Here is a 131,319-nt window from a genome sequence, read left to right on the forward strand (position 1 = left end):
GCTAAGGAAATCTGGGATGCTGTTATAGAGGATTTAAAAATATATTGGACCCACCTGAAAACTATGAGAGACTTCATGAAGCTTTGGCCCCTATCTCCTTATTGTAATCTTGTGGCGAGAAACCTCTGGCTTCAAAATACCCCAATAATGGCTTGGAATATTTGGAAGGAGCAGAACATCAAATTTTTTAGGGAGGAAGAGAGAAACAACAAAGTTCTCTTCAAGATCATCAAACAACAAATGAAAGAAAATGTTAATGCACGCTCTCCAGAAACTTCAATAGTCCTCCCTACTCTGTTGGACTTTCGTCTAAGGAAAAAATGGGGCATCAACCAAAATGTTTTGAGGCTAAATTGGAAAACTATGTTACTAAGAAATAACTACTATTGGCTCCCTCCTAAGGAAGATTTCTAAATTGATCTTAAGAAATTATTTTAGATAATGTTGTTACTAATATTCTATAAATCTGAAATTATATATTTATAAAGGTTTGTACTAACCATTATGTGACACATGTTTAATTATTTATTTTTAGTTGGAAATTTCTCATCCCCTTAAATCCGTTTTTGTAATATTAATTCTTATTATTATAATATTTTTAAAATTAAATTTAATAATAATGATAATTATTATTAATTTTCTATACTTGAAAAATAATATATATATATTATTATAAAGATAATTTATAAATCATTATTGCTTAAAATTTCATATGCATCTCTTTTGAACTATAGGCTCTGTAATCAAAGGAAAAAAATTTAAATATCTAACTATATTAAAATCCTTAAATCAATATAAGATTATATGGAAAACATTATAAAGGGGGGATTTTTATGTCTGTGAGAATTGCAATGGCATGATGCCATTTTTTATAGCATAGATGGTGGTTAAAAATTAGAAAATAATAATAGAACGCTAGTGAGTAGATCAACATAGTGGAAAGAGTAAATTTTGTGTAATAGTATGACTAAAATTTACTAAAAAATATATTTTAATTAATAAACTTAAAAAATACACATCTAGACTTTAAAATAAGAAAATAAATTTTAAAATCATGCATCTTAACTTTTTAAAAATTGAAAAAACATATCAAAAGAAAAAAATCATAATTCTAATTGGTAAAAAAATGAATAATAATGAGTTAGCCAAAATTGGGTGCAACTGATTGCAATAGTACTAACCTAATGACAATTACTAATAACTTATAAATTGATACATTATAAAAAATTGAATAATCGTGAATGAACACACATTAAAACATCAATTCATAAATTCCTCCAATATTTATTCCTCGTAAAAATGATATTTCATAATGGTTATCGATCAAATTTGGCGATTACGTAAAAATTTATCGTGTGGATTCAATCAAATTTTGAGATGTTTTTGAATGATCCTAGAGAAAGTGGAAAAGCGGTAAAATCACAATGTGTTACACTAGTTAATTAAGGAAATCTCTAGAATAGTTGACGAGTTCGACTTGTCATTGTCATATCTGTAATTCTTACTACTAAGGATTCTCTCCTGGTGTCCCCTAAAAAGATAATTTAGGAGACCATAATAATCATCATTAGCCGTAAAACAAATAATCCTCGTCAACCCTAAAACAATCATTAAATACCCCAGACTAAGGATTCTCTCCTGGTGTCCCCTAAAAAGATAATTTAGGAGACCATAATAATCATCGTTAGCCATAAAACAAATAATCCTTGTCAACCCTAAAACAATCATTAAATACCCCAGACTAAGGATTCTCTCCTGGTGTCCCCTATAAAGATAATTTAGGAGACCATAATAATGATCGCTAGCCATAAAACAAATAATCCTCGTCAGCCCTAAAACAATCATTAAATACCCCAGACTAAGGATTCTCTCTTGGTGTCCCCTAAAAAGATAATTTAGGAGACCATAATAATCATCATTAGCCATAAAACAAATAATCCTCGTCAGCCCTAAAACAATCATTAAATACCCCAGACTTTCTTTCTTGTATATACTTTCTAGGGGAAAACCAATCTTTTTCTAGATTCATGTAGTATCTAAATCAATAAGCTAAGCATCATTACCAATTGAGTTAACATAAATAAACAAAGCATTTAAATCATCACCTTAGGAATTTTCTATGAAGTAATCGACATTATTTTTCTTAAGACTACATTCTTTCTTCACATGTTTTCTTTTCCCACTTTTACAATAATTTACTAGATGTTCTTTCTAAGGTTATCCAAACATCCTTTAGACTTCTTCCTCTTTTTATACTCTTTAAGCCCTTTCTCATTGCATGTTTCTTGCACATACAAGGAATCTTAGAAGCCAACATTTAAAGACTTTTTTTCAAATCTTTTAAAATAAGTCAATAAAGTTATCCATCTTTTGACTTGTATTACTATTGCTAATTGTAGTAATTATATTTTCCAAAATTGGACAAAGACAAAGAAACAATATACGTTTATCTTCATCCTCTAATTTAACATCTATTAACACAAGATGACATAAATTAGATTAAATGCAATCAGATGAACAAATAAAGGATTCAACATCTTTCACTTTTTAGTAATACAAACTCCTCTTGAGACACAACTTAGTGGACAAATAATTATATTGATAAATATCACTTATCCTACTCCACAACTTGTATGCAAAGTCTTCTTCTAGGCATTCAAGAGGATGAAAATGATAAGACACAACCAAATGGTTCCTCTTACATTATTTTTTAATTTAAATTACAAGTGTCATTTGAAAAAGTAGAGTCCATGGATTTCTTTTCATAAGAAATTGACAATCATTGATCTTTGTCTTCCCAAAGATCTTCCATCTTCAATTTCCACATCTTGTAGCTAGTTCCATTAAATTTATTGATATCTAAGTGAAAGGTAGAAGCCACGTCTCTCAATATTTTTCAAAAATAAAAAAAACCAGACAAAAAAATCTCCCACTATAGAAAAAACCCTTTAACACTTAATGAGAAATGTCTCCCCCTCTTAACAAAACCATTAGCTCTGATACCAAATATTGAGAAACATGATGAAAAAATATTTAAATATTAATATTCTTATGTGATTAAAAATTTATTCAAAAGATTACCAAATCTAAAAACAAATCTGAAACAAACATGTGACTGAACCATCAAACACAAATACAAAATCATCATATCAAAAGAGACACCAAATTTACATGGAAAAACCCTTTAAAAAAAAACAACAAAAACTTCACTAGATAATGAAGGCAAGTATATTATTAATAATCAAAAGAGAGACTAAACCAATAATACACTTTTATTTACTTGTCTAACTAAACCCATAACTACTTCCAAACTTCAAAGAATCTTGTGATGGACCAACTATGTCATGACTCCAATTTATAGAAAACTAGGTGAGGGGAAACAATTGTTGTCTCCCAAAATAAGGGGAAATGTACCACTTGCAAAAGTCCCTATATTAGAGAATGAATAGCCAATAGAAATAAATAAATAATACAACTCTTCAAGTGACTCCTTGGGCACCAAACCTATATCCACTTAAACTATTGACATTTCGAGTGCTCCATAACTCCCAATGACTATTTAGATGGCTAAATGGACACCTTTTATCTTCCCAACTTGGGAAAATTTATGCATGATCCTACATGTCTTGAATTATAGATGAGAAAGAGTGATTTTTGTGTATTCTTCTTTATTTTTATTAACTGTTCATGTTCAACTCTTGAAAATGCAATTTTACAATTATCTATAAAGTAAAAATATTTGATATTTTTATCACATGTCCTAGGGAATGCTTTTCACAAAATATGGACATATATGAATGGCTTAGGATTGCAAGGTTAATGCCACCTTATCCTAACACTAATGGAATCAATTAACTATTTTACATGTGCGAAGGATATGATGACACATTTTTCCTAAAGAATAAATGGATGACTTGGTATATAACTTATTTTATATATGCATGAACTCAGGGAATGATCCTAGGTCTCCAATCTTGTAATATTTTATTTTAAGATGTGAAATTTTTAGCCATGCATGTAGGCTTTGTTAATGATTGTAAAAACATGGAATGACCCAAAAATTTAAAATGTTGTTTTGGCCAACTTGTAAAGTATGATACAATCAATGAGGGTAACTCCCTCTATTTAAAGGATGAAAAATATTAAGCAGAGGATTCATTAGACAATAAGATGGAGTAGAATTAGAGAACTTAGTGAAGTAAAGAGAGAAATTTTATTCTTTTGTGTGTGTATATTGTAAGGCATAAATTGTACCATTAACTATAATCTCCATGATTTTTATGGATTAATGTTATATTTGGACAACTATTCTTGTAACCATACTCAATTTTGTACTTAATGAATATTGTTTATGAATGCAATAGGTATTTATACATTTAGTATGGTGCTAATTTATTTTATTATGTTGATTTTAAACTTGATCATGATATTTATGTTTTGTTACACTCTTGCATAATTATTGCCAATTTTTGAGGTAAAATTCACAATGGTATATATTATTATACATATGTTGTTAAAAATGCTTCGTGGTCATAGTCTTTATTCTTGTATATGATGGACTCCCTCTCTTTCTCTTTCCACCTTTCTTCTTATCCTTTTCTCCCATTTATCGCCCCCTTTCTCTTTTGTATTTTCTTTCTAAGCTAGTTAGAGTAGGAGAAGAATAGGCTTTTGATTAAAATGAGTTTCCCATGCTTTAAATCTTCTTGTAATTAAAACACCACCAAGCCCCGTGATATAATAGCTCATCTATACTGATAAGTAATATTTGTAAACTCCAAGACCTAACAATCCTATGACATAAGGGATATTGCACTTTTTTTTAAAAATTCATAGAAAGATGGATTTGCATGATACTTAGATGATTGCATTAGATTGAAATTCTAATTGAGCTGCTATTAATTGTGCTGAGATTAATTTCTAGTTGATTGGTTTTGTTCACCAATCCATTTTGGAGGATAATGTAGGCTCATTTCTTCCTTGTGAACCCTGTGAGGCTTGTGCAATTAATTTACATCTAATTAGTTTATGAACAATTTAAATATATACATTAAATTTAGCCTATAATTTTTTAAAATGTATTTTGGAACAATATTTCTTCATAATAACTTAAAAATTATTTAAATTAAAAATTAAAATTGAGCATTAATCTATAAATTCAAAACATTTCACTTGTGAATTAGTTTTATTTTTTAAAATCCCTTTACACTTAGCTTTGTTCTCATTCAATTTTGCTATAAACCATTTACCATTAAATTATGTTGCAATGTGAAAAATTGTTTTCAAAACCATAGGGAAATTCTCACATCCTTTTGAGACAAGGGTTGCTATCTACAAATTTCCTTACCTATTAATTAATGCCAAAGGAAAACAAGCTACATTCTTGCTCAAATGCATACAATCCACATTTTTAGTTCTCGCATAATGCCATTTTTATTTTATGCATAAGCCTTCGATATATTATATTTTGACTATTGGTACAAACATACCGAACTAGCCATTGTGATTGTTATGAATAGAGCTAATCCTCCTCCTCCTTATCTACACAACTTTCATACATTTTAAAGTTTTTTTAATTTTTTAATCTTGTCTTAAAAACTAAACAATTCTTGTATATAATTGGTTTGAATAGGGTTGATGTGTGAACTCAAATATGAGAACCAATAGATTTGGTACCATGAGATTGTAGGTCTATTAACATAACTAATTTTGCTCACTTAAATACTTTTCGAAATCTAGTTATCTTTTTTTTAAAAATACTATGAAGATATTCATTAAACTTGGTCTGGTTGGGAGATGCATTTATTAAGAGGACAAAATTGTCAAAAGAAAAGATGATGGTTGAATGATTGTATCTTATAGATTTACGCCTACCTAAATGAATAACATCTATCCAACACTTAGAATGCACCAATATATAAATTATGATGTATAAGAATAACTGATACATTATAAAAGCTGGATAATCATTAAAGACACACATTAAAACATCACTTTCATAAATCCCTCGAATATTTACTCCTCGTAAAAAAGAATATTTCAAAATTGTTATCGGTCAAATTGGGCGATTACCGTACAACTTTCTTATGTGGATTCAATCAAATTTTGAGATGTTTTTGAATGATCCTTGAGAAAGTGGAAAGTCGGTAAAATCGCAATGCGTTCCACGAGTCAATTAAGGAGATCTCTAGAATAGTTGACGAGTCTAACTTGTCATTGTCACACTGACTGGTTTCTGTACTTCTTACGACTCACGACGGCGTTCACATTAGATTCTCTCCTGGTGTCCCTTAAAAAGATAATTTAGGAGTCCATAAATAATCATCGTCAGCCGTAAAACAAATAATCCTCGTCGGCCCTAAAACAAATAGTTAAATACCCTAGAATTTCAAGCTTCGAACACTCAAACTGTGGGCATTGAACCAGACAAAGGGCGTGGTGTGTTTGATACGCAGGAGTGATGACACTGACATTGCCCCACTTTTATCTAACTTGGGGGAAAGGACAGTGTCATCCTCCTCCGTATCAAACCTTCTCTTCCTCAGTTGCTAAAAGATAGTCATTAATCTCTCTGTCTTGCCAGCTAGAAACCACAGAGTTCATCAATATTTGTTATCAAAGAGTTGAATTCTGTAGAATCAATTGGTGAAATGTGGGATTTTATATGTTGATACATTCAATTAGACTAACATGTCCATGATGTTTTTCCTGTAAAATCTTGTTGTTTATTCAACACAAGAAATTTTCAAGTGACTAGATGATATTAATGTTGGTGTTATTAGAATAGTTTAGATTTAATTAATCAAACTATTCGCGGATGTGTTTTCAGTTGTGCAGTTACACAACCAGTTGCTGTTTTGTATTGTCTATTTAAAGGCACACATTTAGAATGAATATGAGTATCTGATAATATATTTTATCCTACAAAATCAAATCAATAATATTTTTCATTTGTGCCATTCTCTACAATCATGGTTTAGTTTTTTCTGTTCTATGTTGGTTCTACCATTTCAACATGGTATCAGGGCGAAAACTTGTTTCTATGATCTGTGGCTAATGGAGGAATAAGATTGCGGTTGGCTTCTGCATTTGCTGTGTTGCAAAGGAGACAAAGCGACTATTGGACGTGACTTAGAAGAACTGTAGATGGCAGTGATCTGATTTCAGTGTTTGTAATGGTGAGGGAGGAACAATAAAAGGAAGGTGGAAGTGAAAATAGAGATATGATTCAAGTCCAAACGCCAAACTAGAATCTTGCAATCATGTTTCAAGAAAAGAGGTATGAAATGGACTATCTCTTTATAGGGTGACATCACAAATCTTTTGTTATCATTTTATTTGTCTTTGAGTGATAAAGATTATGGATAAAGTAGTTACAATTCCTAAATTCGAAGGGCATGAATTCCACACATGGCAAATTAAAGTGCAACTGTCATTAATTGAGAAAGATTTGTGGGAGATTGTGGATGGGATTGTAACAAAGCCACAAGATGCAGATGCAGCAACGAAGTGGATCAGAAAAGATCGTAGGGCCATGACGTTTGATTGGTCTTGGTTTATCAGATGCATACTTGCATCATATTGATTTATCAAAGACATCAAAAACAATATGGGATAGGCTCAATGTCTTGTTTGGTTCTCAGGCTTCCAGTGCCAAGATGTCTATTAAGCAGAAATTGTTTGGGTTAAAGATGAATGGAGGTGATAATATTATTCAGCATATAAGCATTTTTCGTTCTCTCCTAAATCAACTTGCAGGTATAAATGCTAATGTCGCTGATGATGATGCCGAGGCAATATTACTTAATAGTTTGCCTTCTAGTTTTGACCATATTGTCTTTACTCTAAACAAAATAAATCCTAGCTTGGAAACAATAATCTCTTCTCTAATTGATGAAGGAAATAGAACTAATACGAACTATCAACTTCCCGAAGAATGTGCTTTGGTTGCTAGGAATAAATCTAATGTTTCCAGTAGAAGAGAATTCAAATGCTTTTATTGTCAGAAAAATGGGCATGTGCAGATGAACTGTTTTCAACGGGCCAAAGATCTAATCGATGGAAAGTTAAAGAAAGATACAGTGCTCAAGGGATGATGCCGGTAGGGTATGACCTCGAGTGTTCGACCGAGTTCGGGGGGGGGGGTGGGCAAATAGGAGAATGCATAGGGTAATAGAGAATTGTATTGTATTTTTAATTAAATGAATTCTATTGTATTGTTCATTAAAGGAATTGTATTGTTCATTAAATGAATTGTATTGTATTGTTCATTAAATGAATTGTATTGTTCATTATACAAACAACACTTATGATGAAATCAAATGAATTGTATTGTTCATTAAATAGCCATTATTAACCATTGTTAATTATTGTAATGAAGATTAAATATTTCCATGATAACACCATGCACAAATGAGCAACAATTTATATGATCAAATATCAACTTCTATATATATGAAAATGTCAAATGATTACAAGTGTATGTCCATACACAAATATGCCATAAACGCCAACTCAAACAAAATGTATGTCTATATTAGTGAATGTATGTCCATATACAAAATATACATGCCAACTAGACATGTAAGCATCCCAAAACTATCTATAACATCCTAAGCTATCGATGGATCATCAAAATCAACCCTCTTCGCCGCACTACTCGGCTCTGAAGGATCCTGCACAAGAAAAACAAACCATGATTAAGATTAGTTATATTATATAACTCATATTCAAAAATTTAACATAAAATGAACTATAATTGAACTATTCTTGTTTACCTCATCTCCACATTTTCTCTATGGCTTTGCAGGACTCTTGATGTATGTCTTCGGTAGAGGAGGTATGTTTTCAATATTTTCATACACAACCTACATATGCTCACAAACATGACATTGATACAAGTTAGCATATAATTGTCATTGATAATAAAAAATTATATCCACTAAACACAAAATAAAATAAACACACATGTACTTGAGGCATCTCTTCTTCTTCTTCTTCTTCTTCATCTTCAGGTATACTGGGTGTAGTCAACAAGGATGTGAAGCCAAGAATTCTCTGTACATATACACAACAAGTATATGAAACTATCAATCTATGTCTAGACGTGTATAATCACTATAAGTTATTTAAACTATTTGTTCAATCATATTTGCATTCAATTACCTTTCTCTTGTCTCCAAATGCACTACCAGATCCTAAACCACACAGCCTCGCACTTGTGCTGCTTGCGCCCTACAAGAGTAAAATAAGATATACATGCAAGTTACTACATAATCTAATTAAAACCAACATAAATGATGAACATGTATGTACAATAAAATACAAACGACTAGGTGCAATAATATATGTACCATCAAGCTATCAAGGCCAAATGAAATGGCCATCAAGGTGCCCTCCTGGATCTGTGTCAACTCCTCCTCGGTCATTAGCTATTAAATAGACCATGTAAATAAAAATTAGTACTTGATATTGTAGACACCTAAAATTGTCCAGTCTAATTAAATAAATACTTTATTTATTTAATTATCTTTAGCCTAACTCTTCTATTAATTAAATAAATCTTTATTTATTTAATTAATTCATTTATCCTCTTCTAGCCTTATTTCTCATTTAAATAAATACATTTATTTATTTAAATTATCCTTTTTCTAAATTAAATAAATACTCTTATTTATTTAATTGATCCCACTTCCTCTATTAATTAAATGAATCTATTTATTTAATTAATTCATTAACCTTTTCTACCCATGACACATGTCATTCATCTCTTAATTCATACACTACCTACCCTCTTATTATTTTCTTATTTCTTTTGCCTACCCTCTAATCATAGCCGACCTCTTTTACACCTCTCAATCTTATCCCTCCATTTCATATAGTGTCTTCTATATAAGGAGATGCTTCTTTCATTATCAAACCCTGACAAAAACTCACTATGCATTCAACCCCTGACTACGCTTTCGAACTTGCATATGCAATCAAGCGTACTTGCAACCACATTTCTGTTCTTTGTTGACCTCTTGTGCACATATAAAATCTGAGAGCAAATATATCAAACAAGATCAATGGAGATAGGAAGAATGGAGATTCAAACCCTATTGGACATGTGATGGTATAATCTTTGTGATTTCATTTGATTTGCATTGTCTTAGGTAATCTTCATATGTTATGGTGGATCTTTATTGTTGTTAGGCTAGGGTTTTGTGGTTGAATTCATTTAGTCTTTCATCATTGTTGTTATCCATTTTCACCATATACAAATATTATCTAGATTATAAATATTCATCTAAAATATAGAATGAACTATGCAAATACAAATATTATCACTACATCATCAATGTATGATGAAGGTTCCTCCTCGCCTCTAGCATGTGAGGACTCCCCAAGGTATCCTTGAGTCTGTTTCATAACATCTGGTGCATCGTGCATCTCATGCACCTCATAATCTACACTATGCCCAAGAGGATCAATAGGCTGTCCAACTGGACCCAAGCATACATGCCCACACATGACACAACTATGGGGCACACAAATGTGTGGAGCCGAGAAGGACGTGTTAGTGCCACCAGATGCACCACTACCATCAAAGGTAGGTTGAGCTACTGACCCAGCCTGAGAAACAAAAAGGCTGCTCAAAGAGTGAATAGCCGATATGGTCCGTGATGCGGCCTCACAAATGAGATCTGGATGCTACACTGGAGGTGGGGGATCAATAGGAGGAGGGGGGACATATGGGCCCTGGACTACTCTGACTGCCCCAGGTCTATTTTGGGGCATACCTAAACCCACACCCTGGAAAGGTTGGATGTCAAAGTAGTTCACATGTTTTCCTAAAACAAACTTAGCATACAATTTTTTTATGAAGTAGAAGGGGACATCAAGATTGTTGTTGGGTGGTTTGTTGAAAACCATCTACCAACGATCCCAAAAGTTTTTCACAATAGCATCATTTGTGCCCCATTTAATAGAAAGTTTTATTTTTTGGGGGTCTACAGGTTGACCAGTGCAGGGATTCACAAACAATGCGACGATAGCGGCTTTGGATATCTCGAGATCCTTGATCTCCTTATAGGACAAGCCATCCATATATTGTTCCCTCATAGAATCTTGCCACAAAAGATTGGCATTGTGCTCCTCAGTGATGGTTTCCATACTCTTTATGATTGACGTGAGGGAATCAAACATTGGTTTTAGGTGAGGGATTAAATGATAGACATCTGCAATCCCACTCAATTGGTTCAAATTTTGTGCAATTAAATCTTGAATTGAGGGGGGGTTTGGCAAAGGAGGGTTTGGTTGTTGCGGTTGTGGTTGATCAATGTTTTCACTATTATCGCCCATTTTTAACCTAACTGAATGTAAACAATTGAATTTAGTTAACAAATTTGAACAATTTTGTATTTGATTTAAAAAAACCTAGTTTTCATGAAAAAACCATATTTTCAATGAAAAACAAATAAACATTAAAAAAAATACAAAAATCGAATGAAAATGATTGAAAAAAATAAAAATCCTACTTTTGAATATTTTTTTTAGCAAATTTGGGTCCAATAACCGATATCTGGTCCAACCAGATATCGGATTCTAAAATATCACACAACCCCTAAGTTAAAAATAACTCAAGGAAATTGGATATCCGATTTTTATACTTCAATTATTTAAAAATAACATTATATTATATAATATAAAAATATATTATATAATATTATATTATAATATAATAATATATTATATAATACGTATTATATAATATAATATATTATATTATATTATATTATATTATATATTATATAATATATATAATTTTTTTTTTAAGCAAGTGCTATCAAGGTGGGGATAGCGCCCTATATTAATCAAAACAAATATTACAAAATATATTCGACTGACTCAACCTACCTACCAACTCGACAAAAACGAACAAGACAAAACACAACCAAATTACAATAGCCTTATAATGGTGGCCACCCACTCTCTCATAGTTGTCACCTTATCAATGCTGGCTTCCAAAAGCCAACCATCTTCATTCAGCATCATCCTCCTAAATGGGCCCATGTCTGAATTCGTGACCCCAACCCGAAAGACTTCCCAAGCTTCTACCTTAAACTCCTCCTTCCTATTCCTAAGGGCTACTGCGACTAACTAGGCTTCATCCTCTGAATCCAAGCACTCTACATCTAACAAGATAGCAGTGGGATTGAAATAGGGGCCTATAATGCTGGCCCACTCCTCTTCCACCTCTAGAACCACACCACCCATAGCCCTCGCAACTTCTTCCCTTACAAAACCTACCATTTTTTGCACACAAGCTTCCTTCGATGGCAAAACATCAACCAGTAGGCACAAGATGATTTCATAAATATACCCGTCACACCAATGCCTCTCCTCACTAAACATGTCCTCTAGCAAACCTTGAATGGCATTTTGACCTTCTGTATCTATATCAAAGAGACGCTCGCACTGGGCTTCCAAAGTCTCCTTATGGAAAAGACAACTTAGGCCAAACCAGTGCACTATTTTATCTTCTGGGAAATGCTTTCTCCGCCCAGTCTAAGCTTTGCTTAAATAGGCCTAACACTTCTAGAATCATCCATCTAACACTCCAAACCCACCATCTCTATTCCCACCGGGTTCTTAAAACTGGGCGCAATCCAATCTAGAAAGGCCGTAGTAGCATCTGTCCAGCCCGAGTGAATAAAGTTGATAAGAGAGTACCTCTCTTATCTCCAAAGACAAATTTTATAATAATACTTCACTCTATCCACGTCCTTAAGAAATGAGCTTTGCCATTGTTTAGGATATTCTGAAAATCTCTATTCCCCACATTTGCCGATGACATGACTGTTGGTAGAGTCTCTGCTATGCCTTGGTTGGCAAGAAAATCTGCCACTTGATTACCCTCATGGAAAATATGGTGAAGATGATAATCCGTCAACTTTCAAAGTAGACAATTTATCCTTAGGATCCAATCATTTGACCGCCAATTCATAAATCCTTTTTTGATAATCCCGCTTAGGATGACTTGAGAATCACCCTCTATCATCACCTTGGAAACTCCATTAGATGAGGCCCATTTCAATCCTTCCTCTAATGCAGTGATTTTCGCTATGTTATTAGTAACAATTCCCACAGGTCCACATATTGTCCCTACTAGGCTACCTTTCTCATCTCTAACTACTGCACCAAACCCAGACACTCCAGGATTTCCTCGACTAGCTCCATCAAAGTTCAATTTTTTCCAACTGGGTGGGGGAGGTGTCCACTTAACTTTCTTCCGTTCGACTGATTTAACACCTTGAAAATGACAATAGCTTTGTTTCAAATTCTATACTTGCTCCATCTCCATGTCCCATTTAATATAATATTTAAATCTACTCCTGTGGATCTTGCCATTAATAATTTCTTCTATTGCTGCTTGGATTTTATTAATAAGAAGAGTAACCTCCAACTCTTCCTCCCTGAATATCCTTCTGTTTCTCTCTTTCCACATGTGCCAAGCCACCATAGATAGACCAACAATCCACAAACTCCCCCATTTTGAGGTCTTGCCACCCATCGGCCACACAAAGATAAAGTCTTTGAAAGTACTATTGCATACCATATGGTTCCAAAGTTTCAACAATATCCAATCCCAACATTGCTTTGAATAAACATAACCATACAATAAATGTTCTACGGTTTCTTCCTCTTGTTTGCAAAGGCAACATCTACTGGGCCCCACTATACCTATTGTTTTAAGTATGTTGCTTGTAGGAATCCTACCATGCAATGCAATCCATAGGAAGGCACCAGCTTTAGGCAACACCCTTTTGTCCCAACATAGAATAGCAGGCCATTTGCAATCCTTCTGCCTCTTTCTTTGCAGTTCATATCCCAACCTCACCTTGTATTTACCTGATTTGGCAGCATTCCAGATAAGAGAATCATTTTCATTCAAAATGAAAGTTTTCATACTTTTAAGAATATCAGCCAACTTCAGACTGTTATCGCTTTGCCAATCTCCAACCCTTTTCCATGAAATAGGACAATTTAAAAGGAAATTCTCATCAACATAATCTACCACATAAACTCCCATAGCTACCTCAATTTGATTGATCCAATATTGATCCTCAATCTCATCTGCCAACACTTTCTCTCCATTCCAAGAGTCCCTCCAGAACTTTGCTTTGCACCCATCACCAATCCTCCATGTGAGATGATCTGTTATGATCTTCCTACTTTCCCAAATGAATTTCCATATCGGTGAACCTCCACTCGAATTGGCCACTGTAAAAATTCTCTCTGGCTCATTCGAGTCCAGATATTTGGAAGCCATCAACTTGCACCAGCCTTTATGGGGAAAATTGTACATTTTCCAAGCAAGTTTCGCACCAAGTGCCAAGTTTTGGAAATTCATTTTCCTGAGGCCTGCCCCACCTTCCTCCTTGAGCATGTAGGCAGTTTCCCAGTTGATTAAGGGGATTATTTTTTCCTCTTTCGAATCTTCCCAAATAAATGTTTTGACCATTCCATCTAAAGATGACGAAGCCTTACTAGACACTCTATAGCAAGACATGTAATAGATAGGAACTACAGAAAAAACATATTTTATCATCTGAATCCGCCCTGCCTGCGAAAGCCATTTATTCTTCCATAACGCAGATTTGGCTTTGCACTTATTGACAACTTCTTCCCACATTCTGTTGTCCAGTTTTCCTGCGATCAAAGGAACCCCAAGGTATTTTATAGGAAAACTGACTTGACCAAATTACAACAATCCCTCTATCTTCGACCGAGTCCTCTTGTTTGTGTTGAGGAAGTATATCCTTGATTTTTGCTTATTCATGCACTGTCTCGAATCCTTTTCATAATCTTCTAACAAATTCTTAATAACATGAGCTTCTCTCTCTGTAGCTGTGCCAAAAAGGATAGCATCATCCATGAATTGCGAATGGGAGATCGGATCCAAACTTTCATGAATTGAAAAACCTTTCCAAAGGCCTCACCCAACCTTTCTTTTTATCTGTCAACTGAGCACTTCTACCATAAGAACAAACAAAAAGGGCGACAAAGGGTCTCCTTGCCAAAGCCCATTAGTAGCTTGGAAGAAACCGCTCGCTGAACCATTAACTAAGATTGAAAAGTTAACAGATGAAATAGAATGCTCAATACATTTCAACCATATTTTATCAAAACCAAATTTCCTAAGAACCTTGGATAGGAAGCTCCACATAACTCGATCATAAGCCTTGGACACATCTAATTTAATGATCATACCTTTGAATTTGGAAGTATGCATTGAATGAATAGTTTCTGCTGCCATGATTTTGCGGCCTGGGTGAATCCATGCTATTCTAGTGAAATAATCTTCATCAGGATGGGTTTTAGCCTATTCACCATAGCCATGGATAGAATTTTGTAAATAGAGTTACATAAAGAAATGGGCCTAAAGTCCAAAATGGATGAACAATCCTTCTTCTTAGGGATCAGAGCAATGTTGGTATGATTAATTTCCTTCACAAACCTCCCCTATTTTCTAAATTCTTCCATAATTCTGAGAATGTCATTTCCCAAAAACCCCTAGCATTTTTGAAAAAAATCCACAGTGAACCCATCTAGGCCAGGAGCTTTGTTTGGATGCAAGTTAAAAAAAACCTTTTTGACCTCCTCTATAGTGAATGGACAACATAATAATTTGTTGTCCTCATCCGAGATCTCCTTGAAGATAATATCCGTCAACATGTGAGTTTGTGGTGGTTTGTGCCCGTTGACATCGCCAAGCAAATCCTTGAAAAATTTCACCGCTACCTCGTCAATAGCTTCAGGAGAAGAATGCCGCTTGCTTTCCTGATCTATGATCAAGACTATTTTGTTCCTGTTCCTATTAGTCTTTACCGAGGCATGGAAAAATTTAGTGTTCGCATCACCTTCTTTAATCCATAACTCTCTGGATTTGTCATGCTAATAAATTTCTTCTCTAAGAAGAATATCTGCCAATTCCTTCGTGAGAGATATTTCTTTGTGATATGCATCATTGGACATCCCGGAGGTTATAGTAACAGAATTTAGTCGTGATAGTTCCTCCTCAACTCGATTTCTTTCTACAAATATATTTTTGAAAGTATCTTTATTCCATGCTTTAATCTTTTCCTTTAAGTATTTCAGTCTTTTCACAAAGCTATAACTCGGGGTTCCCCTGAATATGTTACTCTCTTTCCACCATTGCTCGAGATGTGAGATGAACTCACCATCTCTCCACCACATACTCAAAAATTTGAAACTGCTGCTTCCTTTAGTTGGAGCCTCACTCAACTTAATCTCCACAGGAAAATGATCTGAAAAAGAGAATGGAAAAATGGATGCCTCCACCTGAAAAGATGACTCCATCCAAGATTCTCCAATGAGATGTCTATCCAATCTTTCCAAAATGTGTGCGAAATTGGCCCTACGATTAGTCCATGCGAATAGCCCGTTCTTTGGAGCAACATCCATCAAATGATTATGTACTACAAATTCCCAGAAATATATTTTTGAAAGTATCTTTATTCCATGCTTTAATATATATAATTATATAATATATTATTACATTATATATATTATATAATATATAATATATAATATAATAATATATTATATAATATAATAATATATTATATAATATAATAATATATTATATAATATAATAATATATTATATAATATAATAATATATTATATATTATAATAATATATATATATATAATGTAATAATATATTATTATATAATCTAATATTTTATAATCTAATATTATATTATATATTATGTATTACATAATATATAATATAATATAATAATATATTACATATTATATTACATTATATATTATATAATTTATTTTTTAATTTAACATTACCTATAAAAATCAGATATCTGATTTAATCGGATATCCAATTTTATCCAATATCTATTTTGCTTAGGTGTTTACCATGCCAAGGTGTATTGACACCCAGGCCAAGCAAAAAGTCAACAACGATTTTTGCATTTTTAGGCGAGTGGAGAAGGCTATTTTTTTCACAATGCCACTTTTTGGCCCCCCATGATCCTGCACTAACCCATTACTTATGTCAATAATAATTTATAGTTGTCAAATTAACATCAAAATAACTCTATTATACTATTATTTCTCTACAATTGATTTTTTTATTACCTCATGTTATGTATTTTTTGTTGAAATGCATTCTGAAAATAATGGTCCCCTTTGACAATCAACAGTCTTACCAAATCAATAAGGTAGAGGATCCATGTTATGCTCATATCACAAAGGGGGATACACTAGTTAAAATACAATTAAGAAATATAAACTATAAATATATCTACTTCTATCTAAACAAATATTTGCAATATAGAATAAATGCACCATGTACTAGAGGCTCTGATGGTTCTTCTATTATCGTAGGAGGGGTCATCGCTGATGAAACATGTATTGATGTTCCCTGTATGCAAAATTAAAAGTTTGTAATACAATGAATGTACATGTGCATATAATCATAATATTGATAAAAAGAAAAAAAAATATACATCTTGAATCTCTTCTTGCAATGCATTATCAGGTCCATTGATCATTGTTGTAAATGATCCTAGCCATTGTTGTACATGTATAAGACAAAAAAACATTAAACTCAATCAATCTAGATGAACATGTATAACCATAATATATTTGAAAAACAAAATCTAAACCATGCTACACTAACTTGTGTAAGCTCTTAAAACTATTATATCTTAATTAAAATTATGCTCAATTACCTTTTCCGATTAGGAATCCTCAAGAATGACCTTTGCAAAGGAGGAATCTCAACCACATGTGTTGTACCCTAAAAGAGTAACATAATTAATACACACCAACATATAATGTTAGCATAAAATTAACTAATCATAATTAAAATGAGATGTATATTCAATACAAACTATAAACAAGATGTATACAAAGAAGAATGCTACATAACTTTGTAGGCCAAATTAAATGATCATAATGGTGGTATCATGAACCTATGAAATCTAGTCCATAGTCAACAACTATCAAACCCCACTCAAATGTACATTATAAAGTTAATATACATTATAAAATATTAATTTGAATTCAAGGTGCTATTCTATTTTGACAAGAATTGTAGATTTTTTACCTCTGGTGAAGATACATGTGCATGAGTTGTGGCAAGAGTGGTTGATGATATAGATCAAAATCTGCTACTACATCGTAAAATGCATAACATTTGCGTTAGTTTAATTTGGAAAATAATGATAAATCTATTTACATTTGGAAATTTAAAGTATTCAATAAAGAAAACATTATAAATTTAAATCAACATACTTGACTAGCAAAGAGGTTTACTCCATTTGGTCATCTATGAGCCCCACATCATCTAGTCCGCTAGCTTGACAACTATCCCCACAACGTGTGCACTCATGGTAGCTCAAAACATCTACACATGCAATGGTGTCCACCCCATAGCATACATTGTATCAGGTGATGAAATGGTGACTTCTAGGCATGCTGGAAGTAGATGGTCTAGCTACAACATTATCATATATTGGTTCACCATCATGTGCTTCTGTACCATCGTCTAGGCCAAGAGGTTAGGATAGTTATGCCCCACGCTGGATAATGGTGTTAGCCAATGTCGTAGTTGCTTGAAGAGTCTCCATCTCTATAGATTCCTTCAAGGCTATAGGGATTATCACATGCTCAAAGGGCTTCACATCTATTGATATATGATTTTAAAGGATTTGCACCCATTGAACCCCTAGTATGTCTTGGGTAGAGCCTCTACCTCTACACTGGAACTCCCTCATATCAAAATAATTAGGTATATCATTAAGGATAAACTTGTAGTATACTTTTATTGAATAATATAAAGACACCTCAAGGTTATTGCAAGGAGGTTGGTCAAGGGCCATCCACCACATATCCCAAAATTATGTTTTTATGACCATGTGATTGCACCAATGTATAGGAAACCTCTTTGAATTAAGAGGTATGATATCCTGGGTTTGGGGATTAGTGAAAAGAGCACATATTTGTGCTTTGCTTATTTCCATATTTTCTTTGCACCATATGAGAGACCATGTGTATAATAGTTGTGACATGAATTCTATAAGCATCCCATTTAGTCACTTGTTTTGAAACTTTGACAATACTTTCCATCATTATTTCTAGGGCTTTGGCAAGATTTGCATAGTGTTGGTGTTCTGATGCCTTTAGTGTAGACACTATATTGCAAATGGTTACTGTATTTTGTGCTAGACAACCTAGTAAATCCTCCTATGTGGTTTGGGAATGGTTTATTTGTTAGGATAACCGGTGAACAACTGAGGGGGGGGGGGAGGTAAATCAGTTGTTAACAAATTATAACATTTAATCCACAATACAACCTAAAACCAGAGCACATAAATATTTAAATACCGGTAAACGATGCAACTCAACAATTAAATAGATAATCAATGTAAAGAAACCATACCACATAACACCATGATTTGTATGTAGAAAAAACGGAAAGGAAAAAACCACGGTGGGAAGCCTACCACAGTCAGATGATACTTTTGCAGAAAGTATGTGATACAATGAGGGGCATGCACATGTAGGAAGGCACACTGCCTAGAGCATACTGCTCATTACAGAAGAGTCATCTCAAGATAAATGGACAACAATCTAGAATAATGAACTACGAGAGATAACATCTACCATGCCTGATTACAATCCTGGTTAAGCTCAATACCGGAGGCCTTTGACCTCTTCCTTAATCCCAATTTGATCACCTATGATCGGCCAAAATCGTTGCATATGATATTACAATTCATGACCACGATATCTGATCTACAATAAGATCTTACATTCATTTATACCAACCCTAAGGCCTAATCCAATTAGGTTGGCCACCTAAGAGATATTACAATAAGATCATTACATAAATCCATATTACAATGATATGCCATGTCAGATTAAGACCAAAACAACAATAACAAATCCATAAATCATCCCGAAATATCCCAATAACATGTAGAGTACACGTTAACATGATACCGGTCCATAACCTAAATAGGCACCGGACCTATTCTAGGTTCACCACTCCAAAGCAATGTCTTCAAGTAGTTGAAGCATGATCAAAGAACATCTACAACATCTAAAATCCATTTAGAAGCCGCACCAACACCACTTATGCATCCTATCAAGATTCCTAAGTGAAAGCTCTATCGGTTAAACCTTAAACCAATGTCGGTAAGGGTTTACAAGAATGTATGATAGCATCTAATTACCAAGTCAATACCAACTGATAAAAACATGTCCCAAGAGCATGTAACACATAAAATCAAACATACTCCATTGATCCAAGCGTGTTGAAAGTGTCCAACATATAGTCTCTTCTACCGGTAACACTAGATCTTCTACCGGTAACCAAAACTTGTCTATTGGTAGCCATCCATAATAGCTAGTGTTGAAATCAATGACAAAACATCAATGCAACACATAATAAATTCATCCATAATGCCAAAAATATCCCCCTTTGGCATTGATGGCAACACTAGATGTGAAAAACATCTAAGTACCAAGAAACACCAAACAAGTCACCCCTTGTGGAAGACAACCAACAATCTCTTGAATATTAGTAACTCTCCCTATGTGAATGATATCTCTGTAAAGTTCTGAATAAATCTCTCCCCCTAGTGTATACAACTCCTTTTTTAATTTTTCACATCAATATCTCTCCCCCTTTGACATCAATGCTAGAAATCTGACAAAAATATCAAGGCAATAATGTAATCCCCTGAATCACAAAGCTGACTACTCCCCCTAAGTAGTAGCACCACTCATCAGTGTCATAATGAATAACATCTCTGATAATGTATGCTGGACTAATGACAAACTGCATCAATCAAGTCTCTGCCGAAGGGGCAGAAACCCCTAACTTGTCTCTTAAATACTCAAATGATTCCTTAGACAACAATTTAGTGAATATATCTACAATATGTTTTTTAGTATTCACATAAACCAATTTGAATTCCTTTCCTTCTACCTTGTCCTTCAGAAAGTTATACTTTATTGATATATGCTTAGTCTTAGAGTGAAATATCAGATTTTTAGACATGTAAATAGTTGCAGAGTTATCACAGTAGATAACTATCGGTTCACTACAATTTTCCTTGATATCCTTCAACATTTGCATCATCCATAAGACTTGAGTTTAATTAGTTGTTGCTGCAACATACTCAGCTTCTGTAGTAGATAAAGAAATGCATGACTATTTTTTGCTGATCCATGAAACCAATTTCTTTTCAAGAAAGAAAGCTCCACCAGAAGTGCTCTTCTTGTTATCAGTATCTCCTGCCCAATCTGAGTTAGTATATACACATAAAGTAAAATCATCATTTTTAGAATACCATAAGCCATATTCTGTTGTTCCTTGAAAATACCAGAATATCCTCTTTATTGCACATTCATGATTTTCTTTAGGATTACTTTGATATCTTGAAACAATACTTACTGCATTCATAATATCTAGTCTAGTCTGAGTTAAATATAAAAGACCACCAATCATAGACTTATACCTTATCGGATTTACCGGTGTAGAAGTATCCTTGATAGATAATTTCTCACTTGTCACCATAGGAGTACTTACCAGTTTGGAATTATCCATACCAAACTTCTTCAACAATTCCTTCGGATACTTAGTTTGATAGATAAAAATGCCTTTATCAATTTGAGTAATCTGCAAACCTAAGAAAAATTTCATCTCACCAATCATGGACATTTGAAATTCATTCTTCATGTTGTTAGCAAATTCCATGCACAACTTATCTTCTCCTCCAGAAATGATATCATCAACAAATACTTCAATAATCAAAATATCACCATTAGTGATCTTATAATATAAATTACTATCAGCACTGCCTTTTGTAAAACCAAGCTTCAAAAGATATTTATCCAACCTTGCATACCAAGCTCTAGGAGCTTGTTTCAAACCATAAAAAGATTTATTCAATCTGCAAACCACATCTTTATCATTTGTTAGTGAAAATCCTTAAGGCTGCTCAATGCATACTTCTTCAAGTTCACTATTCAAAAATGCACATTTAACATCCATTTGATAAACCTTATAGTTCTTATAAGCTGCATAGGCAAGAAATAGTCTAACAACTTCAATTCTAGATACAGGTGCAAATGTCTCACCATAATCAATTCCTTCCATTTGAGAATATCCTTTACAAACCAATCTAGCCTTGTTTCTTACAACTTGACCATCCGCATTCAGTTTATTCCTAAAAACCCATTTAGTTCCAATAACATTCTTATTTTTAGGCCGGGGAACTAAAGTCCAAGTTTCATTCTTCTCTATCTGATCTAATTCATCTTCCATAGTCTTTAACCAATTTTTATCTTTACAAGCTTCAATAATAGTTGCCGGTTCAATTTGAGAAATAAGACATACCTCTTCATTGGCCAATCTTCTTCTTGTCATAACTCCCTTGTTCCTATCTCCAATGGTTTGATCTTCATAATAATTTAATCTTACATACCTTGGTGTCTTCTGAACTTTAGGTTCACTGCTCTGATCATCACTCACAATTGAATTTTCTGATTGTGCTGGTGTAACTGTCTCAACTTCCTGTACTAGTTGAGGCATTGTCGGTTTAGTTATGATCATTTCCACTACTGATTCCCTGTCATATGATATAGAATGATTTCTATATTGCTCATCTACTTTCACATTAGCACTCTCCACAATTTTCTACAATCTTTTGTTATAACATCTATATGCTTTTCTTTGAATTGAGTAACCAAGAAATATCCCTTCATCACATCTAGGATCAAACTTTCCAATTGAATTATCTCTTTTGATATAGCATTTACTTCCAAAAATTCTGAAATACTTAACAATAGGTGTATGTCCAAACCATAGTTCATAAGGGGTCTTACCGGTTTCACCTTTGATGTGAACTCTATTGAATGTGTAGACTATTGTACTCATTTCCTCTCTCCAGTAGATATGAGGAAATTTGGCTTCCATCATCATCTAGATCTTGTTGCATCCAAAATGGTTCTATTCTTTCTTTCCACTACTCCATTCTGCTGAGGAGTCCTAGGTGCAGAGTTGTCTCCTGATTCCATTTGACTCACAATAACTATTAAATTCATGAGAAGTGAACTCACCTCCTTGATTTGATCTTAGACATTTGATTTTTAGTCTAGTTCCAGTTTCAACCTTTTCTTTAAAGATCTTGAATTTGTCAAAAGCTTCAAACTTCTCCCTTAGAAAAGTTACCCATATCATTCTAGAATAGTCATCAATAATCAACATGAAATACCTATCACCTTGAAAGCTTCTAGTCCTTGCTGGACCACATAAGTCAGTGTGAATCAAATCAAGTAAATCATTATATTTATCACGTATTCTCTTAAAATATCTTCTAACTTGCTTTCCCAATTGACATTCCTTACATACCGGATTATGAGGCTTCATAATCTTAGGTATATCTCTAACTGCCTTAATTGAACTGATCTTAACAATACAATCAAAATTAACATGACACAACCTCTTATGCCATAACCAACTCTCATCAATATGAGAAATCAAACATGTCTTATTACCAGTGTTCAAGTGAAAGATATTACCTCTAGTCTGAATACCGGTTGCAATCTCCAAACTAGTCTTGTTAATGATTTTGCATTTTCTATCTTTAAACTAAAGTTGGAAACCCTTGTCCACCAATTGACCCACACTCAAAAGATTATGCTTTAAACCTTCTACATAATAGACATTATCAGTGTTATGCTTGTCGTGCAAAGAAATAATACCTCTACCTCTGATCATACATGCTTTGTCATCTCCAAATCTGACTTGACCACCATTGTATTCTTGCAGGGATAGAAATTTCCCTTTATCTCTAGTCATATGATGTGAGCATCCATTATCAATTACCCATTCATCCTTATCTTCAACTTTTGTTGCCAGGGCCTTTTCTTCATTCTTGATAGCTAGTTCCAGTTCATCTTCCTTTAAAGCGTGGAACACCCATTCCTTTCCATTGTCAACTCCACTAGAAGAGTCTTCTAATGGTTCATGCCCAGAGTCATCAGTTACTCCTTCCTCATCTGCTATGTAGCATTTTTTACTTTTCTCAAATCTATATTTGTTTTGGTTAGGATTAAAATATTTCTTCATTCTTTCCTCAAACCTTGCATTCCTTTTAGGACATCTAGATGCAAAATGACCAATCTTATTACATGCAAAACATTTAAAAGGTGCTTTTCCTTCATACTTACTTCCTATCGGTCCTTTAGGTACCCTTCTAGAAAATAAGGCTTCAAGTTGCTCAAGTTCTTCATCTTCTTTCCTCATGTCTTCCAATTATTTTGCATATAGGACTTTCCAATCACTTTTGTTGGTAGATGATGATGATGATGATGCATGAAAAACAAGTTCAGACTTTACAGCTCCAGAAGATCCAAATTCTTCAAGCTCAAAAGAAGATAATTTCCCAATCAGAATGTCTCTGTTAAGTGAAGTGTTTGCCATTGTTCTCAAATCATTAATTGCAGTTGCCTTCATCTTATAATCCGGTGGAAGGGCTCTCAAGACTTTGGAAACTATTTCATCTTCACTCAGAAATCCTCCACAACATTGAATTCCCATAACAATCTCATTTACTCTTTCCATGAACACAACAATTCTTTCATTATCTTCCATCTTCAAGTTTTTATATCTTACCCGGTAACCATCAAGTTTAGAAATTTTGACAGTAGGGTCACCTTCATTCAGAGTTTGCAATTTTTCCCACATAACCTTTGCCGATGATTTATCAGTCAATCCCATGATCTGCTGATCAGTGGACACAAGAGGGCTTCTCTAGCTCTACAATCATTTTCAATATTGTTATCCAAGTCTACAGGAGCAGGATTGCCAGATGCCAGATCATAAGGTGTGTATCCTTTCTCAGTGATCCCCCAAATATCCTTGCCAAGACATCTAAGATGAGTATCCATTCAAATTTTCCATATCCCATAATTTGTTCCATCAAGCTTAGGGATTTCTCTTCTGAAAATATTTGTTGGTGGATTAGAAGTGTTAGCTACCATAGGATCTACCTCAAGTAGTTAGGCTTCTGCAAAAGAGGACCAAAGCTCTTATACCAATTGTTAGGATAATCGATGAACAACTGAGAGGGGGGGGGGGGTGAATCAGTTGTTAATAGATTATAACATTTAATCCACAATACAAACTTAAACCAGAGCACGTAAATTTTTAAATACCGGTAAAGTAGAAATAGATGTTGATAGACACAAATACCGATAAACAATGCAAATCAACAATTAAAGAAATATTTAATGCAAAGCAATCATACCACATAACACCATGATTTGTACATGGAAAACCCAGAAAGGGAAAAACCATGGTGGGAAGCCTACACACAGTCAGATGATACTTCTACAGAAAGTATGTGATACAATGAGGGGCCTGCACATGCAGGAAGGCACACTACCTAGAGCATACTACTCATTACAAAGAGTCTCTCTAGCTACAGAGAGGCAACAACCATCTCAAGATAAATGGACAATAATCCAGAATAATGAACAACCAGAGATAACATCTACCATGCCTGATTACGGTCCCGGTTAAGCTCAATACCGGAGGCCTTTGATCTCTTCCTTAATCCCAATTATATCACCTATGATCGACCAAAACCTTCACATATGATATTACAATTCATGACCACGATATCCGATCTACAATGAGATCTTACATTCATTTATACCAACCATAAGGCCTATTCCAATTAGGCCGGCTAGCTAAAAGATATTACAATAAGATCATTACATAAATCCATATTACAATGATATGCCATGTCAGCTTAAGACCAAAACAACAATAACAAATCCATAAATCATCCTAAAACATCCCGGTAATGTGTAGAGTACACGTTAACATGATACTAGTCCATAACCTAGATATGCACAAGACCTATTCTGGGTCCACCACTCCAAAGAAATGTCTTCAAGTAGTTGAAGCATGATCAAAGAACATCTTCAACATCCTGAAATCCATTTAGAAGCCGCACTAACACCACTTATGCATCCTATCAAAATTCCTCAGTGAAAGCTTTATCGGTTAAACCTTAAACCAATGTCGGTAAGGGTTTACAAGAATGTATGATAGCATCCAATTACCAAGTCAATACCAACTGATCAAAACATGTCCCAAGAGAATGTAACACATAAAATCAAACATACTCCATTGATCCAACCATGTCGGAAGTATCCAACAGATAGTCTCTTCTGCCGGTAACACTAGATCTTCTACCAGTAACCAAAACCTATTTGTTGGTAACCATCCATAACAACTAGTGTTGACATCAATGAAAAAACATCAATACACACATAATCAATTCATCCATAATGCCAACATTATTGAATGATTAGGAGGAGGGAATATATTGCTAAGGGGGATTGTTTTGTTGAGCATCTAATATTAAATTTTAAAAAAATCAAATTAATCAGAAAATAAAAAACTAAAGCGGATTTTTAAATTAATAATAATAAAAAATGTACAAACGAATCATAAAATTACTTCTGTGATGATGTGACAACTTTATTTTCTTAATAGAACCAAAATCATGATCCAATTTTGCATTGTATAGCTTAGGTTATTTGCATTTTTGGTGGAGGTTGTCGGTTGAATTGTCCTAGTCTTCTTTCTAAAAAAAATATAATCATTCGATTGGTTTTTACAAATTTAAATAAATCGATTAGGTTTTTAAAAATAAAAGAACCCAATCAGGTTTCTAAGAAAATAAATAACTTGATCGGGTTATGATTTGGATTTTCCTTATCATAACCTGATCGAGTTATGCTTGTTTTTGGTATTTTTTTGAGTATGTGGCCACTTTTTTTATCTCCATCTTGGTGCACTTACCCTCAAAGGTGGTAGAGTGAAGAAACTTAAGGTAGAGACTTTGATGAATGTTGTAGATTCTTTGAGTAGGGTTATGAGCATAGAGAACTTTAGATGGTGTTGGAAAATAAAGTAAAACTTTACTTTTGTTGGTGAAACTATAAGAGCTTGGAATCATCGTGAAAGAATCCATACAAATTTATGTAGTCCTATAGAAAAACTATATATGAATAAACAAAAATATTTTCTAATAATTATTGATGATTGATAAAGAATAAATTAGGTATATTACTTGGATACAAAATTAAAAGCATTTTGAATTTTTTATAGCTCAATTTGTTAGTTGTAAAATAAAGTGGCAAGTAAATCATAATGATAAGTTTAGTTATTGGAGGTTAATAAAAATTATATTACTTTATTAATTTTTATAAAAATGTCATAGAATTAAGAGGGATTTTTCAATACATCCTATTAGAAAACATTAGTTATTACATTGTTATTATTAGCATTTACACCTAGGTGTGATTTGTACTTAGTTTTTACTTGGGCATTTATGCTTTACAACAATTTGTTATACCTTTATAATTGTGTCTTCTCCTTCACTGAATAATAATCAAGTTTTCATTTTATGCCCTTCATATGGTATTATAGCCGCATGGATTGGGACTAGATTATCTTAGGTGATGAGATGTCTATTGGCAAGAGACACTGCACATGACGTTAGATGTTTTCATTGATGGAAAATCTAATCAAAGTGCATATTTTCAATGTGTGATATGATCCTACAGAAAGTCAAATGAAGACTTGGTTAGGTCTAGTGAGTTAGAATAGAGAACCCGACAGAGTTTGGTATATTGATCAGTATCTCATCCCTGACAAATATTTTATGTTGCGAAGATATGGGAAGATTGGTAGATGTTTAGAGTACCTTATTTTATGATATTAGCATATGGTCATCAGTGTCGTGTGAGTTAAAAGATCCGGTGTACAGTTTTTTCTTTTGAGGTAGAACAATGTAGTATGGATGACTTGTATGTTTGATTGTTGTGCAGTTTTGGTGAAACCAATTTGGTGATTGTTTTTGTGTTCGTGGATGATAATATGACTTGTGGGAAGTGTTTGGATAATTTTTTTTGGTCTGCATATGCATTGCAAAGTGGATTCAACTGACAACATTTACACGTTTCATTATTTGTTAAGTATTCTTGAAGCCGACATGTAGAAGACCTAATTTTCTATTGTGGATATATAAGAGTGACTGATATGATCATTTTGGATATCAATAGTTATGCGAGAGTTGTTTATGATTGATTATGTGGAGTTGCACGTGCGCAATTTAGATTTTTGTGCTCCGGACAAAGTGCGAAATCAGTGGAAATTGTGCTTAATGGGAACTATACCTAGACATTTATACATGTTATTCAATAGTTCAAATTATCTTATAATCATTTGTAACTCATTTGTAAGGCCATGAGCCTTCATAGGGTTGTAACCCTTGTTGTTTTTGTTTTTGAGTAGTGAGCTCTAGGTAGTGTGCTTGAATGCATGTATGTTCCCCATTGGGTATGATCATATACTTCTAATAGGGCATCATCATACTGTGGATAGCTTCCCACCGTGTTTTTTCCCTTGACTAAGTTTTTTTGTGTATAAAATCTTGGTGTTATGGTGTTGTGGATATTTACTTTATGTGTTTACATTTATTGTTTGTTGAATTGGATTAAGTGCTTGAAGGATTAGCTTAATAAGGTTAAAAATTGCAAAGCACTGATTCACCCCCCCTCTTAGTGTTCCTTGATTTCAACAATTGGTATCAGAGCCAAGTCTCTCGGAAGAAGTTTGACAACTTGAGGAGGATCAAGGAAGGTGATTCAATCAATTTCGGTTGTCTTCAATAGTAGCTTATTGTGGCACTTGAGGATCTTGATCAATCCCAAGCCGAGGTCTGACAAATGAAAGTGAATCTTAAAGATGCTGAGAATGTGATTCAATCATTGAAAGTAACTTTTTGGTAAGCTAAAGGAGAAAGAAAGCCAAACAGTAGATGACCAAGCCTTTAAAGAGAAAATAGAAGAATGTGAGAAAATTGCTAGAGATAATGTAGTCTAGAAGAATGAGATGGAATCTATAGTGATGAGGCTGACTAAAGAGATTGAAGAAAGAAAGAAAAATGAAGATGGTCTTATTCAGTCCCTGAAAGATAGATTTAATGAATTTTGTAGATTTATCTGTGACAATGATCAACTAGAGCTTGAATTTCTTCAATCTAAGGATAATGAGAAAGAGCTTGAAAGGTATATTATCATTCTTAGGGATGAACTTGCTACTGCAAATGAGTACAAGGATAAGTTCAAGATTATCTTTGCCAAACTTGATGAATTGCTACAAAACCAAAAAATTGAAGAATAATGGATTGTTGGGGAGATTGTTGGATTTGGTTGATCATTGCTACTGCTAGGATATGTTGTTCTCATTGATGTCAACATATTCCTGTGATTTATTCTGGTGAGTTTGGAAAGAGTTTTTGATTTGGTTTTTTAGTTTAGTTTTATTGATTACTATTTTGCAGAATCTGGTATTTCCTCTGATATATTCCGGTGTGATCAAATTTTGTGCTAAGACTTAGGGATATTGTTTGCGATGATATTTTGTATCTTCATTTCTAATATTTCATGATTTGGTGGTCCGCAAGTTATCTTTCTTCATGTTGATTTCTGATTGGTTGTGTTCTTGAGCTTTGAGATGTTGACCGATGAAGATTTGAAAATAGGTGTTGGTGAAACCATTTCAGATGATTCTAACATGATTGTTGGTGTTTCCTAGTCGTGTCCTATTTGTTTTGATCTACATTGATCATTGTGGGAGTTTTTGGTGACTTCTATGAACTAGTGATTATTTTTAATGTTATGTGGTATTTCTAGTAGTGTAACATGTTGCAATTGATCTTGGCGTGATTTTCGGTGGATGTAATCATTTGAGAATTTGAATTAGGTCCATGTTATGTAATGTAAATCATAATATTGGTCCGATGGTCAAGCTTTGTATCATGTGATGTAATTTTTATAATTTTAAGTTGAGGGTTGAGGGTTTAGCTAACCTTGTTATCAAGGTTGATGATTTGTATATATAGGTGAGATGCTTGTGTAATTTAGATGTCGGTTTTATGTCTACATTATTAGAGAGAGGTGATTGTGAGAACAAGAGACTTATCATTCAGTGTAGTGTTGAGGTGAGATTGGTGTTGCAGAGCAGACAATTGTGCTTAATCGGAATTGTCATTAGGCATTTGTAGATGCTATCATTGCAGTTATTTTATTTCGGATTGTAGTCTGAATTATATTGTATGTCAATGAGACTTCCCTGAGGGTTGTAGTCTTTCAAGCATATATCTTTTGAGTAGTGAGCTCTAGGTAATATGCCTAAATGCATGTGCAATCCCCGTGTTGTAATGTTTTCACATACTACTACAGAGTATCATCTTACTATGGGTAGGTTCCCACAGTGGTTTTTCCCTTAACTAGGTTTGCCATGTCAAAAATCTTGGTGTTGTGTATTGTGCTGTTAATTTGCTTATCTGTTATTGTTGTAGTCTATCAATTTATGTTTTGAAGTTTAATTTGTTGTGATCCAGTGAATACTAATTCAACCACCCCCCTCTCTTAGTCTTCCTTCTTGATTTCTATTAACAATTGGTATCAAAGCTAGATCCTTTGGTAGACGCTTAATCGCTTGAGGATATCCGAGATAGCAGCTGAAGGTATTCTTTTCAAGAAGGACAATCCAAGGTTTGATGGAAGCAACTATACTATGTGGAAGAGATGGATGGAGGTGCACTTGAAATGTCTTGGAGAGGATTACAGTAAGATTACTAAGAATGCCTATGTTGTTCCTCAAAATGGATCATCCACTCCTGATGAGGTTAAGGAAGCTGAATATAACATTAGAGCAAAGAAAGCATTGCTTAGTGCCCTGACTGGTTCTGAAATAATAATTGTTATGGAACTTCAGACCACACATGAGATCTGGGAGAAGCTTGAGCTCTTGTATGAAGGTGATAGTCAAGTTAATGTTGCTAAGCTGTAGAGTTTAAAAGGAAAGTATGAGACATTGAACATGGGAGATGATGAGAAGATACATTCATACATGGCTAAGGTGGATGAACTTGTCCTTGGTATCAGATATGTCAGTGGAAAGATTGAAGAAGAGATTGTTGCTAAGGTGCCAAGATATTTTGCCTCCTACTTATAAATAAAAGGTTGCCAATATTGATGAGATCTAGAGTGTGACTACAGTGACAAGAGATGTGTTGGTTGGAAAACTTGCCGCATTTGAGCTGAGAGAATTTGGAGAATCACATGGAAAGTCTGAGACAACATTCAAAGCATGAGCGTCGGTATCGGGTAAGAAGAAATATGATCTTGATGAGTGCAAGATATCCAGATATGAAAGAGAAAGAAAAGAGATAGCAAAGCAAGAAAGAGAGATTGATGAGCTTGAAGCACCGATTTCCCAGAGATTGCCTAAAGGTGTCGGTAAGTATGATGGAAAGTTTCCCTTGAAATGTTTTTATTTTAATAAGATGGGACATTTTTCTTCTAGATGTTCAAAGAGAATGACTAAGTATGACAGACATGATAAGTTTGATAAGCATGATATGAATGATAGATATGAGAAGCATGAAAAGTATGATAAGCCTTATAATTTTTACCAAAAGTTTAGGAACCAGAAGAACTATGATTATGCTGTAGATGAAGGTGTTACTAATGATGAATTAGAAGGAGATGAAGTTGTGTTTATTGCCATTAAAGAAGATGAACCCGTACCTATTGATTCCAATAGTTGTTTTTGTTGAGGAGAAAGCTTTGCCAACAAAGGTAGAAGAGAAGTGTGTATGGGTGATTGACAAACGATTATTCACATCATATGATCGGTGATAAAAGCAAACTTGTAAGCATGAAAGGTATGATGGTGGAATAGCTATATTTAGAGATGACAAAGCCCGTGTAATCCATGGGAGAGGTTCTATTTCTTTTGATGGTAAGCATAGCACTGATGATGTCTTGTATGTTGAAGGTTTGAAGCATAATCTTTTGAGTGTTGGACAGATGGTTGATAAGGGTTATGATCCACAATTCAAGGATAAAAAATGAAAGATCTTGAATGCCTCTAGTATAGAGATTGTATCTGGAACTAAGACTGGAGGTAACATTTTTCATTTGAATGCTGGTGAGAAAAATAGTTTGATTCCTAAGATAGATGAGAGTTGGTTGTGGCATAGAAGAATGTGTCATGTAAAATTTGATTCATTGATCAAGATCAATTCTACACAAGTTGTTAGGGATCTGCCTAAGATTGTTAAACCTGTTAATTTGGTATGTAAGGAATGTCAGTTGGGTAAGCAAACAAGGATTTTTTTCAAGAGAAAACCTTTACATCTATTGGATTATTAGATCTTGTGCATACTGACCTGTGTGGACCTACGAATGTTAGAAGTGTGCAGGGTGATAGATACTTTATGCTACTAATTGATGATTATTCCAGAATGATGCGGGTTGTCTTTTTGAAGGAAAAATTAGTAGCATTTGAAAAATTCAAGATTTTTCAAAGATAAAGTTGAAACTGAGTCTGGATTGAAGCTAAAGTGTCTGAGTTCTGATAGAGGAGGAAAATTTTGTTCCAGTGAGTTCAATTCATTATGTGAGGTGCATGGAATCAGAAGACAACTATATGCTCCTAGGACTCCACAACATAACAGAGTTGTTGAGAGAAAGAACCGTACTATTTTGGATGTTGCAAGAACCATATTGATTGAAGGAAATGTTCTAAAAGTATACTGGAGAGAAGCTATTAGCATTGCAAGATAATATATTTAACAGACTTCATATCGAAGGTGATACCAGTAAGACCCCTTATGAGCTTTGGTTTGATCATGTTCCTACTGTGAAATATTTCAAAGTTTTTGGTAGAAAATTATATATCAAGAGAGATGAGGATATTGGAAAGTTTGATGCTAGAAGTGATGAAGGTATTTTTTTAGGATATTCTACAAATAGAAAAACCTACTGGTGCTATAATAAGAGACTGACAAAGATAGTTGAGAGTGCAAATGTGAAGGTGGATGAAAACCTTGGGAAGGAGATCAGAGCTTATGATGATGGTCAGCATGTTGTTTTAGCTCCTATTCAACCTCAAGAGCCTAAGAATAATGATCTGGTAGAGATTGTTAATCCAAATCTTGCTACTGCTGGTAATGATGTGCAGGAACATGAGGATAAAAACAATAAGAAAACTTTGAGGTATGCCAAACTAAATCATTCTGAGAATCAGATTAATGGTGATAAGATTAAGGTGTGAAGACTAGAAGAAGGTTAGATGCAAAAGAAGTATGTTTGATTTCTAAAGTTGAACCTAAAGATGTTGGTGAATCCTATAAAGATGATAACTAGATAAGAGCCATGGAAGAAGAGTTAGACCAGATTGAAAAGAACAATACTTGGGAACTTGTGCCTAGACCTAAGGATAAAAATATTATTAGTAATAAATGGGTCTTTAGGAAAAAAATGAATGAAGCCAGTGAAGTAGTCAGAAATAAAGCCAGACTGGTCTGCAAAGGATATTCACAACAAGAAGAGATTGATTATGAAGAAACTTTTCCTTTGGTTGCCAGAATTGAAGCTATTAGATTGTTGCTTGCTTATGCTATTTATAAAGATTTCAAGGTATATCAGATGGATATCAAATCTGCATTTTTAAATGGTGATCTAGAAGAAGAAGTTTACATTGAACAACCTGATGAATTTTAATTGTCGGATGATGGAGACATGATATGTAAGTTGAAGAAATAAGTTTATGGATTGAAAGAAGCTCCTAGAGCCTGGTATGCTAGGTTAGACAAATACTTGCTAAAATTGGGATTTATCTTTGGTGGTGATGATGATATGAGTATGAAGTTTTTTGGTGATATGCAAAAAGAATTTGAGATATTGTATGATTGGTGAGATGAATTTTTTCTTAGGTTTGCAGATTGTACAGATAGGAAAAGGTATCTTTATATCTCAAACTAAGTATGTGAAAGAACTTCTAAAGAAGTTTGGATTAGATGATTCCAAACCGGTTGGAACTCCTATGGTAACTGGTTTTAAATTATCTAAAAATGATGAATCTCCTAAGGATAATCAGAGTTTGTACAAATCTATAGTTGGTGGACTGCTATGTCTACTTAGATTAGGCTTGACATTATGCATGCCATGTGCATGGCTGCTAGATATCAAGCTGATTCGAAGGAGAGCCATGCCACTGTTGTTAAAAGAATATTCAAATATCTAAAGAGAACTGTGGATTATGGTTTATGGTATCCGAAGAATGATGACTTCATGTTATATGCTTACATTGATGCAGATTGGGCAGGTGATGTTGATGACCGGAAGAGTACTATCGGTGGAGCATTCTTTTTAGGTAAGAAGCTGGTTTCATGGGCTATCAAGAAACAAGATTCAGTATCTCTATCTACTGTTGAAGTTGAGTACATTGCTACTACTAGTAATTACACTTAGATAGTTTGGATGAAGCAAATGTTGAAAGATATCAGAGTTATTCATGATAAGCCTACTGTTATATACTGTGACAATTCTAGTGCTATAAACATGTCAAAGAATCTGGTGCAATATTCAATGACTAAGCATATATTAATCAAATATAATTACTTGAGAGATCAAGTTAGTGAACAGAAGGTGAAGCTGGAATATGTATCTAAAAATGAATAAATTGATATTTTTACTAAGACTTTGCCTGCAGATACATTTGTCTATTTGAGAGACAAGTTAAGGGTATCCAATCCTCTTAATGAGAATTAGATGCATTAAGCTGCATCGATCTGGTGGAATTTAGAGCCTTATTCTTTTATCCAGATTGATGAGTTGGTGCTGCTCCTCTCCTGGAGTAGTCTGTTGATTTGGTTGTATCCTATGGAGAGATTCATGATTTTGTATTGAGAGTTTGATTTTCTATTTTGGGGATTTTTGGCATTACTATCAAAGGGGGAGAGAGATCATGTCAAAAAATGCTTTATCTATCTTGATCTTAGGGGGAGTTTGTTGATGATATCTTCTTTCTTTGCATTGCATGTTTTTCACATTCATATGTTGCCATCAATGCCAAAGGGTGAGATTGTTGGATTTTTGGGGAGATTGTTGGATTTGGTTGATCATTACTACTGCTAGAATATGTTGTTTTTATTGATGTCAACATATTTTTTATGATTTATTCTGGTGAGTTTGGAAAGAGTTTCTGAGATTCGGTTTTGTAGTTTGGTTTTGCTGATCACTATTTTGCAGAATCCGGTATTTCCTCCGATATATTCTGGTGTGATTAGCTCTTGTGCTAAGACTTTGGGATATTGTTTGGGATGATCTTGTGTATCTTTATTTATTATGGTTTGTGATTTGGTGCTCCACAAAGTTATCTTTCTTCATTACAGTTGCTGATTGGTTGTGTTCTTGAGCTTTGAGATCTTGACCGATGAAGATTTGAAAAGAGGTGTTGGTGCAACTATTCTGGATGATTCTAACGTGCTTGCTATTTTTTCCTAGTCATGTCTTTTTTGTTTCGATCTGCATTTATCATTGTGCGAGTTTTTGGTGATTTTTATGAATCAGTGATGATTTTCGTGTTATGTGGTATTTCTGGTGGTGTAGCATGTTGCAGTTGATCTTGGCGTGATTTCTGATGGATGCAATCATTTGGGACTTCAAATTAGGTCCATGCTATGTAATTCAAATCATAATATTGGGCCGATGGTCGATCTTTGTATTGGGTGATATAATTTTTGTAATTGTAAGTTGAGGGTTGAGGGTTTAGCCAAACTTGTTATCAAGGTTGATGACTTGTATATATAGGTGATATGCTTATGTAATTTAGGTGTTGGTATTATGTCTACATTATCAGAGAGAGGTGATTGTGAGAACAAGAGACTTATCATTCAGTGTAGTGTTGAGGTGAGATAGGTGTTGCAGAGCAGACAATTGTGCTTAATCAGAATTGTCATCAGGCATTTGTAGATGCTATAATTGTAGTCCGAATTATATTGTAAGTTAATTGGAATTCCCTAAGGGTTGTAGCCTTTCGAGCATATATATTTTGAGCAGTGAGCTCTAGGAAGTGTCCCTGAATGCATGTGCATTCCCCATTGTAATATTTTCACATACTATTGCAAAGTATCATCGTACTGTGGGTAGGATCCCACCGTGGTTTTTCCCTTAACTGGGTTTTCCATGTCAGAAATTTTGGTGTTGTGTATTACGCTGTTAATTTTCTTATCTATTATTACTGCACTCTATCAGTTTATGTTTTGAAGTTTAATTTGTTGTGATCCGGTGAAGACTAATTCACCCCCCCCTCTTAGTCTTCCTTCTTGATTGCTGCTAACAATCAATGACAACAACATATCCTAGCACCAACAATGATCAACAACATATATTCCTATGATCTTGGTATGATATGTTGTTGTCATTGACACAAACATAATCTAGTAAGGCAATCTAATTCTCATAAGTTCAATGGTAACTATTTTGTTTTGAATAAACTTGGTCATATTGCTAGTTAATGCAAAAATATAATGAATCGAAATGGTCCATATTTCTCCGGTCAATGTTTTACATGCAACAAGTATGGGCATAAGGAAAATGAATGCAAAGTATGATAAATAACTTTCAAAAAAGAAGGAATGTCAGATGTTATGCATGTGGTAGGTTTGGACATATTGCTAATGAGTGCAGATGAAGAGGAAATCAAGGAAACTTCAGGCCTAGACAAGGAAATGTTGTTTGCTATAATTGCAGTAAATCCAATCACATTGCAAGATACTGCAAAAGAAAGAACGTGAATAGAAAGGGTCTGGCAGACAAGAATAAGAATGTGCAGGCAGATGTAAAAGGGAAAGTGAAAGTGGAGGAGATCAAAGATCAGATGAGGAAGACATGGGTCCGCACCTGATTTCAATGTTACAAATTCAGGTAAAAAGACAATGTTGTGTAATACTTTTATAAAGGAAGTGGCCAACACAACTAAAACTATTTAACTTCGACTGCATAAAAGTGACATTTCTAAGTTGAAGTTTAAAATGATGTAAATTGTTCAAATATAGAAATGTTAATGAAATTTATGTTTGTTATTTTAAAAAAAAAAAATTGACATTTTTTTTATATATTCAAAGATAGATTTTTTATTGCTGAAAAATGTTGAAAATCAGGGGTTCTAGTCAGTGTCACCAAACAAAATGAAGAAAAACTTATTTTTTATTGATTTTAATCTTCCAAATAGAGGACATATATATGCATTGTTAAAAAAATTAAATTAAATTTTGATGTATATTTTTCTCGTAATAATATTTTAAAGTCCAACATAGTTGAATTTGGTACTTTTCATTCGACATCACCTTTTGTCTACTAAATTTATGATTATTAAAAAAAAAATTATACCCTTTTGGAGAAGATTCTCTCATCCAATGAAAAATATATTTTTAATTTTTTTTTAATATCATTTAATATATATATTTTTAATTTCTAATCAACTTCTTTTTTAACTTTAAAAGCCTACTCACAATGTTTAATTAATAAAAAATATTAAAATTAATCAAAATACTAAAATAATTATGTCTAGATTCGTGACTTGGATCTCTAAAACATGGTATTTTTTTATTTTTATAAAAAAATATTTTTCCTGAAGAAAAATGAGCAGAAGTGATAAGTTTTAGAAATATAGACAAAATAGGAAATTTGGCTACCACATCATGTGCCACATAGGGGACTCTGGTTGAACTTAGTCCAACCAAACTTTGTTTCTTGCAATCAAAAAAAGTGCCTAAATGGCGCCAAGAGTGTGATCGAACTCAGTTTGACCAAACTATTGATGCCATTTAGGCATCATGCTAGCAACACGGGGCACCATGTGGCAGGTTTGTAGTCTAGCCGGACTAAGTCCAACCAAACTTAGTCCAGCCGAACTATCCCTAGTTAGCCCCAAGTTTGACACAACTTCATGCTTTTGTCCATTCCTCTAGGAATTAGACTGAGGCCTCTGGCCTAAGGGTAGTCTTCATGCAAATCTTTTCTCCCCTACCGGATGTTGGTGCTGAAAGATCGACAAATTGTGAATAGCTTAATTATGGTGGTGCAAATTTTTTTGAAGGATTTTTGGAAGAGTTTGATGAAATTGAAGAGCCGTAGAAGATTTCTTGAAGAACTGTCTGTGTATGCAGGGTATCTGGTGTTGGCATGTGCATGAAGATTTTATTAATGATATGTTATGTTTTCATTGATGTCAATTAACCGGTAATGATAATGTTTATATTGTTGTAATATTGTTTTGTAATCGGTAGGATGAACTAGTGAAGGAAACTACAACTGGTCAGAAAAATTTGTGGAGTGAACCAGTATTGCTCTATATTGGAGACTTGAACCAGTAAACCTTACCTATTGATTTGATAAATCCTACCGATTAAATTTGGTAAATTGGTTATATTGGTTTATGATCTGATGATGAGTAGTAATGATTATGACATGTATGATTATTGTATGAAGACAATTTCAAGTCATTCTGGCACGTTGATGTATTGGTTTTTGTCTAGGGAATGAGCAAGTATACTACATGTAATGCAAAGTAGGTGATGAGTTACTAAGTCCGATGAAGCGATGATAAAGGAATGCTCGAGGTTTTCTTGATTGATGTGCAGAGATTGCTATGTAATCCAATGGTCATACTTGAACCGACTTGTTTGTAATCTCTATGAGAATTAGGTTTTTGTTGTGTTATAGACCTAATTGATTTGTTTATAAGATTGATGAGTTGTTTAGTTTAAGAGTTGGAAAAGACCAGTTGAGTGTGTGGTTGCCGAACCGAATGATGTATCTACAGTTTGAGTAAAGGCCGATAGGAGCATGAAAAGGATTTGATCAAGCAAGTGTAGTTCTATTAAAACATATCAACAAACTCCTTATTTTTTCTAACAATTACAACAGAATTGAAATCCCGTAACTGGGTAAGATCTAACAAGTTTGGTGCTATTTAAATCCTCTAACCAGCTGATCCATTAGCTTGAATTTTCAAATCCTCTACTAAGGTTACTCCTTCTATGATATTGCTTCTAACAAGGCATAGTAGTCAATCCCTTAACCGGGTGGTCCCTAATAGGATCTGTTCTTAACAGGACTTTTGTAAAGCTTTAACAGGCTAGGCTCCTAATAGGGCAAACTTCAGAAGAGTTTAGATAGTTATCTTGTGAGTCTCATCTCACCGTGGTTTTCCCCATTTGGGTTTCCACGTCAAAAATATTTGTGTCAAGTCGTGAATCTTTTTGTGGTTATGTTCTTATGGTTGATTTACTTAACTACTTAACTACTTTGATAAGTTATGATAACCGAAAGCATTGAGAAATGAAGTCCGTTGACATATGAAAAAGCATTTAGATGTTTATGAGTTTGAAGTTGTTTACTATTAATTTGTTGTGACAGTCAATTGGTTTATCTTATGAGTTTTTATCTTGATAGTGGTATTGCATTGATAGTTCTACATTTACTTTGAGAGATTGATTTTGAGATTCGTGAAGTTAGTATCAGTTTTTCTATCTACTGATTCACCCCCCTTCGCAATAGTTGACTAGATTTTATTCTTTCATCATACCATCAATTGGTTTCAGAGCATATCAGGTCCTCTAAGGTGTAAGCCTAACAAGCTTGAGGTAAAGATCTTGTAGATCATGATGAAGAAGGAAGGTCCGAAGTTTAATAAAGAGAACTATAGGATATGGAGTGATAGAATGAAAATTTATATCAAGAGTCTTGGAAGCTAGTATTGGGAACATGTCAATACTCAATATGTTGCACCTACTGGGATTTTGACTGATGATAAAAAAAAGAGCAACAAGAAAATCATCAAGCATTAGAGGCTATTATTAGTTCTTTGCCTGATGTAGAGCATGTAGACGTTCATGTTCTAGAGACTACATATGAGGTATGGAAAAAACTTGAAGAGATTTATAGCGGTGATGAACATGTTAAGATTGCTAAAGAAGAGAGTCTAAGAGGAAAGCTTGATGACATGCGGATGGTTAAAGGTGATAATATCCAAAATTATGGTCAAAGGATAAAAGAGATAGTTGGTGAAATTAAGAGTGTAGGAGGTAAAGTGGAAGATGCCACAATGATTAGTAAAGTATTGAGAACCCTGCTACCGGTCTACGCTATCTGAGTTGCAACCATTCAGGAGCTAAAGTCCATTGAAAAAACTAAGGTAACTCTTGAATCCATCATTGGCAAGCTTACTACATTTGAATTAAATGGTTATGATGGTAGTGTACAGAAATCTAAGTCTATGTTTAGAGCTTCTATTTCTAACCCATCTGTGAGAAAAATTAGAGATGCCAGTCACAATTATGAATCCAGATCCAGTAGAGAAGCTGATGATGAAGATAGTTTAGTTGAGCTTGAAGCATTGTTGGCCAAGCAGTTGCCCAGAGGCACTGGTAAATATAGAGGTAAATTATCTTTGAAATGTTTTGCATGCAACAAGATTGGACACATAGTTGCTAACTATCTTAGTGGTGATAATGAGCACAAACGAGAGAAATTTAAGAAGTATAAGGGTAAAGGCAAAAGAGATTGTCTTATTGTTGTTGATGATGGTATCACTGATGAGGAATTTGATGGTGATTCTAATGAAGACATTGTGTTTGTAGCCATTAATGAGGAGATATCTGATCAGAAGGCATTAGTATCTAGGATGGATAACTTTGATGATTGGATCATTGATAGTGTTTGTTCACATCACATGACCGATGACCGGAGCAAATTTATTTCTTTGAAGGAATTTGATGGCGGAGTTGTAAGATTTGGTAATGACTCACCTTGCATGGTTAAAGGTAAGGGAATTATTTATCTTAGAGGAAAGAGCAGTGCAAATGATGTCTACTAGGTTGAAGGTTTAAAGCATAATCTTTTGAGTGTGGTACAACTCAATGACAGAGGATACCCATTGGAGTTTAAAAATGGTATGTGCAAAATCTATGGCAGAAAAGGTGAACTGATTGCAACTAGGAAGCAAACTAAAGGTAACCTGTTTCACCTTAATCCTAAAGTCAGCAAGTGTTTAATTGCAAAGATAGATGATAGTTGGCTTTGGCATAGGAGATTTTATCATATAAACTTTGATAACATTATTAAAGTGAGTAAGTCCAAGACAATGAGAGGTTTGCCTCAGTTGGACAAACCGGTTAATGCTCTATGTAAGGAATGCTAGTTGGGAAAGATGACATCCTCAACTTTAAAGAGCAAATATTTTTCAGTGGAACATTTGTTAGATTTGGTTCATACAGATCTTTGTGGACCAATAAGAACAAAAAGTATTCAATGTGACAAATATTTAATGATCTTCACTGATGATTGCTCAAGGATGATGTGGGTCGCATTATTAAAGGATAAGATTGAAGCTTCTGGTAAGTTCAAAGCATTCAAGGCCTTAGCTGAGAAGGAGAGTAGTAAGAAGATAAAGTGGATATATCAAGGCGGTGAATTTACTTATGAGGAATTCACTAGGTATTGTGAAGAAAATGGTATCAAATGACAACTTTCTGCATCGAGGACACCACAACAGAATGGTATCGTAGAGAGAAACAACCGGTCAATTGTTGAAGCTGCTAGGACGATGTTGATACAAGGAGGTGTAGCGGAAACGTTTTGGAGAGAAGCTGTCAGCACAACTGTCTACAATATGAACCAGATTCTAGTAAAGAGAGGTAAGGACAAGAATCCTTATGAATACTGGTATGGAAGATCACCGAATGTTAGTTATTTCAAGATATTTGGTAGCAAATATTTTATTAAGAGAGGCGATTATGTTAGCAAATTTGAGGCTAAAAGTGATGAAGGTATATTTCTTGGCTATTCCACTAAAAGTAAGGCGTACAAGTGTTTTAACAATCGGACACAAAGAATTATTGAGAATACTGATGTTTGAGTGGATAAATATCCTAAAGTCTTAGAGGAAACTAGTTTCGAGAAAAATGATGAATATCCTTGCATTTTGTTTTTGGAACCAGAAACTATGAAATCTGAAATCGATAGAGAAAATACTGATGTACCAGTTCAACCAGAACTGATAAATTCAGAAGAAGATTATGATAATGAAGAAGTTGAACCTGAAGGTAATGATCAGATTATTCCAAGATATGTGAGACTGAATCACAGTCCTGAACATATTATTGGAGATAAGGATGCTGGAGTACTAACCAAAAGAAGAATGAGAGAAATTTTTGGCATGATCTCCACTATTGAACCAAGAACTGCTAAGGAAGCATTTGGTGATGATCATTGGGTTAAAGCTATGGAGGAGGAACTAGATCAAATTGAGAAAAACAACACTTGGACCCTAGTACCCTGACTAGTAAATAAAAATGTGACAGGTACTAAGTGGGTATTTAGGAATAAGTTGAATGAAGATGGTGTTGTAGTTTGAAACAAAGCTAGGTTCGTTTGCAAAGGTTATGCACAAGAGGAAGGAGAAGATTATGGTGAGACTTTTACACCAAAGGCAAGACTAGGTGTCAAAACTTTACTTGTATTTGCAGCACATAAGAAATTCAAGGTATACCAGATGGATTTTAAATCAACATTTTTGAATGGGATACTGGAAGAAGAAGTATACATTGAGCAACCAGATGGTTATACTTTGACTGATGAGAAAGACATGGTATGCAGATTGCATAAGGCTTTATATGGATTAAAGCAGGCACCAAGAGCATGGTATGAAAGGCTTCATACACATTTGATGAAGATAGGCTTTTTGAGAACCAGTGATGATAGTAACATATATCTCAAATCTGAAGGAGATAAAATATTGGTCAGCGAAGTATTTGTAGATGATATCATATTTGGAGGTAATGATGACATGAGAAATGATTTTGTAAATGAAATGAAAAATGAGTTTGAAATGTCTCTAGTGGGAGAAATAAATTTTTTCATAGGCTTGCAAATACAACAAATGAAGAATGTTATTTTCATCACACAGTCTAAGTATGTGAAAGAGGTTTTGGAGACATTTGGCATGAGTGACTATAAACCAGTTGGGACACCAATGGTTACAGGTTGTAAGTTGTCTAAGGAAGATGTATCCACATCTGTTGATGAGAAGGAATACAAGTCAACGACTGGAAAATTGCACTATGTTCTTCACAACAAACCAGATATAGTTCACACAGTTGGTATAGTAGCTAGATTCCAAAAGAATCCTAAGGAAACACATCTGATAGAAACCAAGAGGATTTTTAGATACTTGAAAGGTACTGTTGACTATGGATTATGGTATCCACATGGAAGAAATTTTGACTTGAAGGTGTACACAGATGCAAATTGGGCAAGAAATGTTGATGACCAGAAAAGAACAACCGGTGGAGCATTTTTCTTGGAGGAAGGCTTGTTTCATGGAGTAGTAAGAAGTAGAGTTTTACATCACAATCTACTGCTGAAGCTGAGTATGTTGCAACTTACATGAATTGTACTTAGGCTATCTGGATGAGGCACATTTTTGAAGGTTTTAAGATGAAGATTTCAGAACCTGTAAATATCTTATGCGATAATACAAGTGCCATAAATATTTCCAAGAACCCTATTTTACATGCATGAACCAAGCATATTGAATTGAAGTATCATTTATTAAGGGAAAAAGTGCAGAGTAAAGGTGTGATCTTGGAGCATGTTTCTACCAAGGAGCAGCTTGCAGATATCTTTACTAAACCTCTACCTTAGACTACTTTTGAGTATCTTAGAAGTTAGTTAGGGGTTGTACCCCTTCATGAGGTCAGTTAAGCATGATGTTGATTACATCAGTCCCAGAGCTACTTGCAGAACTTTACATAAGGATTGGTGTAGAAGTGGAGTTATTACACAGGGGAGCACCAAGTTGTAGGTTGTTGATCTTGCATAGTGAAATTTAACATTACATGTTTTATTTTCAATTTGGCATAGCTGTCAAAGGGGGAGAAGACTTATGTGATTATGGGGAGAAGAACCAGTGACAAGATGAAGACATGGAGAGCATGGTGAATAATTCGTAATGTAAACCAAGATTCCTATTGACAATCACAGCAACAATCAATGGTATTGATATTTGTATTGCCATCAATGTCAAAGCGGGAGATTGTTGACATTTGCATGAAGATTGTATTAATGATATGTTATGTTGTCATTGATGTCAATTAACCAGTAATGATATTGCTGATATTGTTGTAATATTGTTTTGTAACCGGTAGGATGAACTAGTGAAGGAAACTATAACCAGTCGGAAGAATTTGTGGAGTGAACCGGTATTGCTATATATTGGAGAGTTGAATCAGTAAACCCTACCCGTTGATTTGATAAACCCTAACTGATTAAGTTTGGTGAATTGGTTATATTGGTTTATGATATGATGATGAGCGGTAATGATTATGACATGTATGATTATTGTATGAAGACAATTTCAAGTGGTTTTGGCGCATTGATCTAACGATCTTTGTCTAGGGAATGAGAAAGTATACTGCATGTAATGCAAAGTGCGTGATGAGTTACTAAGTTCGATGAAGCGGTGACCAAGGAGTGATCAAGGTTTTCTTGATTGATGTGCAAAGATTTCTATGTAATCCAATGGTCATACTTGAACCGAATTGTTTGTAATCTTTATAAGAATTAGATTTTTGTTGTGTTACCGACCTAATTGATTTGTTTACAAGTTCGATGAGTTGTTTAGTTTAAGAGTTGGATAAGAGTGGTTGAGTGTGTGGTTGCCAAACCAGATGATGTATCTGCAGTTTGAGTAAAGGCAGATAGGAGCATGAAAAGGATCTGATCAAGCAAGTTTAGTGATATTCAAATAGATCAGCAAACTCCTATTGTTTTCTAACAATTACAACAAAATTGAAATCCCCTAATCGGGTAAGCTCTAACAAGCTTGGTGCTATTTAAATCCTCTAAATAGGTGATCCATTAGCTTTGATTTTCAAATCCTCTACTGAGGTTACTCCTTACAGGGTATTTCTTCTAACAAGGCATTGTAGTCAATCCCTTAACCGGGTGGTCCCTAAAAGGATCTGTTCTTAACAGGACTTTTGTAAAGCTTTAATAGGCTAGGCTCCTAACAGGGCGAACTTTAGAAGAGTTTAGATAGTTAGCTTGTGAGTCTCATCTCAATGTGGTTTTTCCCATTTGGGTTTCCACATCAAAAATATTTGTGTCAAGTGGTGAATGCTTTTGTGGTTATGTTCTTATGGTTGATTTACTTAACTACTTAACTACTTTGATAAGTTATGATAACCATAAGCATTAAGAAATGAAGTCTATTGACATATGAAAAAGCATTTGGATGTTTATGAGTTTGAATTTATTTACCGTTAATTTGTTGTGATAGTCAACCAATTTATCTTATGAGTTTTTATCTTGATAGTGGTATTGCATTGATAGTTCTAAGTTTACTTTGAGAGATTGATTTTGAGATTGGTGAAGTTAGTATCTATTTTTCTATCCACTGATTCACCCCCCCTCTCAGTAGTTGACCGGATTCTTATTCTTTCATCATACCATCATCTGGAAGTATGAGGGGAAAGCTCATTTATTACACCCAAAAGTTAGGTATGCAAAAGATAAAAAGCAACTTAATCACTTCATTTCTCACTTTGCATTCGAGAGAAGAAGAAGAGAGAGCTCTACGAGCAAAATTTTTAGAGACCAAAAGTGTGAAGAAGATTTGTCGAACAAATTTCCTAATCCAAATCCCTACCTTTTCCATTGATGTCAAAGAGGGAGTGTAGTAGAGTGAAAAATGTTGTATTCATCTTAGGAGGGGTTCCAAAATTGTGCATTTTTGAGTTTTACAGTGTATATATGTTGGTACTAATTTTGACACTTAAACATTTTTTGCTAAGTGTTGCCATGAATGCCAAAGAGGGAGATTGTTGGCAAGAGACACTGCACATGGTGTCAGATGCTGTCATTGATGGAAAATATAATCAAAGATCCTATCTGCAGTATGTGATTTGATCCTATCGGAAGTCAAAATGAAGACTTGGTTAGGTGCGGTGAGTTAGAATAGAGCATCCAACAAAGTTTGGTATATTGATCAGTATGTCATCCCAAATAAATATTTTGTGTTGCGGAGACATGGGAAGATTGATATATGTTTAGAGTACCTTATTTCATGATCTTAGACTCCAGTGATGACTGTCGTGTGTGTTAGAAGATTCGGTGTACATTTTTTTTTTTTTGGTAGAACAATGTAGTATGACCAACTTGTATGTTTGATTGTTGTGCGGTTTTGGTGTAGCCAATTTGGTTATTTCTTTTGTGTTTGTGGATGATAAGACAACTTGTGGGAAGCATGTGGAAAATTATTTTTGGTCCACATATGCATTGGAGATTAGATTCAACTGACAACATTTATAGGTTTTATTATTTGTTAAGTATTCTTGAAGCCAACATGTAGAAGACCTAATTTCCTATCATGGATGTATAAGAGTGATTGATATGATCATTTTGGATAGCGGTGGTTATGCGAATGTTTTTATTATTGATTATGTGAAGTTGCAGTGTGCAATTCAAAGTTTTGTGCTCCAGAATATTGAAGAATAGTGAAACAGAGCAGTATCAGAGAGAGTGTGAAATCAATGGATATTGTGCTTAACTAGAACTATACCCAGGTATTTGTAAATGCTATTCATTAGTTCAAATTCTCTTGTAATCATTTGTAACTAATTTGTAAGGCAATGAGCCTTCCAAGGGTTGTAGCCCTTGTTGTTTTTGTTTTTGAGCAGTGAGCTCTAGGTAGTGTGCCTAAATGCATGTGTATTCCCCAAAAATTGTAATACTTCATATACTTCCAACAAGGTATCATCATATTGTGGGTAGGTTCCCACCATGGTTTTTCCCTTGGTTGGGATTTCTATGTATAAAATTTTGGTGTTATGATATTGTGGATATTTACTTTATGTGTTTGCATTTCTTTTTTGTTGAATTTTAAGTGCTTAAAGGATCAACTTATCAAGGTTAAAAATTGCAAAACACTGATCCCCCCCCCTTTAGTGTTCCTTGATATGAACAATGTCCTCTACATATCTATCTCTAGTGTATTATATTAGTCACTACTACAATTAATTCTTGGTCTCACATACTTGTGGGTAAAATGAAAAATCCTTAATTTTCTCATGAGTAAAACCATAGTGCTTCTACCAAACTTGTAGTTCATGTCACATGAAACATTTTGTATAATAATGATAGCACTCTCATGAAAGAAAAAATGGTTTGACAAGGCATCTATCCATTGTGATCTGTGAAGTGGAGAGATTATTTTTTCTCATCTTGATAATCATTAGGTTGATCCCTATGGTGACTAAAATTTGTGTGGGAAGTAGAGTGATAGAGAGTTTCTAATAAAAAATAAAATGACATTATAACTATTGTCTTTTGGTACTACATCAAATCTTTTAAGAACATGTAAATAGAATAAATTTTTCAACAACATAGAGAAGATTAAGTATATATAGGGAAAAATATTGTGTCTTAAATCCTATATTTTTAACCACTACAATTATAAAAAGTATACTCATTATGGAAGCTCTACTTGATAGGAAGAATAACACCAATTTAAATTTTTTTAAAGAGAAAATGTATGAATACTAAAAATTTAAGGTCTGCAATCTACTTTTTTCTTTATCACTTCTTGAATAAGGATAGATTTAAGAGCCACAATAGTGGTAGTGATGTATTTAAAGTTTCTATGATTAATAATAACAACAAATTTAAATATTTACATCTTGTACAAGTTGGGTAGTAGAGAGATAACAAATTAGTCACCTATTGTGAACAAAGAGGAAAGATCGATATGTTTTGTTTTTGATTAAGGACAAACATGTTTTGAGGGGACCTGAAACCCCAAACAATAGGTTTTGAAGGGACCCAAAACCCTCAAATTTTACCAAGATCTGGAACCCAAAAAACAACATTGCCTAGAGGAATAATCATCAGAAAACCAATAGCCCAACCACAGCCGAGACTAAAAAAGACTAGCCTCTAAAACAAACATAAGGGTTTTACTAAGGCTCCCTTAACCTTCAACTGACAACATGGGTTTTCTAGGCACCCATAACCTTCAAAGACACTAGACTACAATAGGTATCCATATATTCAGGATCAGGACTCAGAGGGTTTTGAACGACTCCCATAACCATCAACCTAGGTTTTGAACTGGCCCCCAAAACCAGCAGAGAAGGGTTTTACCAGGATCCCTTAACCTACAACATAGATCTTAGGTTGCCAAAAACAAAACCTATCCTTAACCAAAAACCAAAACAACAAGTGGTCAGGATGGGCCCTTGAAAACTACTAGCATCCAACCTGCTTGTGGGTTTTACAAGGCTCCCACAACCTGAACCAAATATCAATAAAATAAACATAAAACAACAGCCAAGGGGGAATTGAAAGGCTTCCCAAACCTTCACAATGGGTTTTAAAGATCGAGTTTTTTTGTTAGTTGTATTTTTTGGAGTTAATTCTTCAAACTCGGAAGCCCATGAATGACTTGCAAGGAACATGCCTATCACAAAAAGAGATCAATTAAGATAAATTTGATAATTGTATTGATGTAAAATATATTAGTTACTACAATAAGTGAATGAATCCTTATGAAAAGGGTAAATGAAACCTTAGATGCAAATTCTAAAGGAAGATCAAATTAGCTAGTGCCAAGTGTCACAATAATAATGAATGAGACAACATGAGCTAATATTAGTCTAATATAATGAAAGGTAAAAGGAAGCTAATTTTAGCTTGTGTGAATAAAGTATCAAATTACCTAATTATATTTAATTAATTAGATAATTTCCTAATTACTCCAACACCCCCTGTTAAGATTAACAAAGGAATAAGATAATGAGATAATAGTGGAATAAAAAGTGAATAGGTTCTAACTTGATAAAGCATTGATTTGTTACTCATGTAAAAACAAATAAAAACACATGACCAACAAAAGATGGAAAAAATGTAGTGGGAGAAAACCCCTCTCTAAAAGAGAGAAAAATAAATAGAAATATGTATGTGTGGCAAGAGTGAAGCACTCAAGATGTCACCCAAGTACTGATTCATTCACATAAGTAGAATCGACATGCCCTGAAAGATGAGAAAGGAAGAGATGATGCGTCACCCCATAATGAAGAAGATCAAAATAAAATTCTTGAAGATGAATGTTGATGATGACCCATTCCTCCCCTTTAGAATAAATGGATCCAATGGCCAAGGTAGAAGCAATTTCATGAAAGGAGATGAAAGGAATAGTCTCATGACATGTGCAATGAAATATTGCTCCATAATCTACATGTCTATAAGATTTATGATACAAAATCAAATGAGGAAAATAGAAATAAGTTTGAGGTTATTTGATAAATAACCTCATAAGGCACTAATGAGGATGGGATGACTAGATTTATCAAGCTACCATCAAAGAGGAATGAAATATCCTCAATGTCCTCAATGTCTAGAGTGTGTGGCATATTGAATAACCATGCAATATTTGGCAAGTACTCATCACCATACAATATTTGACAAGTACTCACCCTAAAATATTGAAACGTAAGGGAACAATGAACCTATGGAATTGAATTAATTTTTGAAGAAGAAGGAGGTGAAGGAGGGGGAGGCTCAACACAAGCAATATAAACCATGCTAGATAATTGAGGCACATAGGTTCACTTGACCAAACTTATCCTTATACTTTTTATCCACTTTGTATGCATGAGAGTGAGGACTATTCAATGGAACTACAAGCTCAATAGGACCAAAATGAGCGAACTCATACAATTTGGATGAATGATCAACATTACCAACTATAATAATCTCTCTACTATGTTGGTTTCTAATAATCATGAATCTAGTGTTAACTTTTGAGACTCTAAAAGAAGTCTCGCCATGTTGGTGAGATGCAAGTCTACAATATCTCTCATGAAAAAATGGTGCCTTAATCTTGTCTTTTTGATAAATTAGCATATTTAACTGTGCATATACAAATTTTATATCTGCAATCTACCATTACTATCTACATCCTTCTTGAAGTCTATAGAACTAGATAACTGTACACTGTGTACTTCCAAAATGTCTATTTTACCCTTAATATCTTTGGTGGATACATGCCACTAATGAAAACCTATATGCTTCCACTAAATTCTATACATGGTTTTCAAAAAAATATTATTCCTTCTTGCAATCAGCTATGTGCAACTACACATTTATTCACTAACTCTTTTGATCTTGTTTCTTCTTGTCTCTATTCAACATCTTTCAAAATTGTTGCTTCCGAGTTAGAAGCATGATATTTTAGTCCATTAAGTATCACCTATAGCCACTCAACATCACTCAAAGTCTCATACAACACAACTTCTAGAATTCTCTCATGATAAACTTCACTATAACATTGGTCAACTCTACTCTACAATTGTGATTTGATGAAATTTTAACATGAAGAGTGGTGAAGTATATCACCCAAGTGTAACATGTGCAGGGTGGACAACTGGTTAAGGTCCATCATACCTTGTGTCATAGGTACCTGAAATACCTCAGTGGTAATTATTGGTTCAAATTGTAACTACATTTTCAACAATTCTGATGTAGAGTCTTCAAAAGGATTAGAAGATTCTCCACCAAATATAGTAATCTTTTCTTCCTCTATCTTTTTCTGCTATTCTTGTTCTTTCTTTGCACCCTTCTACTCTTTTTTTTTTCTCTAGAATATTTTCTATAACTATTTTAATATTCTTATCAGTCTCCATGTGTTCATCTAGATCAGTTCCCAAATCTCCATCACCACCTAATCATTCATCGATTTTCTTCTTTGAATAAACTAAACTACTATCAACACCAACTGTACTCCCTTATGGACCAATTTATATTTTTTCCTTCTCTATAAGAGAAAACAAAGTATCATTTATCTCTTTTATAGCCTCACTTGCTACATCCTTAGTCTTTTATACTATCCTCTAATAGTCATTCAGGTCTTTTCCCATTATGATATTTACTCTTTGGTTTGTTCTAAACCTTGTATTAAGAGCATACACAATCTTTTTTCTATCTTCCTTGGATAAAGGGTTGCACACCATATCTAAAGCCCATGTTCTCATATTAGATTCCTCTATCAGTGCATCCTTCCTTCTTCTTGTTAAGGCTTCTAAAAACTCCACATATAACTTATCTATAATATTTTTCACATTCTTGTCAAAGGTAATTAGTTATTAGATAATAGCCTTGTTGTCTTCTCTTTGTTTTCCCAAGGGGCATTGTTATATAACCTTCTAGACACCAATAAATAATGATCAAAAATTGCATTCACCACACTCTCAAGGTCAAGTATTTGATAATTATCATCAACCAAAGGGGAGCCTATCTTCTTCTTCTTCTTTCCCTTTATCTTGTATGGTTCTTTCTTCTTCACTTCCTTTTCTTTGTAGAGTTCTCTACTAGAGAAGCCTTGGTTGTCTTCTTATGACTAAGAGGAACAATGCCCTCTTCCTTTTCAACATCCTCTTCCTTAATTGTTTTCCTTATTGACCTCTTTCTAATCACAAACTTTTTCTTTTGAACCTCTTCATATATTCTTCCATTTTTTACTTCCTCTATGTTAGGCTCCAGACTAGATTTCTCTCTTGTCACCTTCTACTTAGATCTCTGAAATTTCTTCTTAATTAAAACTACTTCTACTAGAATTCTTGAGGAACCAACCTTCACCTGAGAAGATGCAATAACTGACCTAGCTCTCCTCTTTTCTTTCTTTCTAAATTCTTCTTCTATTGTGGGTAGATTTATCTTTTTGTATAGGTTCTCCATCCACTTTGCATGTCCGGTCTTGGCCTTCTTTTAGATCATCTTGTTCAAAATCTCAATAGCAGTTCCAAATTTATCTTCTTGTTGATCTACTAGCAAGTACTATAATGTATCAATTTTCTTCTCCACATACTCTTATATTTTATAAGGTAACTCAAGTAGTGAAGCACTCTTTTTTTTACTACTTCAATTTAGTAATAGTTCTTACTAACCAAAAAAGTGATCTCATTTCTATATGTCTATATCAAACTAGTAGGAATCCTCTCCATTTCATGCATCTTATCTTGAAAATTATTGAACCAACCATATTATGTAGTATTGTATACTTCTATATCATTATTATAATTTCTAATAGGATAAATTAATTGTACTACTATCAAAGTGAACTTATTCCACAATTTACTTCTAACACTCACAAGATCATTCATAAAAATTAAAGCTAAATAAATTATTAGGGACCCATAACTAAATGGATACTTTCTTTTCTTCATCTTGTCTAGATTATCCAAAAGTTGTTATCTCAGAAGCTCACAAACATCAAACTTCTCTTCTTCAACCACCATTTGATAAGCAACATGTATTGTGGTGATAGTGGTAGAACCCTCACAATTATAATAGTAAATATTGTCTGCCAAACCCTTAGTTACATAGAGGACAATCAGATCAATGATGTCCATACCATTCATAGCCCTTCTATTTAGATTTTGCACCAATAAGCTCAGACACAATATCATTCTTCACTAATTTTAGAACAAGAAGTTTGCCAATGATGCATAAACCTATTAAAGCTCTAATGGAATCCCTTGCGATCTTATGTGGGTGATCCATAAACATAAAATCTCCATGAATTCAGCTCAAGATGATCCAAATTCATGCATGATCATAGTTGAAATTAGTAAACTCCTTTCAAATATTCAATCCTAACTTCAAAATGTGCTTATAATATTACTTAAATGTTTTTAGGTCATCTTACACCAACTAATTCCACAAATCATTAAACTTTACATGACTATCCTTTGTTAAGCGCACATGGGTATAAGCCCTAACATCCTTTGTATACTGTACATCCAATGGTACCTTTAATAAAGTACCTTACTTGTCTTTCTCTATTGCAACAAATGGATAGGGTTTGAATTGCAGTTGTGGCTTCAAAGACACGTGGACAAAAATTAGTGTATCCATCTTGATCATACAACTTGAACTAAAAACATAAATTTATAGAATATATCGAAACACTTTATCTTTAGTTTTAACACCAAAAATCTCTTTCACACACAATAATAGTCAAATTTGCAAGACCATAAGTGATTTTAATAAATTTGAAATCATAATTTATCCATTAACTCCACCAAATTAGGGTTTTTACCTTAAATGCATTTGAGTATTACATAAAAAAATTGACACGTTGTTATACCAATGATCACAAATACCTTAGTAGATCTTTGTAAACATCAAGAATGTTTTGGAAATACCTTCTTAATATCTTCCATTCTAAAATCAATCTAGAATCCACACAATAAGGGGGTCCTTAAGGTCTTTAATGAGTTGTCCCCTTCAGATAATGTACTTTATCTAGTTTTCGGAGGAAGCATATATACCTCTAGTAGGTATAGACCCATCCTCTATCTTGCCATCTAAGTTCTCATCAGATTTATTCACCCATATCTTCTACATATTCTCCTTTATATCATTGATATCAATCATATTTTTTTGGAGTAGACGCCTTCATGTTATTTCCTTTGTAGAACCTAGCAAGATATCTTAATTTTTCACAATTATAACAAGTAAGACATTGTTGTGGACCACTTCTATTCCTTTTGAAATTGGATCTACAAATATCCTTATACCCATATTTTTTGCATGCATAACAGTATCCATCCAAACACTGAACATTTTTTCCATAGCCTATATTCATATATCCATACATAATTCTATTTTTGCATTCATTTGCCTTATGTGTAAACTTATTGCAAGCATAGCATTGTCCATAAAAGGATTGGGGTTTGATCTGACTTCTACATTCAATAGCTTTGTGTCTAATTTTTTTGTATGTAAAACATTTACCATTGAAAGATGTAGAATACCTAGTTTGAGAAAGAGGAGGCTTCCTAATATTTTTTTGTTCCAAACTTGAGTGAAACCCTTTTGATCTTCATTTATCTTCTTAGATTAATCCTTGACATTTTCCTTTCCTTTGTCATCTTTACTAGGTGTTTTAGAATATTCTCCTTAGTTAAATTCAAGTTTTCCTTTGTCTTTAAATGGTTTCTAAGCACTTAGCATCTCATTAAGCATATCACTAACACTTTTGAACTTCAGGTTCTTATCAATTTGTTCTTTTGCCTCTTTTAATTCTTCCTTAACATAACCACTTCTTCTTCAAGCTTGGTGCATTCTTTGGATTTGTTATGTAGCTTTTTTTCATGATTTCCAATGGTCTTTTTCCCTTCATGAATTTGTCTTTTCAGAAGGATGTCATGTTCTTATTCTTTCTTAGACCTTTTCTAGTAAACCTCCAGACCAAACAAAGCTACTCTTAATTCTCCTTCAAGATCTACAATCGCATCAATATCCCATTCATGCTATTCCATAGCATCCAAATTTTTAGATTCAAACATTGTGTTCAAATCTTAGATCTACCTCTACTGTTAGACTATTTCTTCAGAAACCTTTCTTCTATACCAATCATTGAACACTTCTAGATGCGAAGAGTGGGGGGGGGGGGGGGGGAGGCAAATCAACATGTATTAAAACTTAACCAATTTCAACCATCTATTTATCATTCATTTTAGTCACCATACATGTGGAAGTAAAGAATTAAAAAATAATAGAGAAAACACACGTGAACACCAAGATTTAAGATGGAAAACCCAATGAGGAAAAAACCATGGTGAGAACTATAGCACTATATGAAAATATGTTACAAAGTTTTAGGCTCAAGGGAAAGGAAGATCAATACTCTTGATATTGACTTGCAATACTAAGGTGCACAACCTTAGGGAAAGATACAATGGACTTGCAAAAACTGAAGATCACTTCTCTAGGGCATAATAAAATAGATCTAAATATTTAATGAATCAATATTCTTGAACTGTAAAGAAACGCATCCTTTGAAGCACTGATTACGGTTCACTAGTATTATAAATTTGAAACTGACTTCATCACTCCTCAACTGCACTTGTAAATCTTCACACTTACAAGATACACCATACACAACTTTGAATATTACTCATACAACATATGTAATCCTCCAAATAGATTTCATCTTTAATATTTATATACCATTCACAACCAAAGGAACATCAATTAGGTTGTTCTACTTAGTTGTAATGTATAGGATATAAATAAATAGCCCAAAACAATCTATAAAGCAATATAGAAGGAAAAATGAAATGTATGAAGTATCACACTATATCGGTATACCTTCCTATCCATCCCAAATCAATCCCTACAACTCTGCATACAACCACATGGACCAAAAATGCACAAGTCAACCTCAAAGGATAAAACCATTAAATCACACCGACTAGACTTACTCAAAACATGATGCGAATCTAGCATAATCTAACACCAATATAGCTAAATCTTTTAGCCACACCACCAAAACTACTAAAAGCAAAGGATTGCAATGCATTCCTGCAAACTATCACATTGTCACTATGCAAGACGATACTCAAACCATCACAACTTCAACTATAGATAAAATGAGAATATACAAATTAGGACATATCAAGAATTTTCATCCACCAACATCATACTACAACCACAAGTCACGATCAAGCAATGCACCACAATGCAGACCATAAATCTATACCCAGTCCGACAAACTATTCACCAGGATAGTCACCTTTTGCTAGCTTCAACTGCAGACCACATAATACATTTCCAAAGTTTTAGAATAGTCAAAAGACAACTGGATATACAATCTAAAGTAACCACAATCAATCTCCACACATCCACATGAGCTCATAACCAATCCTCTAATACTATATTACTCAAAAATAAAAATAAAACCTTCCAAACCAAAGTCATCATCAATGACAACAAATTTGATATCAATGACAACACAACCTTATTTTTCCAAGAAAGACTTCTTTTTCATGAGAAGTTGAAAGACCTCAGCCTTGATTGATATGGTGTTAAAGCCCCTAATTTGTAGACCATATGTTTGTGTCTCCTGGAGTATCTATTTTTTGGTTTTGTGTTGTTGGTTCGTTCTGTTTTCTGTTTCAATTTGATTTTGATTTTTTGTCGTGGATGTTGTTTTTAAATGCTGGTTTTTTCTTGCAGCTTGTGAGACCCCACTTGGCAGTCATTTGGTTGCTATGAAGGGTTCGGTCCCTCTCCCACATTATTTAATCTGAACAATTCTAGGAATTCTCACCTCCTTTTAAGAGAAAATTTTTTGTCTACAAATTCCCTTACCTATTAATTCACGTCAAAACACCAACACAATTCTTGCCCAACACAATTCTTGCCTGGATGCGTACAATCCATATTATTAGTTTTTGCATAATGCTTCTTTTCATCATTTAATGCACTACATAATATTAACACATAAGATGTTAGACTTATTTTACAATAATAGTAAAAGAAGATAGAGATTTGTTTGAAGAACTTGTTCTTCTTATTGCCTTCACAAATTTCATACATTTGATAGCTATTAAATGATATTTTCTCTTCTCCAAATTGACATGCTATTTATATGACTACAATAAAACAAATGCAATATATAGCTGGTTTGAACGGGGTTGTGCGAACTAGGTGTACCAATTCATGTATGTGGAATTATGCTATTCGAGGCCTACAAACCAAACAATTTTGGCTTGGTTTGGGGGGGGAGTCCTACGGCTACTATTCTACTAAAGACCTTGGAAGTCAAATTTGGCGGCTACTAAGCTTTGGATTCGTGCATTCAGTCAAAAGTTGAGTTGATTTTAAATGTGAGGGATACTAGAAAGTCGGTGTAATCACAACGAGTTAAACAAGCTGATTAGAAAAGCTCTAGAAGCTTTGACTGGTTTCTATAGTTCTACGAGAGCGTTTACATTATATATTGTGCTGCCATCTGGTCAAACTTTATCTTAGTGGCCCGTAATCATCGTCAGCCCTAAAACAATATTTAAATACGATGGAAGTTCAAGCCTCGAATACTCAAAAGTCTGATTAATTTGATCTAACGTGGGCAAAGAGCAGTGCCATTCTCCTTGGTATGAAACCTTTTCTTCCTTGCTAAAAGCTAGCTATTAATTTGCGCATCTTCCCTTCCAGTCATCATAGTTTTCGTCAATATTTATTATCAGAGATTTCATAACTGCAGAATGAATCAGTAAATGCTTTATTTTAATGTGGGTTTTTAAATCTTGACACTCTCAATTAGACTAACATGTCCATGTCATTTTTTCTTTTATGTGGGTAGAAAATATTAAACAGAAAAGTTGTACACTGGATTTGCTGTAACTGGAAGGGCATGCTCAACCACGGATTAAATTTATCGGTCGACCCATTCAAAGGTAAAGTCCAAGTTTATTGTTAAATAAATAATGAGCAAAGCTAGATTAAGCATTTTTATCCTTCATTGCGCAATGGTTTTGTTAGGGAATTGTTATTTTTGTTTGAAGTTAATCCCCGCCTTGTGGTTGATGCTTGATTGATCAAGTTCCACTACCATATTCGGTTTATTAGTTCGTTAGCCTATATAGTTGTCCTTCGCATTGAATAAATTGTGTTTTCGGGGTTGTGTTATGTTAATTGTTATGATCTGGTTGCCGAGAATTGAAAAAAAAGGAAAAAAAAATTGGGACATGTCTAGAAACTTAGGGAGTACGGATAGATGTTAGAGCATTTCTTCAAATTTGTTCTTCTGCATTTCTAAAGCACACGTGAGCCTTAATATAGTAGATCAGAAATATATTTTAGTTCCTCTGGCTGTTTAAATTTTCCAACAATATTTTAGCTGTTCACTAGTAATATTCTTTTATAGCAGATATAGACTTGCACTAGATATAAAAAAGAACACAAATATATTATATAAAACCAGTGGTTAAAATAAATGGAGGCAAAATATATCTGAGGTATACTTGTTTGTATGGTAGCATAGTGGCTGTTATATTTTTAGGTTTCACATAGATTTCTAGAGAAATCTAGAATTTACTGCTGGAATATTTTAGATAAGTAGACAGTAGAAAAGAAGGCAGCTATCATTGTATTATATATAAGTAGTAATATAAAAAAAACAGAAAAACATAAGCATATGTATTGTATGGTAGCATAACTGCTGTTATATTTACATGTACAGATTTCATATAGATCTTCAGAGAAATATAAATATGTTTTTTAGGAAGATGATCAAAATATTCATAACATCACTTAATCTACATATACTTTCTTGAGATATAACATGTTTCAAAGTCAGAAAAGTTTTACTCTAGACCATGCTTTGCTAAAAATATATTTATTTTCAAAGGCGAAGGCTTTGCTAAATACATTAATAAATTTGTCTCATGTTCCCCATGACTTCAGTTCCACCACTTTCTCTTCAATCAATTTATCAAAATATTCATAACATTTACAGATTTCATATACATCTTCAGAGAAATATAAATATTTTTTTAGGAAGATGATCAAAATATTCATAACATCACTTAATCTACATATACTTTCTTGAGATATAAGATGTTTCAAAGTTAGAAAAGTTTTACTCTAGACCATGCTTTGCTAAATATATATTTAGTTTCAAAGGCGAAGGCTTTGCTAAATACATTAATAAATTTGTCTCATGTTCCCCGTAACTTCAGTTCCAATACTTTCTCTTCAATCAATTTATCAAGCACTTCAATATGATTTTGGTACTTTTATAGTATTTTTTTATTGTCACAAAATATAGTAGTTGGACAATCTTGTGATTTATGTGTTTATTCATGTAATCTTCTAAGCCTGTGCAGAATCAATAGCTTTTATGGATCACAATGATATTGTTGATTGTTTCTTATCTCTTGGAAGTGATCTTAAGTTAATTTGAAAGATATCTGAAAGTTAATTTTCTATCATCAACTTGTATAATCATAATCTACAAACCCTACAAGATTAGCTTCTCCTCCATGTTCATATTAAATCCTAATTTCATCTATATGTTGAATGTACATTAGCATACTACTTTGTAATAGTAAATTTTTAACATACTTAAACACAATGTCATCTACATGTGCAATATTTGGTTTATGTGTAATCAGCTATAAGAGATTTTCAACAAGTTCTTTTTTTAGAATTTTTTATTTAATTTTTTTAGGATGTGGTAAGCTCTCAATTTTAATCCTACTCTAGATGATGTACTATCTGATTCACATTCAAATATATTAAAAAAAATTAGCAAATCGATAGCATACTTTTTCTCAGAAAGAAAGATCCTACCTTATTTGCAATACATGCCTACCCAATTTTTTTTAATCAATCCAAGATATATTATTTCAGAAACTTGCTTTAATTGTTCAGCAGTGTTTTCAATACATTATACACGATTTCCTATATTTGTTAACTTTTAAGTGTCATGTTCTTTAATCTTGTTTAAAATCATATAATGATAACTTCAATCTATACTAGTATTTTTTTTCATATTTATCAAATCTATGGTGTTTGTAAGTAAATTTCTTCCTTTAAATTATTATATAATATTAAAAAATTTAGATTTATTTGATGAATTTTCTATACAAAATTTGTAGCTAAAACAAGTTATTTATAAATAGAAGTATTTTTAGCAATTATATAAAAGGTCTTAATATAGGTAATACCTTTTTTTTTCAGAAACATTTATTTGTAAGGCTTGTATGCATTTTCTTTAATAGGTCCATTCGTACCTAATTATAATTTTGCATTTTAGGAGAGTTGTCAATTGTTGAGTATTATTTTTCACTAGAGAGTCGTACACATCTTGCATAGATAATTCCTATTGAGAATTTTCTTTTCCTTCATCAAGTATATACACAATATTAATTTACATTACTCTAATGACATTGCTGAATGCTTGTTACTATTCCAAGAAAGTAGAACTAACCTATGGTAAAAGATGGATCTTGAAGTTGACTTAATATTGGCATCATCTTTGGTATAATTAGAACCTTTATACCAAAGTAGATCATGTCCTCCTCTTTCGTTTCAAGTTTGACTCCAAGACACATACTTGCTCATTACATGTGATTTGTAGTTGATTGTTTGCATCCCTAGGTGAATAGTCTCGCCTCAATTTGTCCCTTCCTAGCTTCAACTCGGTAGTAAATAAGACCAACATAAGGTGGGTTGGGATATGGGCTAGGTCATGGGGATACCCCTTGTACAACAAGAAAAAAAACTAAAATTTATGTTCTTCTCCATCTTTGTATTCAATCCCATATGTTTTATACTTCTAATATATATGTATTATTTTAGGCGATTTTCAATGACCAATGTTGTTATACTAGGGCATGATGTCAACATAAATATTTCATATCGAGTTTGATAATAGTGAGGTACAAGATATTTAATAAATATCATCAACACAATTTTATATAGTTTATTTAGGGTCTAGTTAGAACTCAAATATTGTCAACATAAATATTTCATATCGAGTTTGATAATAGTGAGGTACAAGATATTTAATAAATATTATCAACACAATTTTCTATAGTTTATTTAGGGTGTAGTTAGAACTCAAATATAGTCATACTTCATATGGTGTATTAAGTATTTTAAAATTAAGCATATTCGATTTTAACAAAATATGAATAGTATTTTTAGTTTTGAAAAGGAGTATCCTACCTCCTTATAATGATTATTGATGTTGTGGAAATGGGGACAAGGCAAGCAAAAAGTTCAATACATTAATAAGTTAGTTTCAACCATAAAACCAAAACAAAGAACTAAAACCATTCCAAACATATCAAAAAAGATTTCAAAAACCATGAAAGAAGTTTAACAAAAATAAAAGAAAGGAGAAAAGCCTCCCTAAGATGCTTTCATGATGCCTTTTGATGCTTTTCCCTTGTTTCTCCCCTCTCCAAGTCCCAAATGAGTGTAGCTCTTAGCTTTTAGCACTAGCCGTGGATGCCATATGGAGATTCAAGATGGTTGGATATGATAAAAAAATGCTATGCAAGTGTAGATAGTGATGCTATGAGAAAGATCTATGCTAATACCAGTATAGTAACAATACTCTAATGCTTCCTTCTTTTCTTGAGGAGAAGGGTTCTATCTATAGAAGAAATGGGGAAATCAAAGGTTAAGATTGAGCACTCTTAACAAGGGTTAGGATTGAAAGATATTCAATCCATGTGAGACTTTCAACCCAGCCCCATGTTGACAAGTGTCACCATGACGAAGCTTGAGAGGGGAGAGAAGAGGCATTAAATGCCTGAGGAGACATGAGGGTCACCTTAGGAGGGTTTGGTTAGGGTTGAGTTAGTGGAAAAATCTTTTATCCAGTGGGTAAACTCTTGTGCAAGAATTAAAGGGATAACCATGGTCAAAGAAATGAATGCTTGAAGAGACCCATGAGTTAAAGAGATGGTTGAGTTAGAGAGAAAGTCTCTAACCAAGGGTTGAGTTTGAGTTAACCATAAATGGTTATTGAAGAATTCAGAGGTTTTGGAGAAGTGACACAAAGCCTTTAATGGTTTGTGAAGACTTTGCATGTTTTTGAGAGGTGACATTTTCCTTGAGGAATGTGCAAATTATTAGGAGGGGGATTAGGCTAAATAGGAGTTAGAAGAATCTAGAAGGGGGTTAGAAGAATATAGAAGGAGGTTAGTGAGCAAGTGGATTTTGTAGGAGAATGCAAGTGGGATGATTTTTAGGATTTTTAAATAAATATAATTTTATTTAAAAGTGTGCAACTGAATTTTGGATTTATTTAAATAAATCTTAATTTATTAAAATGAGAAAAAGGGGGATAAAGTATTAAATGCTTGAAGACATTGAGGGAAACCATTAAAGGCTTAAGAAGATTCTATAAGGAAGCTGTTAACATTATTTTGGGGTTGTCCATAGGTGGCATTTTAATCGGGTGACACCCCTTTCTTTTGAGTTCTCAGCTGCGCTCATCGTACAGGCCATGTGTCTTTTCGGCGTTGTTCCTAATGGCCTACTTTTTCTGTTTGAGGTTAGGGGAAACACGGATTTTCCAAATGGCTCGGGTTCCCATGACTGTGCATCCCGTTGGACCCCACTCTGCATCGTGCGAAGATAGGGACACATGGTGCCTCCGCGCTTCCCGTCCTATTTTTGTTTAGATGCTCCTTTTTGGATGTCCTCAGAGCTGCCGCGTGTTATCCGTGGTGACCTGTCTCTCTAGCTGTGATTCGCATCAAAATATTTTCTATTTGAGCAGGTATAGAGATGATACGACAAGGTGGAGGCAACAATCTCAGAAGTCATTTTGCTGGGTTTGTTCCTACAGGATGCCACGATGGTTTTTTCTGCTCAGAAGTGATTGTGGGAGGATGGTGAATTCTTTAGACTGTTAGCCGAGCCGAGGGCTCTATTTATGTTGTTTTCTTTCTTGTTTTAGGGGTTCAAAACTTTAATTAAAAAGAACAATTAAGTATTCTAGATAGCAATTAAGTCTTTTAGTTATTATTGTTTTATGAGGAAAGGATAATCAAATTGTGCCTACGGCCTCTACGATGTTTGTTTTGAGTATGCTGTAATAGTTTTCTGTGCATTCTTATAATTTTGATGACTTTGGAAATATATGCCTAATACTCTGCCAATTAAACTATGTTTTGCACTTGTTATCTGGTGGATGCATGATGTATGTTTCTTTATGTTAAAAGGAATCTTGGTTGTGTCTTGTTTATGGTTTTGTTCAGATGTATAGATTATTGTATAGGTTTTATATGTTGTTTATGTTTGTCACAAAATGCTCTGGCACATTGCCTAAATAGTCTAGATCATTTTTCTTTAAGTTTCTTCTTCCCCTTTTTCCCCGAATCACAAGGAAGAGCCGAATTCTTAAATCCAGAGGTCATTCAGTGAATTTAGCGCAATAGGTCCTCAGTCACTGAATTTCCCATAAGGCTATTTGTTTCGAAAGTAAAATTTAGAGTCAACAAAAGCCATTAAAGGTTTGAAAGACTTTAAGGAAACCCATTAAAGGTTTGAGAAGACTCTAGAAGGAAGCCATTAAGTTTGAAGACTTAAAGGGAAATCATTAAAGGTTTCAAGTGGGTGAGGATAAATATGATTTTAAATAAATAATTTATTTATTTAAAATAGTGGTGAAACTTGCATTTTCTAGAAAGTGCAAGTGGGTGAGGTTTTTAGGGTTTTAAATAAATATTTATTTATTTAAATGTGAGAGAAGGTATTTAATTAAATAAATATGATTTGTTTATTTAATTAAAACTTAGAATATGGTTTAAGTGAATTAAATCAAATCAATTGAATAATTTATTTAATTAATAAGAGAAGAGGGTTATGATGAATTAATTAAATATTAATTTAATTAATTGTTGATCGATGGTTAATTAATCAAATAAATATTAAGTATTCATTTAATTAAGTGGAGAGATTTGGGTGTCTACATTTGCCCCTCTTCGAGACGGTGTGGTTTATTGCATCGTTTTAAAGAAAAAACAAGTAAGCATGGTATATGTCCCAAAATGCACCAAGTTGGTGGTTAGGTATGCCCCCTTGAGAGATGGGACAATTTTTTAAAAATTCGAGCGATCTCTCAATTTTTTTTAAAAAATTAAGCATGGATGGAATGGAGGATTTGGGAATGAAGGAGGCGAAGGGTAGGCTAGTGAGTACCCTTAGGTCAAGTAGGAAATACAGTGCAAATGTAGTGTTGTTCTTTTGATCGATAAAGTCTGAGTAAGTGAGTCAAATTGACCTGATGAGACTTAGATAATTGATGTAATTATCCAATGAAGTCAAGGTATCTGAAGCAAAATATTCGTTGAGACTTAGACAATTGATGTAATTGTCTATTTTGATTATGTTTGATTGGTTGCTCAATTGATAGTGTTTGCATTTTAGGTTGTTTGTGGCGATTGCTGGACTTAGCGTACCTATTGAGACTAGGCAATTGATGTAAATGTCTATTGTAGTCTAGGTGTGCGTGAATTGATGTACCTATGTAGACAGAGTAACTTGCTTTGCTTATAGGATGACCTAGGTAACATAGGTTACGCACCCCCTCTTTGCTTATAGGATGACCTAGGTAACATAGGTTACACACCCCCTCTTTTTAGAGATGGAGGGTGATGAACATGACTTGATTAGTTTGATGAGACACGTTGTAGGGTATGCGATGTTGATGATCGAGATGGGGAGAGTGAGGTGGGGAAGTAAATTTTAGATAGAAGGTATGGAGGACCTAGGATTCATTCCTGTGGAAGATGATCAAAATAGAGTTATCCATTGACATGAATGGGGTGCGTATCATTGTACTCAGTCATGATTTTAGGGATAGCCCTTCACATGTAGCTTTCTCATAGAAACCCTATTCCTTGCGTATGCATGCATACAAAATATTTACAATGTATGAATGAATAGATGTATGAGTGATATACAACGAAATCTAATATAAACAGATGAGATGAAATGGTGATCCATGGCTTATTCATAATGCTTTATTTCCTCATCAAGAATAGTAATACCGATCTTGGCCGACGTATCAGAAACCAAGGTTGATCATTTCACCTATAAGAATTTCACCTATACGTTATAGTCAGTATGCCATAGTGATGTTATTTTTGCATAGGATCTCATAGCTTAGTGAAATTCCCATATAGACACCATTAGTACATGCCCCAAAACTTTATTGGAATAATCCATAGATAGAAATTAAAAAAAAATATATCATGAACCATCCTGACCACTCTAATCACTTATGGATATCCTGGAGTAGCGTAGGAACCTGATATAAATGCAAAAGATTCGACCAAGTGCCTATCACCCAAACATAATTTTCTTGTCAAAGAAATATGGTACCATGTCTTGTTTGTAAGGAAGGATGCATCCTTGTTAAGATGGTTGTGCTCAAATGTTTGATTTGTTTGTTTTTTTGATAAGTGGTCATCGTTTGAGTAGCTCAAAATATTGTTTTGTGTTTTTGGTGATGTTTATGTGCAAGGAAAATTTTTTTTGCAATGTTTTTGATTGTTTTGGATGTTTTTGTCATGTTTTTGGATTTTTGAATGTTGTGAATATTTTTTGTGTTTTTTTCAAGACATTTTTCAAATGTTTTTGGTATTTTCTGAGATTTTATGAATGTTTTTGGTATTATTTCAGGATGTTTTGAATAAGTAACTCAATGAATCACAAGCTTGGAAAATCTACTCCCATCATTAGGTTAAGAACATTGCCTCCAGTTAAGTGTCAGTATTAAAGTGTGACATGGTACACATGAGGCAATAACCTTGATTGCAGATCAATAACAAGCCATGGTATAAATGATAGATGAATGGATGTGATTGGAACAAGTCTGAAAGAAAATGGAGCCATAGCCTTTACAAATGGTGTCTGTTTACTAGGTTTTCACCACCGTACTTACCCAAGGCACCACTAGAGTCATTTTCACCATTTGGATGAATGATTTTTCTTTACTATTTTCTTAATTTTTTGTATTTTGTTCTTTTTTTTTTTCTGAATTTTGTTTGGTATTTTCTGACATTTGATGAGCATAATTCTCTGCACAACTTACGTATGAAATTTTTTGAGATGCATGCTCTTGATTGGATGTTCTAGTGGTTCTCCTTCTAAAGTTGCTAACTGATATGCCCTAGACCCAAAGGCTACAGTGATAACATAGGGACCCAATCAATTGGATTCAAATTTGCCTCGGTGTTCTCAATTTGGTTGATTGTGAGGATTCTCTCTGAGAACAAGATCTCCTAATTTAAATGTGTGAGGTTTGACCCTATGATTGTAGCTTCTGCTCATGCATTGTTGATAGGATTTTAGGTGATTGTAGGTAGCTTGTCGCTTTTCATTAAGCAGTTCCAAGTCCTGAAGATTTGAGACTCGATATTCTTCATTAGTAATCAAATTGCACAGGGAAACTCATAGAGATGGTAATTCAACCTCAATAGGCAAGGTATCCTTTGCTCCATATACAAGTGAGTATGGGGTTGCGCCTGTAATGGTTCGAATACTAGTTCAATATGCCCATAGTGCAGGATTCAAACGAATATGCCAATCAAGACCGACATCATTGACTGTCTTCTTGAGGATCCTCAATATGTTTTTGTTTGAGGCTTCTGCCTGACCATTACCTTGTGGGTAATATGGGGTGGAGAAACGGTGTTGGATATGAAACTTCTCACAAAGTTCACGAACATCCTGATTTTTGAAAGGAAGCTCATTATCTGTGATGATGGACATGGGTACACCATATTGATAGATGATGTAATTGAGGATGAATGAGGTGATCTTCTTACCGGTGACTTGGGTAAGCGAAACAGATTCAACCCACTTTGTGAAGTATTCTATGGCGATAATGATGAATTTGTGACCGTTGGATGAAGATGGATGGATTTTACCCACAAGGTAATCCCCATTGATAAAAGGGCCATGGTGTTGTGATAGGTTGCAATTCTTGCACTGGGGCATGTATTAGATCTCCATGAACTTGGCACTTCTTGCACTTTATGACAATTTAGTAGGAGTCTTTTTCCATAGAAGGCCAATAGTATCCTACTAGCATGATCTTTTTAGCCAATGAAGGGCCACTTGAATGAGCTTCGCAGATACCTTCATGTACTTCTTCTAAAGATATGGTCACCTCACCTTTCTCTAGACATCGGAGGAGAGTACCATCGAGACCTCATCAGTATAGGGTTTCATCAATGATGGTGTATCGAGTAGATTGGCATATGAAGGTTTTTTGCTGGTTGTTTGATTGGTTAGGTCAAAGGATTTGATCACATAAGCAAGTGTAAAAATCTCCATACCATGGGGAATCAAGATCGATGAGTTGACATACCATCTTGGATTTCAAGATATCATAAGTGGGGATCCAAAGATGTTCAGCTAAGAACTCATAGCATATTGAATTCTATGGTAGATCGAGGAGAGAGACTATTGTAGCCATTGCGTATGCAGCTCAGTTCTGATCTCGAGGAATCTGCTCAAAAGTGATAGCTGTGAATAGTTCTTTGAATCTATCAACCATTTTCTTGTAAGACATGAGCTTATCATCCTTAGTTTGGTATTCATCATTGACCTATTGGTTTACCAGTTTTGAATCATCATAGATCTGTAGCTCTTTAAGTTCCACTGCACAACCATGTGTAGTCCTGTGATCAAGGCTTCATATTCCACTATGTTGTTCGTGCATGGGAATGTAAGCTGATATCATTTTGGAATGCTATCATCTTGAGGTGTGATGAAGAGAATGCCATCTCTTGAACCATGTCTGGTGTATGAGCCATCAAAATATAACTTTCATTGTCGTGTTGGCAGGATTGTGAAGATTTCCTCATCTAGAAAATTTGAGATGAGTGGATGGTCTCCTATGAGCGGTGTTTTGGCCAACTAATTTGCAATGACTTGCCCTTTTATTTCTTTTCAGTCCACATACTCTAGATCAAATTTGCTGAGGAGCATAACCCAGTTTTCCAAGCGGCCTGTTAGTGTTGCTTTACTAAGTAGATACTTGAGTGGATCTATCTTGGAAATGAGTTGTATCTTGTGTGTCAAGATGTAGTGCCTCAATTTAGTGGCTACCAAAATTATTGCTAGACAAGATCGTTCAATAGGGGTATAATTGAGTTCATACCCTACCAGTGTTCTAGCAATGTAGTATACTGCACATTCTTTGCCTTTTGTACTATATTGTGTGAGTAAGACACCTAAGGCCATAACTGTAGTTGATATGTATAACAATAATGGCATTTTTGGAGATGGTGGTATCAGTAATGGTGGTTTCATTAGGTAGTCCTTTAGCTGCTGGAATGCTTGTTGGCAATTCTCTTCCCATTTGAAACGAACATTCTTGTGAAGCAAATGTGTGAAGGAATGACATTTGTCGACCAATTGTGCAATGAACTGCCAGATTGATTGTAGCCTTCCTTGTAATGTTCTTAATTGACTGATGTTCTTAGGAGTTGGCATTTTTCATAATTGCTTTTACCTTTATAGGATCACCCTCAATTCCTTTGTTTGAGACAATGTATCCTAGGAGCTTCCCAGAGGTTACCCTAAAGACACACTTCTTTGGATTTATGCGTACATTATATTGCTCTAGTTTGTTGAAGATTTTGTGCAGTACAACGAGGTGACCCTCTCTGGTTAATGATTTAGCTAGTAAATCATCCATATGGTCTTCCATCAATGTATACATCATGTCATGGAAGATAGTAGTCATTGCCCTTTGATATGTGGCACCAACATTCTTGAGATTGAATGGCATTACATTTCAACAGTATGTACCCCATGGGCATGTAAAAGTTGTTTTGTGTTGATCCTCTAGAGCAATTTTTATCTGGTTGTATCTTGAAAAGCCATTCATGAGTGATAGCATTGCATGTCCTGCTATGAGGTCCACGATCATATCAATGTTTGGAAGAGGGAAGTCATCCTTAGGACATGCTTTGTTTAGATCTCTAAAATATGTACTTATATAGATGCCCCCAGTTGGTTTGCCACTAGTACCAGGTTGCAGATCCATTCTGCATAGTCAATGGGTCTTATGAAACCCACATCTAATAGCTTTTTGAGTTAAGCTTTTACTAATAGTGCAATCTGAGGATGCATCTTTCTAAGATTTTGTTTTACTGGCTTGGCTCCTTCTGCTACTGTTAAGTGATGCATTATGAGTTCTAGATCAAGGCTTGGCATGTCTGCACAAAACCACGCAAAATTGATTTGTCTCTTGCAACAAAAATCTATAAAATCAAGATCTTCTGCTGGAGTCATTGATTCTACTAGATGTAGTGTGTGTGGATTTTTTGGTGCCCCCAGATTGACTTCCAAGTTGTTTCTTCTATGAGAATAGATGATCTCTCCTGATTAGTGCTAAAGGGGAGAATGTCAAACCTTCCATCCTCGGGCGCCTTAGAGAGGTTTTCACCATTAGATATGTCCTTTGTTTTTACTTTTTTTGTTTCCACAAGTGCCACAGTGTGGTTTTCACCTGAGGGTCTTGTTTTTATTGTAATATTTTTGTGACTGAAAGGTTTGGCATTCTCTCCAAAGTAAGTTGTGTTGTTAAGTTCAATAGCATACCCAGGTTTATGATCCCCACTTGGTATGTCATCCTATAATTCAAGAAAGTCTATGATCACATCATTATTTTGGAAGGTGTCAAGGTGTGGAGGATCTTGTTGGTTCCACATAATGAGTTCAGGGTGAATAATTGGCATTTCTTCATCGATTAGGTTAAGTTCATAGGATGCATCGGTTATGGTAAGTATGGAAGAACCAAGGTCATCGTCAGTACTATCCTCTTTGTTATTAGGCTCGGGAGGTGACCTATCTATTTTTGAAGTATCCTCATCAACTGGGTCCCAAAAGGTTTCAATAAATGCATCTCCTTCATCTTTCTTAACCTCAAAAGTGTTCCTATCAGATGATTGTAAAAATGAAGAATCCCACTCGTATTCATGTGAATTCATCTCAGAATCACTCGGTAGAACTTTGTCACTATATGTTCTAGAGATGTCTGCTAATGTGAAAGGTTTGTCAATAGTTGCTGTAGGGGTTTTATCTGACAGGGTTGTTGATGTTGCTTGGGTATCTGAAGTAGACAAGAGTTTTATCCCATGAGTGATAGTTTGGCGGGCAACATAACTCTTTTGCTTACTTGCTGTAAATTTAGAAGTGTTTTTGTAACTTGAAAATTAGACCTAGTAGGTTGATTTGCAATAGATAATGTCCTAGTTCTAGAAGGGGTGATCTTTGAAGTGGTTCACTTATGTTTTCTTGGAATCCTGAGATTAGAAGAGCCACCTAAACCAAGGTTGAATCCGAGTCCAGTTGTATCCCATGGTTGTAACAATGGTTGCAATGGCTCTTGTACACCTTGCTTGTGGAATCTCAATGCACTATGGCCATCATAGCTGATCTTTTGAATTAGGGTAAAACCTTTACCATACCTCTCTATTGGGATCTTGACCTATTGTCTAGCTATGTCGGAAGGGTCTTTGTAGATCTATTCTGCCAATCTTCATCAATAGTTTCTTGTTCCTATGATCTGCCTAGGTTGAAGCCATAAAGTGTAGTAGTATGGGTTGTAACAAGTGGTTTGAGTGATTGTTGTGGTTTTCCATAAGTCCTAGGTGAGAGGCATAGTTGGCCAACATAGAAAAGCTGACTAATATTATACTCTCCTAGGCCTTCATCTTGTACTTTCATTTTCAACTTTTCTTGTTTGGGTGTAGGGATCGGTGGATTGGTGAGGTTTGTTGGGTGGATGTAAGATGATGAGGAGGTGGCTTCTCTATTGCTAGGGTCTATGATATCAGGTTGATACCTTATATTGTTGCAAAAAGTGAATGGGTTGGCATCACCAAGGATAGTAATTTCTACTCCATTATATGGAAATTTAATGCATTGATGGTAAGTAGATGGTACAACTTGCATGGCGTGAATCCGTGGTCTACCTAATTGGAGATTGTATGGAAGAGGGAGGTCTAGGACTTGACAAACCACATTCTTCACCATGGATCCTACCCTGACTATTAGTGTGACACACCCTTTAGAGGAGTGTTCTGCATCATCATAGGCATTGATGGTGATCCGCTTTCTGGCATCTACTGCATCTTTTGCATATCCCAATGCTGTGATTAACTATAATGTGCAAATGTTAAGGCAAACTCCATTGTCAATCAAGACTCACTTGATTCTGTGTTTATGTATGAATCCCTCAATGTGGAGAGGGGTGTTATATGGTTGTTGAAAGGATGCATCATCATTCTCTGCAAAAGTGAGACATGGTGATGATTTTAGACTACCAACCATGGCTTTAAATTGATCTGTATTGATGTCGGGTGGAACTGACGCTTCTTGGAGAGCTTGATCTAAGATGGTTTTATATGAGGGTGATATGCGCAAAAGCTATAGTATGGAGATAAGTGCTGGCGTCTTATCTAATTGGTCCACATGATGGGTAACAACATTGCATGAGAGATCTTTGCCTTTGATGGTAATGGTAGCAACTTGTTCATTGGCATCATAAAGATTATTGGCACATAGGTATAATAGGTTGCGCATGTATAATTTGTCGTGTTATCTTGATTCTTATCTTGGTGGGAGGGACCTCCTTCCAAATATGATGGGAGTGGATTTTTGAACATTGTATTATCAGTACTGGAAGTTTTTGCATTCTGACCATCCACTTCTATGTCACCTCCATCAATGAGGTCTTGAATAATATCCTTTAATCATTGACAGTTATTTATTTTGTGTCCTCTTCCTTTATGAAATTCACAATACTCATTATCTCTCCACCAGGAAGGTTTGATTTGTGGTTCATACTTTGATGTTTTACATAATGTGATAAGATCAAAAGAGATGAGCTAGCGTAAAATCTTTTAAGGAGATTCTCCCAAGGGTGTGTAGGTGCGATTAGGTTTGTAGGTCGGGTAGCTATTTTTAGGTTCCTTTTGTTGTGTCTTTGAAGGTTGATTTCCTGGATTGGTTTGAAGATTACCTTGATTGGTAGTGGGGTTGTTGCAATTATCTGCAACCCCTACAATTTTGACTAAGAGTTGGACCATTTTGACAGTTTGTGCATCCACAACACCATCGTTAACAATGTTTTTGTTCTTAGCCCAAAACTTTGGTTTGTCACTATTGTAGGCTAGTCTTGGACACTCCTTGTTATCATTGTATATTTTGACAAGTCCCTTTTTGATAAGGGGTTTCTCTATTTTAATTCCTTGAGCGATGAGGTCTTTGAAATTGTCGAAACATTTTATGTCTACGTAAAATTCCATTTCCTCATTTAAGTTTGAAATAAAAATTTCAACTAATTGCTCTTCAGGAATGGGAAAGGAACATCTACTAGAAAGGTGTCTCCATCTTTGTAAGAATGTTGAGAATAAATCACCATTCATTTGTTTTGTATTGCAAGGAAATATGTATGTTGAGTATCTTGGGAGCAAAACCTTCTATGCTCTTCCACTGAACTTTTCACAAATATCTTCAATCAATAGAATGGGTGGGCTTCTAAAATAAGAGGTTTCTAGTAATGTTTGATGTCTTTAGATGTAAGTTCATTATGCAGTGACTCACTCAAGAGCCTTGTAACTCATGGTGGGACCCATATGTCTTTTCGACAAGTTACACTGTAGGAATAGATACACCTAAGGCTACTACTTTTGCTCTACAACTTACCGATTAGTCTTCCTTCATTTCCAGAGTGGTTCTTGGCATGCAGATCTATTTGGAGTCTTGTCCAATGTTCATTGGCGTGTGGCCAACCTTCATGCTGATCCAAACTTCTTGGTTGTTATTTTCCAGACGAATTTCTTTCATTCTTAGGGCCGACCTAGTTACACGTTTCATTTTCCTACATTGGTAAATGTAATCCTTTATGGCCGACTGAGATATGTTTTGGAGGGTATGTATATGGTATTATGTAATCATTCATGGGACAGAGGAAGTAGAAATTAGAATAAAGATTGAGATTGGTGATTAGTGGTCTGATTGATTCTGAGAGTCCTGGTTGGATTATATCTGGATTGTAGACTACATGTACCTAGTTAACTACCGGATGTTCTATGATGATTGTATGATGATAACTGGTTGGTTGTCGGAGGTTCTAAGACAAAAATATGATATGTTTTTGTGATCTTGCTATATTTTCTTGTTGCTTTCATTGTGTTACTCTTGCTGCATAAGCCAGTCAATTCTCTTTTAAGGGTTTTATGGTTATGGCTGCATCAATTGGTATCACAACTAGTTATGAAGCGGTTGGTGGAAGAGTTGTTTGCAAACCTTGAGGCATTCTTTTGGGTGGATAGATTGTCGATTGGAGGCAGGCTGCACGTGTGTTCAGTAGATCGCCAAAGAGAGGCAATTGAAACCAGTAGTCAAATCGTCGAGTTGAGGCAATTCACCGGAGCGAAAGAGGAGATGCTACCTATAAGGATGAACCCTTAGAGGGTAGAGATGATGGAGGACTTCAAGAATAAGGTGAGGAACGAAATCTGGAATGCATTGGCTGGTTTGTGGAGGAATCCCTGAATCTGAGGATGAGTATGAAGAAGTCGGTGAAGAGCTTGAAGCGGAAGAGGCTGAAGGACAAGAAGATAGAAGAGAGGAAAGATTCTTGAGAGCAATTGCACAAGCGAGTAAAGTTCAGAAAGTGGAAGTTTCAAAAATTTTCAGAACACTAAACCTGGAGGATCTAATTGATTGGATCAGAGAGTTGGATGATTACTTTGAGTTTGAGAATGTCAAGGACCCGTAGAGAGTCCGGTTGGCATAGACTAAGTTGAAAGGGTATGCTGCCTTATGGTGGAAAGAATTGCAGAAAGACGGAGTGGAGAATGGTGAAATGAAGATCACCTAGTGGAGATAGATGGTTTCAAGATTGAAGGCCAAGTTCATACCGGTAGACTAAGAGTTGGAATTGTTCGAGAAGTTGCAGAACCTGAAACAGAGAAACATGACTGTGAAAGAGTACACTGAGGAATTCTACAAGGTGATGATTAGATCTAGACATAGAGAGATGGATAGAGAAAAGGTGGCGAGGTATATAAATGGATTTGCATTTAACATTCAGGATTAGATGAATATGTTGAGGGTTTTCATAGTTGAAGAAGCTTACCAGTATGCTTTGAAGGCTGAGGAAAAGGTGAGAAGAAGACAGTCAAATAACCCTAGAGGGAAGGAGAGATTCAAGGGGACAGAGAAGCAAAATGTTGAAGAAGAATCAAAACCTAAGTGGAGTAAAGAACCGAAACGTAAAACACAGAGGAAAGGTAGTGAGAGTACCAACAGAGAATTTGCCGGCAAATGTTTCAAGTGTGGAGAAACCGGATATAGATTTTATGAATGTAAGTAGGGAATGGCAGGAAGTTGTATGGCAAATGAGGAACCAGAAGGTGAACTTACCAGAACTAACTGTACACCAGAGCAAGGACAATCTCTTATGCTTAGAAGAGTCATGATGGAGCCGAGTAGTGAGGATACCAGATCTACTCAGAGAAAGAGTTTTTTTGGGATTGTGTGTGAATTAGGTGGTAAGTGTTGCAAGGTTATTGTGGATAGTGGAAGTACTAATAATTTAGTATCTGAAGAGATGGTGGTGAAGCTTGGGTTGAAGAGGCTTTAGCATCCTTGTCCTTACAAGGTAAGTTGGTTAGAAGACAATCAAAATATAGAAGTAAAGGAACAATATTTGGTGAATTTTAATATTGGTCCTTTTAGGGATGAGGTTTTGTGTGGTGTTGTATCTATGAGTGCTTATCATGTCTTGGTGGGAAGACCTTGGCAGTTTGATAGAAGAGCTATTTATGACTGTAGAAGAAACCTAATCACCATTGAGAAGGATGGGCAGGCGTTCACGTTGACTTCTTTGAAGGAGAAAGAGAAGGACATGAAGAATCCGAGTCTTGAGAAATGTTGCAGTACTAAGAAACTGGTTGCAGAGGTTATACCGGAAGATGGCATGTGTTTATAGAAGGATCTGATAAATAAGCCTGATGGACAAATAAAACTAGATGACAAAAAGCTTATGGTGACAAACCGAATGAAGTCCTATTGCAGAAACAAATAAGAGTTGCAAAATAAATAGAGCAGTAAGTAGAGACAATGTGCATATCTGGAGCAAACGAAGAGAAACAAGGAGAGTCAGGGGTTAGAGAATTCGGTTGAGATCCTGGAGGAGTTAAAGAATAGGTTTGCAGATAAGGAAGATGTTTGGATCAAGAATGAGCATGGTGTCTTTATCCCGAATCATTTTTGATGTTCATGAGTTGCCTCTCATGGAACATTTCTTTCTACCTGGGGTGTTTGATGCAGGAGCATCCCCGGTCTATGAACAATCTTGCATCAACCAAAAATATTTCCTTTCAGTTTAGTTCAATGTGGAGTTTTCTGAGTTCCTATCGGTAGGTGCCGGTAGTTTCTTGCTTTTCATTGCAGATCCAATTTTCGATTTCCAGGCTAGTTCATGTGTTTAATTGCAGACTTTCAGTATTTTTGGATTCTTTTCCAGTTAGTTATCGCTCTCGGTTTGACTGTTTCTAGGTTTCGGGACAGTTCTTTTGCTTACCGGTTAGTCTTCCTTTATTTCTGAAGCAGTTCTTGGCATATGGATCTATTTGGAGTCTTGTTTGGTGTTCTTTGACATGTGGCCGACCTTCCTGCTGATCCACACTTCTTGGTTGTTATTTTCCAGAAGAATTTCAATCATTCTTAGGGTCGACCTAGTTACACGTTCATTTTCCTGCATTGGTAAGTGTAATCTTTTATAGTTGACCCGGATATGTTCCGGAGGGTATATATATGGTATTATGTAATCATTTGTGAGACACAAGAAGTAGAAATCAGAATAAGGATTGAGATTGGTGATTAGTGATCCGGTTGATTCTTGAAAGTCCCGGTTGGATTGTATCTGGCTTGTAGCCTGCATGTAACTGGTTAACTACCGGATGTTCTATGATGATTGTATGATGATAACCGGTTGGTTGCTGAAGGTTCTAAGACAATAATATGATATGTTTCTATGATCTTGCTATGTTTTCTTGTTTCTTTTGTTGTGTTACTCTTGCTGCATAAGCCGGTCAATTGTCTTTTGAGAGTTTTACCAGTTATGGCTGCATCAACTTGACTGCTAAGTTTGAAAATTTGGAAAACTTTTAATTCTACTAATTGTTGTTTGCTTAGAAAACAAAAGAACATTTATTTACATTAAAAAAATGTCAATTAATGTCAAACACGCTTGATTACGACATTTTCTCCGTGCTATCCCAAGGCAACATCGTCTAAAATCGGATATATTCCAGGCTGGAATTTAGAGGACGATTGTAACTTGCACAACTTGGAATTTTTGACGACGACTATAGACTTTTCTTCTGTGTATTCGGTCAAATTTTGAGGGCCTTGAACGCAGAAATTCTTGTGGGCCTCGTCTGTAGAAACAAAAGAAAAGTGGAAGTGCGGTGAAATAGCAATTTGCCACGTAGTGACAGGAAAACTCGAGGAAATATCATCACCTTCATGACTGGTTTCTGTAGCTTTTACAACGGATCTGCTGTCATTTGCTCAAACCCCAACATGTGGAAGCCCGTAAACAACTTTAAATTCTGTTTAATACGCTACAAATGCAAGCGCGGAATATCCAAGTATGGGTTTTGAAGGAAACGATGAGGGCGTTCTGTGTTTCATACGCAGGAAAGATGACACTGACATTGCCCCACTTTTATCTAATGTGGGCAAAGGACAGTGTCATCCTCCTCCGTATGAAACCTTCTCTTCCTTTGAGGCTAAAAAACCGGGCATTCTTTATCTGGCCTCCTGGTTAGTAATCTTTATTTGCTATAAGATATTTGGAATCTGCCGTACGAATTAGTCAATGATCTATTTTGATGTGGTTTCTTATGCTAAATGGGCAGCGATTTTTCTAAGCAGATATTTAGGTTTGTTTCATTACACCTCATTATGTTCTTTTGTTACTTAAACCCCTCTTCCTTGTTGATTAAATCCCTCTACCTTCATGGGTTTCTCGGTCTGTTATGTTATAGTTGTCATGTTAATTTTACCGTTTTCTCGATAACATAGAAATACATTTTTCATTGTGGCCGTTGTACTCTTATAAAATACAGGAAGAAGCTGGAGCATTTCTACAAATTTGTACGTATGGAACCCTAAAGCACAGTTATGCCTTAATATGATTTGTTCTCAAAATATTTAAATGTGTGCTTCGTAAGAGTTTGTTAGGTTTTCGAGAAAATGACTGATATATCTGAAACATGAATATAGAATAGCTGTAGATCTAAAACTCATAGACTTGCAGTATATATATATATATATAGCAGTAGAATGTATTTGAAACTCCTTGCTTGTACGGTAGTGGAGTGGTTAGTATAATTATAGGTCACGTATAGAACTCTGGCCGAGCTCAAAATAGCCAATGGACTAGTCTAGCTAAGAAGAATCTAGAAAAGAGAATAGGTGTCACAAGCTAATACAATTACCCTACCTTATATTAGGTGAAGGACTACATTTTAATCATACATGTTACATCGTGTACTAGCTAGTTTAAGCTCAAGTATTTTAAGTTTTCTCAATATATCTAGACAATATTTGGTTTGAGATTGAGAGAAGCATTCCTCTTTATAGTATACTTTCATACCCTACATTGACCTACATAGTTTATTTCTATATGCTTAGTTTCTCCAATGTATATACACCTTCTTTCTTATAATAGGTTAATCATATACATATAATACCATAATAATAATTTATTCATTACTTTAATACATATCTTAATTGACTCTACTTATTTTGAACTTGATTTCTAGAAAGCATTCATTGGTTTTAAAGTAGCATGCCTTTAGATCTTGTTTAAGATCATATAACGATTTTTTTAGTACACATAGTAGAAATTATTGACTAGATTGAATAAATTCTTGTGATTTTATTTTATAAAAATATTTCATTTTAGTATATAGATAAAATAATTTATATCTTCTATTTATGAGAAATATTTACACACTAGCCTTGGCTTATGCTTTTTAATAACTTGATCTAATCTGAAATTTGTGGTTAGGTCCATTTACAATTAACCAAACATTTACCTTTCATGAGAGATGTCTATTCTCAAATGTCACTATTGTCAAAAGGTTTAACTCATCTTTCTTAGCTGCTTCCCTTCAATTTTTCTTTTCAGCTCCTTATGTATATACATGGAATGTCAACCTCTATCACCCTATTTATAGCATCATAATTAGTTCAATTATTTTTCTTGATAGATTTACTAAATGCTTATTATTTTTCTTATGTTTCTATCATCACTTGCTTTCGATCCTTAAGCTTGAGTTTTTCCTTATCTTAGAGATGATGTCAAACTTCATTTGGTTCACTAGTATAAGTAGGCTATGTTGGCACCTACCTCAAAATAATTAATTTAATGTCACATATTTTCATTTACTTGGGCAAACCTTTGGTGACTACAAATATGTTGGGTTTATTACATTAATAGATTAGTATATAGGTCAGTTTAGATGATAAATAAAAAAAATAATATTAGTTATTAGTTGTAGGAAGTTATATTCCCATAAATAAGTTATCACAAGAATATAGTTTATTCATAAGACACTACATTGTAATGGGAAAATTGTCCTTAAAAATCAAATTAGTATCATTTTCATGTGTGCATTTTATTTTTTAATTATGTGAGACTACAATTATGTTTGAATGCTCTAATATTTTCAATATGGAATCAGAGAATTCTCATCTCATTCTTGTATAGATGGAATGAAGAAACATCTATTTTGGCTCAAGCAATAAAAGCATGTACCCATCCTACACCTTTTGATTTCCCAATGCCATGAAGAACTTGGTACGAAGAAGGTTAATTTATAGATTATATAAATAAATATAAAAGGAATGAGCCACAATAAATAGTGCAATAATTGCAATCAATCGCTAATGAATTTGGAGTGCATATAGAAAATTTTGCCTAGTTAAAATTTTATTTTTAATGACATGGGGGTGCTAGTGTTAGAGCATTCCTATTCTAAGTATCACAGGTACACTGAGTATTGAATATCCTCAATCTTAGTTTAGTGGAATTCATGCCTATTTTTAGACCACTTCTCCTTTGTTCTAGGATGTAGATGTTCTCAATTGTACTATAAATTGATTCATAGTTTGTAAGTTTATTTATCCATGATATTTATATTTCCAAAACCCTTAACTTTATTTTATATTTCTCTACCTTATATCTATGAAATGAATTAATATTTTTAGCTTCAAAGTTTTGTGCACATAGCACTAGCAACTTCTTGTTGATTTGTTGAAGAATCCTATAAATGCTAACCTAGATACTATATTAAGGATACATTTTATCCTTCAATGAGAGTTCATCTATTTTTCTATAATAAAAATGGTGTTTCTTTAATTGCTGCATCTATACCACAACATTCATTTTTAACTATATCATTTTCTTTTCTAAGAGCCACATCCTCTACTACCATTTTTCACTAAATACTATCAACATCATAATTATTTTCACTTACAAATCAATGGTTCATGGTTACAAACTCCTTGTTCATCATGAATGCCCAATATTTCTTTATATAATGTTGACTTTTAGTTCCTCGGCAAAATGAAATCTAAGTAGAACATGGGTTAATTGAATTATGGATGGATAAGCTAAGAATGATAATAAAATTTTAGTTTTGACTTAAGAACTATTTGGGAATAGGTTTTATGAGATGAATTTTAGCTGAAAATTTATTTTTGGGAACCATCATATCAATATAAAATTTGGACCATACATTTCTCCTCACAACCTTTTCACTATGTTTAGGAGATTGAGAAGGAAAGAAAGTGGATGTGATTAAATTTTGGATACATCTATTTTGGACCTCATAAGAAGATAGATGCAATACTGCAAGAAAAGAGGGTGTATTCATGAGAGAAATACTTCTAACCATGATAATTTTTTTTCTTAATTTTCATAGTAATATAATATGCATGGGGAAGAGTTATATCATATAGCATCTTAATCATCAAAACTAAATTACAATCTAGTGCTTTTTAAAATATAAAATTGGAATCTTAATTGGTCTTTAAAGAATCTTAATAATCAAGTCTAAATTAGAATCTATAATCTAGTGAACATAAACTAGTATCCTCTCATGTTTCATTCAATCTAGTGTTAAAAATCTCCATCTCTATTAATTCTTATGAGCTTCTTCATAAAAATTGTGGATTTAGTCTTCTCCTTGAATTTCTGATGCTAATTTTTTTGAAGTACTCCACACTTGCAATGGATGATGGTGTTACACCTTGTAGCCACTCTAATGATTTACTTTGAGAGAAAATGGCCAAGATCCTAAGAGCAACCTCCTTAGCTTCAACACCATAAATTTCACATGGATTGAGTAAATATTTTATGTAATCGTCTAGTAAAACTAATTGCTCTCCATGAAACTAAGGGAAGGATTTAAAGAATGTTTTTTAATTATATTTATTTGTTGTGTTTGTATAATATTTTAAATAGAGGATTTCTTGTATCATCCATCATATTGTGCTACATATTCAAATATAAATAAATTGGCTTCGCTTTCTATTATAGAGACATGTTTTCATACACATAATAGACTCACTAGGTGGAGGATATATACTCACTTAGAGTTGATATTTCTACAACTTAACATGAAAGATGTATTAGGTAGAACTAGATTATGTGATTAGAATAAAGGATAAATATCATTTAATTTGATTCCATCCATGGTTACACGAAACTAGTGTTCAAAAATCTATAGGTTATATAGTTAATGAGTTTTTCAGGATCTTAGTTTTTTCAAAAATTCACATTGCATGAATCACTAACAATAGAAAGGTTCTCTCCCCTTGGGCAATCAAACAAATCACTTTGTTGAAGCTAATGTTGCCTACATTGGTCTTAAACTACTTGTTTCTAAAGGTTACAAGAAGGTTTGGATTGAAGGGGATTCTTTAAAGATCATCGATTGCTTGAAGGGGATCCAGAAACCTAGTTGGACCATCTAGGGTTGGTTGTGAATTATTTGGAGATCATTAATACCTTGGATGAATGTTTTATTTACCATATTTATAGGGAATGAAAATTTTTTGTATACCACTTTTCCAATATGGGTCTTGATAGCGTTTCTTTTTGTAGGTGGGAGACTAATGACCCTCTCCCACTTATGATCAAAACATTAATCTCCAATGAGGGCCCATGATTGCTAAGGAGGTGGTCTTTTGGCTATTAAAGTTAAATTTTATTCTCTTCTATTTTACCTTAGGGAATTGTAGTCTTGAGATCTTTCTCAATCCTAAGAGCATTTATGATTTATTTATGTGGATGACCTTTCCTTTACAACTCATGATTATTGCATATTAGTTCGGTCTATACTCCACATAGATTGTGGCTATTTTTTTCTTAACCCTAACCTTTTTTATTGCTGCCACTTTATTGTGTATCTAGTTTATTTTCTCTTGCATCATTTATCTTGTTATTGTGCCTTTCTTTGGTTGCCTTTTTTTCCCTATTCCTATGCCTTGCCTCTATCACAGTGGACCCCTTATCTCCATGGGTGGGGATAGATTTTGCATGGATCCTAATTCTTGTGAGAAGTGACAGATATGACTTCCATTTAGGGTATACTTTATACTATTCGGGTCACTACATGGCCATGAACCATAGCCAATGAATTCTTTCCTTGATGGTTGAAAGAGTGCGACCTTTTGTTCTTATAAGGTGGAATTGGTTGTTTTTACAGACCTAATTACTGAAATTACATGCCTAAATTGTAAGGGAAAGAAGATTTACAGAGACCGGAATGCATCAGAGGAAGCCATTGCCCTCTTTTTCAAGGGTGAAAATTTTGACAAAGTGAAAATGACAAGGTTTGAGGGCTATGACCAGAGTACCATCAAACTCTGTTGGCATACATAGTGGAAGTTATTATGAGGAATTTTACCTTGGATGACCACTTCACTAGTCCTTTTGGTTACCACTTTATTCTTCCAAATAATTTTTTTCATAAGTGTTTGGTATCTTTGCAGGTACCTTTTTATGGATATTCTCTTCTCTTACTACTAGCATTGATGAGGATAGAAAGAGCCCTACTACCCTTATCCTCCATTAGGGCTTTATTCTTCTTATTATGGAATATGAAAGTCTATGTCCATTTCCCTCAAGTCCCCTTTGGGGAAAAGTAAAATTGAGTATGCCTAGAATGTGACACTGTACTACTCTTATATGTCCTTTGACTCTGAGGATGAGGTGTTGAATGAAGAGGACTACAATCACATTGGTAATAGAAAGAATTCCACTTCCAAGAAGAAACATTAGAAAATCCCCTCACACTCTTGGTCTATGGGATTTTAAGCTAAATATGAAGAGGTGGAATTCGTTTCACCTATGAGACCTAACCCATTTGGAGATTTTATAGGGAAAGCTAAAAAATGAAAATTAGGGTGGGCCTTTATGTTGTGTTAGGGAAGCCTCTAAACCCTAAAAGAAGAAGAAGGGATTTCAAGCTAATAAGGTCAAAGGAGTTATTGTGGAGGTGGGGGAAAGTGAAGATGGGTAAGGTGAGATGGCTCTATTTTCTATGCCTAGTTGTGAGGAGATGGTCATAGATAGAAATGAGGATATTCATGATATTGGTTTCAGACAGATTATGATTCCCAAGAAGGTGCTGAGGAGGAGACCTCAATTGATAACCCTATGAATGTTGATGAGGATGTGGAGACACTCATATTGAAAGTGACTGATTGATAAGTCATTTTGGCCAATTGGTTTGTCTCATAGATTAATAAAATCAAAAAAAGCTTGGCTTCCTCTTCGATAAGGTGGATAGCCTTTAGATAATAAGAAACAAAGGGATGCAAAATAGCGAGTCTAAGAAAATTTTGGCCCTGATTGAGGTGGTGACTAATCATGTCAAGTATATGAAATCTAATCATGAGGACAAAATCAACACATTGGAAAGCTATATCTTCGAGGTTAACATCAATATCAATACTATGATTAATGTTAGCAAGGAGGTAGTTTAGAGAAATCCCAATGGTCTCCATATGCTAAATGAGAAATCTTAGGTCCTAGGGATGGGTGGGAAGAAGAAGAAGGTAGTTAATAGCTCAATGGTGGGTGGTGATGCTATTGGTGAGGAGGTGCGGGGAGTTGACATTATTGTTGGTTTAGGTAAATAGGTTTCATCCAAGATGTAGGGGCCCTTGGCGAGGCCCTGAAGCTAGTCAAAGGTTGTTGATGTTCATTCCTAGGTTATTAAAGAGGTCTTAGATATGCATGACCAGATCATTCACAAGAACATGGAAGCTGTCAAGATTCTCAAAGTCTTACAGTAGGTTGGGTTAGACTTTTGCCTTGTATTTTTGTTTGGTTTTGTGTTTGGTTTTTTTTTCTATTGTTGTTGGTTTAGTATGTTTATCTTTGGTTAGCAACTGTTGGTCTGTGTAAATGGTTTTGGGGGCCCTTCAAAACTTATTTTTCCTAATAAAAAAAAATAGAAAGGTTTTCAAGTCAAGGAATGAACAAAAAGCTATTTTTTATGGTTGATTCTAATAGTTTCATTGAGCTACTTTTTATGATTGGAAGGGGGAAATAGAACCTATTTGATGAATGCCATAAGCTAAGAGGAGCCAATATTTTCATGGCATGAGGTTTTATATACATGATGTAACAAAGTGGATTATGACAACTTGGATGTAGAGAGAGAAGGTGAAAAGGAAATATGTCTAAACAAACTAGATGAAAATAGAGAACAACAACATCTTAGGCATCAAAATGAACTCACTTAATAGAAATACAAGGGGTAAATAGAAATCATACATTTTTATTAGCCATTGTGTAAGGGTGTATAGTAACTTATTATTGAAATTTCAACCAAATAGAGTAATATATATAAGATGAATAATTACTTACTAACCATAACTACTAAATGCAATTGCTAAGAATAAACACCTAAAATTTTATTTTCTCTAACTAAATAGTGAATAATCTAATATGCTAACTTCCCGCCTTACTACAACATTCCGACAAATGTAACATTGAAACCTCAAATTTCACCTTGCTAAGGGAATCCCTTTAAGGCCTACATAAAAAAATTTATTGATTACATAAAATAGATACATGTTATTAAGAGAAGATCTTTCTCTAATGAATCAAATCATAAATCTAGTTGATCTCTTGAATTATAAATTATTGAATTATTGAAGAACAATCAATATTGTGCTCCATAATAGAGCTCCATCAAGTTATCCGATAACCCTTCGAAGGGCATAATTATCAACCAAAATCTCATGATCTTGTTGGGAAACAATCCATATTGCTTCCACCAAATTGCTCACCTATATTCAGATAAATAAACCTCACAATATATGCATCCGTCAAATGTATTAGCATAAAAATAGGAAATAAAAAGGATATGAGTAGAACTTTGAATGCAAATAAACTTCTCTAAGTGAGAAGTTAACTTGGGATTGTAGAAATCCTCCTTCACTTGGCATCAATACCCTCTATTTTGATGTATTAGAATTTATCAAATTGATGTTTGTGAATCTTTCGAAGATTTTATCTTTAGAGACCACATGATTTGATCAATGAATCCGTCGTTGATTACTTTTTTTTTTTTTTTAAATATCCTCTATGACATAATTAACTTTGCACTTGGTGTTTCTTTTAATTCCTTAAACAAATGTATGTGATTAGTTAATTAAAGGACAAATATATTTATCATCAATGTGAGTCTCCAAACCATAAATCACTAAACATACTAGTCACATGAAATATCCATATGGCATCCAACCATTAGCATAGAAAAACATAAAAAAATCCTCAATACTATAGATGGAGGATGAGATCAAACATAACAAACCTTTCACTGAGTGTTTGTATTGGCTCCTCTCCTTCCATTCAAACTTCTATGAAATATTTTCTAGTTAAGTAATATGTATTACTTAACTCACATGCAATACTTTCTCTCACCATAAGGAGCCACTTGATGGGAATAAAAGATGAAGTGATGGATTAAAATCAAAGGCTATGGATAGAGATAGACACCAAAAAAAAAAAACATAAACAAAGTTATTTCTCATACAACAAAACATAGAACCCTAGAGGAAATAAGTTATTTATATTTAACACATTTACAAAGATTATGAACTCAAATTACAAACTATTTACAAATAAATATTCCACAATAGTCTAGAGCTACAACCACAACTTAAATTTGTATAACTTTTTAGAGCTAGAGGGAACTCCTTGTTCTTCTATTTGTCTAAAACCTATCTCCTATTGCACACACTCCTCTTTATTTAAAACTACCACTATTGTAAGAATATTCTCTTTGTAACTTAGAAAAATCTCTCTACCCTAACCATTTTTTCCTTTTGCCAAATTTCCTCTTGATTTCAAATTCAAACTTACCTACCAAACTAACTATTGTTGCACTACATCAGGGGAAAGGAGGGGATATACATCTTAAGAAGATCTCCAATGTGCTATTTTCTAGTAGGTGGTTGAAGACAAGATCAATAGTAATAAATTTCAAAAATGTCTCATTAATCATGAGTTGTTTCCATGATCATTTTAAATTTTTGGAGCTAATTATGTTGAATCTATAGTCATCTAGAATTTATTGTACATAACATGTAAAGCTACTTGACAACTCTAGATTTGTTGTTTTCCATTCTAAACATCTTCAAAACCATTGTTGCATACTTTTCTTGAGAGATAAATATACCATGTTTCATATGCTTCACTTTTATACTTAGAAATACATTAACATGCATAAATATGTCATCTAAATAAACCATGCTATTTCATGAGCCCATTTGTTGGGCAAGGGCTTCATATAAGAATGGATTAAAATATCTAGAAGAGACACCTTTGAATTCCTAAGGAATCCTTCAATCACTTTAATTCAAATAGGAAAACCCCTAGATAAAACTGAAAAACCTTCACAGATTTCAAGCAGTGTGGAGAATGCTTTATAAAGCATTTTGAGCTCAATACTTAAGCTCTAAATAGACATTTTAATATTGTTGCAATATTCATAATACTTTTATGGCACTACATTCAAAACATCATACAAATCACCTCGTGTTGAAAACACAAACCTTTCTTGCACCTTAAAACCCTCAAATGATGTAGAACTGAAAAAATCTCTATTGAGTGTATTTGCATGAAAAAATGGCAAATCTAGGACAAAATTTATTTCAATTCTTCGATTTGTGTGTCCAAACTAAAGAATGAAATGGATTTTGCCATAAATATCTACTAAAATCTTCTTTTACGTCATACAAAACTCATTATTGTTGGGATATGTAATTTCTCCCTCTCATGGATTGTAAACATTAAACATGTAAGCCAAATACAAAACTCATTGTTGTTGGGATTCATTAATTTCTCCCTCTAATAGATTCTAAACATAAAATAAATAAGACAGAAATTGTATATAATGTTTTAGAGCTCATTACTGTCGGAATATGTAATTTCCCCCTCTACTGAATTGTAGACATTAAATAAATAAGACAAATAATATGTCTAAAATTTTAGAAGGAATCAAGATAAGGTTAAAAGGGAAAAAACATTAAATATTTGACAGGTGAGATTAAGTTCTAGAAGAGTCTGTAGTTTCTAGAATTATCTATATAATTCCTAAGACCTCCATAAAGAGGCATCATGAAATGGATTTGAGCATCAGACATTTGTGCTGATCATGTAGAGTAGTTAAGAATCCTGTAGCATTCCAAACATATGTAATGGATTCAATTGATTAAAAAAAGATGTGCTGTAACACAGAGAGGATGAATTTATTGAGATATTGTGTTTGTTTTCTGTGTATGAAATATGAATTTGTATGTTTGTGTTTATATTCTATCTCCGTTCCATCCACTCCAACAAATTGGTATCAGAGATGAATTTGGTGAGATATTGTGTTTGATTTCTTTGTATGAAATATGAATTCGTATGTTTGTGTTTATAATCTATCTCCGTCGCATTCACCCCAGCAGTGTTTTTTTTGGGTATCAGAATCAAGTTCGAGGTCGCAGGTGAGAGGAGCAGGTCCGTGAAAAGAGCGCAGATGAATTTTGTTTGAAGATTATGCTTAAGGAAATTGCATCGTTGTTTGAGAATCTCTCGGTTTTGAAGCTAGAACATTCGCAAGTATGGAACCGCCATCCCTTTTAAGATCACTCAACTAATGGAAAGGAAGAAATCGCAGTAAATTAAGGTTGTCAAAAGATTGAGATCCGCTGTTTACCGTCATCAAGGAAATCGTGGGTTTGACAATGAAAGTCGTCACTGGTGAGCGGGACTGTGAAAATCGACAGGGAATACAAAATTGCATGATGAAATCGCCAAGGTAAAAGGTAAATAGCAATTGTTTACTTGAAAATTTTTATTACTTTTGCGTTGGAAGTATCAGAAAGATAGAGATTCCAGTCTGTAAAATCAGAAATAAAGATAGTATCTAGCCGACAAAGATTACACACAATAGTAGATCGAAAGTTATCCACAGAGATCATGGATTAGGTGAAAGTTGAAGAGTTAGACAGCCATTGGTTGTCTTGGAGAGTGGCGGCAAGCGGAGTTGTCAAAAAAAAGTGATTCAAATATATTGGAACTCTAATTTCTTCACATTGTATAAGATCATCTGTAAACTTTTGCAGTTCTCTGGATGAGACAAAATTAGGATTCGTATGTCTATTGTGTGCTTTTTATCTAGAATTATGTAGAATGTAATCATCTCTCATCTCTGAACGTGACCATACATGATCATATGACCAAGAAGTTCTTGTATTCAGAAAATGACAAGATATATAGAAATTGCTACAGCAATAGGCAAACTATTAATTACACTCTATTAATTATACTTTATTCATTCAAACTGATTAGGAAAGCGCTTCGAGATCAGAGATGGGAGATGCATTATATTCTACCTCTTTAGATAGAGGTCTTACATAATTCTAGAGACTTCTTCACACAAATAACAAACACACAATAGACATGTAAATCCTATATTTAGAGATAGTATTTTAATTTCATGCAAATAACTAGATTAAGATGATCTTATGTTTGAAATTACAGTTTCAATATTCTCCTCCTTAGTTTCAAATCACAAATTGCTTTATAAAACAAAACAAAACAAAAAAAAAACACAATTATATATGTGACATTGAGCTCATATGTCAATGATAGTGTCTTATCTTTGTCTGATTTCATTGGGTTTCTCTCCTACTTATTCTTCCAACTTCCGCAAGATTCTCTCCTACTATGGTGTGGAGATCTCCATTTGGAAAATTCTTTGCTACGACTCCTTCAGAGGTCAATGATTTCTCCTCTTATAGAGAGCTTCAATTCTTTTTGACAAAATACAGGCATTTTCTAAGGGCTTTTATTTGACTTCATGAATCAATGACTTCATCTATTTTCCAGGTGTTATCCAAATTATGCCAGAACCTCTCTTTGGCTTTGATCTTCTCTTTTGAAGATCGGCTTCACCTAGACTATGTATTTTTTATCTCTTCAAAAGCACTATAGAAAAGTCAAGAGTATAAACAAGGTGAATTAAAATTGTTTATTTCAATGGGAAAAATTAGTAAAAGAATAAATGGGAAGATTAATTTGGAAGAAAAATTAGTAGAACTTAGGAAGGGTAATTTAGAAATGATAGCAATTATAAACAAGAGGCAAAAATAAATTTAAATTTTCAGATGAAAATTATGATTTTTGAAAAGAATTTAACAAAGTTAAAGATAAAAATGAAGAGTTAAAAGAAAGATTAAAGTTATTTCACGAGGTTAAGAAAATGAATGAAGTTTTGGAAGAAAACTGTAAGAAGATAGAAGAAGAAAATAGTTTATATATAAAAGAAATCTCAAATTTGAAAGTAAAGAATGATCAATTAGTAGCGTACGATGAATCCCTATCATCAAAGTAATTGTCTTGTGATGTTTCATGTGGTACATAAGATTTGTGTTTTTCATTTGGCAAGTGTGATTTTTCTGAAGTCATTTGTAATAAAGAGTGTCAAGATGAATATGAATATGCAAATCTTGTTAGTTGTGATGATATATTTGATTTTGCAAAAGTTGCTAAATTTTTTTATGATAATGTTGGTTTGATAATTATGAAAAGTATGTCATACAAAGGTCAAGGATTAGTAAAGCATGAACAAGGAATGCGAGAGCCTATTGATCCATCAATGAGGCTAAAATATGAAGGTGTTGGTTATGTCACCTATAGAGGAAATGATGTTATAGGTATTAAGGATTTAAACATAACAATTCAAGCAATGTAGCATATTGAATGCTTTCATTGTAATCTACATCCTTGTATTATTTGTGGTTTGAGAAATCATTCAAAAAACTGTATTGTAACAAAGAGTTGGAGAATGTGGGTGGGTATGGAGCAACAAAATAAAATGTCCTTCATGGAGTCAGAAAAAGTCTGTTATACCAAATATGTTGGGAGTTGAGTATCAGAGGTTCTAGGCCCTTCAATGAAGCCATGTTGGCTAAGATTGGCTAGAGGCTCCTTTCTAAAGCTGCTAAGTGGACCTCAGTTATGGATAATAAGTATCTTAATGGGAGAGCCCTGACCTTCCTGGATTTGAATGTGGTGCCTTCAGGATCTGATAGCTAGACCAATCTTCTCAAGACTTGTGATCTTCTCTCTTAAGGCTTGATATGGCAACTTGGCAATGGTCGGAACATAAGGTTTTGGAAGGACCCATGGATCTACTCCATTCCCCTTGAATTCAATCCTATTTGTGTGGTGGTTAAGATAGATCTGTCTACTACTCTTGGGACTTGTCTCTATGATTATTGGGTTTCTCATTCATAACCGATAGAATGGAGATTAAATGCTTTGGATTTTCCTTAGCCGAAGAAGTGTGTTATGGAAAGGCTTCTCAAAATTCTCAATACTGTCAAATTTAATAGGAGATATGCCAATGATGTGTTAGTTTGGGCTCCCTTGAAGGATGGTAAGCTCACAGATAAATTTGGCATTGAGTTTTCCTTTCCCTCTCCAATGCCCCTCTTCAAGTGGGAATTTATTTGGAGAATGAATACTACACCCAAAATCCGTTTCTTCTAGTGCACTATTTGTCATTATAGAATTTTAACAGTGCATAACCTCAAGAGGCATGGATTCTAGTTGGTCAACAAATGTGTTCTTTGTGAAAGTGACGAGGAAAGTATCAAACATATTTTGGTTCATCATCCCTTCTCCTAGAATGCTTTTGATTAGGATAAACAGGTTTTGAGGAGACCAAAAACCATGTACAACAAGTTTTGATGGGACCTGAAGCCCTCAAATTTTTCACAAATCTAGAACCAACAAAGAAACCCTGACAAAGGATACCACAAAGACAATAAGTAGCCCAACCACAACCACACAATTCGAATCAGACGTTAAAAAGCTAGTGGAAAAAGAGGCTGCACAAATAGAGTAGCCATCACTAAACAAATGCCATCCAGACAATAGGAGAAAGAAAAACAACCTAAGATGGTAGAAACAATAGATCTAAGACATCAAGCTATGATCTAAAAATAAAGAACAAGGGTTAAACAGGCACCCTCAGCCACTAAGAAGGGTTTTCATAAGCTATCTCCTAGAATGTTAGATAAAAGATTATCAACATTTTTTTCCTAGATTGGGTGTGGAACTATGCAACTAAGGATAATCTTAAGGGTGTGTTTATGCCTTCCAATCATCACCTATCTCTTGAGTTATGGAGGCAATACTTCTCTCACACTGGTTGGAGCTTGTGGAAGGAGCGAAATATCAAAATCTTCAATGAAAGAAGGTGTGGATGGAAGATTTATCTATCAGGATTATTTCTAATGTCAAGGAGAATATGATTTGTTTTGTAAAGAGGAAACATTCTTACCCTCCACTTCCTTTAGATTGGGCAATCGCTAGATCTTGTTATTTGGATTCAACCTTATCTGGATTTTCTACCACTCCTATTGGCTTCCAAAATTCTATTAAATGGACTCCCCCTCCCCCTGACACTGATTGGGGAAAGCTGTATTTCAATGGGTCTTCCTGTGGTAACCCAGGTCAGGCGGGAGGGGGGTGGCATGAGAAAATACTCACATGGTGGCCTCATCCTTGCCTATGTGGCAAAATTTAGTGTCCAAACCTCCAGCGTGGCTGAAGTGGCTACAATTTTTCATGGGTTAGTTGGTAGCAGGGAGAAGGGTCTGAGACAAATCATTGTTGAAGGAGATTCTCACAATACAATCATGATGCTTAATGGGGTGGCTAAACTAGACAAGAAGACTACCTCTCTCATTGCCAAGTGTCATACTCTCCTTCCTACTATCGGCGACATCAACTTTTTTCACGTGTGGCATTAGGGCAACTGTGTGGCGTACAAGCTGGCAAGGTTTGACATGTTTGTTAATAATTTTGAAATATAGTTTGATTTGCACAAAATCCCAATGTGGCTCATGAAAATATCTTGGGTGACTTTCCTATTAGTGATGCATAATCCTAAGATTACCTTTTTGGTACTTTTCATTCTCACATTTTCCTTTCCTTGCTGGATAAGGTGGCGAAATTTTAATTTTGTTGGTACCTACCACTGTATCTATGAGACTTGTTGCTTTCTCAATCTAGAGTCTTATTCCAAGATGGGTGGTGATTTGAACCAGGTTGAATCGAATGAATTCTCTAAATTCAAAAATAATGGGGAGCTTTGGAACAAGTTGATTTAGGGAAATTTGGACTCTTATGTGGAGGGATGACCGAACATGATCCCAAGCTTTTTATTGCTTTTGTTCAAGCCTGGGATAATGGCGTCATGAAGATTGGGAGTGTTGCCTTTGTGGTTTCTAAGGAACCATAGCGAAGGTGACTGGGTTGGTCATTAATGGCGTTTCCTTTCCTAAAAATCCCAAGGGGAGTTACAAGGAGGATTTTGAGCATTTATTTGAATTGGGGGAAGGGATTTCCAACCTCCAAAGTGGCTATAACAGGGAAGAGCCTCCTAGCATTTGGAAGGAGGCAACCCTTCTCATGAAGTACTTCACTCTAGATGGAAGAAAAAGGTATTTCCACTTGTAGATCTTCCCCATGTTGAATCGCCTTCTCCACAAGGTAAGAATGAATTTTCCCTATTGGGTTTTGTCCTCTTTGTCATAATTTGTTTCTAAATCTATTGCTAAGGGTAAACCCAATCTTCACCAGGGCCTCATGTATAGGTTATATAATTTCCACTTCACCTTAACTCCCTCTGGTGGGATCCCCACTGTTGAGATTGGGTGCACTTATGACCCCAACTTATATGTTGATCTCATTATCACTCCCTCCAATATAGGCGAAGTGTCGAACTTGAGTTCAAAAATTCCCACTATAAAAAACCCTACACCATAAAGCCAAATTTAAAGCCATTACCGCCACTAAAAAGGACCAAGATTTGGAAATCCAATTTGAGATGCATAAGAATGTTGATATTGTTGAGGATTCGGGTTTTAAGTCTATTTCATTGGATGAGTCAGAATCCTTAGAAACCATGGGGTTAAAGTGGTCCCCTACCAATACTAATAATGTTGACGCTAACCCTAGATTTTCCCCCATAAACCCTTCTCCCTCTACTAATACCAAGCCCCCAAGTTCTATTTATGTCCTTACTAAAATTGTATAGGACCTACATGATGATGTGCAAAGGCATGATGACCTGTTAAAGTGCTATTTGGGCATATGAATATTGCTATCATGTAAAATTAATTGGTTGGAGGTAGTGGCAGAGGTTGAAGCTAGCGTTAACACCTGGTTGGATGATCTAGATGAAGACAAAGTATGGAAATCTGTGAATGACCTTGTTAGCCTTATGAGGTGATGAAATAAGGTGGGTGGGAAGATTGAAGACTTGGGCACCAAGAACAAAATGGAAAGGACCAAAATCAAGTTGGAGGAGGTAAATAAATCCCAGGAGGCCCTTAAGAAGAAAATTGCGAAAGTTAGTCTTGTGTGCAAAAACACAATCAATATGAACAATGACTCCTTGCAGGATTTCTAGGCTAAGCTGGAAAGGAAAAGGGTGAAGAAACATAAATGCACAGAAGCCCTGGCTATGGGTTCAAGCCCCACAACGTCCCTTGTTAATGCCACCCCTGACTCCACACTAGTTTCCTCTGGCTCTGGGATTGGTTCAAACAAAAAGGTGTCCATTTTTGATAAATTTTTAAGTTTGTGCCAGGATTGGCAGGAAAAAGGTTCCCCCATGTAGTTATCTATTTCTTTGTGCCTTTACTTGGTGGTTGTTCTTATTTATGGTGGTTCGGTCTGTTTCTATTTTTTGCTAGTTTTTTAGTTCTATTGCTATCTTTTGAGTTGCCCTATTGGGTTTTTGTTGTGTTTTAGTAGCGCTTTTTTTATTTTTTATGGTTGTGCATCTCTCATGCGCTCTTGGTGTCGTCTTGCAAATATTTAATGGTATGTGCTTAGCCCACTTATATTAATCAAAACAAAGAGTTGAAGAATGAATGTATGATGGGTTGCATTAAAATAGATTGTAGATGGAGTTATGAATAAAATTGGCCAAAGAGTTCAAGTGTGCTAAAATATTTATTCGATTATAAATATTCATATCTGAAAAATAATATAAATCATGAAAGGTTTGAATGTTGAAGAAGGATACAAAATGTTTGGGTAAAAAAAAATGATTGTCTTGTGAGACATCTATAGAAAGTGAGTTTGTAGGAAGTTCTAGAATGAAATTTTGAATATACAAATATCTTAGAGAAAGTGAGTTTGTAGGCATCAGTGTTGAAGAGAAGATAGAGAGACCTTAGAGATGTTTTGAAGATATCAATCAAGGGATGGTTTGAGAAAGTCTGGAGACTTTTGAGTATTTTGAATGCTAAAGAATTTGTGGTCTAAATAAAGGAGTGTTGTTATATGCAACTTCTCCCTAAATGGATTGTAAACATTAAATAAATAACATGAAAAATTATATGTAAAGTTCTAGAGGAATTGTAGAAATATTCTAGAAAGAATCAAGATAAGTTTAAATGGGAAAAGTATTAAATATTTGATAATTCAACCAAAGTCCTAGAAGATTCTATGTAATTTCTAGAATTATGTAAGGAATTCCTAAGACCTCTATAAAAAGATGTCATGTAATGGGTTTGAGCATCAAGCATCTGAGATGAACATGTAGAGTGGTTAAGAATGATATAGCATTCCAAGCGTATGTTATGGATTCAAGTGATTAATACAAGATGTGTTGTATCACATAGAGGATGAGTTTGATGAGATATTGTGTATGATTTCATTTCTGATTTCTATGTATAAAATCTAAATTTGTGTTTGCGCTTATGCTTATAATCTATCTCCATTACATCCACCCCAAGAAATACACTAAGCTACAATAATTTCCCTGGCCCCTCCTACCTTGCCTCCTCGGACAAAGAAAAATATATTCATCTGACAATTGAAAAGATGGTGGCATTTCTAAAAAAAAATTGGCACTTCAAAGTTCTACATTGATGGGCTAGTCTATTATATATATTGTGTACATTTACCATTGAATTCATTCACATGAATACTACACCATGATATCTGGGTAGGTGAATTGCCATCATTGTGCATCATAAAGGGTGTAGTTCTGCTAGTCTTTGTTACTAGATTAGTTAATATAGATAAAATTAAAATTTGAGGAGTGATCGCTCCTACCAAAAGTGCTTTGGAGCTCGAGAAAGTCTTTTAGACCAGAAAGTTGCATTAATAAGATTCAATTTTAGATATGCCACCATTGCTTCCAAAGACTCATAGAAAAGTGACACTCAAAAAAGAGATAGGACACACATTTCTCATTAACATCATTCAAAATACACTTAGATGGACCTTGTAATCTCCTTTTCCTAATATTGTCTCAAATAGAGCATTTAATTTTGAAAACAAACCTAAAGAAAAAAATTACACTAGAACCAACAAAAAATATTCTAGATATTTTTCTAGAATGGAAAATCCTTTATGCCATTGCTTTCCTCTTAATATTTGATATCCACTAGAAACCTAATAAAGTATTTTAGAATCTGAACCCCAAACAAGAACATCGAACTACTCTCAAGAACAATAAGGCTCATTAGCTAGGATAGAATGTCATGTTGCTATTTAATGACAAGGTACAATTAGAATTTTTGTTCCTTTTTTATTCTATTTTTTATTAATGTAAGTGGGGAATGACCCCAACCTGTTACAAATCAAGAAAATTACATTAGAACAACCTTGATTGGTAGTAGAGTTACACTTATGTAACTCGAGCACAACACAACAAAGTTAAGATAGATTAAAAAAACAAAAACTATTTGAAATCAGAGTTGGGACCGAGAAATGAGCCCATGGAACAATTTGAGATTTTCGGCTTAGGAAAGAATGATCCTTTTTCTTTCATCATACGACTATACAAGAAGAATCCTTTTCTCGGGAAACAAGGGGAGCAATACTAGGAAATCCCTTAGAAGTAGTAGATGAATCGGAAAGTCAAGCCGCCAAACCCAAAAGGGGAGCCTTGCAATCTACAGAGACGGAATTAGGGACCATGGAAAGGATAAGTCAAATACTCAAAAGTACACCCAATGATCTAGAGGAGAAACAACAACTCGCAAACAGGGAATAGGAGCAAGGGTCACCAATGTAGGAATAGCAACAATTGTAGAGATGGGGGATTCCAGGGTAGGGGCCAAAGGGGTCAAGCAAACATGAACCACTGAAGTAGGGACAACCATCATAGAGTGGAGCATTGAAGTTGAACAAGAGTCCAAAGCCAAGTCTAAATCCAATGGGAAGACCGTGAGATGACACCTTCCAGCATCTTTCTGTCACGTAGGAGTGGAGTGAAGCCGATAACTGTGAGGACAAGAAGAGACCAAGTGCCCAGTTGCAAAGTAGCCTTTACAACTTAATGAGATCCCTTCATAGTATAGGATCTATGTCCACTAAAACTCACTAATATTAAGAGAAATCTGAGCATGAAGTGGTTTGGAGAGGTCCAAATCCACCAAAATTCTTACAAAAGAGGTATGGAAGGAAAGGCTTGTATAAGGGCTGACTTTGATGAAGCGATCCAATTTGTTACCAATGGATTCATATGCAGCAGAGTACTAGAAGTAGAGAGGGAGGTGGATTGGATTGACCAAGGTAGTGGAAAATTCAATAGCATCCAAGGGTATTCAATGATGGAGTACAAAGGCAGAGAGACAAAGCATGTGACCCCATTTCCAAAAGTCCATCAACAAAACAACATCCTTATCTTCTATATTGTCAAACAGAGTAAAAAAAACCCAGAACCACATCGATAAATTTCTAGTTTATTTGACACAAGGGGGAGTGTAGTGTTGGAAGAGATGACCACCGAAATGACTACCTATTTTTCAAAATATGAAATGCAGTCCAAAACCTCCTTGCCCAAAACCATCTTCGGGGCATAGGAGGCACAAGTTAGGCATTTTGCAAGTTGTGCAGAAGATCCCCTTGGGGTTTTATGAAGAAAATTTGTAAAGGAGTTTTTAAGCAGAGAGTTAACAAAAGCATTAGACATCGAGGCAGCAAGTTGGATTTTCCGCGAGGGAGACAAATCCGAGTCGGAAATGTCCACAACTAGTTTGTAGATGGGAAAGCCAATGCCAGAAGAGTCGTTACCAGGGAAGCCGTTGCTACCAGTCACCAAGGGCGGGAGATGGTGGTTTGAATATTTGGGGACAGGATGGTGACCAAGATGTAATGTTTTCTACCCATTTGACACTAGAGTGATTCCCTTTTGCTGTTCTGTTATAATAAACTGTACAAAATTATTGACAGTTTTTATTCACAATAAGAACAGTGTGTGCAAGTCTGTAGGATTCCTATGTTATCAACATTTTTCCAACTATGTGTTGATTTAATTCTGATTTCTGACTGTAAGTTAAAATCTTTTATTATGATAATATATACTGTTAATTATAAACATGTTTTTGTCTTTTCTTGGCTGTAAGTTGATGTGATTTACTATAATGATAATATCCTGTTAGCTGTTTCTCTTACAATTAGCTTACAGTACTGTTTTGAAATTTTCAGAAACAACTATTTTTCAAATCATGCATCTAATGTTATGGGTGGAGATGAAAGACAAATAATTCCAAGTTTTTGCTGCCTAAACATTGACTAGCAGATTGGTTTGGGTCTATGTGCCTGCTTAATGAAGTTTGTGCATTTGATCCATGTTAATCTTGGATGCTCTTCTTATGAATTAGTTTTGAAACATTAGATATTTCACTTTGAAAATTTAATACTTTTATTGCCATTATTCTCTTGAAATTAGATATCTATTTTCAAATTTTATTCAGAGTGTTAAGACGATTATCGTTTGTGCTGGGTGAACACTGGTAAAATTGCATAAAATTAACAAATAGAATGTGACAAGTTTGACAGGAGAACATGTAATATTAAAATAGCGATAATACCTAAATACTCTAATATAAGGTTCTACAATAATCTCTTTTGCCAAAGGATGAATGTGTTTAGGGGGTAAACATTTACTGTAGTCCTCTGTTGAATATTTCAATGTAAATATCGTTGAAATGTTCATATAATATTGCAAGAGCATACAGAGGAAACAAAGGTTTTCTCTTGTGTGCATTTGTATAATAATAAGTATTACTGTATCGCTAGCCGTGAATGTGGAAAGTAAGCTATAAATAGGAATGGATGTATGTGCTGCTTTTTTCCTATGTTGTTAAATAAATTCAGCCTATCATCATGTTGTAATTTAGATGTTAGTTGGTTTCTCATCTCCCAGTTACCATGACAAGATACTTTTTTATTTTCTTGTGATGGTTTTGATCACACTCTTGATTCAGATCAAGCTGTTGCTCATCCTACCTCGAATTACACAATGTTTTATTCAGATGTACAGCAGAGTATTTTGTTCCTTGCTTTGTTTTATTATTTGTTTAAAAGTTGCACTCTCTGGAATTGGCCAGGTTTTGATATTTGATATGGAATCTTTTGAATTGCTGTCCAGATAAGGGTGCGCACTATTTTCTGTTTTTGATTTTCAATCCATTTTTCCCAAAACTATCTTTCCAGCTCCGAAGATCCAACTGCTTGTAAAGACAATGACACAAACATTCAAAATAAAAATAAAAAGCACAAAAATTTCATTGGCGGCTGTTAGGTTATAGAGGCTATAAAGATTAAACCCATTACAAAAGAATTAATAGAACAGAATCTTATCAGTTGCCGTCTAATATAACATTGGCAAATGTGGTTCATCTGCTTACTTTACTCCTCGCTTGTGACAGCTTGCATTTCTTCTGAATAAAGAAACCTGTCACTGCAAACAATCCTTGCAACCTTTTAATACATCTACCTTTTTATGTATACGGACACTTTTTCTTATTCTTACAAGTCCCTCAACCAAAAAAATAGTTGAAAGACTTCAAACAGTAAGCAAATCTGGAATTTACAACAATCTACCTGAGAAGATATTACAAGTGATGTGTGAAGCTATGCACATATTACAATATTTACATGAGAGCATAAGGGGTGACTCTTCTCTACAATTATGTCACCAAATACAAACATATTGCAAATCTTTTACTACATTCATTTGGCAGGCCTCTTATGGAATCTTGGTCTTTGTCGAAGTACATTTGTGAATAATAGCATTGCCGATTCTGGTGATCTCTATGCCTTTGCCGATGGGGAGGGTGGTAGATTGGGCTCCCAGCTTCCTCTTAAAGCCCTCCGGAAACGCAAAGTTGGCTTTTCTATCAAATAATTTATGAGCAATCACAACAGCCCGAGTGGGATTTACATTCAAGTGCTGAAATAGTCCTCCATAGTCTTTTGTATTGCAGTCAATAACAGCAAAATCTATATCTTTGTAAATGGGAAGTAGATGTTGGGCATCTCCTCTTACAAATTCTGTAGTATCTTCCAAGCCCAGTTCCTTTATAGTCTTCTGCAGCTCTGTTAGGGTTTCATCCTCCGGTAAAATGCAGACTAGATGGCCCCCAGTGTGGTGAGCAGCATTTGCAAGCGCAACAGTGGAGGCTGCTGCACAAGAGCACACTTCTATAATATTCTGTGCATTCATTCCCGCTGCCAAAGCTGATATGAACTCGCTGCTCTGGGGTTCAGTAATCTCCAAGAATGTGGATTTTCTCTCCGTCCTCTGCAAATGGCAAGATAGTAAGTTTAGACTGATAATTTTTATGCAGGAGAAACATTCTGATACAGTTTGTCTCATGGTATTGAGTTCATAAATGTGTTAGGGATTCAGAACACTGGCCTCATTTTCTGGGGGTTTTTGCCTAGACAAAAAATTGATCTCTTACGCTTTCTTTGATAGCAATTTATATAATTTTCAAAGCACCCTGATCAATATTGAATGGCCAAACCACATTACTACATTATACCATATTACATGTCTTCCAAAGAGAAAAATTGGGTTAGGCTTATGTATATTCAATTGAAAGGATAAATTAGGTCAAGAGAACTTACCATCTTTATTGTATCAAGATATGCATTGATTGCAGTCTCTGGATGCCAGCCCATTAAGAAACCTTTTTCTTACAACACTTCTAACTCTCAGGTTGCAGAGTTCTATAAATGCTTCCAAGGATAGTCAATAGAAGGAACTTCTCAGATGATCGATTTTGCAAAACAGGGCAAATATGTATTTGATACACAAGTTCTAGATACTTAAAGAACATATGAGAGGATTCGGTAGCAGTAAGATGAATGATTATGTCATGAAAGACACCCCTCAACCATTCTCCCTAGTTGAAAATGACATGAAGGATTATAAAATGCTATACAGAAAACAACTGTTACCTAGAATTCATAAAGAAATATGATGAAGAGATATGCTCAAACCTTTTTTATAACTCCTGTAATGTGAAAGGTTTTCAGCAGCCCTACTACAAAATAATGCAGAAGAATGAGAAATAGAATATAAAAGAAAATAGATTATTACGACTGATATTCCCAAACATCAATTTTGTTCGAAGAACCTAATGATTATGTTATAAAAAACGGAATATTTGGTAGACATTAGTTTTGCTTTCTATTTTTTGTGATACTGGTTTAATGATGGACAGCTATTTCAACATGTGAGCTCGAAGTTTGATGGTCACCTATGGTAGACCCGCTATTTTAGCGAGTTCTTTTTTGCATAACTCCCTACATATTTGTAATCAGGTATTCGACTTTTTAATCCAAAGAAAATTGGAGACGAGCACTATTTTTTAGTTCTATAATTTTTCATGAATATTTCAATCTTTATTAGATAAATTATAATTAATGCGATGAATTATCTCATGGTTATGAAAATTGGATTGTTGTGAATTATTTATAAATGACTTAGAATCAAGCTAGTTAGAGGAGAGAAATTTTCATTAAATATATATAATAAATATTTAAAATATTTAATTTGTATATAAAATATGATAATCATAAATTTAAATGAAAAATTATCATTTCATTATTCTTAGATCAATATTTATATTTTTATGAACAAATATCTAATTTATTGTTTATAAAATGTAATCTGAAATATATTTGAAAAAGTGAATGGATATGAAAGCACAACATTAATGTACATACAAGGCTACACCCTAATAACAAAATATATAGAAACTAGTTGTTAAGTGGTAACACCAATAGTAGATAGTTTTGTTGTTTATAGGATCAAGGCCCTCTCCCTGCTTATATAATAAAAAAACCAATAATAGATTAGGGAGGAGGAGGGTCTCGATCGTCCTATTTATCCCATACATCCATGAGATTTAGAGTTAGCATGAGAGGGTCCTAGGCCTCGTCATATTTATCTTTATATTTTTCATCACAAGCTGAAAAGCTTGTTGAAATCAAAGTAGCTAAAAACTTCATCAAAAGGTCACCTGTGAGAAGCAAAGTTGTGTTAAATAGGTTGTGTTGCACTCTGATGTCCATGGTCTCCTCTACCAACAAAGGAAGAAGCCTATAATAGAATAACACATTTAACATGAGATAAAGGACTTCAATCTCAATGTTGTCTACAAGGATGTGAGCCACCTCAATAGGAGAAGGGAGATGGGTTAACTCTTGACACAACACACATGGCATTCCCCTAGTGATCAAGTAAAACCCAAAGGTGAGCCACCTCAAAGAAAAATTATTTATCTTTCATCTCAATATGTAATAGCACATTAGAAAAAGTAGTAGATTTAGGAAAAAATGGAACATTCTAATCAATAAATAAATGAAAAAAGAAATTCTCTATTTCTAAATGTTAGAGATAATGTTAACCTTGAAAACATTTCATATATGGTTAAGTATTTTGGGAAGATGAGACCAATATGCTAATAGAACCATATGCCAAGATAAAAGTTCTATTAAGAAAGGATGAAAACAATCACAAATCTAGTTCTAGAGATTTTGGGCTCTAGAAAAAAACCATAATATTTAGGTGCTTAAAATATTTTAACTATCAACAAAAGGGACAAGAGTCTCAATTTATCATATGAAGCAATTGCAATCACACCAGAAAGAATTATAAATTAATACGCTAGGAAAAGTAGGCCAACTTAGGTTTCAAAATAGAAAAATAGCTAGTAAAAAATATATATAAAGCCAAACTAAGATTAGAAATTGCAAATGCCATGTATCTAGTTTAAAGTTGGCACCATGGGAAAATGGAGAGAAAGCCAACAATATCCAAGATGGGGCACATAATTACAAAAGGTGGTATTTGGACCCAACTTACAATCTTTCTACCAAGGTTTGGAAGATTGACTAGCAATTTTGTGAACCATACTAGTTGAAATTGCCCTTATCATAATATTAAAATTATTATAGTCCTAATTAGAGAACAAAAACATGGCCTTAGTTTGATTTAATGCAATAATATTCATAGAAGTCTACAAGAATAAATCCTATAGATATTGAATGTCTTTCTTGTGAAACTATAGGGCCCGTGCCAAAGGAAAATGAGCCAATGGCTGGCCTTGGTCTTACAAAATAGGGGACCAAAAACTATTTTGTTAGTTAATAAAAATGTCCTTGTCAAAGTGAAAACCATTGTAGAAAAGCCTCAATTTGATGGCCTCACATTCTCTTCATATGATCTTAGCCACAAAGGTTCCTTCATGCTGAGAAGTAATTAACAATCATTCCCCTTATAGGTAGTCTGATTTAGTAAATAGCTAGAGGAGATGCGAAATCAAAGTAATATTTTATAGGCTTCATCTTTAGTGAGGGCATGAATAATATGCCATTCCATATGGTCATAAGACTTGATAAAATTATTTTTTAAGAAAGGAGCCTTTTCTTGGGAGCAGTAAGACTATTTCATACCATCCTAGATGGAAATTATATTATCCAAAATATATTTGTGTTTGATGAAGCTATTTTTCTCAAGCCCAATTATATGGAAGAGGAGATTGTGAATATTAAAAATGAGAGCTTTGGTGATGATTTTTCTAGAAATAATGAAAAAAGTAATGGGCCTCTAGTTGGAGATGTCCTCACAAATGCTAGCCTAAGGTATGATTTTTATGTTTCCTTTATATATATATTTCCCTAAATATATGGAATTGAAATATTCTTGATAATTTATGTATGTCCTCCCTTATATAGCCTTGGGGAGGATTATGAAAATTCATAAGAAAAATCATTACACCTAATATTTGTATCATCACTCATGGTGTGAGTTTCCTAAGTTAGTGATTAGTAGTGGAGATAAATTGATTGAAAGAGCTTTTTGTGAGGAAGTAAGCTAACAAGGAACAACCTAAATTAATTCTATAGGGCATGGTCTCATTCAAGGGAATTTTATTAGGCAATGAAAACTTGTAGTGATTAAATAAATCTTAGAGTATATTTGGTTACAATTCTCTAATAATATTTTGATCATCCTTTATCTTTTTGATATCATGATAAGTGCATAAATATCTAATGGATTGTAAAATTTTCTTTTAACCCATCACCCAGCTTATGGAAGTGAATTATGATCTTAATTTGAGCAACTCTTGTAAAATGGTTTTCTACAATATAATTTTAATGAATCAACTATGCCAAATTAGCCTACGAAAATAGGAAATGTGTTGAGCTCAAGTGGCTCCATGGGGTTGTGGCCTTGTAGGCACACCTTCAAGTTATTATTAATTAGTTATCATAGATGAAAGAAAAATGAGATGTATGTTGGATGGCTTTGTTCCAGCAAGCAATCCAAATAGTTGACTAAATGGGAAAAATTTTAAGATTCCAAATATTTCTAATGTGACCAAGTGAACATTGATGAAAATAAAAAAAATCGTATTTAAAAAACATGTCTCACAATTATAGAGAGGTCACACTTGCCATTCAATCTTGAACTAGATGGAAAATATTTCTAACAATGTGACATCTAAAAATGTCTCTACTTGTAGTGGAAAAATACATAACAAAAGAGAAAAAAAATGTGAAATAAACATAGCATGATTAAGGTGTTTAAATACCCTATCAGGGTTAGGCCTAAAATGATACCACATGTGATAAAAAGGATAGAAGTGGTAGTGACCCAAGTTGGGATTATTAAGCCCCAATTTATTTCACATGCAATATAATGTGTCTCTCTTATCACTTATCTAGTGAAAAGGAAATTTCCCATCTTTATTAGCTTCAATCTTTAGAATATTAAATTCCCTGCACATAAACTAAGCAATGGCGAGAATTGAATAAGAAATTGATCACAATATATTAGATCCTTCAATAACATTATTGGAAGTACAAACATTATTATTCTAAATGAATATTTATTATAATTTAAGATGCTCTAAATGAAATTATTAGTGAGGTGTTAACCATGATAAAGATCATGGAGCCTGCCTAGGAGAGAGAAAAGTGGTAATGCCTCAAAGAATAGCATCGTGATTGGTACCAAACGTAGTTTTGGAAGGCCAAATGACATGACCAAATTTATAGAGTATGAAACTAGAAATTTTTAGTTCTTGCAAGTATGGTACATCTAACTTATTGGAAATAAGATATACCTAGAATGATAATGGGTTGGCCATAGAGGAGCCAATAGTTCTTTTGGTAATGCACTTTAATAGCATATTGAAGGTCCTAAGTTTGAGTCCTATCTAGTCCATATGAGGTGTACCTCAATCTATGATATCAAAGCTAGGATAGGAGCCCCAATAACATCTAGTGTGGCTTAGGGAGGGTGTTGGAAATAAGCTCCACCTGGACCCACAATGGTCTTACCAAAGAGGGGTGAGTAGCTAAGTTAGTAGAGAACTTCAATAGAAAATAGAAGGTCGTAGGTTTGAGTCCTAGCTATTCCATATGAGTTGTAGCTCAAAATAAACCATATTGTCAACAATGAGTATCTCGTATTAAATATATTCTAGGGTTGTCAATGAGACCTCACACATTTGAAGAGAGAAAACACATAGGTGAGAGTCAATCTTGTACACAAATTTACAAAATAATAATATTTAAAATATTATTTTCTTGAGATGCTAGAGGTGGATATTATCAAGTATAGCTAGAGTTCTCAACATTCATGCTCATGGTGTATGCAATGGTGGAAAAACTAAGGTTTTACTGATAAGGATAGTAAGGCCACTAATTTCTTTGGGAACCACTACATTTAAAGAGGGGTGAATCCAATAGATCTAGCCACAATCCAAATAAGGAAAAGGCTGAAATTTTGATTAGATTCATTGGTTATTTGTTTTCCCCCTCTGTCTAGTTGAAATTACATGGTAATTGTGAAATTAGGGTAAAACAAGGAATGATTGAAGTAAATTATAAAAAAGCGGAGTGCTAAAGATATCCCATGGAGCCACAAACTAAGATTTGGGAAAAGTAATATATTTAGAACCCGTTCCTAAAAGTTTGACATGATTTTTCGGGACTAGGTAGTACAGATTCACCCTGGTCCTTAAAATTTTACTCCATCAAAAGCTAAACATGTTCATCATTTTTGAATCTATCGAAATCCTAGACTATAACTCCTAAGCCCATTCTCTACACACATAAAGAAAGTAAATAGGATTGTCAATAGGGTTTTGCCTTATCTCAAACCCCGGTTAATTAACCTTGAATTGAATAATGTTTATACTAAAGTAAATGCTAAGGAGATATACCTTAGATCTGCAATGGCTAATAGAAGGATTGATGATGGAATTCTCTTTGAATGTAATCACACCTATTGAATTTAATGACATGAAAAACACATACACATGAAAAAACTAATCACACACACATGCTTGCATTAATATTGATCAGACTATGATCCACAATGCTTGAAGGATGAAATGTATCCTTTGATGTCTGAAAATGCTTGATGAAGAATGCATCACGAATGCACAAATGATAGGGTATGTGATAAATGTAAAAATGAATTGATAGGATGTCTTTATATAGGGTTCCTTGGGTAAATTACTGATTACGCTGACCTCCAATGATCAAGTGTAGCCACGGGGACTAGAATCCATCAATGAGTTAAAGGGCCTACCCCATTTCAAATTGGGGTCTATTTAAGGGGGACCATGGCATTTTGGGGTGCGTTGGTCTAGGACCATAGTGCTCCACACCCTAGTCCTCCAAAAATAGGAGTACCAAATGAGAAATAGGAGAGGAAAACCTAAATGATGGGGCCCACCTAGTGGTCACATTAGGGTTGGAGCAAAAAGGGTCCAAAACAAGCCTAAGGGGAATGAAAATGGGACATACTAAAGTAGGAGCACAAGTATGATGTGTAAATTGGACCGGTTACAATTCATAATGCTACAATATATAAAAAATATCAACATTTTTTCATGTGCATAGACTATAGAGTGATAAATATGCAAACCATCAAAGGTAACCTTTCTATTCTAGTCATTGATGATTTACCATGTGAACTAAATAGAGCTGTATTTTTCTATAAACCAAGATATTAGATTTGGTTATCATCAAACTCCAATTAAGAAATTTGATATTCCTAGGAATATATTTGGGACTTGTAAAGCAGAAAATCGAACCCTAGGTGTTCCCCCACTCCAAGGAGAGAGAAAGGAGGTCACTAGGGTTGACGGTTTTCACTTAGGAGAGACTTTACATTCAAAAGAGGGGTTGAAACTCACAAGATCCAATCCCACACAATGAAAGATTGAATTCTAAATGAGTTTCAAGGGTTGAGACAACAAGGATACCCTCTTTTGTAAAGAATGTAGAGAGAAGGATTGAACTAGGAGTGCATGTAAAGTAAGAAAGATTCACTTGTAGACGGAGATAGGGACACGGGATGATGCTACGGACCTGAAATTAGCAGTAAAATGTTGAGATGATGCTGTCCTGCAAATTTGAGTGAAAGTTGACGGGATGATGGCGCCCGGAGTGCACACGGTCCTTCGAAAAATCCGTGAAATGAAGGGGGATCTGTTCGTCTCTGCACAAGGATTCCAGATCTTCAATTACAGCTGCGTACCTGCAAACTACACATAGAAAAGAGAGGACGATTGGGGGGTTAGGGATTAGGGTTTTGCCTTCAGGTCAAACCCCAGTTTTGGAATTAACCAAGAAATGAGAATGCTGTAATTGTAAATGTTTGTAATGTAAACAAGTACTGATACCTTGTTGTAAGAATGTTTGTATTCTTACATGCGAAGGTGTAATGAATGTTGTATGTTGTATGTTGTAGGTGATCTCCTCTTCAATGGTTGAATCCTTGTCTTGAATGCAACACCTAGCCTTGAATGGAGACTTAGAATGCTCAATTGCTTGAAGGAATGCTTGAATGCTTGAATGTTTGAATGTTTGAATGTTTGAATGTTTGAATGTTTGTCTATCGCTTCCGCCTCTTACACACATATGTTTTTCTTACCCTTTTTGGGAGGGGAAATGTAGTTTATATACTTGTCAATTAGGGTTAGGAGACTGATTTTTTCGACCTTAGGCCGACCTAGGAACATTATTTTCCAAATTGCAAACTTGAAGACCCGATGCCCAACAAGAGACCGGGCCCAAAATAGGGCCAGGGACCAGGGCGCTGGGCGCCATGGTCCTGAGGGACCAGTGCACTGGGTGCCATGGTCCCACCTCCCGGGACAGCAGAGTGCAAGGAGGATCAGGCCAAGGTGCAAAAAGATGCAGTTTTTGGTGTCGTAAACAGGTTTCGGGGTCTCCATTCAGGTTTAACGTTGCGCCGCCATCGTGAAGACCCAAATGCAGTCGAAATTGCAAGTGTCGCAATTTTAGGACGCTACAGGACTCATAAGGACCATTATGAGATTTTTGTGATACTATTTGGTCTTAGTAATGCGCCATCTACATTTCAAATTTCTATGAATTCTATCTTTTAAATTTTTTTAAGGATGTATATATTATTTTTCATTGGTGATATATTGATTTATGTCTAGCAACAAAAGGAACACTTGTACCATGTAGAACAAGTGTTAGAAATTCTCAAAGATCACCAATTTTATGTTGAGATTTATAAGTGTTCTTTTCATATCAAAAAATGGACTGCTTAGAACACACAGTTTTGCATGGAGCAATGTTTGATCCCAACAAAATTAAGGCAATTATATAATAACCTATTCCCAAAACCATTAAAACGTTCAAGGGTTTACTAGGATTGATTGATACTATAAAAGGTTCATTAAGAACTATGACCATATAATAATACCCCTTATAACTCTATTAAGGATGGATTATTTTTAGTAGAATGACATAGCTAAAACATCATATGAGATATTTACGGAGGTGAGATGTATTACTCTAGTGTTTACTATTAAAAATTTCACCAAATATTTTATTTTGGAGTGTGATGCTTTAAATAATGGTATAGGACCCATTCTCATGTAGGAGGGTCAAACCATTTCATTTTAGAGTCATCAGCTAAAGTGCCAAAATCAGCTCAAGCATTTTTATGAGAAGAAAATTCTAGAAAATTTTCATGTTTTAAAATAATAGAGGTCATATCTAATGAGTAGAATTTTTTAAGTTAAGACAAATCATGACAGCCTAACTTATATTTTAGAACAAAAGTTATCTTTTATAGAGAAACAAAAATAGTTCACTAAGATATTGGGGTATTACCTATGAAATTGTATATAAGAACAAGAAGGAAAATTTTGTGGTAGATGTATTATCTAGAAATAATGTGAAGGATTATTATGTTTAAATTTAAATATTGAAATTGGATTTAGTAGTACAAGACAAATAAAACTAGCAAAATAAGCTACAAGTAGCTACATTTAATAGTTAAAAATTGATCCTAGTAGTTTGGATAAGTTTTGTTGGAAGGGAGTTACTCTGAGGTATAAAGAGTGATTATAAATATTGAAGAATTTCACTCTTAAACAAAATATTTCTATAGAACTTCATAATTATCTAGTGGGTGTTCATTCAATATTTTGAAGATATATTATTGAATGAATTAAGAATTCTTTCAATAAGGGTTAAAAGGGGATGTTCAAAAAATTATGGTATAATATTTATTTACCAAAGAAATAAAGGTGAGACAATTATGACTCCTAGTCTTTTGCAGCTTTTAATTATTCTTAGACAATATTCTAAAGAGGTCTTTGTGGATTTCATCAAAAGGATCCCAAGAACTAAAGGTAGGAATCTCATTATGGAATTGGTAGATCACCTCACTAAAAATTCTTATTTTATTATATTAACATACCCTTTTAGAACAATTCCAATGATAAAAGCATTTTTATAAATTATACAAAAGCTACATGATACATATAAGGTTGTTGTTAGTGATTATAATTTTATGTTTAGTACTAAATTCTAGATGTATTTATTCTCTTGTTTAGGTACTCAATTTTCTTGTAGCTTTTCATACCATTCTTAATTTTATTGACAAACTAAGGTAGTTATCAAGTGTTTGGAAGGGTATCCATGTTGTTTCACTTTAGATAAGTAGTCTCAATGGGTGGATTAGTTACCACTTTCTCAATATTGGGATAAAAAATATTTCCATATTTCATGGAAAAATATATCCTTTTATTAAAATCTCACACAATACCATCCTTGATCCATCACATCATCATTGAAGGTGACATGCAATTTCAAGACTTGAAGAGAATCTTGCCATAACATAAAATTGAATAAGAAATAGGTTGAAAAAATTATAGTGAAAAGTTTTTTGAAATTGGGGATTTGATTTTTTCGATATTACAACCTTAGAAGAAAATACCATTGAAGAAACAAGTTCAAAGATTAGGAATTTATCTAAAAAATATTATGGGTCATACTCAATTATGAAAAAAATAGGTAGTGTTCCCTAAAAGCTTTAATAACCTCTTGAGACATAAGTACATCCATTTTTTCTTTCTTCTTATATTTAGAAGAAATTGATGATCCCTATACAAACAAATATTACAAGAGCTGGATGAAAAAGGAAGGAAAATGTTGAAACTAGAGTTCATTCTTGAAAGATGTAGAATGAAAATAAGGACTAAAACACTCATCGAGTATCCCATTTACTGGAAGAAATTTACCAATTGGAAATGCCACATGAGATGATGAAGAGCACATTCAAAAGGATCAAGACTTGATTAGAATTGAAAACAATGCTCTTTTGAAAAGGGGGCATAGTACACCCTTAATCTTAGAGTATGCATAGGGTTATGAGTAGTTGGTTTGTGGCTACCTTTACTCTCAATAAATCTATATAATCATTACTATATTTTTATTTAACTATTTAGGTCAAACTAAGACATATATTGTTGTCGAAATTGACCTAATTGATATCTTGCACGTAAACAGAATAATATAGAAGGTAATAAATTTTATTTGATCATTAGATTGTGAATTATATTCTCATTATTTGAAAAGACTTGTTATTCTTTGTTATCATCGAATATTTTAAACATATTTCATTACACTTTTTAAAAAACTTTCACCCGGAGAAAATTGATCTCTTATAGATTCATTGAACAATCGGACCACATTATTACATTATATAGTATATTACATCTCTTCCAAAGAGTAGCGATTAGATTATGCTTATGTACATTCAATTCACAGGGTAAATTTTTTCACGAGAACTCAAGATATGCATTGATTATAATATCAATATAGGCATAGTTAAAACGAGATGAAGGAATATAGAATGGCATACAGAAAAGAACTGTTAGGTCTCCTGGAATTCATAAAGAAATATAATGAAGAGATAAGCTCAAACCTTTTATATAACTTACCTGTAATGTGAAAGGTTTTCAGTCGCCCTGATACTACATAAAGCAGAAGAATGAGAAATAGAATAGCATAAAAATATTTGAGATTACGACTTATATTCCCAAACAAGAATTTTGTTCAAAGAATCTGATGATTATGTCTTACAAAAAGGAATATTTGGTAGATATATGTTTTCTATTGTATGTTTTTTGTGGTACTGGTTTAGTGGGCGGCTAATAAAAAATGTGAGCAATTTTAGCAAGTTTTTTAAGCACAACACCCCATACTTTTATATTCAGCTATACAGTTTGGAATACAAAGAAAAATGAAGGTGGCAACCATTTATTTGAATAATTTTTCATCAATATTTCTATCTTCATTATGTATAAGGAATTATCTCATGGTTATAAAAGTTGAATTAGTGTGAATTATCTCTGAATGATTTATAATTTGAGCCAATCATCTAAGGATATGAATTATCTCTGAATGATTTATATATTTGAGCCAATCATCTAAGGATGTTATACAGGAAAAATGATTATTGAATATATTTTATAATATAAAAATATATAAAATTTATCTATAATAAAATTATTATTAAATATTAAAATGAAAAAAATTAATTATATTATTATTGTAGATAAATTTTAGAAAATTATTAGTATGATTTATAAAGTAAATTATATAAAAAATAAAAAATATTATAGTTTAATAATGTTTAGATGAAATTTTTAATAAGTAGGTATAATTTTTTTTTTAATAAAGTAAAAAGATGATAAAATAATATTAAAAACAAATGAAAGACCAGAGTTAAGAGGTTCTATATTGAGCATAACATAAACATAATTAAGTAGTTAGAGAAACATCAAAGTGAGGGAATGTTTTATCATGAAGTTTTCTCTAAACATAACCAAGGATAGGATTATCATCAATTGAATCCCAACCAATGAGAGCACCATTTTTGTCAATAGTCTCTAAAGATTGTTGAGCACAAATTGGGGAGATAGTCAATTCTAACTAAGGAAACTTACCCTAGTCAAATCAACCAAGAGTGTCATACGCATGAAGAGGTGGGAGGTGGTCATGAGGGTTGAGACCAATTATGGTGAGCATTTTGTCTACTTTCCAAGGGACAAGAGATGCATGATTGTGTAATCTATAATATTATTTGCTAAACTTGCTACAACCCTATTGACACCCTTGAGGAGGAGGAGAGGAATGATTCAAAGCTTTAGTAATAGTTAATAGAGTGTCACCCCAATGATTCAATTTTTTTTACAAATGCATCTTTCCTAGCTTGAATTTGAAGCTAGATAATCTTATTAGTGAAAAATATAACCTTAGTATTGAAAGAGAAATGAATATCAAATAAACTTCTTGAAAAAAAATAACATTTATATCTTTCCAAATGCTAAATAAAATTTTCACCCTAAGAGAATGCCAAATATAGGTATACTTTAAAGGGAGACAAGGATAGTCCCCTTAAAAAATTATATGCCATGAAAAGTGAGAAAACCTAAAGAACTTGAAAAGTCATGAATCCGAATGCAAGCTTCTTGAGCTCTAGCACAAAATAAAAAAGGATGTTTGATGTGTTGAGTGAGAAGGAATTAGAAGACTTTGTTAGATGATGCACTAAGTTAAATGGACCAATTTAGGATAAATAATAGCCTATTGGACTTAGAATAGAATCAACAATGTCTTGTGCAAGAGAATATTTAAGTTACTAATGATGGTTCAACTAGTTAATGAAAGGAAGATGAGGGAAAATTCATAGATATCATTTATGACATTTATAATTACAAAATGGTCTATCATAATACCATTTAAAATCCTTTTTTCCATGTCTTGAAATTTTTTATTGGAAGTGTGTGTTGCTATGGTTGCCATTAATGTCAAACTTGTAGTTCCAAGTATATGTTGATATGGAAGTCTATGGTGTAGAGATATCTTATTGTGTTGGTGTTGAACTTATTCTATTTGTTGTTCCAGAAGTGTTTGGGTCCAAAAATTGTTATTGATGTTGTTATATTCATTGGCTATGTTTTGGCATTATGGATATGTGAGTTTTGTGGTCTAGAAATATCTTTGAGTTCTTCGGATGTTGTGGTATCTTTCTTAGCCCGATGTGAAATTCTATTTTTTGCTTCGAATATGATTTGTGGGAGGTAATTGAATGTGTTATGGGTCTCACCGTAGTGTGCATGGAGATCTAGATAAGAGTAATTTGCATTGGAGAATGTATTTTGGCCTATTAATTGTCTACATGGACATGTTATGCTATGGGTAATTAACTGGTGTTTACAGATCAATGGATTGCACTTAGGAAGATGTGTTTTGGTCACCTCTTTCTCCTGGAGTGGATCAACGTGTGTGTTTTTGGTATGAAAGATTTATTTTTGCATTTATCTGACTTTGTTCAAGCCTTGATGATCTATCTTGTATATAAAGAGTGTAATTGAGTCATGGTATGGCAGAGAGTGTGATGTAGAGATAGACAATGAAATTCAATGAATATCAGAGAGGAAGAGTTGTGTGCGAATGATATATGCAAGTTGTTTGAGAGCGGTAGAAATATGAGATAGTGTGGAAAAATGAGGTTTGAATTGTGTATGTGTTGATGTTGGTTGCTTGATGCAAAATTCAAGGACAACTTCGTGATTAGGAGATCCTTCTTTTCAAATTAATTTGTTGTATCTTTCCATGTTGTAGTTAGCATCTGGTTTTAAAGTTATTTATGTATCTTTCCCCAAGAGTAGTTAGGATTGGTCAGCAAGTCCAGAGCGGTGAGCTCTTTCATTGTAATATGATATTCATAGTGGATATATTTTGTGAGTTGATGCTCATTGTGGTTTTTCCTAGTTAGGGTTGTCCATGTACAATTTTTTAGGTGTTGATGTTTTGATTATATGTTGTTATTTAATTAATTAAGTGTTGTGAGTTACATAATTAATCTTAATTTGGACTCATTCAATAGGCCCCCCCCTCCTTAGCCTTGCCTTGGGTTCAACATATTTAACCCTAATTTTTTAATCATCTATGGAGGAATAACATCAATTCCAGTCTAAAGTATCCAATCATATAATTCAGAAAACTTGGATTTTCTTTTAGGTTTCAAATAAGAAATACAATTATTGGTGTCTTTATAAATGACATGGTAGTATTATAATGCATCATTTGAAGAATTTTAAGGTACATGTACATGGAACATTAGTTAGAGGGAGTTCTTGAAAAGATGTAATAGGATATAACTAAATAGAGCATTGATTGATTGAAAGGTCATCATGGAAATTATTTCCCACCTATAGAATCCAAGGGTTACTAAAGCTCGGTGTTTTCATTGATGTCTGCTATTGACCTATGTGGTGGTGAAATACTTAGTATTGAGATGTGATTTCTCTTTCTATAAATTTTTATTGGAGATTAGTTATTTTCATGATTGTTGACTAGATGTGTTGTGTGGAAGGTTTTTGGAGATTCAAGATGAATGAACATAGAGGTTCCTTCTTGTGGATAGCCACCTTTCTTGGCATTGATGTCTATATTCAGTATGCTGAGATGATGTTGATGATAATATCATGATGATATCATATTAAGATGTTGATTAGATGCATTGAGATGAAGATTAGAAGTATGGTGATGGACTATTGGGTTCTGGATGGTATTGTGCATACTATAGGTTGTGCAGTATTATCCCTATACTATCAAGTGAGAAAGTGGTATCCTTGTGTCCATAAATAAATGAAAAATGAGTTTTCTAGGAAGGTGTGTTGAATAAAGTCTAGAAGAATTCTCTACATTCCTCTTCTTTTGGAGATATGATCTTGTGGTCTTGGATGTAATTTCTATCCTTTGTGGACATTGTACTCCTATTTTTTAGGTCCTTTGTGTTCTATCTAATGTCTCTAGTGATGGTAATTTGTTGGTAGTCTATTAACCTTGAATTGGAATTGATTCGGAGAATATTCCACATTGAGCTTTCATTTATGTGGCTTTAAGGGTAGACTTATAATGTATGTGTAGTGTCTTAGTCCAAATTTAAAGTGATAAAGTTTTCTAGAGGTATGTCTATTGAATGACTATGGTGCCTAGTATATTGGTAATAAAGAATTTTGTATAAGTTTGGTTTCAAAAATTGATTTTTGGCTTGAAAATCAGGAAGAAGTATATGAGGATATTGTTGAGGGTTCATGGAACACACCTAGGTGATTTGCATGATGTTGGATAGACTAATTGGTGCCACATTTAGTCTAGTGTTAGTGTTCAGGGTAATTAGTAGCTATTTAGGTGACAAGGTTTTTTCTCTTGTTTGCAATGTATCTTTGGGGGTCTCTGCTAGCATTCAGACATTTTTTGAGATATTTTTGGGTTCCTTTATGGGTTGTGGGGATCCACATTGTAGAATTCTTTTGAATAAATTATTCTTGGGCTGACATGTTATGTGCTACACATTACCCTATTACTGACCTTGGAGTATGTGTGCCAGTGTGTGTGATATTTAGAGTGGCATTAGATGATGTATTAAGATGATTATATGTCCTCTCTAACTCCTAGAGGACCACTTACATCAAAATTGTGTTTTGTGGCCAGTCTTGTTGAATTACTTATTATCCCCTATTTGGTTGACCTAATTAATGTTTAAGATGGTGTGGATAGTATATAAATAAGATCAAGTCAATTGAAATGTGTGTTGTGGTGAATGGAATGTGAAATAAAAATTACAAGTAGAAAGTGTATAATGGAAGTATTAGAGCTAAATTGCCTAATGGTTGCTTGAGATAGTGAGTCAAGAGCAACTACATTTTTTGGAGAATGTTGGATGCTATGATGTTGAAGGCTTATTATTGTAACTGAAAAAATCATTTATCTTTCTTAGAGATAGTGAGTCTCTTCAACAAGTTGTTTACACAATGCCTTGAGAAAGTGATCCTTAGTTAGCAAGTCCTTCTAGAGTAGTGAGCTTCCTTGGGCAATGAGCCTTTCAAAAAATTGTAATATTTTTTAATATAGTGTGAGTTAACTCTCACTGTAGTTTTTACTTTCTTATGTTTTCCACATAAATATGGTGTTCTCTTGTGCATGTGTGTTAATTTCTTGTCATCCATTGTTGTTGATCAGATTACAGTTTAAACCTGAAATGAATCAAATTATAAAGTGTTAAGATTTGTTAAAGATTGATTCACCCCTAATCTCATTCTTGGGGTGTATCTAATAATTGGTATTAGATCCAATTTCTTCTAGGTAATCTTAACTACTTGAGGAAAGATCCAAGATGGCACAAGATGGATCTCATAAGGCACCTAAGATAGATGGTACAAACTTTTCTTTTTGGAAATGAAAAATGGAAAGTTACCTCACTTATTGAGGGTTTGGAGTATAGAACTGAGTTAAAGATGTTTATACATTCTCTCGTACTCCAACTGATGTAACTAATCTTAGGTCATATAGAAATAATGGTAAAGAAAGGAATACTATCCTGAGTAATTTAGAAAATTCAAAATTTATGAAGGTGATGCACTATGACACTGCTAAATAAATGTGGGAGAAACTAAGCATCATTTATGAAGGAGGCGATAAGGTAAAACAAATAAAGTTGTGAAATTTCAAGTGTAAATTTGAGAATTTGAAGATGTCTAAGGATGAAAATATTGTTATATTTATGCTCCAAGTTGATGAGATGGTAACCAATAGAAAAGGTCTTTGTGATGAACTAAAAGAAGATGAAGTTGTGAAAAAGATACTCACATTCCTTCCTAAATCCTATTGCCCTAAGGTTTCTAGCATTGAATAATGTAAGAATCTAGATAAATATACAATAGATAAACTATATGGTTCTCTAACTACTTTTGAAATGAGAGTGTTTGGTGAAGTTACTCCTAAAAGGGAAGTTGTATTCAAAGTCAATAAGAAGATTAAATATGATCCTAATCAGTGTGAAGGTCTTGATAAATCTAAATCTAACTTTGTAAGAAGATTGAAGAAAGCAATTGAAATATACAATGGTAAGTTAACTTCCAAATTTTTTAATTGTGAAGGGATTGGTCATTTTGCTTCTAAATGCACATTTAAATAAGATAGAAATAGAGAATATAGAAATTCTAGAGAGAATCCCAAAAGAATTTTTTATTCCAAAGAGAGCAGGTATTCATTTGAAGATGAGTGTTGTGACAGTATTTATTCCAAAGAGAGTAGGTATTTATGGTCTGAAAGTTGATGACAAAATGAATAATGTTGAAAAATGTTTGAGGTCTCACTAAGATCACCAGGATACTCGACAAAAACATATGGGTTTATATTTTTTTTATTTTCAAGAAATAAAAATTGCTTCCTTCATGCTTATTGTTGCATGCAAATTTATTTGGTTAGCTAGCCTAGTTTTGGCCTCTAATCACAAGGCAAGATGAGGAGGTCTCATCACTCTCCTTGCGCCATGTTGATAGTCTTCTATCGTGGCTCATGGGTCATATCCTACTCAGTGGCTTGTTTGGATCATTATATTTATGTGAACAATCATTCTTTTGGGATTATTAATCTTTATGCTCCAAATGATGTTGTTGAGCAATCTTTGTTGTGGTGGTGGATTACAGATTGCTACTTGGATGTTGTGCAATGACGTTAATATGGTGGAGGCTACCTCTGACAAAGAAGGTTTAATTCCCTTTCAATGGACAATTGGTGAAAGGGAGGCATGGTTTTACATGGGTTATAAAATAGGTCTTTTTGATACCAATACATATTGTTGTCATTTCCAAGGCATTTGGCATACGTGGAGTATTTTTCAAGCCAATACTGATAGAGTTTTGAAACATATTGATTATGCTATGATGATGACATAATATTCTTTCTCTTTTTGAGACTATCAAGATCTCCTGATTTTACCTCTCTTGGAGGTTACCTTGTCAAACCACTATCCCATCAAGTTCAAGATTCAATGGCAGTGGTTTGTGTATGACCAAACATGACCATTTTTTTTTAAAATACTTTCTTGTTGAATCACCAGCCCATGATGGATCACATTCAACAAGTTTGGAATTTAGAGATCCATCCTACTCAGCAAGATGGGTAGATTTCTTGGTGGAATAATTCTACTCATAGAATGGCTTATTTTTTCTGGATTTATTGAAAACAACTATCGATATATCATGAATAGTCATATGAGGCTACTACACTAGATCTCCACCATGTCATAGAGGCTCTTATGACCAATCCTTTCTCTCCCACCCTACAAGTTAGGGTTTCTCATCTATGCCATAATAACAATATTGTTGATAGCCATGCTACATGTGGAGCCCAAATCAACTTTAGACTTCACTGGCTTAAGGACAGGATGAGATCATGCTTCCAAAGAATTATTCCTGGCTCTTCATGCACATCACTCCTCACCTAGTACCAAAAAAATTAAGTGAAAATGGTACAATTTGAGCTACTGGACATTCTCAAGCATTTGTTTACCACTATGAGAATGTATTCACTACTCAGGATGCTTTACCCAAGTGAGATAGACCTTTGCAGGAATGCCACAATGTTGTCCCCTCTTAATTTTTTGAAGACCAAAAGGTTTCTTGTGACCAGTTTCTCACCATTGGGGATCTTAAGGAAGATTCCTTCTCTATGGACCATGACAACGGTCCTAGGTGTGATGGATTTCCTTTTGAATTTTATGAATCTCTTTGGCCTTATGTGGGACCTAATTTGTATAAGGTCTATCTGGAAGCCTTTCATTCTCAATCCCTTGATCAATTAATTAATAAAGAAAACATTAAGTTCATACCTAGAGTCAAAGACCCTAAAGACATTTGTAACTAGTGGCCTATCACCTTGGTCAATGTTTCTTATAAGATTATTGCCAAGGCCCTCATGTTCAAAATTTGTCATCTTCTACCATAGATTGTCCACCTTGAATAGACTAGCTTCATTAAGTCTAGATTTATTCTAGACAACATCATTGTGGTATGGGAAGTTATGGAGTGGTCTTGTTGATCTAATCAGTATATCATCTTTCTTAAGATCAAATTTGCAAGGAATGTCAGTTGGGTAAGCAAACAAGGATTTTTTTCAAGAGAAAACCTTTACATCTATTGGATTATTAGATCTTGTGCATACTGACCTGTGTGGACCTACGAATGTTAGAAGTGTGCAGGGTGATAGATACTTTATGCTGCTAATTGATGATTATTCCAGAATGATGCGGGTTGTCTTTTTGAAGGAAAAATTAGTAGCATTTGAAAAATTCAAGATTTTTCAAAGATAAAGTTGAAACTGAGTCTGGATTGAAGCTAAAGTGTCTGAGTTCTGATAGAGGTGGAAAATTTTGTTCCAGTGAGTTCAATTCATTATGTGAGGTGCATGGAATCAGAAGACAACTATATGCTCCTAGGAATCCACAACATAACAGAGTTGTTGAGAGAAAGAACCGTACTATTTTGGATGTTGCAAGAACCATATTGATTGAAGGAAATGTTCTAAAAGTATACTGGAGAGAAGCTATTAGCATTGCAAGATAATATATTTAACAGACTTCATATCGAAGGTGATACAAGTAAGACCCCTTATGAGCTTTGGTTTGATCATGTTCCTACTGTGAAATATTTCAAAGTTTTTGGTAGAAAATTATATATCAAGAGAGATGAGGATATTGGAAAGTTTGATGCTAGAAGTGATGAAGGTATTTTTTTAGGATATTCTACAAATAGAAAAACCTACCGGTGCTATAATAAGAGACTGACAAAGATAGTTGAGAGTGCAAATGTGAAGGTGGATGAAAACCTTGGGAAGGAGATCAGAGCTTATGATGATGGTCAGCATGTTGTTTTAGCTCCTATTCAACCTCAAGAGCCTAAGAATAATGATCTGGTAGAGATTGTTAATCCAAATCTTGCTACTGCTGGTAATGATGTGCAGGAACATGAGGATAAAAACAATAAGAAAACTTTGAGGTATGCCAAACTAAATCATTCTGAGAATCAGATTAATGGTGATAAGATTAAGGTGTGATGACTAGAAGAAGGTTAGATGCAAAAGAAGTATGTTTGATTTCTAAAGTTAAACCTAAAGATGTTGGTGAATCCTATAAAGATGATAACTAGATAAGAGCCATGGAAGAAGAGTTAGACCAGATTGAAAAGAACAATACTTGGGAACTTGTGCCTAGACCTAAGGATAAAAATATTATTAGTAATAAATGGGTCTTTAGGAAAAAAATGAATGAAGCCAGTGAAGTAGTCAGAAATAAAGCCAGACTGGTCTGCAAAGGATATTCACAACAAGAAGAGATTGATTATGAAGAAACTTTTCCTTTGGTTGCCAGAATTGAAGCTATTAGATTGTTGCTTGCTTATGCTATTTATAAAGATTTCAAGGTATATCAGATGGATATCAAATCTGCATTTTTAAATGGTGATCTAGAAGAAGAAGTTTACATTGAACAACCTGATGAATTTTAATTGTCGGATGATGGAGACATGATATGTAAGTTGAAGAAAGAAGTTTATGGATTGAAAGAAGCTCCTAGAGCCTGGTATGCTAGGTTAGACAAATACTTGCTAAAATTGGGATTTATCTTTGGTGGTGATGATGATATGAGTATGAAGTTTTTTGGTGATATGCAGAAAGAATTTGAGATATTGTATGATTGGTGAGATGAATTTTTTCTTAGGTTTGCAGATTGTACAGATAGGAAAAGGTATCTTTATATCTCAAACTAAGTATGTGAAAGAACTTCTAAAGAAGTTTGGATTAGATGATTCCAAACCGGTTGGAACTCCTATGGTAACTGGTTTTAAATTATCTAAAAATGATGAATCTCCTAAGGATAATCAGAGTTTGTACAAATCTATAGTTGGTGGAATGCTATGTCTACTTAGATTAGGCTTGACATTATGCATGCCATGTGCATGGCTGCTAGATATCAAGCTGATTCGAAGGAGAGCCATGCCACTGTTGTTAAAAGAATATTCAAATATCTAAAGAGAACTGTGGATTATGGTTTATGGTATCCGAAGAATGATGACTTCATGTTATATGCTTACACTGATGCAGATTGGGCAGGTGATGTTGATGACCGGAAGAGTACTATCGGTGGAGCATTCTTTTTAGGTAAGAAGCTGGTTTCATGGGCTATCAAGAAACAAGATTCAATATCTCTATCTACTGTTGAAGTTGAGTACATTGCTACTACTAGTAATTACACTTAGATAGTTTGGATGAAGCAAATGTTGAAAGATATCAGAGTTATTCATGATAAGCCTACTGTTATATACTGTGACAATTCTAGTGCTATAAACATGTCAAAGAATCTGGTGCAATATTCAATGACTAAGCATATATTAATCAAATATAATTACTTGAGAGATCAAGTTAGTGAACAGAAGGTGAAGCTGGAATATGTATCTAAAAATGAATAAATTGATATTTTTACTAAGACTTTGCCTGCAGATACATTTGTCTATTTGAGAGACAAGTTAAGGGTATCCAACCCTCCTAATGAGAATTAGATGCATTAAGCTGCATCGATCTGGTGGAATTTAGAGCCTTATTCTTTTATCCAGATTGATGAGTTGGTGCTGCTCCTCTCCTGGAGTAGTCTGTTGATTTGGTTGTATCCTATGGAGAGATTCATGATTTTGTATTGAGAGTTTGATTTTCTATTTTGGGGATTTTTGGCATTACTATCAAAGGGGGAGAGAGATCATGTCAAAAAATGCTTTATCTATCTTGATCTTAGGGGGAGTTTGTTGATGATATCTTCTTTCTTTGCATTGCATGTTTTTCACATTCATATGTTGCCATCAATGCCAAAGGGTGAGATTGTTGGATTTTTGGGGAGATTGTTGGATTTGGTTGATCATTACTACTGCTAGAATATGTTGTTTTTATTGATGTCAACATATTTTTTATGATTTATTCTGGTGAGTTTGGAAAGAGTTTCTGAGATTCGGTTTTGTAGTTTGGTTTTGCTGATCACTATTTTGCAGAATCCGGTATTTCCTCCGATATATTCTGGTGTGATTAGCTCTTGTGCTAAGACTTTGGGATATTGTTTGGGATGATCTTGTGTATCTTTATTTATTATGGTTTGTGATTTGGTGCTCCACAAAGTTATCTTTCTTCATTACAGTTGCTGATTGGTTGTGTTCTTGAGCTTTGAGATCTTGACCGATGAAGATTTGAAAAGAGGTGTTGGTGCAACTATTCTGGATGATTCTAACATGCTTGCTATTTTTTCCTAGTCATGTCTTTTTTGTTTCGATCTGCATTTATCATTGTGCGAGTTTTTGGTGATTTTTATGAATCAGTGATGATTTTCGTGTTATGTGGTATTTCTGGTGGTGTAGCATGTTGCAGTTGATCTTGGTGTGATTTCTGATGGATGCAATCATTTGGGACTTCAAATTAGGTCCATGCTATGTAATTCAAATCATAATATTGGGCCGATGGTTGATCTTTGTATTGGGTGATATAATTTTTGTAATTGTAAGTTGAGGGTTGAGGGTTTAGCCAAACTTGTTATCAAGGTTGATGACTTGTATATATAGGTGATATGCTTATGTAATTTAGGTGTTGGTATTATGTCTACATTATCAGAGAAAGGTGATTGTGAGAACAAGAGACTTATCATTCAGTGTAGTGTTGAGGTGAGATAGGTGTTGCAGAGCAGACAATTGTGCTTAATCAGAATTGTCATCAGGCATTTGTAGATGCTATAATTGTAGTCCGAATTATATTGTAAGTCAATTGGAATTCCCTAAGGGTTGTAGCCTTTCGAGCATATATATTTTGAGCAGTGAGCTCTAGGAAGTGTCCCTGAATGCATGTGCATTCCCCATTGTAATATTTTCACATACTATTGCAAAGTATCATCGTACTGTGGGTAGGATCCCACCGTGGTTTTTCCCTTAACTGGGTTTTCCATGTCAGAAATTTTGGTGTTGTGTATTACGCTGTTAATTTTCTTATCTATTATTACTGCACTCTATCAGTTTATGTTTTGAAGTTTAATTTGTTGTGATCCGGTGAAGACTAATTCACCCCCCCCTCTTAGTCTTCCTTCTTGATTGCTGCTAACAATCAATGACAACAACATATCCTAGCACCAACAATGATCAACAACATATATTCCTATGATCTTGGTATGATATGTTGTTGTCATTGACACAAACATAATCTAGTAAGGCAATCTAATTCTCATAAGTTCAATGGTAACTATTTTGTTTTGAATAAACTTGGTCATATTGCTAGTTAATGCAAAAATATAATGAATCGAAATGGTCCATATTTCTCCGGTCAATGTTTTACATGCAACAAGTATGGGCATAAGGAAAATGAATGCAAAGTATGATAAATAACTTTCAAAAAAGAAGGAATGTCAGATGTTATGCATGTGGTAGGTTTGGACATATTGCTAATGAGTGCAGATGAAGAGGAAATCAAGGAAACTTCAGGCCTAGACAAGGAAATGTTGTTTGCTATAATTGCAGTAAATCCAATCACATTGCAAGATACTGCAAAAGAAAGAACGTGAATAGAAAGGGTCTGGCAGACAAGAATAAGAATGTGCAGGCAGATGTAAAAGGGAAAGTGAAAGTGGAGGAGATCAAAGATCAGATGAGGAAGACATGGGTCCGCACCTGATTTCAATGTTACAAATTCAGGTAAAAAGACAATGTTGTGTAATACTTTTATAAAGGAAGTGGCCAACACAACTAAAACTATTTAACTTCGACTGCATAAAAGTGACATTTCTAAGTTGAAGTTTAAAATGATGTAAATTGTTCAAATATAGAAATGTTAATGAAATTTATGTTTGTTATTTTTAAAAAAAAAAATTGACATTTTTTTAATATATTCAAAGATAGATTTTTTATTGCTGAAAAATGTTGAAAATCAGGGGTTCTAGTCAGTGTCACCAAACAAAATGAAGAAAAACTTATTTTTTATTGATTTTAATCTTCCAAATAGAGGACATATATATGCATTGTTAAAAAAATTAAATTAAATTTTGATGTATATTTTTCTTGTAATAATATTTTAAAGTCCAACATAGTTGAATTTGGTACTTTTCATTCGACATCACCTTTTGTCTACTAAATTTATGATTATTAAAAAAAAAATTATACCCTTTTGGAGAAGATTCTCTCATCCAATGAAAAATATATTTTTAATTTTTTTTTAATATCATTTAATATATATATTTTTAATTTCTAATCAACTTCTTTTTTAACTTTAAAAGCCTACTCACAATGTTTAATTAATAAAAAATATTAAAATTAATCAAAATACTAAAATAATTATGTCTAGATTCGTGACTTGGATCTCTAAAACATGGTATTTTTTTATTTTTATAAAAAAATATTTTTCCTGAAGAAAAATGAGCAGAAGTGATAAGTTTTAGAAATATAGACAAAATAGGAAATTTGGCTACCACATCATGTGCCACATAGGGGACTCCGGTTGAACTTAGTCCAACCAAACTTTGTTTCTTGCAATCAAAAAAAGTGCCTAAATGGCGCCAAGAGTGTGATCGAACTCAGTTTGACCAAACTATTGATGCCATTTAGGCATCATGCTAGCAACACGGGGCACCATGTGGCAGGTTTGTAGTCTAGCCGGACTAAGTCCAACCAAACTTAGTCTAGCCGAACTATCCCTAGTTAGCCCCAAGTTTGACACAACTTCATGCTTTTGTCCATTCCTCTAGGAATTAGACTGAGGCCTCTGGCCTAAGGGTAGTCTTCATGCAAATCTTTTCTCCCCTACCGGATGTTGGTGCTGAAAGATCGACAAATTGTCAATAGCTTAATTATGGTGGTGCAAATTTTTTTGAAGGATTTTTGGAAGAGTTTGATGAAATTGAAGAGCCGTAGAAGATTTCTTGAAGAACTGTCTGTGTATGCAGGGTATCTGGTGTTGGCATTTGCATGAAGATTTTATTAATGATATGTTATGTTTTCATTGATGTCAATTAACCGGTAATGATAATGTTTATATTGTTGTAATATTGTTTTGTAATCGGTAGGATGAACTAGTGAAGGAAACTACAACTGGTCAGAAAAATTTGTGGAGTGAACCAGTATTGCTCTATATTGGAGACTTGAACCAGTAAACCTTACCTATTGATTTGATAAACCCTACCGATTAAATTTGGTAAATTGGTTATATTGGTTTATGATCTGATGATGAGTAGTAATGATTATGACATGTATGATTATTGTATGAAGACAATTTCAAGTCATTCTGGCACGTTGATGTATTGGTTTTTGTCTAGGGAATGAGCAAGTATACTACATGTAATGCAAAGTAGGTGATGAGTTACTAAGTCTGATGAAGCGATGATAAAGGAATGCTCGAGGTTTTCTTGATTGATGTGCAGAGATTGCTATGTAATCCAATGGTCATACTTGAACCGACTTGTTTGTAATCTCTATGAGAATTAGGTTTTTGTTGTGTTATAGACCTAATTGATTTGTTTATAAGATTGATGAGTTGTTTAGTTTAAGAGTTGGAAAAGACCAGTTGAGTGTGTGGTTGCCGAACCGAATGATGTATCTACAGTTTGAGTAAAGGCAGATAGGAGCATGAAAAGGATTTGATCGAGCAAGTGTAGTTCTATTAAAACATATCAACAAACTCCTTATTTTTTCTAACAATTACAACAGAATTGAAATCCCGTAACTGGGTAAGATCTAACAAGTTTGGTGCTATTTAAATCCTCTAACCAGCTGATCCATTAGCTTGAATTTTCAAATCCTCTACTAAGGTTACTCCTTCTATGATATTGCTTCTAACAAGGCATAGTAGTCAATCCCTTAACCGGGTGGTCCCTAATAGGATCTGTTCTTAACAGGACTTTTGTAAAGCTTTAACAGGCTAGGCTCCTAATAGGGCAAACTTCAGAAGAGTTTAGATAGTTATCTTGTGAGTCTCATCTCACCGTGGTTTTCCCCATTTGGGTTTCCACGTCAAAAATATTTGTGTCAAGTCGTGAATCTTTTTGTGGTTATGTTCTTATGGTTGATTTACTTAACTACTTAACTACTTTGATAAGTTATGATAACCGAAAGCATTGAGAAATGAAGTCCGTTGACATATGAAAAAGCATTTAGATGTTTATGAGTTTGAAGTTGTATACTATCAATTTGTTGTGACAGTCAATTGGTTTATCTTATGAGTTTTTATCTTGATAGTGGTATTGCATTGATAGTTCTACATTTACTTTGAGAGATTGATTTTGAGATTCGTGAAGTTAGTATCAGTTTTTCTATCTACTGATTCACCCCCCTTCGCAATAGTTGACTAGATTTTATTCTTTCATCATACCATCAATTGGTTTCAGAGCATATCAGGTCCTCTAAGGTGTAAGCCTAACAAGCTTGAGGTAAAGATCTTGTAGATCATGATGAAGAAGGAAGGTCCAAAGTTTAATAAAGAGAACTATAGGATATGGAGTGATAGAATGAAAATTTATATCAAGAGTCTTGGAAGCTAGTATTGGGAACATGTCAATACTCAATATGTTGCACCTACTGGGATTTTGACTGATGATAAAAAAAAGAGCAACAAGAAAATCATCAAGCATTAGAGGCTATTATTAGTTCTTTGCCTGATGTAGAGCATGTAGACGTTCATGTTCTAGAGACTACATATGAGGTATGGAAAAAAATTGAAGAGATTTATAGCGGTGATGAACATGTTAAGATTGCTAAAGAAGAGAGTCTAAGAGGAAAGCTTGATGACATGCGGATGGTTGAAGGTGATAATATCCAGAAGTATGGTCAAAGGATAAAAGAGATAGTTGGTGAAATTAAGAGTGTAGGAGGTAAAGTGGAAGATGCCACAATGATTAGTAAAGTATTGAGAACCCTGCTACCGGTCTACGCTATCTGAGTTGCAACCATTCAGGAGCTAAAGTCCATTGAAAAAACTAAGGTAACTCTTGAATCCATCATTGGCAAGCTTACTACATTTGAATTAAATGGTTATGATGGTAGTGTACAGAAATCTAAGTCTATGTTTAGAGCTTCTATTTCTAACCCATCTGTGAGAAAAATTAGAGATGCCAGTCACAATTATGAATCCAGATCCAGTAGAGAAGCTGATGATGAAGATAGTTTAGTTGAGCTTGAAGCATTGTTGGCCAAGCAGTTGCCAAGAGGCACTGGTAAATATAGAGGTAAATTATCTTTGAAATGTTTTGCATGCAACAAGATTGGACACATAGTTGCTAACTATCTTAGTGGTGATAATGAGCACAAACGAGAGAAATTTAAGAAGTATAAGGGTAAAGGCAAAAGAGATTGTCTTATTGTTGTTGATGATGGTATCACTGATGAGGAATTTGATGGTGATTCTAATGAAGACATTGTGTTTGTAGCCATTAATGAGGAGATATCTGATCAGAAGGCATTAGTATCTAGGATGGATAACTTTGATGATTGGATCATTGATAGTGTTTGTTCACATCACATGACCGGTGACCGGAGCAAATTTATTTCTTTGAAGGAATTTGATGGCGGAGTTGTAAGATTTGGTAATGACTCACCTTGCATGGTTAAAGGTAAGGGAATTATTTATCTTAGAGGAAAGAGCAGTGCAAATGATGTCTACTAGGTTGAAGGTTTAAAGCATAATCTTTTGAGTGTGGTACAACTCAATGACAGAGGATACCCATTGGAGTTTAAAAATGGTATGTGCAAAATCTATGGCAGAAAAGGTGAACTGATTGCAACTAGGAAGCAAACTAAAGGTAACCTGTTTCACCTTAATCCTAAAGTCAGCAAGTGTTTAATTGCAAAGATAGATGATAGTCGGCTTTGGCATAGGAGATTTTATCATATAAACTTTGATAACATTATTAAAGTGAGTAAGTCCAAGACAATGAGAGGTTTGCCTCAGTTGGACAAACCGGTTAATGCTCTATGTAAGGAATGTTAGTTGGGAAAGATGACATCCTCAACTTTAAAGAGCAAATATTTTTCAGTGGAACATTTGTTAGATTTGGTTCATACAGATCTTTGTGGACCAATAAGAACAAAAAGTATTCAATGTGACAAATATTTAATGATCTTCACTGATGATTGCTCAAGGATGATGTGGGTCGCATTATTAAAGGATAAGATTGAAGCTTCTGGTAAGTTCAAAGCATTCAAGGCCTTAGCTGAGAAGGAGAGTAGTAAGAAGATAAAGTGGATATATCAAGGCGGTGAATTTACTTATGAGGAATTCACTAGGTATTGTGAAGAAAATGGTATCAAATGACAACTTTCTGCATCGAGGACACCACAACAGAATGGTATCGTAGAGAGAAACAACCGGTCAATTGTTGAAGCTGCTAGGACGATGTTGATACAAGGAGGTGTAGCGGAAACGTTTTGGAGAGAAGCTGTCAGCACAACTGTCTACAATATGAACCAGATTCTAGTAAAGAGAGGTAAGGACAAGAATCCTTATGAATACTGGTATGGAAGATCACCGAATGTTAGTTATTTCAAGATATTTGGTAGCAAATATTTTATTAAGAGAGGCGATTATGTTAGCAAATTTGAGGCTAAAAGTGATGAAGGTATATTTCTTGGCTATTCCACTAAAAGTAAGGCATACAAGTGTTTTAACAATCGGACATAGAGAATTATTGAGAATACTGATGTTTGAGTGGATAAATATCCTAAAGTCTTAGAGGAAACTAGTTTCGAGAAAAATGATGAATATCCTTGCATTTTGTTTTTGGAACCAGAAACTATGAAATCTGAAACCGATAGAGAAAATACTGATGTACCAGTTCAACCAGAACTGATAAATTCAGAAGAAGATTATGATAATGAAGAAGTTGAACCTGAAGGTAATGATCAGATTATTCCAAGATATGTGAGACTGAATCACAGTCCTGAACATATTATTGGAGATAAGGATGCTGGAGTACTAACCAAAAGAAGAATGAGAGAAATTTTTTGCATGATCTCCACTATTGAACCAAGAACTGCTAAGGAAGCATTTGGTGATGATCATTGGGTTAAAGCTATGGAGGAGGAACTAGATCAAATTGAGAAAAACAACACTTGGACCCTAGTACCCTGACTAGTAAATAAAAATGTGACAGGTACTAAGTGGGTATTTAGGAATAAGTTGAATGAAGATGGTGTTGTAGTTTGAAACAAAGCTAGGTTCGTTTGCAAAGGTTATGCACAAGAGGAAGGAGAAGATTATGGTGAGACTTTTACACCAAAGGCAAGACTAGGTGTCAAAACTTTACTTGTATTTGCAGCACATAAGAAATTCAAGGTATACCAGATGGATTTTAAATCAACATTTTTGAATGGGATACTGGAAGAAGAAGTATACATTGAGCAACCAGATGGTTATACTTTGACTGATGAGAAAGACATGGTATGCAGATTGCATAAGGCTTTATATGGATTAAAGCAGGCACCAAGAGCATGGTATGAAAGGCTTCATACACATTTGATGAAGATAGGCTTTTTGAGAACCAGTGATGATAGTAACATATATCTCAAATCTGAAGGAGATAAAATATTGGTCAGCGAAGTATTTGTAGATGATATCATATTTGGAGGTAATGATGACATGAGAAATGATTTTGTAAATGAAATGAAAAATGAGTTTGAAATGTCTCTAGTGGGAGAAATAAATTTTTTCATAGGCTTGCAAATACAACAAATGAAGAATGTTATTTTCATCACACAGTCTAAGTATGTGAAAGAGGTTTTGGAGACATTTGGCATGAGTGACTGTAAACCAGTTGGGACACCAATGGTTACAGGTTGTAAGTTGTCTAAGGAAGATGTATCCACATCTGTTGATGAGAAGGAATACAAGTCAACGACTGGAAAATTGCACTATGTTCTTCACAACAAACCAGATATAGTTCACACAGTTGGTATAGTAGCTAGATTCCAAAAGAATCCTAAGGAAACACATCTGATAGAAACCAAGAGGATTTTTAGATACTTGAAAGGTACTGTTGACTATGGATTATGGTATCCACATGGAAGAAATTTTGACTTGAAGGTGTACACAGATGCAAATTGGGCAAGAAATGTTGATGACCAGAAAAGAACAACCGGTGGAGCATTTTTCTTGGAGGAAGGCTTGTTTCATGGAGTAGTAAGAAGTAGAGTTTTACATCACAATCTACTGCTGAAGCTGAGTATGTTGCAACTTACATGAATTGTACTTAGGCTATCTGGATGAGGCACATTTTTGAAGGTTTTAAGATGAAGATTTCAGAACCTGTAAATATCTTATGTGATAATACAAGTGCCATAAATATTTCCAAGAACCCTATTTTACATGCATGAACCAAGCATATTGAATTGAAGTATCATTTATTAAGGGAAAAAGTGCAGAGTAAAGGTGTGATCTTGGAGCATGTTTCTACCAAGGAGCAGCTTGCAGATATCTTTACTAAACCTCTACCTTAGACTACTTTTGAGTATCTTAGAAGTTAGTTAGGGGTTGTACCCCTTCATGAGGTCAGTTAAGCATGATGTTGATTACATCAGTCCCAGAGCTACTTGCAGAACTTTACATAAGGATTGGTGTAGAAGTGGAGTTATTACACAGGGGAGCACAAAGTTGTAGGTTGTTGATCTTGCATAGTGAAATTTAACATTACATGTTTTATTTTCAATTTGGCATTGCTGTCAAAGGGGGAGAAGACTTATGTGATTATGGGGAGAAGAACCAGTGACAAGATGAAGACATGGAGAGCATGGTGAATAATTGGTAATGTAAACCAAGATTCCTATTGACAATCACAGCAACAATCAATGGTATTGATATTTGTATTGCCATCAATGTCAAAGCGGGAGATTGTTGACATTTGCATGAAGATTGTATTAATGATATGTTATGTTGTCATTGATGTCAATTAACCAGTAATGATATTGCTGATATTGTTGTAATATTGTTTTGTAACCAGTAGGATGAACTAGTGAAGGAAACTATAACCAGTCGGAAGAATTTGTGGAGTGAACCGGTATTGCTATATATTGGAGAGTTGAATTAGTAAACCCTACCCGTTGATTTGATAAACCCTAACTGATTAAGTTTGGTGAATTGGTTATATTGGTTTATGATATGATGATGAGCGGTAATGATTATGACATGTATGATTATTGTATGAAGACAATTTCAAGTGGTTTTGGCGCATTGATCTAACGATCTTTGTCTAGGGAATGAGAAAGTATACTGCATGTAATGCAAAGTGCGTGATGAGTTACTAAGTTCGATGAAGCAGTGACCAAGGAGTGATCAAGGTTTTCTTGATTGATGTGCAAAGATTTCTATGTAATCCAATGGTCATACTTGAACCGAATTGTTTGTAATCTTTATAAGAATTAGATTTTTGTTGTGTTACCGACCTAATTGATTTGTTTACAAGTTCGATGAGTTGTTTAGTTTAAGAGTTGGATAAGAGTGGTTGAGTGTGTGGTTGCCAAACCAGATGATGTATCTGCAGTTTGAGTAAAGGCGGATAGGAGCATGAAAAGGATCTGATCAAGCAAGTTTAGTGATATTCAAATAGATCAGCAAACTCCTATTGTTTTCTAACAATTACAACAAAATTGAAATCCCCTAATCGGGTAAGCTCTAACAAGCTTGGTGCTATTTAAATCCTCTAAATAGGTGATCCATTAGCTTTGATTTTCAAATCCTCTACTGAGGTTACTCCTTATAGGGTATTTCTTCTAACAAGGCATTGTAGTCAATCCCTTAACCGGGTGGTCCCTAAAAGGATCTATTCTTAACAGGACTTTTGTAAAGCTTTAATAGGCTAGGCTCCTAACAGGGCGAACTTTAGAAGAGTTTAGATAGTTAGCTTGTGAGTCTCATCTCAATGTGGTTTTTCCCATTTGGGTTTCCACATCAAAAATATTTGTGTCAAGTGGTGAATGCTTTTGTGGTTATGTTCTTATGGTTGATTTACTTAACTACTTAACTACTTTGATAAGTTATGATAACCATAAGCATTAAGAAATGAAGTCTATTGACATATGAAAAAGCATTTGGATGTTTATGAGTTTGAATTTATTTACCGTTAATTTGTTGTGATAGTCAACCAATTTATCTTATGAGTTTTTATCTTGATAGTGGTATTGCATTGATAGTTCTAAGTTTACTTTGAGAGATTGATTTTGAGATTGGTGAAGTTAGTATCTGTTTTTCTATCCACTGATTCACCCCCCCTCTCAGTAGTTGACCGGATTCTTATTCTTTCATCATACCATCATCTGGAAGTATGAGGGGAAAGCTCATTTATTACACCCAAAAGTTAGGTATGCAAAAGATAAAAAGCAACTTAATCACTTCATTTCTCACTTTGCATTCGAGAGAAGAAGAAGAGAGAGCTCTACGAGCAAAATTTTTAGAGACCAAAAGTGTGAAGAAGATTTGTCGAACAAATTTCCTAATCCAAATCCCTACCTTTTCCATTGATGTCAAAGAGGGAGTGTAGTAGAGTGAAAAATTTTGTATTCATCTTAGGAGGGGTTCCAAAATTGTGCATTTTTGAGTTTTACAGTGTATATATGTTGGTACTAATTTTGACACTTAAACATTTTTTGCTAAGTGTTGCCATGAATGCCAAAGAGGGAGATTGTTGGCAAGAGACACTACACATGGTGTCAGATGCTGTCATTGATGGAAAATATAATCAAAGATCCTATCTGCAGTATGTGATTTGATCCTATCGGAAGTCAAAATGAAGACTTGGTTAGGT

General features: G+C 34.2%; 1 protein-coding gene and 1 long non-coding RNA gene across 2 annotated transcripts; one reads left to right on the top strand and one right to left on the bottom strand.

Moving 5' to 3' along the window:
• Positions 1–56,943: 56,943 nt before the first annotated feature.
• LOC131074906 (uncharacterized) lies at positions 56,944–96,799 on the top strand. Its single transcript, XR_009113138.2, has 4 exons — positions 56,944–56,988; positions 57,198–57,291; positions 86,466–86,806; positions 96,510–96,799. It is a non-coding gene; the product is annotated as an uncharacterized LOC131074906 (long non-coding RNA).
• Positions 96,800–97,719: 920 nt separating this feature from the next.
• LOC131074897 (uncharacterized) lies at positions 97,720–98,993 on the bottom strand. Its single transcript, XM_058011630.2, has 2 exons — positions 98,940–98,993; positions 97,720–98,610 (listed from the first exon to the last, which is right to left on the bottom strand). Exons 1-2 carry the CDS (start codon positions 98,991–98,993, stop codon positions 98,056–98,058), a joined length of 609 nt encoding a protein of 202 aa, XP_057867613.1. The 3' UTR covers positions 97,720–98,055.
• Positions 98,994–131,319: the final 32,326 nt, after the last annotated feature.

The sequence above is a fragment of the Cryptomeria japonica genome, chromosome 3 (assembly GCF_030272615.1).
Source record: "Cryptomeria japonica chromosome 3, Sugi_1.0, whole genome shotgun sequence".
Lineage (NCBI taxonomy): Eukaryota > Viridiplantae > Streptophyta > Pinopsida > Cupressales > Cupressaceae > Cryptomeria > Cryptomeria japonica.

Bases quoted from the DNA above. Each gene is read 5' to 3' on its own strand.
- LOC131074897 (XM_058011630.2), bottom strand. From the start codon at position 98,993: ATGGGCTGGCATCCAGAGACTGCAATCAATGCATATCTTGATACAATA. The intron at 98,611-98,939 runs GTAAGTTCTCTT...TGCCATTTGCAG, and splicing joins ATCTTGATACAATAAAGATG to AGGACGGAGAGAAAATCCAC.